This window comes from Cervus elaphus, chromosome 31 (assembly GCF_910594005.1).
Source record: "Cervus elaphus chromosome 31, mCerEla1.1, whole genome shotgun sequence".
NCBI classification, from domain to species: Eukaryota; Metazoa; Chordata; class Mammalia; order Artiodactyla; family Cervidae; genus Cervus; species Cervus elaphus.
The window spans coordinates 3400496-3544674 of NC_057845.1; positions in this window are offsets into that span (position 1 = coordinate 3400496).

The following is a 144179-nucleotide window of genomic DNA, read 5'->3' on the forward strand; positions in this document are numbered from 1 at the left end:
TGGGACTGGATGCCATGATCTTTGTTTTCTGAATGTTGAGTTTTAAATCAGCTTTTTCACTCTCCCCTTTCACTTCCATCAAGTGGTTCTTTAGTTCCTCTTTGCTTTCTGCCATAAAGGTGGTGTCATCTGCATATCTGAGGTTATTGATATCTCTCCTGGCAATCTTGATTCCAGCTTGTGGTTCACCCAGCCTGGCATTTCCTATGATGTACTCTGCATATAAGTTAAACAAGCAAGGTGACAATAATAAGCCTTGGTGTACTGCTTTCCCAATTTGGAACCAGTCTGTTGTTCCATGTAAGGTTTAAACTCTTGCTACTTGACCTGTATACAGATTTCTCTGGAGTCAGGTCAGGTGGTCTGGTATTCCCATCTCTTGATGAATTTTCCACAGTTTGTTGTGATCCACAGAGTCAAAGACTTTGGTGTAGTCAATAAAGCAGAAATAGATGTTTTTCTGGAACTCTCTTGCTTTTTTAATGATCCAGCAAATGTTGGCAATTTGATCTCTGGTTCTCTGCCTTTTCTAAATCCAGCTTGAACATCTGGAAACTCAGTTCATGTACTGCAGAAGCCTTGCTTGGAGAATTTTGAGTATTACTTTGCTAGTGTGTGAGATGAGTGCAATTGTGCAGTAGTTTGAACATTCTTTGGCATTGCCTTTCTTTGCGATTGGAATGAAAACTGACCTTTTCCAGTCCTGTGGCCACTGCTGAGTTTTCCAAATTTGCAGGCATATTGAGTGCAGCACTTTCACAGCATCATCTTTGAGGATTTGAAATAGTTCAACTGGAATTCCGTCACTTCCACTAGCTTTGTTCGTAGTGCTGCTTCCTAAGGACCACTTGACTTCGCATTCCAGAATGTCTGGCTCTAGGTGAGTGATCACACCATTGTGGGTCATTAAGGTCTTTTTTTTGTATAGTTCTTCTGTGTATTCTTACCACCCCTTCTTAATATCTTCTGCTTCTTGTAGGTCCACACCATTTCTGTCATTTATTGTGCCCATCTTTGCACGAAATATTCCCTTGGTAGCCCTAATTTTGTTGAAGAGATATCTAGTCTTTTGCATTCTATTGTTTTCCTCTGTTTCTTTGCATTGATCACTGAAGAAGGCTTTCTTTTGCTATTCTTTGGAACTCTGCATTCAAATGGATATATCTTTCCTTTTCTCCTTTGCCTTTCGTTTCTCTTCTCAGCTGTTTGTAAGGCCTCCTCAGACAACCATTTTGCCTTTTTGCATTTCTTTTTCTTGGGGATGGTCTTGATCACTGCCTCCTGTACAATGTCACGAACCTCTGTCCATAGTTCTTCAGGCACTCTGTCAAATCTAATCCCTTGAATCTATTTGTCACTTCTGCTGTATAATTGTAAGGGATTTGATTTAGGTCATACCTGAATGGTCTAGTGGGGTTTCCTACTTCAGTTTAAGACTGAATTTGGCAATAAGGAGTTCATGATCTGAGCCACAGTCAGTTCCTTGTCTTGTTTTTCTGATGGTATAGAGCTTCTCTATCTTTGGCTGCAAAGAACATAATCAATTTGATCTCGGCATTGACCATCTGGTGATGTCCATGTGTAGAGTCGTCTCTTGTGTTGTTGGAAAAGGGTGTTTGCTATCAGCAGTGCATTCTCTGGCAAAACTGTTAGCCTTTGCCCTGCTTCATTTTGTACCCCAAGGCCAAACTTGTCTGTTATTCCAAGTATATCTTGACTTCCCTACTTTTATATTCCAGTCCCCTATGATGAAGCACAAGATGATGGAGTAGAAGGATGTGCACTCACCTTCTCCTGTGAGAACTCCAAAATTGTACATTTCTGCTGAACAACCATCGACAGGAGAATGTTGGATCCCACCAAATAAAGATACCCCACATCCAAGGGCAAAGGGAAAACACCAAGAAGATGGTAGGAGGGGCAAAATCACCTTTAGAATCAAATCCCATACCTGCCAGAGATACTAAAGGGCTCAGAAAAACAGCTTGTGCACAGTGAGACCCAGAGACCTCACAGAGCCTGAGCCAGACCTGCCTTTGAGTGTTTGAGTGTCTCCTGCAGAGGTGCAGGTCAGCAGTGGCCTGCCATGGAGTCAGGGGCTCTGGTTGCAGCAGACCTGGGTCACACGGCATGTGGCATAAGCTCTTTTGGAGGAGGTTGCCATTAGCCCCACCATAGAGCCACCAATAAGACAACCCACAAACTTTAGAATAATTATACCAAAGAAATTCTGGCACTGTTAAGAAAGCCCTAGCACCCACAACAGATTTCCCAACCTGTAGATCCAGCAAAGGGACTGAGAACCCACATGGAATCTGACTTTGGAGGCCAGTGGGGTTTGATTACAGAACTTCCATAGGACTGGGGAAACAGACTCTTGGAGGTCACAAACAAAACCTTGTGCACACCAGGGCCCAGTAGAAAGGAGCAGTGTCCCAACAAGAGACTGAACCATACTTGCCTGTGAGTGTCTAGGAATCTCTGGCTGAGGCATGGGTCAACAGTGGCCTGCTGTGGGGTCAGGAACAGTGAATACAACAGTGGGGGCATAAGTCCTTCTGAAGGAAGTCACTATTATCTTCATTATCACTACCATAGTTTGGTCTCAGGCCAAACAACAGGGAGTGAACACAGCCCTGCCCATCAACAGAAAATTGGATTAAAGATTTACTGAGCATGGCCCCGCCCATCAGAACAAGACTGAAATCCCCCCACTATCAGTCTCTCCCCACAGGAAGCTTCCACAAGCCTCTTATCCTTCATCAGAGGGCAGACATAATGAAAACCACAATCACAGAAACTAACCAAACTGATCACATGGATCACAGCCTTGTTTAACTCAGTGAAACTATGAACAATGCCATGTAGGGCCACCCAAGATGGACGGGTCATGGTGGAGAGTTCTGACAAAATGTGGTCCCCTGGAGAAGGGGATGGTGAACCACTTCAGTATTCTTGCCTCGAGAACCCCATGAACAGTATGAGAAGGCAAAAAGATAGGACACTGAAAGATAAACTCCCCAGGTCAGTAGGTGCCCAATAGGCTACTGGAGAAGAGTGGAGAAATAACTCCAGAAAGAATGAAGGGATGGAGCCAAAGTGAAAACAATGCCCAGGTGTGGATATGACTGGTGATAGAAGTAAAGTCCAATGCTATAAAGAGCAATGTTGCATAGGAACCTGGAATATTAGGTCCATGAATCAAGATGGCAAGAGTGAACATCAACATTTTAGGAATCAATGAACTAAAATGGACCAGAATGGCTGAATTTAATTCAGATGACCATTATATCTACTACTTTGGGCAAGAATCCCTTAGAAGAAATGGAGTAGCCCTCTTAGTCAACAAAAGAGTCCAAAATGCAGTACTTGGATGCAATCTCAAAAACAACAGAATGATCTCTGTTTGTTTCCAAGGCAAACCATTCAATATCACAGTAATCCAAGTCTATGCCCCAATCACTAATGCCAAAGAATGGTTCTATGATGACTTACAAGACCTTAAACTTACACAATTTTGTATGCCAATTATATCTCAATAAAGTTGGAAAATAATTTTAAAATACAGATGTCTATTGAAAATATTAGAAAATGTTCATGAGACTCCTCATTGTCAATGTTCAAGGTCATTGAATCTATTTGTTCTAGTTCTCTCCCAGCTGTACAGTCAGCCTTTTATATTTCTGTGTGCATCTTCTGGGTTTTGAGTCAAATGGATATGCATTTCTATATTTTTTAAATCAGTGGAATTATGATATATTAGAGTTGGTGACATGGAATTAATTTTTTATGCTTTGTATGATTTATTAAAAGTTTCCCATTGTCATCAAGAGATTAAGAGATCATAGTATAGATGGGAAGGTGAATAAGTGAATAATTATTTGTGTTCTTGTTTTGATCAATCGGGGAAATTAAATAACTCACCCAAGATCACAGAGCTAGTCAGTGAAAGAGTTGCAGTTCAACCAGAGTTCATTTGGTTATTTATACCTTAAGTGAATTTTTTTCTGCTTTGTTCAAAAGTAAGCCAAAATACATTTTAATTGGCTTGTTTTCTTCTATGTACATCTCTGCTGCAGCAGGTGGGATCCTTAGTTGTGACATGTCAGCTGTTAGTTGCAGTGTGTGGGATATAGTTCCCTGACCAGGAATCAAACCCAGGTCCCCTGATTGGGAGTGTGGAGCCTCAGCCACCAGACCACTGGGGAAGCCTCATGTTCTCTTTTAGGGTGAGGGCTGTATTTGGTTGATTTGATTGTTCTTCCTTTTTACCTTTACCAAAAAAAAAAAAAAAATTTCTTGGGGACATGGGACACAGATTCCTGAATTTACCTCTTGTGGACGGTGACTGCAGCCATGAAATTAAAAGATGCTTGCTGCTTGGAAGAAAAGGTATAACAAACCTAGACAGCATATTAAAAAGCAGAGACATCACTTTGCTGACAAAGGTCCATATAGTCAAACCTATGGTTTTTCCAGTAGTCAAGTACAGATGTGAGAGTTGGACCATAAAGAAGCCTGAGTACTGAAGAACTGATGCTTTTGAATTGCAGTGCTGGAGAAGACTCCTGAGAGTCCCTTGGACAGCAAGGAGACCAAGCCAGTCAATCCTAAAGGAATTCAACCCTGAATATTTGGAAGGACTGATGCTGAAGCTGAAGTTCCAATACTTTGGCCACCTGATGTGAAGAACTGACTCATTGGAAAAGACCCTGATGCTGGGAAAGACTGAGGGCAGGAGGAGAAGGAGTGACTGAGGATCAGATGGTTGGATGGCATCACTGACTCAATGGACATGAATTTGAGCAAACTACAGGAGATAGTGAAGGACAGAGAAGCCTGGCATGTTTTGCAGACCACGGGGTTGCAAAGAGTCAGACATGACCTAGTGACTAAACAGTAACTCCTGTGGTTGGCAGAATAATGGCCTTATCCTAATCCTGGCAACCTATAAAAATGTTGCCTACATGGTCAAATGGATTTTGCAGATGTGGTTACAGTAAGGATCTTGAGATGGGGAGATCTTCCTGGACAACCTGGGGAGCTTAATAAAATCTCAAGTGTCCTTATAAGAGATTGTCAGAATGACAAGGATCAAAACGAGAGGATGATGTAAGGATAGAAGCAGAGTAGAAGTAAAACACTTTGAAGATGGAGGAAGGGACCATGAGCCAAGCTAAGTAGATGGTCTATAAATACCGGAAAAGGCAAAGATACAGATTCTCCTCTGGAGCCTCCAGAAGGAAGGCAGACCTGCCAGGGCTTTCATTTTAGCCTGCAGAAACTGATTTCAGATTTCTCAGCTCCAGAACTGTGAGGCAATACATTTGTGTTGTTTTAAGCCTCGGAGTTTGTGATAACTTGTTACAGCAGCAACAGGAAGCTAGTACACTCCCCTTGCCTCCCCATCTACACTAATGCTCCACCCCAGGAAGGTGTAACCTTTAGGTATGTAGTCAGTTAATGTTCACCCTTTATTTTTTCACAGTGTCCTAGATCCTAAAAACAACAATCTTGTTGTTTTGTGTTGTGGCCACATATGGGGGACTTGTATGTTTTTTTGGAATTCCTGGCTTTGGGTTGAAAACTTGGCAGATCAGGCCAAGTTGTGGGGGGTCCCAACCCTAGTGGATACTTAGGAGAGCTCTCTCTGCTCTTCGTCCCCTGCTCCAAATCACACCACCCACACTGACTGGCTGAATTGCCTCTGACTGTTTGTGCAAAGTTCTGGAATGCAAAACCATTCCAGCCCACGAGATGGTCAGACTCCCCAGATTCTCCCACTTCTGTCCCCATTCCACACTTTCTTTTTATTCACTCATTCATTTATTCAAATAGCACTAATTAACCACCCCCCAGGGCCTGATGCTGTAGTAGGTGCTGAGATAAAACCCTGAACAGCCACAGCCTCAGTCTCTGTCCAGCAGGGCAATGGACAGTAAGAGTGTGGTCAGTGTGTGTGAACAAAGACGTGTGTTCCCAGAGAGGGACGATCATGCTGCTGACAGCTGGTTTGGAGTTGGTCTCAAGCACAGCCTCAGGGAATATAGGACCCTTGACCTAGGCCTTGAGGATCAGTAGAGCTCAACAAGCAGGCAGGGGTTGAATGGGGAATGTGTTGAAGGGAGAAGCAACTCTAGAGGCTGTAACAAGCTATCATGCAAAGGCTTGGTAGTTTGGTGTGGTCATAGCCAAGGGCATAAAGGCAAGTGGAAAAGAAAGATGGAAGGGGGCCTAGCCCCTTGGAGACTAACAAGAATGTCAGGGACAGTGTTTGTAAAACTGAAGCCTGTTTTCCTGCACACCCGGATTGCAAAACCATGACCCACTGGTTGGATGGTGGAAGAGTCTGGGAGCATCTTGTCACTAGGTGATGGGTACTTGTTGGTTGATGTAACTAGTTCAAAGTGTTAAGTGCGGGATTGCTTCAGGGTTGGTACACAGTTAAAGAGGAAAGACAGGGGGGCAACCTAATGGTGAGACTGTAGACTTTGTCATCACATAAACATGGGTTGTAGGACTTCCATGGTGGTCCAATGGTTAAGAATTTGCCTTCCAATGCAGGGGGTGCAGGTTTGATCCCTGGTTGGGGAGCTAAGATGCCACCTGCCTGGTGGTCAAAAAACAGAAAACAGAAGCAATATTGTAATAAATTTAATAAAGACTTTAAAAAAAAATGGGCTCTGACTCTCTGTGTTACTCTGGGGCAGTTAAATAGCCCTCTGAGCCTGAATTTTCCCCAGTGAGGTTCAAAGGTTGGAATGAAAAGATTAAATCAAATAATGCTTGTAGAGTGTTCAGCACTCTACCAAGAAGGGAATCAGTGCTCATAAATCATGGTTGTTTATTATCACGTCCCTTCATGTCAATTTAACAACATGTCCCTCTATTTTCCTACCAGAGGAAGATAAGAGGAAGCTGTTAATGGCTTCAAGAAGAGATTTTAATAAGAAGCTGTGAGGAGAATGACAAAAAAGCCAGAAATGCAAATCTCTACATTGTAAGAAGATTCCGGTTGAAAGCAGATGGGATTAACTGAACTGTTAGGAGATTTTTAATTAACTAGGGCAAAGTTTCAAGATTGTAGAATGACAGGCCTTTCTCTAATTCCCAGCGGGGAAATCAAGAACACAATGGCAAGAATTTGGAGGAGAGATGGTGTTAAGTCATTTTGTGAAAGAACCTCAACTGAGCAAAGTGGGGAAAGAAGAGGAGGCAAGACTTTTAGCCAGTGTTTGGACTTGTTCTTCATATTTGGTCATCAAGGGCATCTGTGCTCTGGTTCTTTGAGGGCAGGGCCTTGTCTTGGGTGTGTGTGCCTATCTGTAGGGTGTCTGCCACATGGTACAGAGCCAATAAAATGTTGAATGAGTGAAGGAGACATTACTAGGTATTTCTTCTTAACCAGCTTCTCTTCCAGTGCAGGCCTTATTCACATCTTAATTTGGCACAGATAAGCCAGTAGATGGCTTTTTTTTTTTTTTTTTAAAGGACAACTTCTTGTGCCTTGTTTGAAAGCCATCTATCATTCAAATTCCTCAAACCACTCAGAAACTTTGTTTTTGCTCATGATCCTGTCAGCAATTTGTGACTAATGCTAGGACCACAGGCGGTCACATGCTTGACAGAGTTTGCTTTCTTTAAAATTTTAATTGGAGTAGAGTTACTTTGCAATGTTGTATTAGTTTCTTCTGTATAGCAAAGTGAATAGTTATACATACATATCCATCCCCTGTGTTTGAGATTTTCTTTCCATCTAGGTCACCACAGACCATTGAGTAAAGTTCCCTGGGCTATACAGTAGGATCTCATTAGTTATCTATTTTGTATATAATTGACAGGGTTCTATAAACTGAATTAAGCATTGTCACTCATGTCCCATAGAATAGGGACTGACAATGAAAGGTTACTTAAAATATATCTTTAATGAAAGAGAGGTGATTAATATACTTCATTATTTTTGCAAGTCAGCTTCATACTTTGCAAAACAACAAAAGTTTAGAGATGTGATTTTATTGGCTATGATGGATTTTAAAAAGTGACTGTCCAATATGAGAGAGCTAAGCAGAAGATCTGAGCGTCTATTTGTACTTACTGGGCCCGGATGCTCATTATTCAATCCTTTATACAAACCATGACCAAGGTTTTCTTAAAATCGCGCTGAGTTTCTTTTCTCCTCATTTAACAGAATTTTCTTGCAATCTAATCAGAAGACATCAACTTTTTAACATTTTTAACAAGCAGGCTAAAAATATCACTGAAATACTTCCTCTGAAGTATTTTTGAACAGGTTAAAAATTTTTTTTTCATTTTTTAACATGCAGATATGAATTTTTATAGCTAAATCATCCTTTTCAACAATAGTACTATATAGCCATGAAACATTTCCAAATATCTATTTTCAAAATGCTTTCTTCATAGCTTGGTTTCCTCTTGAGAATCAGATCAGTAATGTTCTTGCTCAAAATTAAGATAATCAACTTTACCTTTACAGATTATGTTTATTTTTTACTTCAAAAAAATAACTGCCAGCTAGCAAACCACCATCCAACACATGCCTCAGAAACTGTGAATTCGCAACACTAATCTTATGGTAAAAGCAAGGAATGCCCTGACTCTAAGTTGGAAAATCCATTAAGGTGTTTTACAAAAGATAACCTGTAAATCTCTGTATGATCCAAAACATGTGCACAATTACTTCCACTTCTATTACAAAATACTCAAGAAAGTCTTGAATAACTTAAAATTTTTTGCGTTTGTTTTATTACTATATTTTGTTTTGGAAGTTAGCCTCATCAGTGTCATCTTCTAAAACTTTGTGCCCTCCAGCAATGACTTCTTCCTAATGATAAGTTCCTGTGAAGGGAGTAGTAAATAAAAGTCACCCTTGGGTGATGGTCCAGTGGTTAAGAATCCACCTGCCAGGGCAGGGGACGTGGGTTCCAGCCTCGGTCCAGGAAGCTCCTACATGCCACGGGGCAATTAAGCCCATGAGCGCACAGGCTGTAACTACTAAAGCCCAAGTGCCCAGAGCCTATACTCTGCAAGAGAAGCCACTGCAATGAAAAGCCCTCACCCTGCAACTAGAGAGTAGCCCCCTCTTGCCGAAACCAGAGAAAGCCCGCCCCCAGCAGTAAACACCCAACACAACCAAAATAAATAAAAATTTTTAATAAAATATTTTTTAAAAATTCACCCTTGGATACATCCCTTTAAGGCTACCCTGGGCTTGCTTTTTTATTTTGGTCAAACTGACTGCCACATCAAGGGTTACAGTATACCATTTTCTCATACAACATTATTCCTGTTACAGAAGTCACTTAGCATTAAAAATATCTTCTCCAGTCCATCTTTCTTTTAGAGGTTTACAAAGAAAGTAGTCCTGGATATATTCCATGACCGAGTAGAATGAACAAATTCCATAGGCTGAGACATGTCAGAAACATCTGTACTTCAATCCAACTCTGTAGTAAACCACCCACGCAGTCTCATTTCTCCTAGAACTTGTTTCTTCACAGCTTTAGTGATGTTTCCCAGGCTTCTTCCAGCCATATTTGCTGACAAAGGAATGCATGTTCGTTTGGTCACCCATTTGTGTTCCCTGCATTATTTTTGAGCTGTTGTCACCACAATAGGAATAAGTGTTTCCTTCGTAGCGTGTACCTTTTCCCCCACTTACTATTAAATAAGAAACTTACTATTAAATAAAAAATTTAAGCTCTTAAGGGGCTTCCAAATACTTATTGTCAAATTTATTGTGATTTTTGTAAAGCACTGGATGGAATGGTGAATAGCCCTGAATGTTTAAATGCTAGAAATTTACCTTCATATTCTGGATAATATTTTGTTGCTGTTGTTTAGTCGCTGCATCGTGTCTGACATTTTGCAACCTCACTATGTTTTTAAATGTTTGCAAATAGTGTTGGCCTCATACCAGCTTTAGTGATAACACAAGTGGTAATATGCATTTACTTGGATTCCATTGCTAATGGGAGAAGATAGAAGTCCATATTTCAAGCAGTTTTTTTGATCATGTCAATTTTTTTGTGTGTGTATGTGACTTGTTGCCAGAAGTAAATAGATTATCATTGTTTTGCCTCATAATGTAACCAAGGAAGCCCTTGGCATCTGAAGAAGGGTCAGCCCTGACATTTTTCTAATGGTTTACCACTGGTTTTTATTAGTATTCTATGTAAGTAATTTCTCTACAGGTTCTTTTAAAGCCCACTGATCCACTTTATTGGGTGTTGGTTTGTTGAAGCAAGATGACAGAAACCACAAACCCACTTAACTAAGTAATTATCATCTAATTTTTATTTTTCATATCACTCTGAACTCAAATGATTGAATGCAGAGTTTACTCCATTACCAATAGAACTTCACATGAATGAGAAACAAACTTTCATTGTGTCAAGTGACTAATATTTGGGGGTGTCTGTTACAGCAGTCAGTGTTCACTCAATTAATACACTTCTTTTGTGTGAGACATTCTGATAGGTGTTGTAAGGGCTGCAAAAATAAAGGGAGGACTTCCCTGGTGGTCCAGTGGTTAAGAATCCACCTGTCACTGCAGGGGAGGGAACTAAGATCCCACATTCATTTCAGTTCAGTTGCTCAGTCATGTCCGACTCTTTGCGACCTCGTGGACTGCAGCATGCCAGGCCTCCTTGTCCATCACCAACTCCCGGAGTTTACTCAAACTTACATCCATTGAGTTTGTGATGCCATACAATCATCTTATCCTCTGTCATCCCCTTCTCCTCCTGCCTTCAATCTTTCCCAGCATCAGGGTCTTTTCCAATGAGTCAGCTCCTTGCATCAGGTGGCCAAAATGTTGGTGTTTCAGCTTCAGCATCAGTCTTTCTAATGAATATTCAGGACTGATTTCCTTTAGGATGGACTGGTTGAATCTCCCTGCAGTCCAAGGGACTCTCAAGAGTCTTCTCCAACACCACAGTTCAAAAGCATCAATTTCTCAGCGCTCAGCTTTCTCATGGTTCAACTCTCACATCCATACATGACTACTGGAAAAACCATAGCTTTGACTAGATAACTTTGTTGGCAAAGTAAAGTCTCTGCTTTTTAATATGCTGTTTATGTTGGTCATAGCTTTTCTTCCAAGAAGCAAGCGTCTTTTAATTTCATGGCTGCAGTCACCATCTGCAGTAATTTTGGAGCCCCAAAAAATAAAGTCTCTCACTGTTTCCACATCTATTTGCCATGAAGTGATGGGACCAGATGCCATAATCTTCATTTTCTGAATGTTGATTTTTAAGCCAACTTTTTCACTCTCCTCTCACTTTCATCAAAAGGCTCTTTAGTTCTTCTCTTTCTGCAGTAAGGGTGGTTTCATCTGCATACCTGTTGTGGGGCAATTAAGTCTGTGCACCACACCTGTTGAGCTCCCTCTCTAGAGCTTGTGCTCTTCAACAGGAGAAGCCACCTCAGTGAGAAACCACACACAGCAACAAAAGTACAGCTCCCACTCGCCACAACTGGAGGAAGCCAGTGCTTGTAGCAGCAAAGACCCAGCACAGCCAAAAATAAAGAAATAACTGAAAAATAAGTAAACAAATGGACACTGTTAACTTCAATACTATAGCTAAACATGAACACAGATAATCATATTATGAATCAACCCAGAGCACAAACATCACGAGAGTGGCCCAAATTAAGCACAGTGGAGTTTAAACAAAAAGAACAACCTTTCTAGTTAGTGTGGTCAGAAAATGTCCCATGGAGCAGATCACATTTGCACCAGACATTGGAGGAGAAAGAAGATTTCCATAGATGGAACTAAGAAGGGGTCTCCTCAAGAAGGAGAACTGTAATCTTCCTGATGGCACTGGGACTTTGAGTGTCAAGCTAAGGTGTTTGGACTTGATGCTGCAGGTAATGAAGATTGGGGGAGGTACAGTCCCATTTACGCATTAGGGAGATGACTCTGGAATAGTGAAGAAGGCCTAGAGAAAGCAGAGGAAAATCTGTATGTTTTTGAGACCAGTTAAGAAGTAACCACAGTCGTAAGCCAAGAGTCACCACTTTAAAGCTCAGGCTGTGGGGTCAGCAGACTTGAGTGTAAATACTGGCTCCTCCGTCTATCAACTATGTGTGTGCTAAGCTGATAGTCATGTCCAACTCTGTGCAACTCCAGGACTACTGTAGCCCACCAGGCTCCATTGTCCTTGGAGATTCTCCAGGCAAGAATGCTGGACTGGGTTGCCATGCCCTCCTCCAGGGGATCTTCCTGACTCAGGAATCTAATCCCTGTCTCTTATGTCTCTTGCACTGGCAGGCAAGTTCTTTACTATTAGTGCCACTTGGAAAGCCCTTGTCAATTATACTGACCTTGATTTACTTGATCAGCTAAGCCTCAGTTTCCCCATTTTGAAAAAGGACTAATAATAGAGGGGGCTTCATAGATTTATGTGAAGGGTGAGAGAATGCACATAAAGCATGCAGCAAAATGCCTGGCAAATAATAAACACTTGAAGAAGTAGCAATAAGTCGGTGAGAAGTCAGGTGACTATGGTGCAGATGAGGCAAAACTTCGTAGCCCAATTCATTCAGCTTTTGGAGTGTTGGTGGTGCGATGTGCTGTTGGGCATTGTCATGGAGAAGGACTGGGTCCATTCTGTCGACCAATGCCAGCTGCAGGCCTTGCAGTTTTCAGTGCATCTCATCAGTTTGCTGAGCATACTTCTCAGATGTAATGGTTTCACTGGTATTCAGAAAGCTGTAGTGGATCAGACGGGAGCAGACCGCCAAACAGTGACCATGACCTTTTTTGGTGCAACTTTGGCTTTGGGAAGTGCTTTGGAGCTTCTTCTTGGTTCAGCTACTCAGCTGGTCATTGCCAGTTGTTGTATAAAATCCACTTTTCAGTGCATATCACAATCCATTCAAGAAATAGTTTGTTGTTGTTGCATGGAATAAGAGAAGATGACTTCAAAGCAATAATTTTTTTGACATGTGGTCAGTACATAAGGCACCCCCTTATCTAGCTTTTTCACCTTTCCATTTTGCTTCAAGTGCTGAACGACCACAGAATTGTTGACACAGTTTTTTGGCAACTTCTCGTGTAGTTAGTTGTAAGAACATCAGCTTCGATGATCCTCTCAACTGGTCATTATCAACTTCTGACGGCTGGCCACTGTGCTCCTCATCTTCAAGGCTCTCGTCTCTTTCTACAAAACTTCTTGAACCACCACTGCATTGTACATTTGTTAGCAGTTCCTGGGCCAAATGCATTGTTGCTGTTGTGAGTTGTCTCTGCTGCTTTACCCGTTTTGAACTCAAATTAAAAAAATCTCTCAAATTTGCTTTTTGTCTAACATCATTTCTATAGTTTAAATAAATATAAAAAAAACAGCAAGTAACAGACCATTAACAAAAAATAATAAACTGAGAAATGTGCATTAAAGTGATACGTAACATAACCACATTTATTTAAGAATATATTCCACTATCAAACAGCAAGTTTCAACAATGCAAAACTGCAACTACTTTTGCACCAATCTATAGTAAAAGCGAATGAGAAGGAAAAGGGGAGAAAAACTCTAGAAAAGCTATGATATAAGGAAGAGAAAAGTTGAGGTTTCTGGTGGAATGTGGCTTTGACTTTTTTCTGAAAAGCTGGTGGTGTGTAGGCTGGAGGTGGGGACAGAGGTGTCAGCATAGGAACTAATTGCCACTCAACGCTCACCGTCTCCAAATCCTGGTTGCTGAAGAGCTTGGCACATAAGACCCTGAACTCAGTGCTCTGCAGAAAGAATTTTTAAAGGACACTGTTTTTATAGGGATTGTTTAGTGACAATCTTTTCTGGCACTGCTCAAAGTTTAGAAGGTTAGCTGGAGACTAACAAGAACCAGGGCTTCCCAGGTGGCTCAGGGGTAAAGAATCTGTCTGCCAATAAAGGAGATGCAGGAGACTCCATTTTGATTCCCGGGGTAGGAAGATCCCCTGGAGAAGGAAATAGCAAACCACTCCAGTATTCTTGCTTGAAAAATCCCATGGACAGAGGAACCTGGCATGCTAGAGTCCCTGGGTCACAAAGAGTCAAATGTGACTGAGCACAATGAGAACACACTCTTGCCGTCTTGAGGAACTGGATTTTAAAGTTAAAGGTCCAAATTGACTCCTTTTGCTCCGATGTTGGGCAGAATCAATGTCAAAGGCATGATGTATCAAGATTTGTCAACTGGGTCCACTCAGTAATTTGCTCTGAACCATCCAAAGGAAGCTGTTGGGGGACTGGAATCTGGTTAGTGTATTTGGTGTTAAAAAGATGGACAGCTGGTATGGATAGCCACAGAGCAGCCCCACCTTCCTACACCTACATACCACCTTCCTATGCCTGTATACCTTCCTACATCTACATACCACACATCTCAACTTCTCATTTTCCAGGCTACCCAGATGCTGCCTTTAACCTGATTTCATTTTTGGGTAACAGGATTGATAGGGAGATGCTCAGAGGGATTGATATCTCTACAGATGGTCCTGCCTGGAGGCTGGTGCCAAGTTTCAGCTGAAGTTGAATTCAGGCAAGCCAACTTGGAAGTTCATAAGCTTGAAGATCTCCAGCCCAGGGAGGCCACCACCAGAACGTACTGGTCACATTAGAACCTGCCTAATGAAGTGAAGTCTTGTTTATTTTTCCATGAAAGAGGTAATGGCATGTGACATTTCTCTGAATCATTTATTTATATTTTTCCTCCTTTTTTTTTCAGCATAAGAAACTAAACAGATGGAGAAAACTCACTTAAAGGGTTTTCTTATTACTCCTGGCAGTCTTTGGCTCCAGACAACTGCTTAGCCTGTTTCCCTGGCTAGAAAGACTGCCTGGAAGTGTTTACTCTGTCTTCAGATTCACAGAGGGTGAGCAGGGACCACATTTTCTCCATTTGTTCCCTGCATCAAAGTTTTCTTCCCAGCTCCAGTACAAAGATGGTTTACTGATGCTCTGGACTCCTACTCAGAAGATTTTTAATTTGATTTGATTCTTCTTGTTGATGTCAGTAGTGGCATTTAAGCATATCTCCAATCCCATCTTCTGGCAGGAATGCAGAGCTCCTTGTGAGAAGGTTGGATGTGGATGAAAACATCCATAATGTGAACACAGCTCTGCGCATGCGCAACTGAGGGACGAGCTGATGGCAGGCAGGGGCAAGCATAGATGATTAATTTCTGTTATGGGTAGAATTGTGCCTCCATCCCTCCATCCACATGTAAATGTGAGAGTCCTAACCTCCACACCTCAGAATATGATCTTATTTGGAAATAGGGCCTTGACAGAAATAACCAAGTTAAAATTAGGTCCCTAGCTGTTGTTGTTGTTCAGTCACTAAGTTGTGTCCAATTCTTTGCAACCCCATGGACTTTAACCCACCAGGCTATCCTTCACTATCTCCAAGAGTTTGCTCAAATTCATGTCTATTGTGTTGGCGATGCCATCTAACCATCTTATCCTCTTCAGTCCCCTTCTCCCTTTGCCTTTAAACTTTCCCAGTATCATTGTCTTTTTCAGTGAGTAAGCTCTTGGCATCAGGTGGCCAACATACTGGAGCTTCAGCTGTAGCATCAGTCCTTCCAATGAATATTCAGGGTTGATTTCCTTTAAGATTAACTGGTTTGATCTATAAGGTGGACTCCAATTCAGTATGATGGTGTCCTTACTGTAAGGGGGAAATTTGGATACAGAGACACACAGAGAAGGAAGACAATACAGAGACACAGGGATGACAGAGCCAGCTCCAAGCCAGAAGTGAGGCAAAGAGCAGGTCTTCCTGCATAGCCTTCAGAAGACACCAGTCCTACCAACAGCCCGGCCTTCAGCTTCTAGTCTCCAGGGCTGCGAGTCAATGAGCTCCTGGTTGTGAGGTCACTCAGTCTACGGTGCTTTGTTATGGCTTCCCCAGGAAATGCATGCAATTGCATTCCAAGAAAGTGCAAGGGGTGTGAGATATGTTATAAAAAGAGGACAGCGAGTATGATGGAGTTGAGAATAATTGCTTGCTTCAGACTCTTGAACAGAGATGCTGAATATGGCCCCACACAGCAATAATAATACAAAATTTGGGTTTGCTTTGGCAAAGGCAGCGCCATAATGGGTAATTTTAGTGTCAAAAACAATCAAAGTATTAAATATCTAGCAAAAGAAAAAAGTAAACCTCTAACTATGGAGATTTCCTGTGCTTAAGAGGAATTGACCACAAAGCAATTAAAGTTAAGAAAGAAAGAAAGCCTTCTATTTCATACTTGGAGAAAGCTTTTAAAACTCTTCTTGCTATAGACAAATAGCCCTACTTATATTTGTATGGTTTTTCACAGCTTTTGTAGAACTTCATATACTTGATTCCATTTAATAGTCCCAAGAGATTAAACAGGGCAGAAAAACTTATGCTTATTTTATAAATGGGAAATTTGTGACTGTTAAGAATGTTTTGCCCAAGGTCAGATAAGCAACAAATTTCTTTCTTGATTAAAATGATTTTGGTTGAAAAAACAGCCACCAGTTTGAATAACGTAGACATAAAATCACTTGCCAGTAAAGATTCCCCCAGCCAAAGAAACCAAAAGTAACAGGCCATGGGAAGACCAGAGCTACAGTTTCCCAACCCCTACACCCCCAATCTGGGGCCTTTTTCCATAAGGGGTTGTGAGTCTGGTCTATGAGATTGCCATGGAGATGACTCACAGCCAATCTCCAAGATTGAGCCTCTGATCAAATTTCAAATTCTAAGATGAGAGGATCTGGTTGGGCTGGTCAGATGTCTAGCCCTGTGGCTACCAATTGTGATCAGAGTGTCCAGGTCATATAGTATCAGCAAGGTGAACAAGGACCCAATCTTAAAGATTAGGTGGACAGTTTCCAAACAGAGGGAAATTATAATGTAGCCTAGCAAGTCCCTGGAAGTTCCACCCCTTAGCTGCCCAACACCAACATATATGGGGACCTTCCTGTGCATCTAGATGTGTCCCCCTGGGTAACACAGTGCAGAACATAGAGGTCCAAGCACCCTCATCCAATCCCCAGTAGAAACAACCAAAGGTCATGTCCAGCTAACTAGTAGATGGGCTAGCAGCTCATTAAACTTGATTCCCTTTCTTCCTGAACTCACAGATTCACTCCCTTTCCCAACCTCCCTTGGGATTAGATGGGTCATGTGACCAAGTTCTGGCCAGTGGAATGTGAGCGAAAGTCACCTTCAGGTCTGAATCTCCTTGCTCTTCCCCTTCACTGACCTGATGGAGAGACACAGTGACCTTGACAGCTTCAGTAAATTGAATATGGAATAACTACAACATGGAAGGAGGTTGGGTCCCAAGTCACTTCTTGGAGAAGAGCCACAGGCATATCAAGAACAGATTAAAAAATTGCAGCCGAAAGAACACTGATGAAGAAGGTAGTTCCAGAAGAAGGGATTTGATGATCTCCTTGGTACCCACAGAAGGAGCTCTCCAACTATTAATTCATTCATTTTAAGAGTATTTCTTGAGCTCCTAATATGTGCCAGGCATACTCTGCTAGATACTGAAGATTCAATATCAAATTCAATGTCTGCCCTCTTGATACTTACAGTCTAGAAGGGAGAAGGGTAGTAGTCAGCTCGTCTCATTCATGAACATGTAATTACAAACTGAGATAAAGACTCTGAAGGAAAGATTCTGGTCTGTGAAAGAGCATAGCAAAGGATCAAATCTTAAATGTGAGGATTTGAAGAAATGACATTTGGGCTGAGTCCTGAATACTGAGTAGGTGGTAACTCATGGAAGAAAGCAATTTTTAGACAAATATTTGCAGAACCTTCTGATGGGGGTACACAGGAAGTACAATAGGAGCCCCTCCGAAAGTATTTTAATTTCTTTGAAAGAAATGAAAAAGGCTTCTTACAGTAGGTGACATTTCAGCTGAATACTAATGGATAAAAAGAAATTTGAAAAAAATAAAGGAGGAAGGACATTCCAAGCAGAGGGTATAAAGTGTGTGCATAGTCACGAAGGCACAAGAAAGTAAGAACAAGTAGTTCTGCACAACTATAGCTTTAGGATAAAGACGTTGTAAGGGAAATGGTCCGTGAGAAAGCTAGAGAGTCAAATTACAAAGACTCTCTCGTCTAGGTCAAGCTAAAGGGGTTAGACTGTACCCTGTGGGCAGTGGGGAGTCAAAGGAAAATAATCACAGGGACGTGTTCAAATAAGATGTCTCCTTCAGAAAATTCAGTCTAGATTTTATGAAGAACAGATTGGACCTGGAAGAGAATGGAAGCTGAGAGGAAAATTCAGAGCTGTGAAGACCCTCTGTGTAATAGTTATCATCTACTCTAGGCCTGAGCCTGAGCTATCATCCACCATAACCTGGGCCTTTCTGGGAGAAGGAATAGTCTGAAGTGTTCCTCTCTTTCTACCTGTCCCACTGCCGCCATCTTGGTTGGCCTTGGTTGCCATAGCAACAAGTAGTCTCTCTCTCTCTCTCTCTCTCTCTCTCTCTGCCTGCAGCCTTCAACTCCTGTAATCTCTTCTCCACAGTGCCAGCTGGTATGGGCCCTGAGACTCGTGGCTGATCACATCCCCCAGGCTCAGAGAGATACTCATGGACTAGAGGGTCAAGCCAAAGTCTTCTCTTGTGCATCTCTAGCTTCCTCTCTCTTTACTTACTACTCAGCTCTTCACATACATTATCTTTAATTCCTACTCCAAGGTGAACATCACTGTCCTTATTTTACAGCTTCAGAGGTGTCAAGTCATAGGTCACAAGCCAAAGGTCACAGACTAATAAACTGTGGGATCACATTTTGAATCCAGAACTAACTCAAAAACCCAAACTCTCTCCATTCAGGCATGTTAATGCTAAACCAAGTGGCCTGGGTCAGTCAGGCTATATCCCCAAACTATGCACCCCCAAACGTACCCTAAGAACTGAATGAAAGTATTACATAAAACAGAACAATGCCAGTACTATTCTTTTTCCAAACCACAGTAAATAATCCAAGTTTTTAAATTTTACATATGTGCCCTCTATAAATTTCTTAAACTCTCTGGTCCTTCTACCACCACAAAAATTAGAATTTAGTGTAGACCACTGATTTTGTACTAATTTTGCAGTTTGATGTTGTGGTGGTGAGTTTTTTTGGCCACAGTAATGCAGGATCATGCAGGATCTTAGTTCTCCAACCAGAGATCGAACCTGGGCCCCCTGCAGTGGAAGCTTGGGGTATTCACCACTGAACCACCAGGGAAGTCCCTAATTCTATAGCTATTTTAATTAATTCCATCTCTTAAATAAGTTTGCAATCCACTGAGCTAAACTGTATGGTTAGTAGGAAAGAGGGAAATAAGAATTCTTTGTTGGGGTTGACACATGGAAGGCTCTGAAAGCCTGGCCCAGGAGTGTGTGATCCTATGGACTATAACCCTCCAGTCTCCTCTGTTCATGGAATTCTCTTGGCAAGAATACTAGAGCGGGTTGCCATTCCCTTCTCCAGGGGATCTTCCCAACCCAGGGATCAAACCCAAGTCTCCTGCATTGCAGGCATACTCTTTACCATCTGAGCCACTAGGGATGCTTATACAGTTAGTAGGAAAGAGGGAAATAAGAAATCTTGGTTGGGGTTGATACATGGAAGGTTCTGAAAGCCTGGCTCAGTAGCTGTACTCCAAAGTCGACATTCAAAAAACAGATCATGGCATCTGCTCCCATCACTTCATGGCAAATAGATGGGGAAATAATGGAAACAGTGATAGACTTTATTTTCTTGTGCTCCAAAGTCACTGTGGATGATGACTGCAGCCATGAAATTAAAAGATGCTTGCTCCTTGGAAGAAAAGCTATGACAAAACCTAGACAGCATATTAAAAAGCAGAGATATCACTTTGTTGACAAAGGTCCACCTAGTCAAAGCTATGGTTTTTCTGATAGTCATGTATGGATGTGAGAGTTGGACCATAAAGAAGGCTGAGCACTGAAAAATTGATGTTTTTGAATTGTGGTGTTGGAGAAGACTCTTGAGAGTCCATTGGACTGCCAGTCAATCCAACCAGTCAATCCTAAAGGACCAACCCGGATTATTCATTGGAAGGACTGATGCTGAAGCTCCAATACTTTGGCCACCTGATGCAAAGAGCCGACTCACTGGAAAAGACCCTGATGCTGGGAAAGATTGTGGGCAGGAAGAGAAGGGGACCGCAGAGGATGAGATGGTTGGATGGCATCACTGACTCAATGGACATGAGTTTGAGAAAACTTCAGGAAATAATGGAAGACAGGGAAGCCTGATGTGCGGCAGTCCATGGGGTCACAAAGAGTCGGACACAATTGAGTGACTGAACAACTAGCAGAGGGGAGAATCAGGTGGCTTCCAGTCGAGGAGAGGCCCGATTCCAGCTGCACTGCAGGAAGACTTCTCTGACCACAGGGGCCAAAAAGATAAGAACAGAATTTCTCAAAACATGATCCCATACCAGTAGGATCAGAATCAGCCAGGAGCACATTAAAACATGTTCCCAGGCCCCAGCCACAACTCGAATCATCAGGGATGGGAATCCAAGAATCTGCATGTTAACAGCCTCCGAGATTTTAAAGGAAGCTGACTATGAGGATCAGCAGATTAGAAGGGGAGATTTTTGACCTGAAACCCAGCTGGGTGGCTGCAGAGATTCTCCAGAAAGCAGGCAATAAGGGAGTGAGCTGGAGCAGAGGAGAGGAACCTCAGGACAGGGAGAGATGGGCAGGAGCGGATGTGGGATGGACAAGTGATTAGAGGCGAAAGGAAAGGACAGGGAAGTCAGCTCAGGGTTTCTGACCCAGGTGGCCAGGAGGACGGTGGGGTTATTGGCTGAAACCAGGAGGGCAAGGGAAACAGCAATTTGGAGGCAGATAATTTTGTTTGGGTTGGTCACCTTGAACTTGAGATGCTGACAGGACATCCTAGCTGGTGTATAAACAGTCTACCGTTAGCAGGTCTCACTGAGGATATATAGCTGACTTGCACGTGTGTGAACACCGAGATACTAATGAGGCCCAGGCCAGGGGACAGCTCTTCTGGGAGTCTATTAGCCTTCTCTGCTCATGCCCGCAGATGGCACCCTGAGCCCGGTGGTCAGCTGCAGACACAAACCGTGAATGACGCCAAGGTGGAGAGGGCCAGGGAGTGGAGGACGCGTGATTTCCTGCAGATCCAGCCTTGACCTAGGAAAACCAGCCCTGGTTTCCTGTCCTGCCAGGGCTACCTTGTGATAGCACCTTCCTAACTGCACCTGGTCCTCGTCACTCGTGCTCTGGTGAGAGTCACCCACCAGCGGTGACCTCAAAGGCAGCTTCAAAACTCCGTACAGCTGTGTTCTCAACCCAGCCAATTATATCCCATGGGAAAATCAGGCAGAGCCAGAACCTGGGCGTCATCTCAAGGACCCCTTTTAAGACCAGAAGAAGGCCTTTGAGAATTGACAGTTTCTGTAGATTCAAGCCACCCAGGCCTTTCATCTGCACGTTAACACACATGGGCCTCGGGGAGGGGGGCTAGTCTGCAACTCGGATCATCAGGTTTTCCAAAAAGAGACATTTTTCTTGTTTAGCTTCCAGTCCGCTGAGGGGGGCATCTGTGGAATATCACGGCTGGAAACGCATCTAGAGGTTTTCAATTAAAATAAATTGCCTCAATCTTTGCAAACTGTACAAGAAACTGTGGGTGTCATGCTAGGGCCTCAAGCTGTTCACTCTCAGGCGAGCTCCAGGCTGAACTCCTTCTGAGGCCACAGGAAAGAAGGAAATATTTCAGTGGACTCACAGCACCCTCATCCCGACCCCCTGCCCCACACTCCCCCCACCTCCGCCCTTATTGTTGTTCAGTTGCTAAGTGGTTTCTGACTCTCTGTGACCCCATGGGCTGCAGCACGCCAGGCTTCCCTGTCCTTCACTATCTTCCAGAGTTCGCTCAAACTCATACCCATTGAGTCAATGATGTTATCTAACCATCTCACCCTCTGTCACCCCCTTCTCCTCTTGCCCTCCGTCTTTCCCAGCATCTACCCCTCCCCACCCCCAACCTCAGAAATGGAGCCACCGTGCCCTGTTCTCAGCCCCAGGAAACTCTCAGCAGAAGCCTTGGAAAACCCATCCTGGTGATCAGCCCTCCTAGAGCAGCACAGGATCTGGTGGCCTCCAGACACCGTTTCTCTACCATCAGTCAAGTCTGATGCATCTCAAGGATGGTAAGTGACACAGCCCCTGGCACCTCCCAAGTCCAAACCTACCCTGATCTCTGATTTTGTCTCCAGACAGGTTCTCTTGGACCCACAGAAGAGCGATGCTGTAGATACTTGCCACCCACACGCCTGCTCAGTCACTTTAGTCATGTCTGACTCTTTGTGACTCCAGGGACTGTAGCCTGCCAGGCTCCTCGGTCCATGGGATTTTCCAGGCAAGAATACTGGAGTGGGTTGCTGTGCCCTCCTCCAGGGGATCTTCCCGACCCAGGGATAAAACCTGCATCTTCTGTGTCTTCTGTATTGAAGGTGGGTTCTTTACCCACTGAGCCACCAGGGAAGACCTCACGAGAGCATCAACTCCCAGGGCGCACGTTTCCTTTCTGGAATTCCCTTCCTAGTGCCAAAGCCCTCAAGAGCCCAGGAGGAGTGCAGAGGTTTGGTGACTAGAACTTGTGCTGTTTACAGACCTTTGGGGATGTGATTAATACAATTCAGGACTATCAGTGTTGACATACACTTATGTCACTGTCTGAGTCTGCCACAGCTGCCTGCAGAGAGGGGCGCTTCCACAACTGAAATCCATCTTCTCACAGCTCTGGAGTCCAGGAGTCCAAGATCCAAGTGTCGGCAGGGTTGGTTTCCACTGAGTCCTGGCTCTTTGGCTTGAAGATGGCTGTCTTCTGGTGTCTTCACATGGCCTTTCCTCTGTATGTCTATGTTTTAATCTCTTTGTATAAGATGGAATTAAGGCCCACCCATAGGATTTCTTTACCTTCATTACTTCCTTTTTTTTTTTTTCTTTTGTAAAAAAAGATGCTCACTTCAGTTTATTTTTATTTGTTTACTTTTTGGCCTCTCCAGGTGGCATGCGGGATCTTAGTTCCTGGACCGGGAATCAAACCTCTGCCCCTTGCAATGGAAGTACATATTCTTAACCACTGGACCAGCTGGGAAGCCTCCCTTAACTACTTTAAAGATGCTATCTATAATATAGTCATATTCCGAGGTGTGATGGTTAGGAGTTAGATATATAACTCTTGGAAAGTGAAAGTGAAATTGAAAGTCGCTCATCATGTCCAACTCTTTTGAGACTCCATGGACTGTAGCCTGCCAGGCTCCTCAGCCCATGGGGTTTTCCAGGCAAGAATACTGGAGTGGATTGCCATTCCTTTCTCCAGGGGATCTTCCCAACCCAGGGATCAAATCCAGGTCTCCCACATTGCAGATGGATTCTTCACCATCTGAGCCACCAGGGAAGCCCAACAACTCTTGGAGAGGACCCAATTCAGTCTATGACAGTCACAGAGCCCAGCATCCAGCCCCTCAAGTCTGACCCACCCTGTTCCTTGCCTATTAGCCAGACTGTCCACCATCATATTCCTTGCAAGTAACAGTGAGTCAGAGAAGAAGGAAAGTCCAGCAAAGTCACTGGCTTCTGGCTCACAGTTTGGGTACTAAGGTCATTGGAAGAAGAGTTTGAAACTAATAACTGTGGGTCCCTGTCCTCATCTGCTTAGACATGCATCTCCCTGGGTCCTCAGAGGTCACCAAGTGCCTTTAACTGAATCAGATCAGCTGCTCTGACTTGTATCCCCTCCCCACCCCCCTATCTTACAGAAGATCTTTCATCAAAGAGCCACATACATTCCAGGCAACAGACTTCACCCTAGTGCCTGTGCTGCTTGGGTTGCTGTTGGGAGCCCCAGAACAAGGTCCAGCCGGCCCTGTGATCTCACAGGATGGAGGAGGCCCCCCAAAGAACCCCCACATGCAGATGGGGCTGAGTCACCGGTCGAGTCTGTTGGAGACTTCAGGCCACAGTTTCAAGGGAACTGTTTTGATCTTCATGAGGGATGAGCTCAAACACTTGGGGAAATCTACTCAAAAAGGGAAAAAAGACACCAACATTCACTCACACAGAGGCATCGCTGTTTGAGAGCAAGGAAGGCAGGATGGAGCAGTGTGTGGCACAGTCAGAGAAGTGGGGCTAGAGAAGCTGAGGGAGGAGATGGCGCTGGAGCTGAGCCTGGGTGGGAAAAGCCAACAGGCTGAGAGCAGAGAGGAGGGAGGCCCCTGAAGTGGGGGCATGGCCTGAACAAGGACCAGATTCAGGTAAGAGGCGGCCGGGCTCAGGGCTGGGAGAAGGGGGCAGGCTCTTGTTCTGCCCAGAGCAGAGGCAAGTTCTCCGAATGTAAATGCACGGATGCTGCGTGAACCCTCCGATTTCCAAAAAGGACAGGGAGCTGACGGCAGCGCCTGTGGCCGAAGTGGGCCTGTAGACAGGGGCAGAGGCCAGCCTGCTCCCACACTCAGCACCTCTTCGGCATCTAAACCGAAGCTCCACTCCACTTTTTGGCAGGCCCTGAATGCACTCTCCGCTGTCAGCATTATTGCTTTCCAGGAATCTCCTGTTTTTCAAAGTATTTTTGCCAAGATGTGATGTTTTGCAAGCCCTGCCGCCCATCACCCTCCTCCCTTGTCAAACTGATGAAACCATCCGTCTTCCAGCCCCAAGCAGTCTCGCCCCACCCTGCCCTCACACCCCAGCTCACCCCAGCATCTGGCCGAGACCCAGGAGTCCCGGAGGCAGAAGACAGGCCCGTCTGTCTCCACCAGAGCTGGCGACATGGAGGGGCTGTGGTATCCTCGCCGCCCAGTCAAGACAACTGCTTGTTGGCAAATACCCCCAAGGGGCATATCTCCCAGGCAGCCCCTGAGTTCTGGCAGGAGACAGGGTAGAATTACTTCTGAGGATATTTGGACATGAATTAAGGGCAAGGGGCCCTTTCTAAATTATTTGCTTGAGGACTGGGTTTTAAACTCATTCCACTGCTCAGTGACTCCTGCCCCACATAAATTTATCAATACAGGAAAATATGTATTCAGTCTCCCATTTGTTATACCAAGGGGAACATAAGTTGCCTATGGATGAAGGGTTTCAGGTTTATTAGAGTCCGATACCCGGGGAATCATTTTAAGCCAGTCTTGCAAATAAACATGGAATTTTGCCAGCCTGCCATTATACTTTGTCGGTCTAGGTGAAACCATATCTTAAAGCTGGAGGATATATGATTAATAATTATTGAACTGCAGGGCACAGGCTTTGTTTAGAAAGCTTCATGTGTGTAAATGTACATATTCCAAAAGGGAATTCTATTTTACCAGGAAAAAAACAATCAAAATCCTACACTGTGACTCTTTGGCTTAGCATCCATGGCGACACCCGTGGTGGTGCTGCTCCACCACGAATACTGGAGCGATAACAAATTGTACCTTTAATCCAGGCCTCAACACTAAATCCAAATTGTTCTTCTTTGTCATTCCTTGGAGACCTGCAAGCTTTCAAGTAATTCGGAACTTAAGTTTTTCCTCACCTGTGTACTGCAGAGTTCTTCCAACTGCTGTTGGAGCCCTTTGGCGGGCAGCTACTGCAAGAAATGACCCTGGACCTTTCTGGAAGCCTTGCCAAGACCTAGGAGGGTGTGAAAGGGTAGGCAGGCTGCTTCACTCCCTGGTTCAGCCAACCCTGGGGGCATGGCTTCCTCAGCACCAAAGATGCAGTTTTGTGGGAAACAGAAAAGTAATTCAATAAGGAAACTATTTAGGAGTTTACAGGGCAAAATGACTGTTGTTCTGTTTGTGTGTTAGTTGCTCAATCATGTCTGACTGTTTGCGGCCCCATGGACTGTATCTGCCAGGCTCCTCTGTCCATGGAATTATCCAGGCAAGAATACTGGCGTGGATAGCCATTCCGTTCTCCAGGGGGATCTTCCTGACGCAGGGATTGAACATGAGTCTCTTGCATTGCAGGCAGATTCTTTACCACCTGAGCCACCAGGGAAGCCTCAAATGGCTATTACCAGCCCTAAATAGTATTTGCATTAGAGTAATTCTTCAGAAAGCTTGCTCTGCCTCTGAATGCTGATGCCGGACAACATCGAAAGTGGAAAGGAATTTCAGAGACTACAGAATCTTATATGGAAACCTGGTACATCAAGCACGTGAGTGAAAGGCCCACTGGCCCCTCCTCCTTACCCCAGGTACCTCTTGGCATAGTGGGACAAGCTGGGCCACCCCCTTCCTGTGGCTTTCCTCCCCACTGTTACCCAAGCGCTAGCACTGGAAGAAGGCAGAAGTGACACAGCCTTCTAACATGGTAGTTCCATTGAAGAATGATGCCATGTTGGCTCCTTGAAATCACAGTCTCCCAAGTAGCGCCAGCCAGGCTGGGATAAGGACTTGAAGCCCACATGCCTGCCTCTGGTATTCACTGCCTCTGAGTGATGTGACTCTGCCTGTCCTTGCAGCTGCTCCTTGATCAGCCCCTCCTGTCAGCAAGCAGTTCCTCAGCAGTGAAGCCTGCCCTAAATGGTGGATACAAATAGTGCAATAAAAATCCTACCTATTGTCAATGCAGGTTCACCAATTGTAACAAATGTACCACCGAATACAGAATGCTTCATACGCATTTTTGTATGTTTATTCAGTTCAGTTCAGTTGCTCAGTCATGTCCGACTCTTTGTGACCCCATGAATTGCAGCACGCCAGGCCTCCCTGTCTATCACCAACTCACGGGGTTTACTCAAACTCATGTCCATCGAGTCGGTGATGCCATCCAGCCATCTCATCCTCTGTCGTCCCCTTCTCCTCCTGCCCCCAATCCCTCCCAGCATCAGGGTCTTTTCCAATGAGTCAACTCTTCACATGAGGTGGCCAAAGTATTGGAGTTTCAGCTTCAGCATCAGTCCTTCCAATGAACACCTAGGACTGATCTCCTTTAGGATGGACTGGTAGGTGTTATTAAAGATATATTCCTTTTCCTGGGTCATGAAGAGGAAATTTTCCCTAGAGCTGGTAGCATAGCTAGTAAGTAGCAACATCCAGCCGCAAGGCAAGAACTGCCTCAGATTTTCTCCCTTTCAGTCTTAAGTCTATACCACCAACGCCTCCCCCATTCCACTTCCTAATACCTGTTTCAGTCTCTCCATCTCTCACTACGGTCATTCAACAGTATTTATCAAGTAACCACGGTATTCCTGGCACTGTTCTGTCATGGGGCAAAACAGCCAAAGTGGGCACACAGGACCCTCTGCCCACATAGAGCTTACACAGGAAATAAGTAAGCAAAGAAGCAAACAACAAAATTACATCTCATGATAACTGCAAAGAAGGAAATAAACAGCATGCTTGGATGGAGAATAACTGATTCCCCCCACATAATCTTAGAGCCATAGCCCAACCCAGAGGCCATCAAACTCCTGATATGCTCCTGACAGCTGGAGCACTTTGGTTACTCCTCTCCCAAAGCCTTAAAAGAGATGCCCATGCCACCCTGGGGCCCCTGGTCCAACCACCCACCCAGCTGTGTGGAGTGGGGCAGAAAGTAATGGTGGACCTTCCGGGAGGAAGAGCTGAGGGGAGAAGGAAGTGCTGCGGAAGAACACGAAGTGCCCAGAGGGAACAGGAAGTGCTGAGGGGAGAACAGGAAGTGCCTGTGGGAAAAGCAGCGCAAGAAACAGGAGGTAACAGAAGCACGCCTTTCACGGACCATCAAGGCAGAAGGTTGTCTTCAGCTGGTAAAAAGATGGAAATTCAAATCTCCTGAGTCTTAACCAAACACACCAGGAAGACGCTTCTAAAAGGCGGGCAGAAGACAATACTCACAAGGCTTCCTTGTCTATGAGCCCAAGGCAGGATGGTGGTGAGGGGGTATTAAAATTTCCTCCTGTGGAGGAGGAAATGGAGGAGGAAATATGAATATGGAAGAATAAGAGGAAGAATTTCAGACACCCTAGCTAATCTTTGACAGCTTGGAGAGAATGGAAACCTCAAATAGAACATAGTAACCCACCAGACTGAGCGACTGAACTGAACTGTACTGAACTGAATTTCACCTTAGCCTGGGATAGCACTAACCAAGACTAGAAGAAACTGCAGTCAGGTAGTTTTGCCAGTGTTCAGAGAAACTTGCAGGAGGGTGGGATCTCAGAAATATTTGCTGGAGGAGAACGGGCACAGAAGGCAAATACATCAAGGCCATGCCTTTACTCACATTACAACCCAGAGACTCAAAGAAAGGGTTCTTTATTTTCTCTATCACTTCATCTGATATTCCTCGTGAGCCCACACCCTTCTCAATGAAGACTGGCCAATTAAAAATAGTTTGGACTTTTCCAATTTAAACGGTCTCCTTTCAATGTAAACATTCAGTCAGTTTATTCAAAGTTCAATTTCCTATAAGGCTGGTCTTAACAGTCTCTTTAGGACAGTTCGTATTTCCTTCCCTGCTGCTCTTCTACTTTCCTATATGGCAGCTAAGTATTTGGAGGAAAGATAGGATTTTCATGACTCTAAAGAGACCTGGCATCTCTGAGCCTCCCTACTGGAAAGCTCCTTGAGCCAGATATTATGCCTGGCTCTGCCTGTCCCTCCAAGGGCACCCAGGCATTTCTGAGGGTCCTTTCCACAGTGTAGCTGAAGACAATTGTGGAGGGTCAATCCCTGGTTCTCCCTCTGAACCACTGAGTTGATGTCTTCCCCAGCCTAGCACAGGGGCAGCTTGTGAAACAATCTCAGAAGAGTAACACAAAACTTCAGTGGATGAGAATCGTCCCCTCAGAGTCTGTTTGGCCTCACGGCTCTACTCATCCCAGCCTTCTCAATTGTCAGACTCTCAGGTAAGACGCCATGACAGCTCATAGAGAGTGAAATACAGTTTATTTCATTCATTTACCCAATAGTCCCCACTGACTTTGGGGTTGTGACTGTGAGGGGATATTTGGGCTGGGGTTTGGTCTTTTACCTCCCCTGCTGCAGTCAGCCCTCCACCAGGCCTTCCATGCCATTTGGAAGCAGCCAAGAGCAGAGTTTCTCCCAGTGGACTGAGCCTCCCTTTAATACACACAGGGAAACATGCCACTAGTCTTGAGGTCTTGGGCTGCCCATTCCTATCTGGATGTATCTGGTAGCCCCATGGGATAAAAGTGTGTGAGAGAGATCCCTGATGCCTAACCCAGCCTTCTACCTTCTCAGTTATTTTCTGTAGGGTGGGCTCAAGCTCTTCAACTCTGCAACAGGGAGCCTCCAAGTCTAGTTGTCCCTGGATGAAAGCCACCTCTTCAGTAATTGTGGAAAATTTTCAGGATATGCATCCTCCAGTGTGGGTTCTTAATATGTTTAGAAGTTTGAAAGTCCTCTCTCTCTCTCTCTATCAAGTCTGGTTTTCAAGACTATTGTCTTGCTGAAAAACCCTACTTGGATGTTAGAAACTGGTTTCTCTTTGCCTCTTGACATAACAGTTCTGATTCTTTCCCAACCTACCCCGAGGGAGAACGGATGGCTTAATTCTGGATGAAGAACTGGGAGAAGGCCCTTCCCACGAAAATGCAAGGAACATTAGCAATTTGCAAAAACAAAACACAAACAAACAAAAACCAAGGGGAAAAAATCTATCTCTGTCTCATAAACCTGTTACTGAGACTCAGTGCTTGGGCTCAGTCTGATTTGCTCCTATTCTCAGAAGAGTAACACAAATACTTCAGTGGGTGAGAATCGTCCCCCCAGAGTCTGTTCGGCCTCATGCCTCTACTCATCCCAGCCATCTCAAATCTCAGACTCTCAGGTAAGGGACCACAACAGTCACGTGACCCTGCAACATGAGAACAGGCATTTCTGATTCAGCAGGAACTGGATGGACAAGCTGATGCCTTTTCAATGTCAGAAAGATGGACAGATGGGGCTGGACTTCATAGTTTTACACTTTAAGGCTGATCTCTTTTGCCCAGTGATGGAAAGGTCTCCAGACTATTTGCAACAACTCATAGAGACACCTGTATTAATCCCTTGATGCCCTCTGTATGGAGGATGCTGTCAGGACAGTGAGGGAAAACCAAGGAGAAACAGATCCAAATGCATGCACAGAGATCGTTTCATTCACCAACTTCTCCAGCAGCCAGTTTAAGCAGACATTTTTATTTTTGATGATGGCCTGAAATTCCCCTGGCAACTTAATTTTCAAAAGACATCACAGTAACATCTCTTTTCATCCTCTCAGAGCCCAGTGGAGTGGGTTCAAGAGCACAGCCATCACCTTTGACAGATGCGTGAGCTTATGGGACACAAAGAAGTTGTTTGAGATGCTCAAGGTGATATGATTAAAATAAAACCCCCTTACACTTGGGTCATGTCCTTCCCATTGGGTCCCAAAGAGAATGGGGGGGCCATAAATCTTTACAAAGAGGCGCAGAGCTGAGTGATGCTATGAAACAGTGTAGAGGGTGCTGGGTGCTCTAGATTCATGCTGGACTTAGAAACAGGAATTCAATGTAATATTATTTCACCATAGAAATGAAGTACTGGTTCATGGTACATTGTGGATGAACCTTGAAAACATTATGCTAAATGACAGAAGCCAGGCACAAACGGACAAATGTTGTATGATTCCATTTAAATGAGGTATCTAGCAGAGGCAAGTCGACAGAGACAGAAAGTAAATTAATAGTTGCCAGTTGCTAGGAGAGGGGGGAGACAGAACTTAACTGATAATAGCTATGTAATTTCTTTTTGGAGTGATGAAAATATTCTAAACTTAGATTGTAGTGATGGTTACATAACTCTAAGTTTACTAAAACAATGGAATGTATACACTTTAAATGGGTGAATTTGTGCTACATGAATGACATTACAATAAATTTGTTATTTTTAAAAAGAAAAGAAAAGAAACAGGAATACTGGTTCTTACCCTGGACCAGCCACTGAGTGACCACGTGGCTTTACAGATGTCCCTGAACCTCAGTCACTCTTTCCACACCCGTGAAGAGGAATAATAGCATCCTTGGCAAAGTCCATGAACAAGTCCCAGGAAATAAAAGTAGAGTCTGGATAATAAATTTTTAATCTTTTTTTCTCCCCCCTGTACCTAAGTCTAGTGTCAGTTGCTCGTAAGGTAGAGGCCCGGCACCTGGCCCATCAAACCAGGGTTCCTGGTTTCAAAAGTCTGCCCCTAGCACCTCAATATGGTGGGCTGTGTGCAGAAGCACAGCCCACGACACCTCAACCCAAGATGGCGGCTGAGGGCCGTGTGCAGAGGGCCATGTGCAGAGATGCTGTGTCTGACGCTGTGATGAGCTGGGAGCAGATCGCCTACACCTGATGTCTGAGAACCTCACTCCCTCCTCACTGACCAGGAGCCTATAAACAGCCCTGTCCACAACCAGCAGGGAGAGCACATTCTCTAGAGTATAAGCACCCCCTCTCTATTTCTAATCAAAAAACAAAGCTTTTCTTTGTTTCTGAACTGAACTGGGTCTTGATCCATTGGTTTATCTATTGACTTGAATGACACTAGACAAGAGGACTCTTGCTGGAGACTGATTCGGAAGGATTGGTAGCAATAATAATAATAATAATAATCTCTGATCCATTCACCTCATAGGATGGTTGAAAGAATAAAAAATAAGCTGTATCGATGCAAGTGATTCTCCGGGTGTGTCTTTGTGGAAGGATATTTTATGACCCAACAAGTTTTTGGAGATGGTACTATGATGACTTGATACCAACAACTAGAATGTACCCACACTCTTGCTTTTTTCTAATCTCATTTTGGGTATCGACCCCAGCATCTCTGTTCCCTTATTTTAGGAGAGAAAGAAGGAAAACTTGTGTGCAATCAGGAATATATAGATCAGTCCTTTTATTCTTGCTTATAGGTGACTGGGGGTTTCTCCAGTGGCTCTGTGGTGAAGAATCCACCTGCAGTGCAGGAGATGCAGGTTTGATCGCTGGGTTGGGAAGATTCCCTGGAGGAGGTCATGGCAACCCACTCCAGTATTCTTACCTGGAGAATTCCATGGTCATTGGAGCCTGGTGGGCTACAGTCCATAGCGTGGCAAAGTGTCAGACACAACTGAAGCAAGTTGGCAGACACACACACAAAGTTGACTAAGCAGAGGAATATGGGAAAGGATAGGGCCTCTTAGCATTCTCAGTCTGTACTTTAGAAGAACACTTTATAAAGCCCTTTTACATCTTTTTCTCTTTGAGTCTTCACAGCAACCATGTAGGTAGGTAAGCAGGGTGAGTCATTTCACCTGCTTCAGAGCTTGACGAATGGAGCTGACAAGTGATGTGACTGTGACCACATGGCACTAAACCGAATTCCCCTAAGCGCCCCCCCCCCCCCCCCCCCGCTGAGTATCTCCCCCCACTCTGGTGCTACACTTAGGGCTGAAACTGTTAGCACTTGAAATAAAAGATTTGAGCAACTTGAGCAAAGGCTTTTTTTTTTCCCTCTGAAAGTCAGCAATAGTTGCTATTGATATTCTTTGAATGTCTAATAATTACAGAGTGTTGTATCAATTTCCAGACTTAGGTTGAGCCCTATTAGGGGATCAGATCTGTTCCGGGACCCAAAAGAGGTGTGAAAGTGAGATGGCTGATGACATCTGAGATGGGTGAAACTATTAGTGAAGACAAGACAAATTATAAAATAATAATGAATGATTCAGGCCAAAACTAAAACTAGCATGGGGTATGACACACACAGGCTCTAAAGGGACATGATGAAATAACACATGATTGAATCAATGAGTTAAAATTAATAAAAAGCATACTACTAAGTACTAGCTTGTGTGGTTCACAACATAAAACATGTAGGGTTGGGATGGAAAATAAATCAATGAAAGTGAGTATTGTTAGGGGAAGTGTCATGGAAGAGAGATTTAACTGGATGTTCATAGATCACTGAAGATTTCCTATTTCAGGAAACAGTGAAGACAAGTCTGATAAGAGGGGAAAAGAACAAAGTCCCAAACACAGAATTATACTAGGTATGTATGCAGTGGTTAGTGTCTCAGGCAGCACTAGTGGTAAAAAACTCACCTGCCAATGCAGGAGACATGAGAGATTAGGTTTTGACCCTTGGATTAGGAAGATGCCCTGGAGGGGGGCATGGCAACCCACTCCAGTATTGTTGTTTGGAAAATCCCATGGACAGAGGAGCCTGGCAGGCTACAGTCCATGGATTCACAAAGAGTTGGACACATGTGAAGTAATTTAGCACGCACATACGCACACAAGCAGTGGTGTGCTGGGAAATATTCAACATCCCTGTCTTGGTAAAACAAACCCTTATTTGCAGCATTGACTAGTTTCCAGGGTATAACTGCTCCAAATATGGTTGATTTCAAGCTACCAGTATGACATTATTGAATGTGGAGTTGGGAAGAGATAGGTGTTAGCTCACCAGCATATAGTATCCACATATAATAGACAAAAGTAGTCCCAAGACCAGAGATAACAGTAAACGAATTAGGGACTTATGAGTTTTAAATATTTATTAACTTTCTAGACATAATTCATTTAAACTTATATAATTTACTTTTTAATAATGACCGTGTTTAGCAATTGGCTCACAAACTTCCTGGAAATTTAGCATCAGCTCTTGTGAGCCAGGGCAGGACAGTGCCAGTGCGCTATTGCACGCACATAAAACAAAGAAACCAGACCCATGGGGATGGTTCAGATTGAAAGTTAGAGGGAAAGAGAATTCACTCCTTGGAGCCAGGTTAAAAAGACCGGGAAAGACTGAATGAAACTACTCTGTTCAGTCTTGTCCTACTGAAGCCTGAATGGAGTAGGACCTAAGGAGGCACTGAGACTCCAGCAAGGAAGCAGATGCCATGATGTTCAAGGAAGTCGAGAGGGATGGATAGGATGGAGGGATGTGGGGAAGACACAGATGAGGGGCTGAGAGGCGGTGAGGTAAGGGGAGCTGGAAGTGAGGGTGGTAAACAGAACCCAGAAGGGAGAGACATTTTGAAGTAAATGCGAGCACAACTTTGAGCCTGGATCTGGGGATAAGGAGACAGGCCAGTCAAAGGCATGAGACAGGCAGGTCCGGATGACTGAGCGGAAAGTTAAAGGTGAGAGAACTAGCTGATCTCAACACACTGGGAAGGGATAGTTTCTTGAACCTGCCAGATTGGAGGCAACAGCCAGGAAGGTGTATGATGGAAATGTCTTGTGGACAACTGTGAAGAGAGATTGAAGAGAGATGGGACTGGAGCTCGGGGGAGAGGAACGTGGTGGAAAATGCCACCATCTTGGAGCGTCTCAGTGCAGAGGTGGCAGGAGAAGCTTGAGAAGGAAGAGCTCTCTGAGGAACACACACAGAAAAGAAGGCCTGAGTGTTGGCACACGCCCTCACCAGGAAAATGAGAGGAAGAAGAAATGCCGTGGAAGACTCCAGAATAAGAAGGCAGCAGAGAGTAGGACACCCAGAGGAAGAGGTCAGAGATGCCAAGAAGGGGCAGTTTCCAAAGGGGAAGAGAGCATATTGAATGCATTAGGGATGCTGAGTGAGTTAAAAGAGAGAAACATAAGTTTTCAGAAAGAAAGAGAGACATGTAGGAGAGGGCTCATGAGAGAGGGGATATAGGTAGACAAATAGCTACAAGTAGTGAATCAGCTGATTCACTTAGCTGTATAGCAGGAACTAACATGACATTGTAGAGCAATTATATTTCAATCTAAAAAAAGGAAAGAAAAAAGAGAAACACTCATGGAATTTAATTCCATCCCATGAAGAGAAATAAATCTCTCCACCTCAGGCAGAAACTCTTCTCTTGTCCTGGGTCATCTGGAATCCACCTCAGTAAGGCACCTCGCTTTGCTTTCGTGGACACAGGCTGTTTGTTTCAAAGATGGAGGTTCCCAGTCAAGCAGTAGACGTGTGTGTTGGGAAATCTCAGCATGCTAGACCAGCCCTAAAAATAATGGATAACTTCTCAGTAATCAACAGTGATGACAGAGCTGAGATTACGGAAGTTAAAACTTGAATAAGCACATAGGGAGGTGGAACACGACACAGGCAGCCCTCTCTGAGGGATGTGAAGCTGCAGTTTGTGAAATTATCTGGTGGCTACATTGACTCCAGTCGCTTCCTCCGCAAAACCTAAAACACAAGTCTTGTCCCTTTAGAGGAAATCAGTTTTAAATACCCCCAAATAATAAAGGATAAATACAGCTGTCCCCTTGAAGGAATGTGCTGTATACGAGCATTGCTTGTCACGGATGCCAGAGGTATCCACATACAGCCTTTAGGGACTGCTGTGCGAATAATGAGTGCTCTTAAAGATGCAAAAGCCAATTCAACAGCATATTCATTGCTCTTATTTTGGATTATGGCTCTTGAGAGAGAAAACAGATCCCAAGCCAAGTAGAGAGAAAGACAATATCCCACATATTGTGTTTAATTTAACAGCAAAATAACAAAAACAAAGCTTATTTTACAGGTTTATTTCCAAAATTTAGCAACTCTGGCCATTTTCTTGCTTCATGAGGAGCTAATATTAATAGCAAGAATATTTACATTCTCGTTTTGTTTTAAAACATGTGTCATTTTCCCTTTAGTTCTCCCTTTTTGTCTCACCCTCTAAAAGGGTAACTCATGTTCTCTTTTTTTTTTTTTTTTTTCATTTTGTACTTGAATGATAAAATCTTTCTTAATTTCTTAACTCTTTATGATATATACTAAAGCCTCTCCCATATTACTGCACCAGACTTTAATTAGGGGATGATTATTTCCTGATTCTATCTCCTTAGCTCCATGGGATTGTGCTACAAGCAGGAGAACCACAGGAGAAATGACTAAAAATGACAAAATTGTTTGTTGGCAGGGCTTTGGGGAAGCAGGCACACTAAACTTTGCTGGTGGCACCATAAACTGAAAAAAAAAAGTCTTAAAAAGCAATTTTGCAATATGTGACAAGTCATAAAAATTATTCTACTCTTTGACCTGGTAGAGCCTCTTGGGGAAAAATGTCCCCAGGAATCATTCCAAGGAAACAAACTTATTTGCAAAAAAAAAAGACGTTTCTGGTCCTGTCATATATTAGAATGAATCCTTGGAAACAGCCCAAGTACCCAACTGTGAGGAAATGGTTTGGGCAGACTGTGCTCTATTAATACAATGGAATATTAAATGGTCACTAGGAAGGACAATTATAGAGACGATTATGAAATCTGGGAAGAATCATGCAAAGCATTCTGAGTGGAAAATGTAGAAAATAGATCAGTACACAAAAATAAAAAGTAAACTCATCTGATGTAAATAACTAGCCATATAAGGGTTCAGTTATTGGCACTCCGTATTCTTTTATTTCACTTTGGGCCTGTTTGACCTCATTGTTTACTAAATCCTACAACTCTCAACTAGCAGGCAGTTTAGTTCCCTCAAAGGGGAACAGCAAAGTCAGAAAATGGAGGAAAGGAAGAGGTATACATAGTTTAAAAACAATGCTGGGGACCTTCCCTCATGGTCCCATGGTTAAGACTCTGCTTTCAGTGCAGGGGGCATAGGTTCCATCCCCGATTGGGAAACTAAGATTCCACATGCCATGTGGTGTGGTCAACAAAATAAATAAATAAATAAAAACAATGCAATATTTTGCTCTGTTGTGTGTGTCCATACAAATACACATACATGTGTGTGCGTGTGTGTGTGTGTGTATCTGTACACAGACAGGGTGTGTTCTTCATTTGAACCAAAAATAATGTTTTTTGAAGAATGTGAAAAATTTTAAGGAAATCAGTCCTGAATATTCATTGGAAGGACTGATGGTGAAGCTGAAGCTCAAATACTCTGGCCACCTGATGCAAAGAACTGACTCATTGGAAAAGACCCTCATGCTAGGAAAGATTGAAGGTAGGAAGAGAAGGGGATGACAGAGGATGAGATGGTTGAATGGCATCACTGACTCAATGGATATGAGTTTGAGCAAGCTCCGAGAGTTGGTGATGGACAGGGAAGCCTGGTGAGCTGCAGTCTATGGGGTTGTGAAGAGTTGGACATGATACTGAGCAACTGAACTGAACTGAAAGAATGTGAGCATTGTGTTTATAACAAAGAAAATGAGGGACTTTAAAAGGCTGACAAATACTAAGTTCCCCTCTTACAATTTGTTCTATTTACTTAACCTATTTAGTGATGGCATCTGTATTGGATCTCCAGATAGTCCATTGAAAGTGTTCATATTGAAGCAGTCTAGCCTCCCACAACTATCCTGCGGGGGCAACGATCACACAAAATAATTTCCTGTCCAGCAATTTGCCCAGGAAAAGAGTTTATATGAGATAAACAGGCTGATGGTTTGCTGCACTGAAATAGCAGTATGGCAGCAGACTTTAGGCAAATTTTTAAATGCTCAAAAGTGAATTCTCTAAAGAGAAATAGACTAAATGAAGGACCAAACAGTCACTTTGAGTGGTCAGCTGAAAAGTGGATGGCATGGATAATAGTAAAATGTGACAAAGCAATGAGGAAGTAAGGAGTTTTTAATATCTATTATATTTGCTTTTAAGAAAATGTGTTTAATTATAATCTTACACTTTTTAAATTTTAATATTAGTTCACAAAATTCCCCCAGAGTTAACAACCAGTTCTTGCAGGCCAGCTTTAACATGACAATCTAGCTTATCAGCCCATCTCTCCATTGACATTTGGACCAAAAAACTCCTGTGCTGTGAACAGCGTTTCACTGCCTTCAGTGAAGCTCTCTCCCACTGGGGTTCTAGAACAGCACACTCCTTTGACATTTCAGGCACATCATCTCATTTCTTATCATGGTTCCTTCTGTTTTCCCTACATCCTTTGCATATTAACATGCCCTGGGTTTTCCTTCTTGATCTGTGTCCCTTTTTCCCTTCCCTGAGTGATCTTATTCATCACCAGTGTAATAAGGACTCCAAAATGATTCCTGCATTGAACCCCAAATCCTGAATTCTGTCCCAGGTTTTAGAAGGCCCATGAGCCTCTCTACCCGCTCCTTACCCTTGTGTCTTCTTTCCTATCTCTTCATCCAGACTTAATAATTTTCATGCCTTCTTCATCTGGGGATAAGGAGATTCCCACTCAATCATTAATTCATTTGCAAATATTAATTATTCAGTAGGGGCCAAGCAGACTTTTAGGCTATAGAAATATAACAGAGAACGAAACTGGCAGAGTCCTTCAAAAGCTCACCGTCTGGAGGGTGACGCCAGACAGTCCACAAAACAGAGAAACAAACAAAACCAGAATATATTTTACAGTGTCAGATAATGATAAACCTGATGCTTGGTAAGACACCTCAGCATCATCCTCTGCTCCTTTCTACTTCACTCCTTACGTCCAGTTGGACACTAAGATCTTTAAGTCCCTGAATGGAAACTTCTCCTCTCTCCTGTGCATGTGTGTTAAGTCACTCAGTCATGTCTGACTCTGCGACTACATGAACTGTAGCTGGCCAGCCTCCCCTGTCCATGGGATTCTCCAGGCAAGAATATTTGGTCATTATCACCTAGGACTTCCACAGTCTCTGACATGCCCTCCCTATTCCAGGTTCATGCCTGATCCATGTTTCACACTTTTTCTGGAGCTTTCCAAAACACACAACTTTCCCCTCCCCTTGTTAAATACCTTAGAGATACTTTAATAAGGCTAAGATTAGTCGCTCAGTCATGTCCAACTCTTTGCGACCCCATGGACTGTAGACCTCCAGGCTCCTCTGTCCATGGGATTCTCCAGGCAGGAATACTGGAGTGGGATGTCATTTCCTCCTCCAGGGGATCTTCCTGACCCAGGGATCGAACCTGGGTCTCCCACATTGCAGGCAGATTCCTTACCATCTGAGCCACCAGGGAAGCCCGCTTTAATAAGAGTAGGATAAAATTCTTGGCATGCTAAACAAGGAAACTAATTTTGTTGGCTACTGACTGTGTGTAAAATGCTCAGTGATCACACTCACACATGCATGAACGCACAACACATACATGCACAATGTGTTTACTTCTACATCCCCAACAGTCACAGAAAAGATTTCATCATCCTTCAACAACTTGATGAGTTATCCTGCCGTTTCACTTGGCACTAGACCCTTTCTCAGTTGACCCAACACGTCCGGTGGTTTCCTCTCCTGCCCCGCCCCCACCATACTTGAAACCTGGTCTCACGGCCTTAAGTTCCCGTTTGAAGTAAATTCACACACTTGAGCCTATACTTACCTTGCCCCTCTGCCAAGGATGCATTTGCTTCCCTTTCCCTATGACCCTGATATTGGGAAAAACTGAGGGCAGGAGAAGGGGGCGACAGAGGATGAGATGATTGGATGGCATCACGGACTCAATGGACATGAGTCTGAGTGAACTCCAGGAGGTAGTAAAAGGCAGGGAAGCCTGGCGTGCTGCTGTCCATGGGGTCACAGGGAGTCGGACAAGACCTGGAGACTGAACAACAACTCTCCTAAGTGCGATGCTACTGGTAGATGCCTCCTTCTTAGGGAAGGCCTCCTCTCTCTGACCCCCACCACCATCCTTTGCCCGTGAAGTCCCTCCCTTCTGAGCAGTTCCACAGCGTTTTGCTCATGAGACACTTTGTTGAGCATTTACTATGTTCTGGGCACAATTCCAAACACAGGGGCTAGAGTGCTGAACAAATCTAGGTCCCTGCTCTCAGGGGGTTGGTATTCTAGTGAGAGGAAATAGAATGCAAACATGCAAATAATTTCAAGTAGTAATGCGCTCTGTGAGGCAAATGAGTTGAGGGGAAGGAGTTCAGGTTTTGTCAGGGAGGGAACCCACAGCACATATCTCCACATTAGAGTGGGTCCTGGGTCCTAGTTCATCTCCCCCAGTAATCAACGAGGGTAGGGCTCATGTCTTGTTTCTCTTTGTCCCATGCCACCTGGCACACATGCAGTAAGCATTCGTCAAATAAATAAATAAACCAATGGACTTTCACAGACCATTTGTTTGGAGGCATGATATCCAATCAATGATCAACGTTTCAAGCTCTGCAAAAATTCTTCTGATGGCTTCGTAGACAATCCTGCTGACACAGTGCATCTCCTTTTCAAGCTATTCATAGCAAGCCACCTGAGTGGCTCACATTTCCCCCATTTCCACCCCCCACCCATGGCCATTGTACAGCATCCAGCCATCTGACAGGGAGAGGAAACATTGTATCCGATGACTTCCCAAATTTGAAAGCACGAGGATTATTTCTGGCTTGGAAGCGGTTCAGTCCCAGGAATATCCATGCCAGCATCCGTTCTAAAGTTAATCTACTTCTCCATCTGTACCATTCATGAATCTACCCATTTGACCTCACGGGAAAGGAAGTGGCTGGATGGACTCCACAGTGCCAGGAGACTGTGAGCGGGAGCTTCCTTTTAGGGAAATGCTCAGAGCATCTCCACAAGGACAGACTCGTTTTTCACACTCTCACAGAACACATGTAGCAGATCGATGATGAGGCAGGGGGCACCAAGAACTTTCATCCTTCTACTCTGAAAACAGAATGGTGACTTTGGCAGGTGTGGTCACATTTCATGTTATTTGGGTCGGAAAATAGCACATACCGTTTGACCACTAGTACAAGTACAAAAATTACAAGAGGGAATACTATTCCAGGTGGTTTAAACCCCAATACTTTATCTCCGATATGCTTGCTCTCAGTGAATTCAGATTTGCATGAGTGTGTGGGGGTGCATATATATTTGACTATTTATACAGCCGACTACATTGCTAAGAGGATTTTAGGCAATTTAGAAAATCACTTAAATGTAAGAAGATTGTATGACTTAAAAATGGGATAATATTTTTCCATATGATCTTCACCTGAAATGAGATTGACTTATTGTACTAGATCTTTCCTACTGAAATTTGCTAAAACATAATTAAATCCTTCTGGATAGGAACTTGGGACCCCAAAGGAAATAATGGTGCTCACAGACTCCCAGGGCAATATCTCTGGGATTGAAAATGGTTATGTTCCTCATCTCAGGCACATTTTTGCACAATAGATGAAACAGAATTGTCTTCCGTGTGGTGAGCAGTTGTGAAGCTCTGAAAGCTTTTAATTTCTCGACCTTGGTGTCAAGACCTCCCCACTCACAGACTCATACTGCCCGGGATGTCTCCAGGTACAAGGTGAAGGGCAAGGGAGGTGAGGCAGAGAGCCAAGAGATTAAAACATCCTCAAGAATAGAAAGTGACTACTTTTCAGTTTCATATTAGCCTGCGGGAGGGTAGGAGGATGTAGGAGATGAGGAGTAGTTAGGAAAGAAGAGAAATATAGGAGAAATCATAACCTAAAACATTGGCTGCCATAAACCTGAAACACTGAGAACCTTGGATCTGTGTAGATGTTGGCCTGGGGAGGCAGGATACAGGGTGGGAGTTAGGAGCTTGGGTCCAGCCCAGATTGGCCTGGATTCTTCCTCATCAGCTCTGCTGTTTACCAGCTGTGTGACCTTGGGCAAGGTCACTAAGCTCTTAGGATCCAAATATACAAGGTGCTTATTATTCTTAACTCTTTTTTTTTTTTTTTTAAATTTTTAACACAGTCTCATACTACAGTTCTTGTTTTGGGCCTTCGCTTTTTAGCATTAAAACAAAAGCTTATGCAACTAATCACTAATATTCATACTTCTTTCATTCTAGAGCTGTGGTTCTTACAGTGTGGTCCCCAAACCAATAGCATCTGGTATCATCTGGGAACTTGTTAGAAAGGCAAATATTTAGTTCCTAACCAAGACCTATTAAATAGGTCCTAACCAAGACCTATTAAAGAATCTCTGGGTGTGGGCATAGCCATCTCTATTTTAACAAGTTTCCTGGGGCTTCTCATGCACACAAAAGCAGAAGGAGCACTGTTCTAGAGAAAGCAAATAGAGGTTGTTTAGGCCTCCTTTCTCCTACAGAGGGTTACTTCTTTTTGAAGTTAAAGAGCCAAAGTAGGAGACCTCTTGAGAAAATTCCCTTTCCATTTTCAGAAGCACAACGGAATGAAGAGAGGCTCAAGATGCTGGTGAAGAGACACATCTCTGCTGGGGGCAGGCCTGAGAAAACATCACTTCTGTTTTCCGAGGTGGGTTTTAGGTGGATGAAGTCCAGAGCTTTGGTCCCCAGGGACATACCTAGCTTCTTCATAAGCATGTCAAGTCTTTACCCTAAATAGCCCATGACTGAAAAGGTGGTAAAAGACTTTGCATATCTTTTTTGAATAGCTGCTTTTCCCTCAGTCATTTCTGACTCTTCACAACCCCATGGACTGTAGCCCACCAGGCTCCTCTGTCCATGGGATTCTCCACAGGAAGACTAGAGTGGGTTGCCATTTCCTTCTCAGGGGATCTTCCCAACCCAGGGATCGAAATCTAGGTCTCCTGCACTGCAGGTAGATTCTTTAACATCTGAGTCACCATGGAAGCCTACTTTCTTTTCACTTTCCCTCCTCAGTGGGTTTACAACCACCCCCCAACCCTAAATTCTCGACATCATATCTGATCTTGTGAAAAATAGACTGATATGGCCTTAAAATGTGACCTTTGGATGCCCTTTGTGTGTGTGCCAGTTGCATTGGAGCAAAGAGTCTGCCTTTTCTAGCCCATATGAAAATGTGAAGCCAAGTAAACACACAACTAAGAACAATTAAGTCCATTTTACTTTACCTCCTAGAAAAGGAAGTTAAAGTATCTTAATTCCAACAGTCAGCTTGAGACAGAAGACTTTGTACTCACAGTAGCATGGTCCATGGAGGAAGCCACCAACTCACGCACCCTGGGTCTCCAGATATCCAGAGAGGAAAGAGACAAGAGCAGACCAACATCACCTTAGAGGGTGTGGTTGGGGTTGCCCTGGTGGAATGCCTGGATTCACAAACATGTAGACTGTGATGGATTAATAAGAGGACTAGAAAGTGAACTGTGGTGTTGAAGAAGACTCTTGAGAGTCCCTTGGACTATAAGGAGATCAAACCAATCAATCCAAAAGGAAATCAACTCTGAATATTCATTGGAAGGACTGATGCTGAAGCTGAAATTCCAATACTTTGGCCACCTGATATGAGGAGTTGACTCATTGGAAAAGACCCTGATGCTAGGAAAGATTGAAGGCAGGAGAAGGGGATGACAGAGGATGAGGTGGTTGGATGGCATCACCGACTCAATGGACATGAGTTTGAGCAAGTTTTGGGAGATGGTGAAGGATAGAGAAGCCTGGCATGCTGCAGTCCATGGGGTGGCAAAGAGTCAGACATGATTGAGCAACCAAACAACAATAAGAACAAGATCCAGTGGGATGACCTAGCTGGTAGCAACCACAGACCTTGTCCATGAATTTCCTCTCTACTGGACCCTGCACTCAGCTCTCTGAGACTTGAAACTCTGATGCAAAGACTAAGCTGAGAACGTACCCTGGTCATCCATCACTCTTCCCCACTTGCCTCCTATCCATGACCTTTACATGATTACTCAGAAGATTATAAACTCAGTAACTATGGATGTCCACTTTACTGAACAGTGTTTGAATGGTATTAAGTTTTTTTTCAGGTCTTTGTGTTTTTTCCCATCCAAAGTGAACAAGCAGAGGCTCAGTAGGTTTTTGCTGGTGAAGGCAATAATCAACTCCTTGAAGGCAGGGTTTACAGACTCCACCAATATTGATTGAGCATGTGCTACATCTCAGGCACTGGCCTTGGTTTAGAGTGGTGAGCATAACAGAGTGGAAAACCAAATTCAGCAGAGTACGTTTCAGAGGTCTTATTGACTTTATTCATCCATTCATGAATCAGTCAACATTCAAGGAGTTCTGAGGAGCTGTGCAAAATGAAAGGCAGAAAGGAATAGGAGCAAGGTTTTTGCCAGTCACTTTCCTTTAGAGGGTGGCAGGGGTCTACTAGGCAGATGGCCTAATGAATGCTCATCTGCTGATTCCTTACTGACTGACTGAAGATTCCATTTCTGGGAAAGCTGAAGCTGTAATTCCATTAAGGCTTGATTTGGTGATGTGAGTGTTGCATAAACAACTCCACTGCAGTCCTGTTGTCTTCTTTTTAACAACATAAAAATTACAGTTAAGTTTTTTATGTTGTTAAAATAACATAACAACATGCTAATCTTAACCCTAATAATAATAATAATCCTAAAATAACAACAACATAACAATCCTAACCCTAATGTAAAGTGAAGTGAAAGTCGCTCAGTCATGTCCAACTCTTTGCAACCCCTTGGACTATACAGCCAATGGAATTCTCCAGGCCAGAATACTGGAGTGGTTAGTCTTTACCGTCTCCAGGGGATCTTCCTAACCCAGGAATCAAACCCAGGCTCCCACATTGCAGGCGGATTCTTTACCAGCTGAACCACAAAGGAAGCCCAAGAATACTGGGGTGGGTAGCCTATCCCTTCTGCAGGGGATATTCCCAACCCAGGAATCGAGCTGGGGTTTTCTGCATCACAGATGGATTCTTTACCAACTGAGCTGTGAAGGAAGCCCCTAGCCCTAATGTAACTTAGAGTCTAGTAGGAGGGACAGGTCTCAAATTTACAATACAACAATAAATATAAAAGCATGCACTCTCTTGCCAGGTGCTATGAGAAAGTATAAAGGGGACTTTAATTAGGTAGAAGGGGTGTCAGGGAAGGCCTCTTTGACGAAATCATCTCAAAGATGAAGAAGCCCCAGCCAGAGGCTGATTTAAGGAAAAGACTGGTGAGGCCAGAGCCCAGTGAGCAGGAAAATTGGGTGAGTGTGAGGAGGCTGGAGGTAAGCAGGGGCTAGATTACACTGCTCTAGAGGACAAGTGAAAGACTTCAATTTGAAGCAATAGGAAACTATGGAAGGCCTGGGGGTAAGGTTTTAAGGAGATTTGGCTTTTACTTAGAGAAGATCATTCTGGCTGCCAGAGAGAAGGCTGCAGGTGGACACAAATAGTCATAGGTGGGAAGCTAATGGGTTCTCCAGGTAAGAACTTTTGGTGCTGGACCTGGGATGGGGGAGTGGAGATGGAGGGAAATACAGAGGTTGCAGAGGTACTCAGAAGGCAGAGTCAACACACTCTGTGATCAAGGAGAGAGAGTTGCCGGGGCAAGGAAGCAGACAGTGGCTCCGTTTTCAAAAGGGGAATACAGTAAGGGAGGAGATTCAAGGGGAAGGTCAAGAGGCTGCTTTGGAAGTGCTGAGGTCAAGGAGTCCATGAGAGCTCCAAGTTGAGCTGATAACGAGGGGGAGGTGTGGCCAACCTGCAGCTCAGAAAGGAGATGGAAGCTGCTAGCTGCTGCCTATCAGGGCTCTACGTCCACTAGCCTGGCCTAACAAAGGACAACCACACAACCCAAAACACTCCACTGAATCTACAGTTTATCTGGAAGCCTCCAGAGCCCCAGTCTAAAAAAGGCTTAACAGTCCCTATGGCAACACCATGAAAACATTGAAATCCAACCACAAACTGGTTGATTGCCAAGAGGGCACCCAAAGAGTTAAATGCATAGTAAGTATCAAAATTACTTTATTTATCCTCAAGCTCCCTCCCATATTACAGTTCATATACTCAAGTCCCAGTATAATAAAATCTGGATTAAGCTGTTGTAGAGCTTAATGGAGCCAAGTCACAATGCCAAGTTTCAGTTAATACATTTTAAATGAAAACACACCAGCAAGATTTAGAACAAGGGTCAGGAATCATAAAATAAATACCGCAAAATAATTCTCCATTGTGAAATGACGGGCGTTGTGCCCCTGGGAGTATAAAATCTCTTCTGAGTTCAACAACCTTTTCACTTGGAGACAATTAGCAAACCATTGGCAGGCTCTGCTCTTACCTTTAGGGAGGGAAAGAGAAGAAGCACACTCGGACAAGGGAGCCAGACTTTCATCTTCCTCTTTCTAAACTTGGCTTGCTAAGTCCAACTTAGTTGTGTCCAACTCCTAGGGACCCCATGGACTGTAGCCCGCCAGGATCCTATGTCCATGGAATTCTCCAGACAAGAATACTGGAGTGGGCGGCCATTTCCTACTCTAGGGGATCTTCCCAACCCAGAGATGGAACCCAGGTCTCCCATATTGCAGGCAGGTTCTTTACCAACTGAGCCACCAGGAAAACCCACACTTGGCTTGAGGCATTGTCAAAATATGATTGACTGGTTCAAGGGAAGACACTGGCCAGCCAACAGCTGGGCAGGAGTAGAGGGTTGGGAAGGAAGAGCCTGGTTGTGTGCAAGCTTCCAGAACCTTCTAGAGGCTGAGTGAACTCCTATCTCTAGGGATACCTGTGTTTTCTGAGGGCCGCAGGTGGTGGAGTAAATAAAGTGTTTCTCATCCATCTGTCTAAACCCAGCCTCATTGTGAGTCTTGCCAGAGAGCTTGGTTCTGCTTTCAGAGAAGGTCATTTCTGCTACAAATATTCTTTGCCACGGTGGTAATGAAGGTGGGGTCTCTCTGCCACCTTTAGGGGCTTGCCCTTTCTGCTCCCACATCTTTTTACAACCTCCATAGGCACACGGAATTCCTAGCTAATTCTGAGGGGGCACCAGCCCCTGAAAGACTGAGCTGTACAGCCATCTCTTAGCTTCTCAGAGCCCAGTGCTGTAACGAGCAGCACCCTGAAGTCAAGCAAAGGAGAGGCGTAGGCTTTGCACTTAAACTCCAAAATGCAGTCTGTCCAGATGCGACAGGAGTCCCCAGGGAAGACCTTGAGTTCTGTGTGTTTCTCACAGGAAGACATCCCAGCAAGACCATTTTTTGTTGAGTGCCACCGTCCTGAGCCTGGTCAAGATTTTGCCTCCCTGCTCCGCCCCTTGTGCCAATGCCCACAACATGGTCAAGAGCTAAAAATGCCTCCCTTGAATTTCCAAATGCCCCCCCCTAAAGGAGGTGGTGCTGGAGAAGACTCTTGAGAATCCCTTGGACAGCAAGAAAATCAAACCAGTCCCTCCTAAAGGAAATCCGTCCTGAATATTCATTGGAAGGACTGATGCTGAAGCTCCAAAACTTTGGCCACCTGATACAAAGAGTTGACTTATTGGAAAAGACCCTGATGCTGGGAAAGATTGAAGGCGGGAGGAGAAGGGGATGACAGAGGATGAGATGGCTGGATGGCATCACCGACTCAATGGAAATGAGTTTGAGTAAACTCTGGGAGATGGTGATGGACAGGGAAGCCTGGCATGCTGCAGTCCATGGGGTCGCAAAGAGTTAGACATGACTGAGAAATTGATCAACAACAAAGGAGGTGGGTCCACCTCCTGGTAAGAGACACTGGTGGAGGAAACCCCAGGAGGGAAGGCGCTGAGGACCCAGAACCATTTCTTCTTTGTCCTTACATACGTCCAGGCCTCAGGCAGTCAACAATAATCTGTCCCCAGCCTCCGCTCCCCAAATTAATCCAGGATGCACCCCCCAACAAAAGTCATCTGGATCTTTTGATGAAACCATGACTTTCCCTGGGAGGCCTCTAAGCTGCCTTCCATGCACTCTCCCTACCAGCTCTCTTGGGGGGAGCGGGGAGGGTGTAGCTTCCCTAGGCAGGGCTGGGTGGCAGGCCTAGTCACAGCTTTCCCCCTGCCTCTCATGGGCCTCATTGGAGAAGGAAAGGGCAACCCACTCCAGTTATCTTGCCTGGAGAATTCCGTGGACAGAGGAGCCTGGCAGGCTACAGTCACGGGCCTTAGTGACTTGCCACCCAGTCCCCACATCACAGCTCTTTCTCCTCCTCACAAGGAGGGGACCCCTGCCCCTTTACACGAGGGCCCAGGAGTGTGTGTGCTGAGTCACTCAGTCGTGTCTGACTCTTTCCACCCTATGGACTGTAGCCTGCCAGGCTCCTCTGCCCATGGGATTCTCCAGGCAAGAATACTGAGTGGGTTGCAGTGCCCTCCTTCAGGGGATCTTCCCAACCCAGGAATCTAATCCATGTCTTTTAGATGTCTCCTGCACTGGAAGGCAGGTTCTTTACCACTGAGCCACCTGGGAAGCCCCCAGACCCAGGAAGAGCCATGATCAATAAATGTTCCAATGGGTTCTTATGTTTCTTGAATGTGAGGATGCTTGAACAGTTTGATTCTGCGAGCAGAAATGTTAAAATAGTTGTTGGCTGACACTACTGGTAGCTCAACTATGTGGAACAGACGCTGCTGCCCCTGGGCCAAGGCTGGAATAAATGTGGCCACACATCTGAATTGAATTTTGACAAGATCCTATTGCCAGACTCTTCTATGTCTAAAACAGCAAGGTCTACCACAAAATGGAGGCTTTGTCCTTGAAAATGGTGATGTCAAACACAGAAGTGATGACCAGCTTATGAGCTATATTTAGAGGGCTATTAATACTTTGGTCCCAAAACCACAGGTGAATCCCAGGTGGTCGAGATGAATGAAGAAAGAGCGCACTTTCCTGAGGGCTTGCACATCCAGTCATTTACAAAATCCGAAGTTACCTGGGGGAGGGGCAGAGAGCGGAGTCATAGCCCAGCATGAGTGACTCCCAGGCTCACAGTCCAGCAAATGGACCGTGGCGGTCTCCAGGCCAAAACATTAGTATCATTTACCCTAATTAAATCAACTCCGAAGGGGGCCTGTGCAGGGCTGTAGGGGGCTGTAATGCCTTGTGAGACCTTTGGAAAGACAAGCAGCATGTAGCCACCATGTCTGGCTCAGCGCAAATAAACAGCAATCGACATCTTGGCCCAGAATATCAACCTAAACTTTCAAGGGAGTTCTTTTCCAAAGTTGGATCTATGTTTTTCTTCTATATATATATATATTTTTTTTTTTTTTTTTCCATTTTCATGCACATTGCTACTACTGGCTTCTGGCCAGATTTACTCTGCCAAGAGGAAGAAAACTATGAGAAAAGTTATAATATTTCTGAACTGACTAGAAACAGAGGTATAAGGAATCTAGACAGTGGTTGGCAAGAGGAAAAGGAAGAGGGAGATAAGATGTATGCCTGGGAGCGGGGTTTGCAGAGCAAAGACATTGCAGAAGAATATCCAGCACTCAGGAATGATTCACCATGGGGTGGGGATGAGGAAAAGAGAGAGGAAAATCCAGAGAAAGTCCATATTTCAAGGCTGGGATCTGGAAGAATCAGTGGAGTTGGGCCATCTGTACCAGGCTGGTGCTTTTAATCACTCACGCTCATGTTCAGATTCAAAGGCACACCAGTGAAAGGGATTGTATCAGCATTTCACCAGCTGTGAGCTTTCTATAGGATCTGCTTCCCACCCTCCCCTGCTACAAGCCTTCCATTCTCCTCTAATCTTGCAAAATTTCATCTTGCTCACTTTCTCCCTAGATCCTCCCTCCTGCCTCACCTCGGTGAACTGGTGACTTTTTGGGGTGTAGCCTGGTAGACTTCGGGTTGGTCATCATTTCTATAATCATTTTCTACCATCCCTCTCCCACTCCCACCCCATATACACCATGTCCTGCAACTTTTGACATGAGAAACTGAACTTTTCACCTGATCTAAAGGTTAGGATATACTATACATCAGACTTACTCAAGGGTCCACCTGCCTGGGCCAAACAAAGGAAGAGAGAGGAGACAAGAGGGGGACCTATCAGAGAGAAATCAAATTTGTTTTCATACGTGTAAAGTGATGGTGTATCTAAGTGGACATGACCAGAGGACACTTGGAAATTGAATTTGGAGTTCAAGAGTTAGGGCTAGGGAAAACGTTTGAGAAACATTGGCCTGAGGATACAAGTTGATTCTGTGGTGGTGCTTTATTGTAACAATTTCCAGCCTGACCTACAAATTTATCTACATTTACACTCATTCTTATGATAGATATGCAGATGACACCACCCTTATGGCAGAAAGTGAAGAGGAGCTAAAGAGCCCCTTGATGAAGGTAAAAGAAGAGAGTGGAAAAGCTGGCTTAAAATTCAACATTCAAAAAACTAAGATCATGGCATCTGGTCCCATCACTTCATGGCAAATAGATGGGGAAACAGTGGAAACAGTGAGAGACTTTATTTTCTTGGGCTCCAAAATCATGGGAGACAGTGACTGTAGCCATGAAATTAAAAGATACTTGCTCTTTGGAAGAAAAGCTATGACCAACCTAGATAGCATATTAAAAAGCAGAGATATTGCTTTGCCAACAGAGGCCTGTCTAGTCAAAGCTATGGTTTTTCTAGTAGTCATGTATGAGATATGAGAGTTGGACCGTAAAGAAGGCTGAGCACTGAAGAACTGATGCTTTTGAACTGTGGTGTTGGAGAAAACTCTTGAGAGTCCCTTGGACTGCAAGGTGATCAAACCGGCCAGTCCTAAGGGAGATCAGTCCTGCATATTCACTGGAAGCACTGATGCTGAAGCTGAAGCTCCAATACTTTGGCCACCTGATGTGAAGAGCTGACTCATTGGAAAAGACCCTGATGCTGGGAAAGATTGAAGGCAGGAGGAGAAAGAAGGGGATGACAGGGGATAAGATGGTTGGATGGCATCACTGGCTCAATGGACATGAGTTTGAGCAAGCTCCAGGAGATGGTAAAGGACAGGGAAGCCTGGCGAGCTGCGGTCCATGGGGTCACAAAGAGTCGGGCATGACTGAGCGACTGAACAGCAACACACTCATCCTTACACTGTTAGCTCTCATCTGTGTGTTCAAGATGAATCTACTACTTACAGTCGTAACCCCATTTCTTATCTTTTTACTACTGGCTCTTAATCTTCAGTTGTCAGACAGGTTCAAATCTCCTTTATCATGAAAACAACAGCAAATTCAGTATCAGTATCAATTCAGTCAGTCAGTCGTGACCATCTTTTATCTCCGGGTCTCCAATGAATTTGTTTCAATCTTCATTTTATTGGACACTTCTATAATTTACATGGTTGTTCCTTGGAATTCTCTGCCCCCTTGGCCCCCTCTGTGATGTCTCTTTCTTGGTTTTCCTTATTATTCTCTGATTTTTTACTTACTGGCCTTCTTCAAGAGCTACTCTGGTGTGTATTCCCCAAAGTTTTAACCTTGGACCATTTCTCTTCTCTCTCTGCTTGTTCCTCATGGGTGATCTCTTTCACAGGTTTCTAATTTAATTCCATTACCATCAGAGAACACTTTCCATTTGATTTCATTTTTTTTAATCATTGAGAATTATTTTATGACCTAGCATATAATCTATATAAATGAATGTTCTGTATGCAAACAAAAAGTAAGTAGTCTGCTGCTGTCATGGGAGTTTTTACTTATACCACATTATTGATATATATTCAAGTCTTGCATATGCTTATTGATGTTCTTCTATCAATTATCAAGAAAGGAGTGTTGATGTCTTAAACTACAACTGGGGATTTGTCTGTCTCTCCTCTTAGTTGTGTATTTTTACTTCATACATTTTGAAACTTTGTTATTGATAAATGTATGTTTAGAATTGTGTCTTCTTGAAAAATTGATTATTTTATTATTATGAACTCTCCCTCTTTATCCCTAGTAATGCTCCACATTCCAAAGTCTGGCTTGTCTGATATTAACATAGCTGGTTAAGCTTTCACTGCATTGATGTTAGCATAGTATGTCTTTATCTACTCTTTTACTTTTAACCTATCTATGTTTTTTATATATAAAGAGAGTTACTTGAATGGTGTGGTCTTGCATTTTTATCCAGTGACATTCCTTGTCTTTTAATCAGGGTGTTTAGACCATTTATTCTTAACTTAGCTATCCATCTGGGAGAATTTTCACTTACCATCTTCGAATTTGTCTTCTATTTGTCCCATCTGTCCTTTAATCTCCTTTTCCTTCTTTTACTTTCTTTGGATTAATTGAGAATATTTTATGACTTATTTGCCTCTACCTCTGGTGAACAAAAAGGTAGGAATAAAATTTGATGAACATGGTGTCATTAAAGTTAACATGGAGTAATCAACTGTGTTAAATGCCTCTGAAAGCTTAAATAAATATAGACAGAAAAATAACCATAGGATTTGACAACATGGGGATCAATCTGATGACTTTGCTAGGAACAACCACGGTGAAGTAGTGGGGTTATATGCATAAGAAATAAAAGATGAAGAAGTAGCAAGAGCTACCATGGACATTTACAGATGTTTTGCTGTAAAAGGGAGCAGAGAGAACTTGATGGTGATTAAAAAAAGATGTGGCACCACCAGGGACTGTTTTTTTAAGAAGAGAAATACAAGGACATGATTGAGTGCTGATGACAATGATCATAACTATGAAGAAATTGTTGTAAGAGAAGAGAGAGGAAGCAAAGAAAAAGAGAGTCCATGGGTTCCAGAACACAAGTTGAAGAGAGAACTTTGGTAGGAAAATGTCATTTGTTATTTGTCATTTATGAAAGGAGAAGCAGAAAATAAGTGGTACATATCAAATCAGTTGGTGATCTTTTTTTCCAAGTTCCTCTCACTGTTCCCCACGTTCTCAAAGATAAATAAGTACAGATAGTCAACAGAGGACATGTGTGTATAAAGTATTATAACAGAAGGAGTTATCACTATGCTTGGAGCTTGGAGGTGCAAGTTAGTTCCAGATGAAGGAATCAGAGAAATCTTCTCAGAAGTGGTATCTTGAATGATGGGTCTTGAATGACAGCTTGAATGCTGGGTCTTGAAAAATGGATAGAATTTGAGTAAGTAGACATTCATTTATGGGTGATGGAAAGATTATATCCTCCCATGATCTACATCATGAACAAGACAGGGTCACAGCCCTCAGGAACTGCTTTCAAAAGCAGTTGGGAAGTGATTTTCCAGAAAAATAAGGGAATAGGAGTAGGGGGAAGACAGGTGATGAGAAATGAAGGACAATGGGCATGTGGTAACAAAACTATGGAGTATGATAGGGGAAAGCCTAAGGAATAAGGAATTACTGAAGATTTTTTCTGTTGAAAACTGAAAGCTTATCTATCTCAGGGAGACCAGGAAGTCAGAGGACAGAGAAGTCAGGATCTCACATACATAAAGGGACTTCAGTGGAAACTTTTGACATTATATCCAAATGAGATTACATGTATTGTAGTGGTAATAAATTAATAAACTTGAGAGAAGACAATGTTTATCAATCTGATTTTTAACTTTTGTCCTTATTGGTCAACAACCTGTAATGTCTCTGAAGTTATACTTTTTATAAATCCTATAATCATCTTGCAAGTGAGACAATTATATTAAACTTGGATTTTTATATTAAAAACATTAATTTTTTGAATAGAAATATTTTAAAATATTCTACCATTTGGGGAACTCAGAGATTGTGTGTATGTGCATGTGTGATGCAGACCAGAATCTCTAAAAGAATGAAAGTGATACTCAACCACTGAGAACCGCTGCTTGGAAATACAGCATTGTCACCTTTCATGACCTGATAATAGCTGCCTTCTTCTGTACTACTTTGCAATATGCTAAGAAGTATCAGATGATCAAGCAGATGGGAAATTGTTACAGTTCTTTCATTAATGTCAGCTCTGGTCTCATCATATCAGCAATGGTCACATGTTACATCTCAGTCTGCCTCTGCAGGCACTCTGTACCAATTAGTAGAATTTATTTCCAGTTCATTGACATTTTTAAGAGGTTTTCAAAGTAAACAATTTGATGCAATTTAATTACAATCCTTTGAAATTCAGCTGTGATTAACGGAGTTAAAGAAGAACACACATAAAATTGTTGACAGACACAAAGTGATTACTAAATTAAACTGTCGTGAGAAAATAAAAGATACTTATTTGAATTTCAGTTAGCACTGAGAAATGAACCCTGTAGGCAGATGAAATAAGAACACACATTAAGCAATGCTGGGAATAAGAACAAATGTCCCCCCCAAAAATCCATATCTTCCCTTGTTTGCCTTCTCCACAGGACCAGACTAACACAGGAACAGAGCAGTTGAGCACCTGTGGGGTATTTTGTGAAGAGGACTACAAAATGCACAAATGTTTTCTAAGAAAAACCCCCTCCCTATTCTTCCATTAAAGATTAACATCTTGAGTTAAGTATTACCCCGCTTTTTTCTTCTTTTTTAAAAGTCCAAATGCTTCTGGCTATTTGCCTGATCATAAGGAGACACGCCGAAAGCTAAAAGAAAGAAGAACGTGTCACCCAGGGTCCCGGACTTGCCGCTGGGTATGGTAGCTGTGTGGGCTTTCGGCTGACTCTCTGGGGAAGAGAAGATGCACAAATATTGTTAGAAGGAGGCATATTTTTAACTTTAAATATGAGAAGAAGGATTGGTATGTGTACTTGGGACTAAGGGGTGGAATGTTGTGAGCATCTGTTGTTTCTGTCTGTTCAACACCCCCACGTCCTCTGTGGAAGTGCTCGTCTTCCATGTCAATCATGTGCTTCTAGATGGATGAACAGCCTTAGCAGCCCAACACCATCTCTCAGCACAGGTGAGAATGACTGACATAGACCCTGACGATCAAAGTCTCCCATTATTCTAACCACAAGTGGTGGTCCAGTAAAAGTCCTTCCCTGGTATTTTCCTACTTAAGCTGGAATAAAGTCATTTTCGGAGGTCAGGAGATCCCAGAGTGAAATGCAGAATGCAGGGGAATAAGGTGCTATCCTAAGTAACTTTAGAAATGAGTGGCATCTGTCAGATTAGGGGCCAAAGGAATGTGGTCCCAGCACGGTACCCTACATGATAAACTTGTTTATCTCAAGTATACAGGTTAACAACTTTAAAATCTCTATATATGTATACTGGAATTGGACAGTTAAGTAAATGGATCACAAATAGCAAGAGCCAGGTTTCTTACTGTTGGAGGGGAAGGTTACAGATAAGAAATGAGAAAAGGCCAGAATAATCTATGATATTTTTGTTCTGCTCAGATGCTTAGTCATGTCTGACTCTTAGTGACCCTGTGGACGATAGCCCGCCAGGCTCTTCTGTCCATGGGAATCTCCTAAGTAAGAATATTGGAGTAGGGTGCCATTTTCTCCTCCAGGGTATCTCCCCAGCCCAGGGATCAAAACCACATTTCTTATATCTCTTGCATTGGCAGATGGATTCTTTACCTCTAGCACCACCTGGGAAGCTCAATCTGTGAAGTAATGGGTTGCATTTAGCTTAGTGTAGATACTGATGGTTACATGTAGAAACATTTATAGATATGTGTATATACACACGTTAGTATGCATATATACATCTCCTTACTATGTGAGCTGGGAAGACCTAGAAGCAGTGACCATCCAGATCTTCGTTTATAATAGCATTCTCCAATAAAAGAGCCATGGCTCCTTGGAGAAATGACTAATTTTAGGACTGTGGTAGGAAATATTCAAGGTGATCTTGGAGCATCTTGTTGAGCCAGAAAGTCAGGAAGTGCTCAGTTCAGTTCAGTTCAGTCGCTCAGTCCTGTTCGACTATTTGCAACCCCATGAATCGCAGCAGGCCAGGCCTCCCTGTCCGTCACCAACTCCCAGAGTTTACTCAAACTCATGTTCATCGAGTCGGTGATACCATCCAGCCATCTCATCCTCTGTCATCCCCTTCTCCTCCTGCCCCCAATCCCTTCCAGCATCAGGGTCTTTTCCAACAAGCCAGTTTTTCGCATCAGGTGGCCAAAGTATTGGAGTTTCAGCTTCAGCATCAGTCCTTCGGATGAACACCCAGGACTGATCTCCTTTAGGATGGACTGGTTGGATCTCCTTGCAGTCCAAGGGACTCTCAAGAGTCTTCTCCAACACCACAGTTCAAAAGCATCAATTTTTGGCACTCAGCTTGCTTTATAGTCCAACTCTCACATCCATACATGACTACTGGAAAAATCATAGCCTTGACTAGATGGACTTTTGTTGACAAAGTAATGTCTCTGCTTTTTAATATGCTGTCTAGTTTGGTCATAACTTTCCTTCCAAGGAGTAAGCGTCTTAATTTCATGGCTGCAATCACCATCTGCAGTGATTGTGGAGCCCCCCAAAATAAGTCTGTCACTGTTTCCACTGTTTCCCCATCTATTTGCCATGAAGTGATGGGACAGGATGCCATGATCTTAGTTTTCTGAATGTTGAGCTTTAAGCCAACTTTTTCACTCTCCTCTTTCACTTTCATCAAGAGGCTTTTTAGTTCCTCTTCACTTTCTGCCATAAGGGTGGTGTCATCTGCATATCTGAGGTTACTGATATTTCTCCTGGCAATCTTGATTCCAGCTTGTGCTTCTTCCAGCCCAGCGTTTCTCATGATGTACTCTGCATATAAGTTAAATAAGCAGGGTGACAATATACAGCCTTGATGTACTCCTTTTCCTATTTGGAACCAGTCTGTTGTTCCATGTCCAGTTCTAACTGTTGCTTTCTGACCTGCATACAGGTTTCTCAAGAGGCAGGTCAGGTGGTCTGGTATTCCCATCTCTTTCAGAATTTTCCACAGTTTATTGTGATCCACACAGTCAAAGGCTTTGCTGTAGTCAATAAGGCAGAAATAAATGTTTTTCTGGAACTCTCTTGCTTTTTTGATGAAGCAGTGGATGTTGGCAACTTGATCTCTGGTTCCTCTGCCTTTTCTAAAACCAGCTTGAACATCTGAAAGTTCACAGTTCATGTATTGCTGAAGCCTGGCTTGGAGAATTTTGAGCATTATTTTACTAGCATGTGAGATGAATGCGATTGTGTGGTAGTTTGAGCATTCTTTGGGATTGCCTTTCTTTGGGATTGGAATGAAAACTGCTCTTTTCCAGGCTTGTGACCACTGTGAAGTTTTCCAAATTTGCTGACATATTGAGTGCAACACTTTCACAGCATCATGTTTGAGGATTTGAAATATCTCAACTGGAATTCCATCACCTCTATTAGCTTTGTTCGTAGTGATGCTTTCTAAGGCCCACTTGACTTCACATTCCAGGATGTCTGGCTTTAGGTGAGTGATCACACCATCATGATTATCTGGGTCATGAATATCTTTTTTGTACAGTTCTTCTGTGTATTCTTTTTTTTCCCCCCCCCCTTTATTTATTTATTTTTTTTCCAGTGGGTTTTGTCATACATTGATATGAATCAGCCATAGATGTACACGTATTCCCCATCCCGATCCCCCCTCCCACCTCCCTCTCCACCCGATTCCTCTGGGTCTTCCCAGTGCACCAGGCCCGAGCACTTGTCTCATGCATCCCACCTGGGCTGGTGATCTGTTTCACCATAGATAATATACATGCTGTTCTTTCGAAACATCCCACCCTCACCTTCTCCCACAGAGTTCAAAAGTCTGTTCTGTACTTCTGTGTCTCTTTTTCTGTTTTGCATATAGGGTTGTCGTTACCATCTTTCTAAATTCCATATATATGTGTTAGTATGCTGTAATGTTCTTTATCTTTCTGGCTTACTTCGCTCTGTATAATGGGCTCCAGTTTCACCCATTTCATTAGAACTGGTTCAAATGAATTCTTTTTAATGACTGAGTAATATTCCATGGTGTATATGTACCACAGCTTCCTTATCCATTCATCTGCTGATGGGTATCTAGGTTGCTTCCATGTCCTGGCTATTATAAACAGTGCTGTGATGAACATTGGGGTGCATGTGTCTCTTTCAGATCTGGTTTCCTCAGTGTGTATGCCCAGAAGTGGGATTGCTGGGTCATATGGCAGTTCTATTTCCAGTTTTTTAAGAAATCTCCACACTGTTTTCCATAGCGGCTGTACTAGTTTGCATTCCCACCAACAGTGTAAGAGGGTTCCCTTTTCTCCACACCCTCTCCAGCATTTATTGCTTGTAGACTTTTGGATAGCAGCCATCCTGACTGGCGTGTAATGGTACCTCATTGTGGTTTTGATTTGCATTTCTCTGATAATGAGTGATGTTGAGCATCTTTTCATGTGTTTGTTAGCCATCTGTATGTCTTCTTTGGAGAAATGTCTGTTTAGTTCTTTGGCCCATTTTTTGATTAGGTCATTTATTTTTCTGGAATTGAGCTGCAGGAGTTGCTTGTATATTTTTGAGATTAATCCTTTGTCTGTTTCTTCATTTGCTATTATTTTCTCCCAATCTGAGGGCTGTCTTTCCACCTTACTTATAGTTTCCTTTGTTGTGCAAAAGCTTTTAAGTTTCATTAGGTCCCATTTGTTTATTTTTGCTTTTATTTCCAATATTCTGGGAGGTGGGTCATAGAGGATCCTGCTGTGGTTTATGTCAGAGTGTTTTGCCTATGTTCTCCTCTAGGAGTTTTATAGTTTCTGGTCTTACATTTAGATCTTTAATCCATTTTGAGTTTATTTTTGTGTATGGTGTTAGAAAGTGTTCTAGTTTCATTCTTTTACACGTGGTTGACCAGTTTTCCCAGCACCACTTGTTAAAGAGGTTGTCTTTTTTCCATTGTATATCCTTGCCTCCTTGTCAAAGATAAGGTGTCCATAGGTTCGTGGATTTATCTCTGGGCTTTCTATTCTGTTCCATTGATCTATATTTCTGTCTTTGTGCCAGTACCATACTGTCTTGATGACTGTGGCTTTGTAGTAGAGTCTGAAGTCAGGCAGGTTGATTCCTCCAGTTCCATTCTTCTTTCTCAAGATTGCTTTGGCTATTTGAGGTTTTTTGTATTTCCATACAAATTGTGAAATTATTTGGTCTAGTTCTGTGAAAAATACTGTTGGTAGCTTGATAGGGATTGCATTGAATCTATAGATTGCTTTGGGTAGAATAGCCATTTTGACAATATTGATTCTTCCAATCCATGAACACGGTATGTTTCTCCATCTGTTTGTGTCCTCTTTGATTTCTTTCATCAGTGTTTTATAGTTTTCTATGTATAGGTCTTTTGTTTCTTTAGGTAGATATATTCCTAAGTATTTTATTCTTTTTGTTGCAATGGTGAATGGTATTGTTTCCTTAATTTCTCTTTCTGTTTTTTCATTGTTAGTATATAGGAATGCAAGGGATTTTTGTGTGTTAATTTTATATCCTGCAACTTTACTATATTCATTGATTAGCTCTAGTAATTTTCTGGAAGAGTCTTTAGGGTTTTCTATGTAGAGGATCATGTCATCTGCAAACAGCGAGAGTTTCACTTCTTCTTTTCCTATCTGGATTCCTTTTACTTCTTTTTCTGCTCTGATTGCTGTGGCCAAAACTTCCAACACTATGTTGAATAGTAGTGGTGAGAGTGGGCACCCTTGTCTTGTTCCTGATTTCAGGGGAAATGCTTTCAATTTTTCACCATTGAGGGTGATGCTTGCTGTGGGTTTGTCATATATAGCTTTTATTATGTTGAGGTATGTTCCTTCTATTCCTGCTTTCTGGAGAGTTTTAATCATAAATGAGTGTTGAATTTGTCAAAGGCTTTCTCTGCATCTATTGAGATAATCATATGGTTTTTATCTTTCAGTTTGTTAATGTGGTGTATTACATTGATTGATTTGCAGATATTAAAGAATCCTTGCATTCCTGGGATAAAGCCCACTTGGTCATGGTGTATGATTTTTTTAATATGTTGTTGGATTCTGTTTGCTAGAATTTTGTTAAGGATTTTTGCATCTATGTTCATCAGTGATATTGGCCTGTACTTTTCTTTTTTGTGGCATCTTTGTCTGGTTTTGGAATTAGGGTGATGGTGGCCTCATAGAATGAGTTTGGAAGTTTACCTTCATCTGCAATTTTCTGGAAGAGTTTGAGTAAGATAGGTGTTAGCTCTTCTCTAAATTTTTGGTAGAATTCAGCTGTGAAGCCATCTGGTCCTGGGCTTTTGTTTGCTGGAAGATTTTTGATTACAGTTTCGATTTCCTTGCTTGTGATGGGTCTGTTAAGATCTTCTATTTCTTCCTGGTTCAGTTTTGGAAGGTTATACTTTTCTAAGAATTTGTCCATTTCATCCAAGTTGTCCATTTTGTTGGCATAGAGCTGCTGGTAGTAGTCTCTTATGATCCTTTGTATTTCAGTGTTGTCTGTTGTGATCTCTCCATTTTCATTTCTAATTTTGTTAATTTGGTTCTTCTCTCTTTGCTTCTTAATGAGTCTTGCTAATGGTTTGTCAATTTTGTTTATTTTTTCAAAAAACCATCTTTTAGCTTTGTTGATTTTTGCTATGGTCTCTTTAGTTTCTTTTGCACTTATTTCTGCCCTAATTTTTAAGATTTCTTTCCTTCTGCTAACCCTGGGGTTCTTCATTTCTTCCTTCTCTAATTGCTTTAGGTGTAGAGTTAGGTTATTTATTTGGCTTTTTTCTTGTTTCTTGATGTAAGCCTGTAATGCTATGAACCTTCCCCTTAGCACTGCTTTTACAGTGTCCCATGGGTTTTGGGTTGTTGTGTTTTCATTTTCATTCATTTCTATGCATATTTTTATTTCTTTTTTGACTTCTTCTATGATTTGTTGGTTATTCAGAAGCGTGTTATTTAGCCTCCATATGTTTGAATTTTTAACAATTTTTTTTCCTGTAATTGAGATCTAATCTTACTGCACTGTGGTCAGAAAAGATGACTGGAATGATTTCAATTTTTTTGAATTTTCCAAGACCAGATTTATGGCCCAGGATGTGATCTATTCTGGAGAAGGTTCCGTGTGCACTTGAGAAAAAGGTGAAGTTGATTGTTTTGGGGTGAAATGTCCTATAGATATCAATTAGGTCTAGCTGGTCCATTGTGTCATTTAAGGTTTGTGTTTCCTTGTTAATTTTCTGTTTAGTTGATCTATCCATAGTTGTGAGTGGGGTATTAAAGTCTCCCACTATTATTGTGTTACTATTAATTTCCTCTTTCATACTTGTTAGCGTTTGCCGTACATATTGCGGTGCTCCTATGTTGGGTGCATATATATTTATAATTGTCTTCTTCTTGGATTGATCCTTTGATCATTATGTAGTGTCCTTCTTTGTCTCTTTTCACATCCTTTATTTGAAAGTCTATTTTATCTGATATGAGTATTGCGACTCCTGCTTTCTTTTGGTCTCCATTTGCGTGAAATATTTTTTTCCAGCCCTTCACTTTTAGTCTCTATGTGTCTCTTGTTTTGAGGTGGGTCTCTTGTAGACAGCATATATAGGGGCCTTGTTTTTGTATCCATTCAGCCAATCTTTGTCTTTTGGTTGGGGCATTCAACCCAATTACCTTAAATTACCATTTAAGGTAATTATTGATAGGTGTGGTCCCGTTGCCATTTACTTTGTTGTTTTGGGTTCACGTTCATACAACCTTTCTGTGTTTCCTGTCTAGAGAAGATCCTTTAGCATTTGTTGAAGAGCTGGTTTGGTGGTGCTGAATTCTCTCAGCTTTTGCTTGTCTGTAAAGCTTTTGAATTCTCCTTCATATCTGAATGAGATCCTTGCTGGGTACAGTAATCTAGGTTGTAGGTTATTCTCTTTCATTACTTTCAGTATGTCCTGCCATTCCCTTCTGGCCTGGAGGGTTTCTATTGATAGATCAGCTGTTATCCTTATGGGAATCCCTTTCTGTGTTATTTGTTGTTTCTCCCTTGCTGCTTTTAGTATTTGTTCTTCGTTAATTTGATTAACATGTGTCTTGGGGTGTTTCACCTTGGGTTAATCCTGTTTGGGACTCTCTGGATTTCTTGGACTTGGGTGGCTATTTCCTTCCCCGTTTTAGGGAAGTTTTCAGCTATTATCTCCTCGAGTATTTTCTCATGGCCTTTCTTTTTGTCTTCTTCTGGGACCCCTATGATTCAAATGTTGGGGCGTTTCACATTGTCCCAGAGGTCCCTGAGGTTGTCCTCATTTCTTTTGATGCTTTTTTCTTTTTTACTCTCTGCTTCATTTATTTCCACCATTTTATCTTCTACCTCACTTATCCTATCTTCTGTCTCCGTTATTCTACTCTTGGTTCCCTCCAGAGTGTTTTTGATCTCATTCATTGCATTATTCATTTTTAATTGACTCTTTTTTATTTCTTCTAGGTCTTTATTAAACATTTCTTGCATCTTTTCAATCTTTGTCTCCAGGCTATTTATCTGTAACTCCGTTTTGTTTTCAAGATTTTGGATCATTTTTATTATCATTATTCTAAATTCTTTTTCAGGTAGATTCCCTATCTCTTCCTCTTTTGTTTGACTTGGTGGGCATTTTTCATGTTCCTTTACCTGTTGGGTATTTCTGTGCCTTTTCATCTTGTTCAGATTGTTGTGTCTGGAGTAGGCTTTCTGTATTCTGGAGGTCTGTGGTTCCTTTTTATTATGGAGGTTTTACCCAGTGGGTGGGGTTAGACGATTGGCTTGTCAAGGTTTCCTGGTTAGGGAAGTTTGCGTCGGTGTTCTGGTGTGTGGAACTGGATTTCTTCTCTTTGGAGAGCAATGGAGTGCCCAGTAATGAGTTTTGAGATGGGTCTATGTGTTAGGTGTGACTTTGGGCAGCCTGTTTGTTGACGTTCAGGGCTATGTTCCTGCGTTGCTGGAGAATTTGCGTGGTATGTCTTGCTCTAAGACTTATTGGCTCTTGGGTGGTGGTTGGTTTCAGTGTAGGTGTGGAGGCTTTTGGACGGTCACTTATTACTTAAAGTTCCATGTATTCAGGAGTTTTCTGGTGTTCTCAGGTTTTGGGCTTAAGTCTCCTGCCTCTGGATTTCAGTTTTATTCTTCCTGTAGTCTCAGGACTTCTCCAACTATACAGCACTGATAATAAAACTTCTAGGTTAATGGCAAACCTAGATTCTCCCCCATGAGGGACGCCCAGAGAGATTCACAGAGTTACATGAAGAAGAGGAGAGGGAGGAGGGAGATAGGGATGAGCAGGAAGAGAAAAAGGGGGACTCAAGAGGAGAGAGACAGATCTACGCAGTTGTCTGTTCCCAGAGTGTTCTCCGTAGCCCAGACACCCACAAAGATTAACAGAATTGGATTGGGAAGAGAAGGGGAAAGGAGGAAATAGAGGTGTTCTGAGGTAGAAAACAGAGAGTCAAGATTGGGAGAGAAGAATCAACACACTCCTGAATAAAAATGGGAACTGAATATTGGATTCTTAAATGTTCACAATTTATATCATATACTGAAAAACAAAAATTAAAAATCTAGAGTAGAGGTTAGACTCTTAAAAATACTATATTAAAAATAAAAATCAAAACACACACACAAAAATTTTAGAAATATATATGAAGTTCAGTTTAAAAATAGGGCTTCTCTTCTTTTTTTTTTTTTTGGTAAGGCTATAGTGTATTGAAAATGAAAATTAAGGAGTAGTAGAGGAGTACTAGAGGACTTTACAAGAAATAAGAGAAAAAGAAAAACAGAAAATAGAAGAGAAAAAGGAAAAAAAAAGAAAAAGAAAGAAAAAAAATTTCTCTAATTAAAAAAATCGTAAAAATCTATGAAAATGAAAGTTAAGGAGTAATGGGGGAGTAATAGGGAATTTTAAAGGAAAATAAAAGAGAAAAAATAAAAAAGAAAAAATTAAAAAAAATTTTTTTTTTCTTACTTAAAAAAAAAAAAGTAAAAATATATCTAGGAATTTCTCTGGAGCTGTTGCGGTCAGTGTGGGTTCGGCTCAATTTCAGATAGCTCCTCATTCCAGCTTACACTTCCCGATATCTACAGGTCCCTTCCGGTGTAGTCGGTGTTTTCTACAGGGATTTTAATCTGTTGCACCGGTCCCTTCTGAAGCGGTTCGCTTTGTTTATTCGGCTTCTGTTTGCCGGTCTCTTCAGAGCCTCATTTCCGCCCTGACACAGGCGGGCGGAGGTGGACTCTTATTCAGGTAGCTAGTTCTGTCGCGCTGCCGGGAGGGGCTGGCGCTGCTTTCTACGTCTGCGCTGCTCAGGCTCCCGGCTTCTCTATATGGAGCGCGCCCCGCGCTGCGCGAGGTTCCAGCCCTCGGGTGTTCCACAAAAGCGCGGAACAGAAAGCTGCGCCTGCTCTCTGTGCCTTCCCCGTCAGAGCGGTCCAGGCAGCCAGGGGCTTGATGGGCGCACTCTCCCCAGGTGTGGCGCGCCGACTCCCTTCCGCGGTCCCAGTCTCAGTTTCCGCCGGCGCCAGTCGGGTGCGTGCGCCTTCTGCCCTCCGCGTCCCCAGCCCCAGTCCCCGCCCGCGCCGGTCGGGTGCCTGCGCCCTGTGTCTCCCGCAACCTGCTCCCGCCTCCGGCGGGTCTGGGCCAGTCCGCAGCCTGCGAGCTCTTCTCTGGACTTTGTCGGTCCCTTTGTTCTGCGAACGGCCGGCAGTGTGTTCGGCCGGTTAATTTTCTCTCTCTCTTTTGCTCTCCCACAGTTCAAGTTGGCAACTCACAAAAGCTCCCTCTGATTGTCCTCAGGGCACTCAGGCCCGGACCCTACCCCAAGCAATGCCGCCCGTTCCTCTCCGTGCCGCCCCCTTTTGCTGGTGGTGGATGCGGGTGTCTGGGGCACTTTTCTGCTGAGAGTTGCTTTTAGGCACGTAATCTGTGGGTTTTATTTATTGTTTCCCTCCCAGTCAGGTTGCCCTCCTAGATTCAAACACTTCCCCCAGGCCCGCCAGTGTGAGGGTTTCCCGGTGTCTGGAAACGTCCTCTAAAGACTCCCTTCCCGGGACGGATCTCCGTCCTTAGCTCTTTTGTCTCACTTTTTATCTTTTATATTTTGTCCTACCTCCTTTTGAAGACAATGGGCTGCTTTTCTGGGTGCCCTATGACCTCAGCTAGCGATCAGAAGTTGTTTTGTGAAGTTTGCTCTGCGTTCAGTTATTCTTTTGATGAATTTGTAGGAGAGAAAATGGTCTCCTCGTCCTACTCCTCCACCATCTTGGCTCCTCCTCCTCTTCTGTGTATTCTTGCCACCTCTTCTTAATATCTTCTGCTTCTGTTAGGTCCATACCATTTCTGTCCTTTATTGAGCCCATCTTTGCATGAAATGTTCCCTTGGTATCTCTAATTTTCTTGAAGAGATCTCTAATCTTTCCCATTCTATTGTTTTCCTCTATTTCTTTGCATTGATCGCTGAGGAAGGCTTTCTTATCTCTCCTTGTTATTCTTTGGAACTCTGAATTCAAATGGGTATATCTTTCCTTTTCTCCTTTGCTTTTCACTTCTCTTCTTTTCACAGCTATTTGTAAGGCCTCCTCAGACAACCATTTTGCTTTTTTGCATTTCTTTCCCATGGGGATGGTCTTGCTCCCTGTCTCCTGTACAATGTCAGGAATGTCTGTCCACAGCTCATCAGTCAATCTGTCTATCAGATCTAGTCCCTTAAACCCCACAAAACTCTTATTGATGGGGGTGTATCAAAGGGACCCAGGAGCAAGCTGAAGGAGCTCTCAATGGCCAAAGTTAGAATTTTTAGCAACAAAAATTTTAAAGTAGTGGTGTATTATAACAGTGTATAAAATAAATATACATCAGCCCACAATGATATAAATAAATAAACTGGGGAGAACTGACAAATCTCCTGTGCATAGAAATTGCAATCAGTTTAAGTAGAATGGAGTACACTCCAGGAGATGAAGTGTAACTCCTCATTCCTAAAGTGTGGGTATTAAATTTTTTTTAAAATTGGGGACAAGTGTTTTACAATGTTGTGTTGGTTTCTGCCACACGGCAACATGAAACAGCCATAAGTACACATATGTCCCCTCCCTCTTAAGCCTCCCTCCCACCCTCCCCCACCTCATCCCTCTGGGTCATCACAGGGCACAGGGCTGAGTCATCTGTGTTATGCAGCACCTTCCCACTATTTTACACATGGTAGTCTATATAGGTAGCATAACCTTTTGATATGATGTGAAGAAAATGGCTCTTTACATCTATGGTCATCCTCCCCCAAAACCCATCAGTTCAGTTCAGTTCAGTTCAGTTGCTCAGTCATGTCCAACTTTTTGCGACCCCATGGACTATAGCACACCAGGCCTCCCTGTCCATCACCAACTCCCAGAGCTTACTCAAACTCATGTCCATTGAGTCAGTGATGCCATCCAACCATCTCATGCTCTGTCGTCCTCTTCTCCTCCTGCCTTCGATCTTTCCCAGCATCAGAGTCTTTTCAACAAAAATGAGTCAGTTCTTCGCAACAGGTGGCCAAAGTAGTGGAGTTTCAGCTATAGCATCATTCCTTCCAATGAACACCCAGGACTGATCTCCTTTAGGATGGACTGGTTGGATCTCCTTGCAGTCCAAGGGACTCTCGAGAGTCTTCTCCAACACCACAGCTCAAAAGCATCAATTCTTTGGTGCTCAGCTTTCTTTACAGTCCAACTCTCACATCCGTACATGACTACTGGAAAAATCATAGCCTTGACTAGATGGACCTTTGTTGGCAAAGTATAGCCCCAGTTTAATCATGAGGGAAACCTCAGACAAACCCCAATTCAGAGACATTTTACAAAACAGCTGACTTGTTTCCCTAAAAACTGTCAAGATCATAAAAAAAATAAAGTCTAAGAAATTGCCACAACCAAGGGGAGCCTAAAGGGACACGGTGACTAAATGCCATGTGGGATCTGGATGAGATCCAGAAAAAGGGCAATGGGGGAAAACTGAGGAAATCTGAAAAAGCAGTAGACTTTAGTGAAAAATAACACATCAATACTGATTCATGAATCGTGACAAACGTACCCAACGAATGCTGTATGTTAATGATAGGGGAAACTGGATCTAAGGCATTCAGGAATTCTCTGCATTATCTTTACAATAATCCTACAAATCTCAAAATGAGATTGGTCTAAAATAAAATGTGTATTATTGGATTGACCAGAAAGTTCACTTGGGTTTTTCCCGTAGCATCTTACTGAAAACCCAAATGAACTTTTTGGCCAATCCAATCCAATCCAAAACAAAATTCAGTTCATCTCAGTCCAGTCACTCAGTCATGTCCTACTCTTTGTGACCCCATGAACCACAGCATGCCAGGCCTCCCTGTACATCACCAACTCCTGGAGTTTACCCAAATTCATGTCCATTGAGTCGGTGATGCCATCCAACCATCTCATCCTCTGTCATCGCCTTCTCCTCCTGCCTTCAATCTTTCCCAACATCAGGGTCTTTTCAAATGAGTCAGCTCTTCACATCAGGTGGCCAAAGTATTGCAGTTTCAGCTTCAACATCAGTCCTTCTAATGAAAGAAACCTTACAAAAAAAGAAAAAAAACAACAGCTGGGTCAGGGAGTCTGCTCTCTCTCCAGCATTACCAGTTCTGGAGGTCCTGGGACCCTCTGTAGCTCTTCTTGGCAACCATAGTTTCGACAGACTTTTTCTTTTCTGTCCTAGATCCCCTGGCTCTGTTCCTTGGATCCACCCGGGGTACCCTTCTTCCACTATCCTTGGTACCAGGTCACAGGAACCAGCTGAGGAGCCTCTTTTCACCTACCTCATCGTCTCCAGGTCCAAGTCAGCCATCCCAGGCAAGATACGAGGTTAATGAAAACATACGTTTTCATTCAATGTCACTAAACACTTAGAGATACAGCCTTGTAACACTCTGCTTTCTTTTGCCGGCTTAAGCAGGAGAAGCTACAAGAAGGAAAAGCTACTTTTCTAACTAAGACAATGAGAGAAGAAAAATAGAAGAAGACTCAGAACATTCTGAGCCTCTGAAATTCCAACATCCCCTTGACCTTTCCTTAAGGCAATGCACAAGATCCTTAGCCACAAATCCCTTTCAAAAAGCTGCAAATTGTCCATCTGGCCCATAAGATTTGTCCAGGCCCCAGCCTCACACCATAGAGTTCTCCCTGTCTCCATCCCTCTCTCTGCTGCTTCATCTGTCTCTGCAGCCCAAAGCATCAGCCCAGTGCTACAAAGACCTCAGGGAAAGCAAGGAAAGAAGATATCACCCAGGAGCTCGGGCAGAGGTGTCAACAGGTGGAGGGGAAAAAAGTGCCCCCTCCAAAGAAGAATCATCATGATGGGCAAGAAAACCACCAGGGTCTTAAATAGGGCCCACAGCCACGGGTTGGCCTCAGGCTGTTGCGGTGGATGGAACAAGTTGGGGTCCCAGGAGGCAACAGTCATGAGAGAGTATGGAGAAATCAGAGATTATGCCAACTTCATTCTGGAAAAACAGTCTCGAGACATCTGGGAAGGAGCCAAAGAAAGGGTCAAGGAGAGAAAAAGGAAATAGGATGTATTCAGTTTCCTGTGGCTGCTGTGACAAATGACCACAAACTTGGTGACCTAAAATAACAGAATTTTCTTTTCTCATGGCTTGGGGGTGGGGGCAGAAGTCTGACCTCAAGGTGTCAGAGGGCTGTGTTCCCTCCAGGGGCTCCAGGGAAGACTCCTTCCTGCCTCTTCCAGCTCCTGATGACTGCAGGCCTTCCCAGGAGGGGGCAGCATCAAGCCCATCACTGTCTCCATCTACACCTTGCCGCCCCCTCTTCTGTGTGTCTGTGACTCCTCTTCTGTCTCTTACAAGAACAATTGTTTCTGGATATAAACCCCATCTAGACAATTCTGGATGACCTCATCTCAAGCTGCCTACATTTACTTAATTGTACCCACAAAGATCCTTTTGCCAGATAAGGTCACATTCAAAGGATCTGGGGCAAGGATATATTTGGGGTGAGGGAGAGGGCACCATTCAAGCTACTACCTAAAACTTAGAAGAAAGGGTTCTCCTCCATGTGAAAAAACAAATGCCCTCAATGTGCTTGGTGGACATTTGATGGAGAAGAGTTATTTTCATTCACTGGACACAGCAGGGTTGTGAAGCATCTGTGCTTAGTTGGATTTCAACCTCGCACACCGGAAAAAATGCAGAATCCCAGGCTCCACCCTGCACTAACTGAATAAGAATTTCTAGGGGGTGGAGCCTGGATATCAATATTTTTCAAAGCTTCCCCGGTGACTCATTTTTTCTTTTTTCTTTGGCTGCACCACACAGCATCTAGAATCTTAATTCCCTAACCAGGGATGGAACCTGTGGACCCTGCAGTCTTAACCACTGGACTGCCAGGGAAGTCCTTTCCCTGGTGATTTTAATGTGCGGCCAGGGCTAAGATGCTTTTGAACTGCGGTGTTGGAGAGGACTCTTGAGAGTCCCTTGGACTGCAAGGAAATCAAACCAGTTCATCCTAAAGGAAATCCGTCCTGAATATTCATTGGAAGGACCGATGCTGAAGCTGAAACTCCTTTGGCCACCTGAAGGGAAGAACTGACTTATTAGAAAAGACCCTGATGCTGGGAAAGATTGAAGGCAGGAGGAGAAGGGGACGACAGAGGAGGAGATGGTTGGATGTCATCACTGACTCAGTGGACATGAGTTTGAGCAAGCTCTGGGAGATGGTGAAGGACAGGGAGGTCTGGTGTACTGCAGTTCATGGAGTCGCAGAGAGTCGGACACAGCTGAGCGACTGAACAACCGCCATAACAACAAGGGCTAAGAACCGTGTTGCTAGATGAGATGGCAAGGGAATGGCACTGATTCTTTTTAAATGAGGCTCCCAGCTCACCCTCAGGGCAAACCAAAGCAGAATTGCTACCATGTCTGGTCATCACCCAGCATTCAACGGCAAGATGTGCCACAGAAACTGTCCCCTCAAGACCAGGGACAGCCAACGACATAACGGAGTAGCTTTTCTCGGCTTTGTTGGTAGCTGGTGTCTGTGCAGTCTCCAGACACATGTGCCTCTCATCAGTCCCCACTGCCATAATTCTCTGACCACAGTGGCTCATGCCTCTTTCCATAGGAGGTCTTCCTTTTACAAATAGGAGTGTTCCAACAGTGCACAGGGATCTCAGCTGAACAACATAGATTTTCTAAAGGTGCTCTCCCGGATGAAAATCACATCTCTGTCTAATCAAACTGTTTCTTTTCTAATTAGTTTATGCATGAACTCTTAGATCAGATGAGAAGGACCAGAGTCAACTCATTAAAGTTATATGATTTATACTGAAAGGAAAATTCTATGTGTGTTTACCTAAAACATACACTCGTGGTCAGATCATGAAACATAGATCACACAGTACTTAGAATGGAGTATGAATATACTTTGACTATTTTTAATAACACTCTTACACAAGTGACATCAAAGGAAGCACCAGTTAAACAGAAATGAAGCCAAACTGACTGGCCTTTGAAGGGGAACAAGTAACTCACTATCCTGTAGTGACTACTGAAACAGTCACTTAAAGACACTCCCTGGGCTTGAAACAAATTAGTCTCAAAGCTACAGGCAAAATCTGAGTGGATAGTGTCCCGTTGTTGAGAATGAGGAAAAGATGACTGGATACTTCTCCAGGTTGACATTCTGATTTAGCAAAAAAGAAAAGTGAAGACAAAATAAAAAATATTCCCAGGTTAAGCCCAACCATGAGCTGGTAGAAAGGGAGACGTCCACAGCGGAGTTCCATGGCACACAGACACCAGAGTCTAATGTTCTCAGAGGAGAGCCTAAAATAAAGAACATTATGCTTCTTTTTCTTCTCACAGAATCATTGCCTACCACAAGGTAATCCAAGAATAGATGGTCCATTTACAGAGGAAAAAGAAATAGTAAACCAAGATGTGGTTGTCATTAGTTCTGCCTTCTAGTTTTTCCTGGATCTCCTCTTGGGACCATGATAGGGCTGTAGGTTCCTTGCCAGTGAAGTAGGGTGTGACCATGGAACTCACTTTGGTCAATGGGAGAAGTGATACGTGTAACTGCAGCCCAAAGCCTTTAATGACCTACACATGATCTGACACTCTTTCTCACGTTCTCATCACCAGCAGCATTTCAGAGAGTGGTGGCTTCAGAAGCCTGGATCCTACAGTGAGGACATGAGGAGAAACATCAACTGGTCAACCCACAATGGCAATGTGGCATGCACAAGAAAGGAACCTCTGTGGTTATAAGTCACTAAGCTTTCTGAGTGTAGTGACTGTATCTCAACCCAGCCTAATTAGTTTGTATACATGATATGAAAGAAAAATGTTCAGCTTCATAAAATTCAACTATGAAATGGCATTTTGTACTTTTCAAATTAGCAAAAAATTTAAAAAAGGAATTAAATTATTAAAATCCAATGCTAAGAATACCAGAAATTTTAAGGTTTTCTTTTCTTTTTCTTTTTCTTTTTTTTTTGACTGCACCACACACAGGGATTAAACCTGTCTTAACCACTGGACTGCTAAGGAAGTACTCAGAAACCTTGAAAAAGCATTATTGATAGCTATATAATTTGATGATACATTTCTGAAGCATTATCTAGTACAATCTAACAAGAATCAAAAAACCAATGAGTTCATTTGTTTGTTTTTAAGAGTCCACATGAAAGCAATATCATATGATATTTGTCTTTCTCTGACTTACTTCACTTAGTATGACAATCTCTAGGTCCATCCATGTTGCTGCAAATGGCATTATTTCACTCTTTTTATGGCTGAGTAATATTTCACTATGTATATATACCACATCTTTATCCATTCATCTGTCAATGGTCATTTAAGTTACTGGGGTCTCTTCATAAGGACTAGGCCCATTCATCAGTGCTCTTCCATTATGACCTCCTTAAGGGTCCACCTCTATCACATTGGGTATTAGGCTTCAACACGAATTTTGAGAGGACATATTTGATTGATAGCAAATACACACCAATCTGAAACCAGACGACAAATTTGTTAAGAAAAATGAAGGATAGTGGTTAAGGACGTACAGGCTAGCATCAGACTATCTAGGCTGGAGTCTTGATTTTGCTACTTCATTACTGTGTGACTTTATCCAAATTTTCACCTTCTCTGGGTCTTGGTTTTCTTATCTATAGAATGGAATCTATCTCACAGGACTGTACTGAGCATTAAAGAAAACAACAGGAAAAGCATGCAGAACAGTGTCTGGCACACAGTAAACTCAATAAATGTTAATAGTCAGTTCATGGCGTTTGTGGTTGTTAATAAAATCAGAAGGTATACCCTGAAGAAGAGAGAAAGCTGATCGTTTAGGCCTAAACTTCCTTCTCCACAGTCATGGGATTCTGAATATGGTGTTTTAGTAGTTTTGAGGAAGGAAAAGATTTTTCCAAGGAAGGCCAGGTTCCATCCACTGCATGTTAGCTCTTGGCCACCATGGCTTAGCGTGGGCCATCGGGAGCCATGAGAGCGGCAGGAACACAATGGCTTGTTTTCCGTGTGTCTCTCTTAATGTGCAAAACAGATGTGACCTGGCCGGTCTCCACTCTGGGCTGTCTTCAGGAGGAATGAAGCCCCGCAACTCTGGCTCACGGTTCCGAGTTCCCAGTGGATGTGATCCCCATAAATCAGGCCACTGACTCCAACCCCCAAACCTGCAGCAGAGTTCTTGGCAGAAGCTCCTATTTTGTTAGCCTATGACTTTCCATCTAATCATTTCATCCTGTAAAATCCAACTGGTGGTCGCTAGAGGAATGATGGTTTTAACTGCAATTTCTTGTTCACACTGAGCAGGTGTCTCCTGTCTGCATCCCTTAGTGAGTTCCAAAGCAAGAAGAGCAGATGATAGCAAATTCCTCCCAGCGGACTCCAGTCCCAGAGTGGAAGCCAAGGAAAAAGGAACATCCAGACCAAAAGCTCTTAGAGTTGGGACAGACCCAGGGCATGAGCAGCCTCCTGCCTGTCACCTGTTGGGGGCCATTGAGAACACCAAGCCTTGGACCAACCTAGATAGCATATTAAAAAGCAGAGGCAGTACTTTGCCAACAAAGGTCCGTCTAGTCAAGGCTATGGTTTTTCCAGTGGTCATGTATGGATGGTGAGAGTTGGACTGTGAGGAAATCTGAGGGCCAAAGAATTGATGCTTTTGAACTGTGGTGTTGGAGAAGACTCTTGAGAGTCCCTTGGACTGCAAGGAGATCCAACCAGTTCATCCTAAAGGAGATCAGTCCCAAATATTCATTGGAAGAACTGATGCTGAAGCTGGAACTCCAATACTTTGGCCACCTCATGTGAAGAGTTGACTCATTGGAAAAGACCCTGATGCTGGGAGGCATTGGGGGCAGGAGGAGAAGGGGACGACAGAGGATGAGATGGTTGGATGGTATCACTGACTCGATGGACATGAGTTTGAGTAAACTCTGGGAGTTGTTGATGGACAGGGAGGCCTGGCGTGCTGCGATTCATGGGGTCGCAAAGAGTCAGACACGACTGAGCAACTGAACTGAACTGAACTGAAGACAGTTGGATGGCCTGAAAATGTGGCAGTTTGAACCCCATTCCATCTGCTGGCGAAATGACCTTGGCCAAGTCACTTCATGTCTGTGGATACCAGTTTTCTTCTCTGGCAAATGTAGAGGAAGTGTAATCCGTAAGTCCTTCTGAGCGCTGCGTTTTCCATTTCCCTGAGCAGATGGTGGTGGGTCGAAAGCAAAGGCTCACCGCTGCCCCCTGATGAGTGGACCTCATCCTTTCAGGGAAAGCTGGGTGCCCCACAGCTGACCTGGCACCCCTGCCCTGTCCCACAAGCCCGGTGAGTGAATCTGGACAGGCCCCTGAACCCTTTGCATCAACAGTTGGAGGAATGAGCCTGATGAGAAGACCCCAGGATGGGGGGAGGTGGCTTGTTCGCAAAAATAAAGAAGTAAATACATTACGATCCTCTTGCAGGGAACATGCTTGGTAATGAAGCTTCAATCTGTGGGGAGAGTGGTGTGCAAGAGTGGGGTGTGTATACGTGTGGTGTGGTATGTGTGTCTGTTGTGTGGGTGTGTGGGGTGTGTGTGTGTAAGTGGTGTGGTATGGATATGTCTGGGGTGTGTGTGTAGTATGGTATGTTTATGTCTGTAGTGTGTGTGTGTGTGTCTGTAGTGTGGGGTGTGTGTGTGGTGTGGTGTGTGTATGGCTTTCTGTGGTGTGGGGTGTGTGTGTATGGTATGTGTATGTCTATAGTGTGTCTGTGGTGTGGTGTGTGTGTGTGTGTGGTGTGGTGTGTGTCTTTCTGTGGTGTGGGGGGTGTGTGTGTGGTATGTGTATGTCTATAGTGTGTGTGTGGTGTGGTCTGTCTGTCTGTGGTGTGGGGTGTGTGTGTGTGTGTGGTTTGTGTATATCTGTAGTGTGTGTGTGGTGTGGTGTGTGTGTCTGTCTGTGGTATGGGTGTGTGTGGTGTGGTGTGTGTACAGCTTTCTGTGGTGTGGGGTGGGTGTATGTGTGTGTGTATGGTATGTGTATGTCTGTAGTGTGTGTGTGGTGTGGTGTGTGTGTCTATGGTATGGGTGTGTGTGTGTGGTGTGGTGTGTGTCTTTCTGTGGTGTGGGGTGTGTGTGTGTGTGGTGTATGTCTATAGTGTGTGTGTGGTGTGGTGTGTGTGTCTGTGGTATGGGTGTGTGTGGTGTGTGTATGGCTTTCTGTGGTGTGGGGTGTGTGTGTGTGTGTGTGGTATGTGTATGTCTATAGTGTGTGTGTGGTGTGGTCTGTCTGTCTGTGGTATGGGTGTGTGTGTGTGGTGTGGTGTATGTCTTTCTGTGGTGTGGGGTGTGTATGTGTGTGTGTGGTATGTGTATGTCTGTAGTGTGTGTCTGGTGTGGTGTGTGTGTCTGTCTGTGGTATGGGTGTGTGCGTGTGGTGTGGTGTGTGTCTTTCTGTGGTGGGGGTTGTATGTGTGTATGTGTGTGGTATGTGTATATCTGTGGGGGGTGTGTGTGTGTGTGCACAAACAGATCCACGTTTTCAAGAACTGTTGAGACTAAGAATACTAGGTCTTACTTGGGATCAGAAAAGTACACTAAAGGACATTTTTTGAAACATCAGTGAAACTTGAATATGGATTGTATATTACATATTAGTATTGTTCCTGTGCTAAATTCTCTGAACTTAGCAATTATACTGTGTTTATAAAAGTGAGAGTCCTTATTCTTAGCATTCAGGGATGAAGGATCACAGTGTTTGCAACTTATTCTTGAACAGTTCCATAAATAATAATAATAATGCAATAAGTCTGGATGCAGAGGACTAAAAGCACACATGGCAATGTTAACCACGGGTAAATGTAGGTCAAGGGCAGACAGACGTCCATTTTACCAGTCTCACGAGTTTTCTGTAGGCTTGACATATTTTAAAATAAAAGGTCAAAAATAAAATGAAATTTAAAAAGAGGAGTGTCAAAAAAAAAAAATAAAAAAAAAAAAATAAAAAGAGGAGTGTCTAGGGATTTAAAAAAAAATCTTACTTTGGGATTAAAGACAATGGGTATAAAGACACAGATGAGAGCCTCTGGTCCTAACTGAGTTCACTGACCCTCTCAGGTTTCAATCCCACCACAAGGGCCAAAAGGTGGAGCCAGGCTCACACAGCTGTTTCAGGAGAGAACCCGGTGAGGGAGGTCCAGTCCTCCCTCCAGAAGACTGCTGTGGATGGGGAAGAAAGGCAGACCGTTCACTGATCAAAGGCCCCCAAAGGGGTGGGCCATAGGACCGCCCTTTAGCCCTGGAGGTGAGGGTGCTTGCTTTCGGGGGCATCTATTCTGACTCCAAGTTCCAAACGGGGCTGCTTCTCAGACAAAGCTTCCCCCCTCCCTGCCAAGCGTCAGTGCTCTCTTTACCTCCTTAACTTCTGGTTTTCATTTCTGTGACTACTGGGGTGAGCCCAGCAGTGGACCAGGCTGCCATCAGGAGGCAGAAGGGCTGGGCCCTTGTCCAACTCCGCCACGTGGCCCCAGGTCAACACCTCCATCTCAGCTCAACAGAGGTCATGGAGATGCAAGACCTGTTTGGAGGGATTAGATAACCATGGGTCTTTTTGAATGTCACTGACTTTCTCAAATCATTCTAATTGTCCCCATTTAAAAAAAAATCATTATGGGCACTAAAGAGTGGGTGTCTGCCACCACACTGCACAGACAGGGTACTCCTGGTTGCCTTTTTAAGGTGGCAGTTGAGGTGGTAGTGATGGTGGTGCTGGAGGTTTAGTCGCTGAGTGGTGTCCAACTCTTGTGACCCCATGGACTGTAGCTCGCCAGGTCTCCTGGTCCATGGGATTTCCCAAGCACGAATACCAGAGTAGGGTCTGAGGGGTCACTCACGAAAGGAGGACTTGGAGGACAAGTCCTGGTCTGGCTCTTTCCAAACTTTTTGCTCCTTTTCTTACCAAGATGGCAGCACCTAGCTCCGCGAAGCTCTGGAAACTTCTCCCCCACCTCTGCAGTTGCTTTCTCCTTTTCTTCCTCCAGTTTTCAGGCATCCTGTGAGTCTATTTTGGTTTCATACAGCCAGGAAGGGGCCAGGCTGGGGTTCCTATTCCCAACCCTCCAAGCTTCTTTTCTGGAGGCAGCCTCCAACCTGGAAGCAACCAAAAAGGCCCTCCCAGCTCCAAAAGTCCCAGGAGCTCGGAGTGGTTTTCCCAAGAGACCACAGAAGGTAGACAGCTTTGTCTGCCAGGGTGGGCAGCAGGAAAATCTGCTCCCCAAATAAGGGCTTGGAAAAAGATAAATAAATTTGAGAAGGCATAAAGGAGGAAAGCAACCCTGAATATTCATTGGAAGGACTGATACAAAAACTTAAGTTCCAACACTTTGGCCACCTGAGGCAAAGAGCCAACTCACTGGAAAAGACCCTGATGCTGGGAAAGATGGAGGGCAGGAGGCAAAGGGGACCACAGAAGATGAGATGGTTGGATGGCATCACCGACTCAATGGACATGAGTTTGAGCAAACTCCAGGAGATAGTGAAGGACAGGGAAGGAAGGCTGGCATACTTCAGTCCATGGCCTCGCAAAGAGTTGGACATGACTGAGCGACTGAGCAACAACAAAGGAGGGAACTCAGCAAGCATCCCTCCCCCAGAGTCATGGCACCAAGGAAAGTCCCTCCTACCACACTCTCTCCCTTTCTCTGACTCTATGTGACATCCCCAAAGTAAATAAACCCTTTGGGTTAATTGCTAGTTCCATCCCAGGTTTCAGACTCCCACCCCTTCCGGATTTTGAGTTTGGACCCATTACTGTTCTCCCCTCTCCTTTCATTATCCTGTGCATACAGTGAAGCCCCACTGATCCATTGCATGCTAAGTCATTTCAGTCGTGTCTGACTCTGTGCAACCCTCTGGACCATAGCCCTCCAGCCTCCTCTGTCCATGGGATTTTCCAGGCAAGAAACCTGGAGTGGGTTGCCATGCCCTCCTCCATCTTCCCAACCCAGGGATCAAACCTGTGTCTCTTATGTCTCCTGCACTGGCAGGTGGATTCTTTAGCACTAGGACCACCAGAGATACGTGAGGTCATGGCATCCAGCAAGAAGAAGAAAATTCCAGCAGACCCCTGTCATTTCTCTGCCCTGGTCTTCCCTCTCTCAGATCACTCACCTCTCTTCCTTGCCTCCATCCAGCTGGCCTGAGCTAGAGCATCAATACCTGCATCCATCCACCCAACCCACCAGGGAGCCCCAAGGAGCCTTCTCCTCACCCATCCCCGCCCTAGGAGAAAAGGTATGCGGATCACAGCACCTCCCATCCACTATGTGGAGTAAGAGAACGCAGGGCACACTTCTCTTTGACACAGGCTCTTGGTAGGGTCCTCTACACAGCACTCACTATCATTTTGCCCACCCACACCCCACCTTTCTTACATCCCAGAGCATGGTCTTGAGGATGATCCTTTAAGGAAGAAAATGTTGCCCAAAGAACCTTGAATTGTGTGAAGACATCAATAACACTAGAGATATTATTATTTCTTGATAGACTTATGTTTTAGGTTCACAGCAAAATTAAGCAGAAGGTACTTAAACTTAAGATTTCTCATACACCCACCCACACACATGCATAATCTCCCCTGTTATCAACATCCCTCATCAGATGTTATATCCCTTGTGTTACAATCAATGAATTGACACACAATCATCACCCAGAGTCCGCAGTTTACATTAGAGTTCCTCTGGGTGTTGTACATTCTATGGGTTTGGACATATATATGTTAGCATGTATCCACCCATGTAGTATCACTCAGAGTATTTTCATTGTCCTAAAAATCCTCTATGCTCTGCCTTTTTTTCTGTCACCCCTCCTCCCTAACCCTTGGTAACCCCTGATCTTTTTACTGTCTCCATAGGTTTGCCTTTCCAGAATGTTACATAGTTAGAATCATACAGTATGATCTTTGGGTTGAGCTTAATAATATGCTTTTATATTTGCTCCATGTCTTTTTATAGCTGATAGTTCATTTCCTTATAGCTCTGAATAATATCCCATTGTATGCATCAGCTTTTTTTTGGGAGTATAGTTGACTTACAATGTTACCTTACTTTCTGCAGTACAGCAAAGTGAGTCAGTGATATGCATGCATATATCCACTCTTTTTAGCTTTTTTTTTCCATATACATCACTACAGAGTATTGGGTAGAGTTTCCTGTGCTATAGAGCAGGTCTTTATTGGTTATCTATTTTATATGTAACAGTGTATATGTCTCAATCATAATCTCCCAATGTATCCCTCTTCCCTTTCCCTTCTAGTAACCATTAGTTTGTTCCCTATATGTACCACAGTTTATTTATTCCATTCACCTACTGAAGGACATCTTGGCTGTTTCCAAGTTTTGGTGATTACAATAAAGCTGCTACCAACATTTATGTCCAGGTTTTTATGGGGACATACATTTTCAATTCATCTGAGTAAACACCAAAGACCATAACTGGTGGATCATATGATAAGAGGCAGTGCTATTACTAACTGTCCCTTTCAGCAAAGGCTCTGTCCTCCTCAGTTCCTTCTGGGGTCTGCCTCATGCTTCACAGCCCCTGGTTCTTAGCATCTGCTTCACTTGACTTTTTTAATATAACAAGTTTTTTTTTAAATTTCAAGATAATTGTAGGTTTGTTCCCAGTTGTAAGAGATAATTTGGGAAGCTCCCTTCACCCAGTTTCTCCCAAGGATAACATCATCTTGCATAACTAGAGGATAATATCACAAGCAGGAAATTGACAGAGATGAGGATGTACAAGTTTATTTAACCATTCACCCATTGAAGGGCGTCTGGGTTGTTTCCAGTTAGGGGCTATTACAAATAGAGCTGCTATGAATATTTTTGTAGAGGTTTTATTTTTGCGAGCATAAGTTTTCATTTCCCTGGGATAATGTCCAAGAGTGAGAAATTGCAGGGTCATATGGTAAGTGCATGTTTCATTTTGTAAGAAGCTGCAAGATTCTTTTCCAAAAGAGCTGTGCCATTTCCATTCCTACCAACAACGTGCGAGTGATCCAGTCTCTCCGCATCCTTGCCAGCATCACTGGCTTGGTGTTATCACTGGTTTTTATTCTAGCCATTCTGATAGGTGTACAGTGATGACCTATTGTGGATTTAATTTGTATCTCCCCAATGGCTGATATTCATTGGAAGGACAGTTGCTAAAGCTGAAGCTCTAATACTTTGGCCACCTGATGCAAAGAGTTGACTCATTGGAAAAGACCCTGATGCTGGGAAAGATTGAAGGCAGAAGGAGAAGAGGCGGCAGAGGGTGAGATGGTCACCTACTCAATGGACAAGAATTTGAGCAAATCCCAGGAGATAGTAAAGGACAGAGGAGCCTGGTATTGTGCAGTCCATAGGGTCACAGAGTCAGACACAACAAAAACCATGGCTAATGGTGTTGAACACCTTTCATGTGCATGTCTGCCTTCTACATATCTTCTCTAATGAAACATCTGTTCATGTCTTTACCCATTTCATGATTAGATTGGTTAGGACTTTTTGAGTTTTGAGAGTTCTTTATATATTCTAGATGCAAATTCTTTGTTGGGTGTTTGTGGTTTGCAAATATTTTCTCCCAGGCTGTAACTTGTCTTTCCATTGTCTTCACAGGGTCTTTCACAGGGCAAAGGTTTTAATTTTTGAGGAGGTAAGGTTTACCAATTTTTCCCTTTGTGGGTCTCAAGTCTAGAGACTCTTTATCTAGCACCAGGTCCCTATGGTTTTCTTCTATTTTTTCTAAAAGGTTTATATTTTACATCTTATATTGAAGTACATGACCCAATTGGAGTTGTCAATTCAGTTCAGTCATTCAGTCGGGTCTGACTATTTTCGACCCTGTGGATTGCAGCACGCCAGGCCTCCCTGTCCATCACAAACTCCTGGAGTTTACTCAAACTCATGTCCATTGAGTCTGTGACGCCATCCAACCATCTCATCCTCTGTCATCCCCTTCTCCTCCTGCCTTCAATCTTTCCCAGCATCAGCATCCATTCTTTGCATCAGGTGGCCAAAGTATTGGAGTTTCAGATTCAGCATCAGTCCTTCCAACTCAGAACTTGAGTTGACTTCTATGTAATACCATGTGTGAGGTTTAGGCTGAGGTTCATTTCTGTGCCTGTGAACATCCAGCACTCTAGCACCAACTTGTTGAAAAGACCATCCTTCCTCCATGGAATGGCTTTGACTCTTCTGTCCAAAATCAGTTTGACGTATTTGTGTGGGCATTTGCTTAGCATTCGTTTTGCCTTTCTTCTTTTTTAGAAACTCCCCTGCCTGGTGGAAGGCAACTGGCTGGCTAGGCACACTCCGAAGTCTCAGAGACTCTGGATAGACAGGTAGCCACTGCTTCAAGCAGTCTGGACACAAACTCCCGCCCTGCTGGGAAGCAGCAGCGGCGTGGCGAATGGTGCACTAACTTGAGAAAAGCAGGAAGTGAAAATGGTCTGAGGAAAGGCGGGTGCCAATCAGGGCCTAACTAGGTTTTATGAAAATGGAAATCATTAGCTTCAAATGCTAAAATAAATAAGTGTATTCAGTTTAAAAAAAAATGGAAACAAGAAGGATAGGTCTCTTTCTAAGGAGGTGGCAAAATGTGAGTAATTTCAGCTTTCCTTTCTCTAAACCAGAGGTCTCCAACCCTTTTGGCCCCGGGGACAGGTTTCATGGGAGACAATATTTCCACGGACAGCGTGGGAGTGGGGACATTTATTGTGCACTTTATTTCTATTTATTATCACATCAGCTCCACCTCAGGTCATCAGGTATGGCTCCCAGAGGCTGGGGACAGTGGCTGTAAAGCCCTGAGCTGCTCTGAAGGCCATGGAGGGCAGCAGTGGGGGCAATGGCACCATTAAGTGCTTGATTAAAGCCCCAGGAGACTGCCCTGGAGGCCCAGTGGTTAAGGCTTCACACTTCCGACACAGGAGGCATGGGTTCCATCCCTAGATGGGGAAATAAAATCTCACGTACTGAGTGGTACAACCAAGAAACAAACCATTTTTAATAGCCAATTTTAAAAAATACTTAAAAAAAAAAAACCCACCTGAGAGACAAAGCCATTCCTGGCCACCAGTCATGGCCAGGCTGCACCTTTTATGGCATTTCTTACAGCTCAGTGCAACATTCATTTCCAGACATGCTTTTCTTAAGAGTTTTTGGTTCTCCTGGCAAGTGTCAGGATTCAGTCTCCTCTCAAGAACTTCACCTAGAACTGGAGGAGCCAGGTGGAGCTCGTTGTGAGCCAAGAATCCACCCTCTTCACTTCTCTGCTGCTGCTCTGGCTTCACAGAGTGAAGCCAGTAGCTCATGGCCATGCCAGGAGGGGTAGGATGGGGGGAGAGTGACTACTCCAATCAGAAGGCTCCCAAGGTGGTCCATTTTCATTCTGGGTTCGAGTACGCGAGACCAGGCCCTCGGAAACAGAGCAGAGTCCCTTTGCCCTGCAAAGTACAGGCTCAGAAGCATGGCTCCGTATCTTTTTTTTAATGTCAGAATGTCAAAAATTAGAACAGACGCCTCAAAAAGCAAGATATTGGCCCTTCACAATTCCCCACTCATGCTGGCTTTCTAAGCCACCTTAAAGAAATGCAGAGCTTCCTTCTGTGTGCCTCAGAATCTCCTAGAAACAAAGACTATTCAAGACACAGCACTGCTCGGGTTCCAAGGGTAGGTCTTTCTGCCTCTTGCTAGGCAGAAATGCCTGGCAACCAGTGTTCTCAAGGCAAAAGCGTCAAGAACATCACAGACTAAAATGAACACGTGCCAAAGCCATCAGCTCCTTTGACCCCCATCCTTCCCCAGATGTGTTCAAGAAGAACAGCCCAGGGTGAACCCTTGTCAAAGAGCAATCTCCTCTGGATATTCACAAGATGAACTAGGAGGGCAGTCATAATTAGAGTGTCATAAACATACCACAGCTAATAAGTGACATAAATAACCATATAAATGTCAAGCTGTGAATCTGAAACATGACAGGACTTTTCAGATCCAACCAGAGCTTGGCACCAGAAAGCATTCTCTGAATTTGCACATAATCTGTTTTTTGCAGCTCTTTTGAGAAGGAGCTATTTACCCAGTAAGCATGTTATTCTCCACTAGAGACTCTGGTCATTCCAAGTCAATTAACTGCATTCCAAAGAAAACAGGAGGAATTTAAAATACAGGATTTGAAGGTTTGTGAGGGAGATAGAGAAGACAGGAAGGGTCCTTGTAAATTGTGGTTACTAATATGTCCGCATTGCCCTGGAACTCTGGACAGCAGACGGCACTGAGCCACTTGATTTTTTTTTTTTTTTTTAAGAGAAAAAATTCCATGTTGTCGCTCAGATTTTCCCTTGGGCAGCGTGGTGGAGGCTGTCCAGCCCAGTTTCATGATGGCACCAAAAACAGTGCTCTCTCCAGGGACCCAGCGCAGAGGCAATCCACAGAGCCACCCGTGGCTCCAGAGTCCTCACAGATGCAGACCGCCCCCCTTCCCTTCTTGCTCTTTAATTTTTGTCATCGAAAATTAAATTCATGTAACATAACATCAACCATTTGAAATTGTACAGTTCGATGATATGGACTACATTCGCAATGGTGTACAACCACCTCTATGTACTTCCAGAATGTTCTTGCCTCATCCCACTAAGTCACTCCCCAACCTCCCCTCCCCCCAGCCCCTGGCAGCTGCTAATCTGCTCTCTGTCTCTATAGACTGCTCCATCCCAGACATCTCATGTAAACGGAGTCACACCACACGCGACCTTCTGTGACTGGCTTCTTCCATTCCGTATCACGTGTTTGAGGCTCCTCCAGGATGTAGGATATATCAGAACTTCACATGGCCAAGTAATATTCTGTTGCATGGATATACCACATTTTGTTTATCCATATCCATTCATCAGTTGAGGGACATTCACAACAACCTCCTAGCTACTGTGAATAGTGCTGTTATGAATACCGAAGCACAGGTTTTTGCTTGAATACATTTTTAGTTTCAGGAGATATATACCTAGGAGTTGGAGTAGCTGGGTCTTATGGTAATTCTAGGTTTAACTTCTTGAAGAAACACTGAACTGTCTTTCCCCCACTTGCTTTTAAGTGCAGTAATGCTTTCATTTAAAACTGTGTCTTCCCTATTGTTGGAAAAAGGGAGACGATTGTCCCGGGTGGCCATCTTGATACGGGAAGTCCGTGTTAAACTAACCTTCTGCATTACTGGAGCTCCTGAAGGAGACCTGGTCTTTCCACACTCAGACCCTCCCTGCGCCAGTAAGAACTGGGTCTGAATGTTCACGGTGGAAAGAACACAACTAAAGAGGCAGTGGACTCCAAAGAGAAGCACAAACACCATGGCTGCACTAGACCATCACCCACCGGGATGTTAGAAGAAGACATTAGAGCTTCTATTTTGATTTATTTTTATCTAAAAAGTAAGAAAAAATGAGGGGGGGGGGGGAAGCAATGACTAATTGTTATGAGTTTAATGGTATTACCCCCCCCTCAAAAGAAGACATGTTAGGGTTCCAACGCCAGCACTTCAGAAGTGAAGTGAAGTGAAGTGAACATCACTCAGTCATGTCCAACTCTTTGTGACCCCGTGGACTGTAGCCTGCCAGGCTCCTCTGTCCATGGGATTCTCCAGGCAAGACCAATGGAGTGGGTAGCTGTTTCCCTTCTCAGAATGTGACCTTATTTGGCAATAGGGTCTTTACAGTGTTAATGAAATTAAAACAAGGTTGTCAAGGTGAGCCCTCACCCATTATGACTGATGACCTTTATTTTTTAAAATTAATTTATTTATTATTTTACTTTACAATATTGTATTGGTTTTGCCGTACATGACTTGAATCCTCCATGTGTGCACATGTGTTCCCCATCCTGAACACCCCTCCCACCTCCCTTTGCATCCCATCCCTCTGGGTCATCCCAGTGCACCAGCCCTGAGCACCCTGTCTCATGCATCAAACCTGGACTGTGATTCATTCCACATATGATAATTTACATGTTTCAATGCCATTCTCCCATATCACCCCACCCTTGCCCTCTCCCACAGAGTCCAAAAGACTATTGAATACATCTGTGTCTCTTTTGCTGTCTCGCACACAGGGTTATCGTTACGATCTTTCTAAATTCCATATATAAGTTAGTATACTGTATTGGTGTTTTTCTTTCTGGCTCACTTCACTATGTATAATAGGCTCCAGTTTCATCCACCTCATTAGAACTGATTCAAATATATTCTTTTTAATGGCTGAGTAATATTCCATTGTATAGGGGACTGGCATGCAAAAGTAAGAAGTCAAGAAATACCTGGAGTAACAGGCAAATTTGGCCTTGGAGTATGGAATGAAGCAGGGCAAAGGCTAATAGATTTGGCCAAGAGAACACACTGGTCATAGCAAACACCCTCTTCCAACAACAAAAGAGAAGACTCTATACATGGACATCACCAGATGGTCAACACTGAAATCAGATTGATTATATTCTTTGCAGCCAAAGATGGAGAAGCTCTTTACAGTCAGAAAAAACAAGACCAGGAGCTGACTGTGGCGCAGATCATGAACTCCTTATTGCCAAATTCAGATTTAAGTTGAAGAAAGTAGGGAAAACCACTAGATCATTCAGGTATGACCTAAATCAAATACCTTATGACTATACAATGGAAGTGAGAAATAGATTTAAGAGACTAGATCTGATAGACAGAGTGCCTGATGAACTATGGGTGGAGGTTCATGACATTCTACAGGAGACAGGGATCAAGACCATCCCTATGGAAAAGAAATGCAAAAAGGCAAAATGGCTGTCTGAGAAGGACTTACAAACAGCTGTGAAGAGAAGAGAGGCAAAAAGCAAAGAGAAAGGGAAAGATATTCCCATTTGAATGCAGAGTTCCAAAGAAAAGCAAGGGGAGATAAGAAAGCCTTCCTCAGCAATCAGTGCAAAGAAATAGAGGAAAACAACAGAATGGGAAAGATTAGAGATCTCTTCAAGAAAATTAGAGATACCAAAGGAACATTTCATGCAAAGATGTGTTCGATAAAGAACAGAAATGGTATGGACCTAACAGAAGCAGAGGATATTAAGAAGAGGTGGCAAGAAGAGACAGAAGAACTATACAAAAAAGATATTCATGACCCAGATAATAACGATGGTGTGATCACTGACCTAGAGCCAGACATCCTGGAATGTGAAGTCAGGTGGGCCTTAGAAAGCATCACTATGAACAAAGCTAGTGGAGGTGATGGAATTCCAGTTGAGCTATTTCAAGTCCTAAAAGATGATGCTGTGAAAGTGCTGCACTCAATATGCCAGCAAATTTGGAAAAGTCAGCAGTGGACACAGGACTGGAAAAGGTCAGTTTTCATTCCAATCCCAAAGAAAAGCAATCCCAAAGAATGCTCAAACTACCGCACAATTGCATTTGTCTCACATGCTAGTAAAATAATGCTCAAAATTCTCCAAGCCAGGCTTCAGCAATATGTGAACCGTGAACTTCCAGATGTTCAAGCTGGTTTTAGAAAAGGCAGAGGAACCAGAGATCAAATTGCCAACATCTGCTGGATCATCAAAAAAGCAAGAGAGTTCCAGAAAAACATCTATTTCTGCTTTATTGACTATGCCAAAGCCTTCGACTGTGTGGATCACAACAAACTGTGGAAAATTCTTCAATAGATGGGAATACCAGACCACCTGACCTGCCTCTTGAGAAACCTGCATGCAGGTCAGGAAGCAACAGTTAGAACTGGACATGGAAGAACAGACTGGTTCCAAATAGGAAAAGGAGTACATCAAGGCTGTATATTGTCACCCTGCTCATTTAACTTATATGCAGAGTACATCATGAGAAACACTGGGCTGAATGAAACACCAGCTGGAATCAAGATTGCCAGGAGAAATATCGATAACCTCAGATATGCAGATGACACCACTCTTATGGCAGAAAGTGAAGAGGAACTAAAAAGCCTCTTGATGAAAGTGAAAAAGGAGAGTGAAAAAGTTGGCTTAAAGCTCAACATTCAGAAAACTAAGATCATGGCATCCTGTCCCATCACTTCATGGCAAATAGATGGGGAAACAGTGGAAGCAGTGTCAGACTTTATTTTTTTGGGCTCCAAAATCACTCCAGATGGTGATTGCAGACATGAAATTAAAAGACGCTTGCTCCTTGGAAGGAAAGTTATGACCAACCTAGACAGCATATTAAAAACCAGAGACATTACTTTGCCAACAAAGGTCCATCTAGTCAAGGCTATGGTTTTTCCAGAGGTCATGAATGGATGTGAGAGTTGGACGGTGAAGAAAGCTGAGCACTGAAGAATTGATGCTTTTGAACTGTGGTGTTGGAGAAGACTCTTGAGAGTCCCTTGGACTGCAAGGAGATCCATCCAGTCCATCCTAAAGGAGATCAGTCCTGGGTGTTCATTGGAAGGACTGATGCTGAAGCTGAAACTCCAGTACTTTGGCCACCTCATGGGAAGAGTTGACTCATTGGAAAAAACCCTGATGTTGGGAAGGACTGGGGGCAGGAGGAGAAGGGGACGACAGAGGATGAGATGGCTGGATGGCATCACCGACTTGATGGACATGAGTTTAAGTAAACTCCAGGAGTTGGTGATGGACAGGGAAGCCTGGCGTGCTGTGATTCATGGGGTCACAAAGAGTTGGACACGACTGAGCAACTGAACTGAACTGAACTGAATATTTCATTGTGTATATGTACCACAGCTTTCTTATCCACTCATCTGATGATGGACATCTAGGTTGCTTCCATGTCCTGGCAATTATAAACAGTGCTGAGATGAACATTGGGGTACACATGACTCCTTCAATTCCAGTCTCCTCAGTGTGTATGCCCAGCAGGGGGATTGCTGGGTCATATGGCAGTTCTATTTCCAGTTTTTTAAGGAATCTCCACAGTGTTCTCCACAGTGGCTGTACTAGTTTGCATTCCCACCAACAATGTAAGAGGGTTTCCTTTTTCCACACCTTCTCCAGCATTTATTGCTTATAGACTTTTGGATAGCAGCCATTCTGACTGGTGTGAAGTGGTACCTCATTGTGGTTTTGACTTTCATTTCTCTGACAATGAGTGATGTTGAGCATCTTTTCATGTGTTTGTTAGTCATCTGTATGTCTTCTTTGGAGAAATGTCTGTTTAGTTCTTTGGCCCACTTTTTGATTGGGTCTTTTATTTTCCTGGAATTGAGCTGCAGGACTTGCTTATATATTTTTGAGATTAATTCTTTGCCTGTTGCTTCTTTTGCTATTATTTTCTCCCATTCTGAGGGCTGTCTTTTCACCTTGCTTATAGTTTCCTTTGTTGTGCAGAAGCTTTTAATTTTAATTAGGTCCCATTTGTTTATTTTTGCTTTTATTTCCAATATTCTGGGAGGTGGGTCATAGAGGATCCTGCTGTGGTTTATGTCGGAGAGTGTTTTGCCTATGTTTTCCTCTAGGAGTTTAATAGTTTCTGGTTTTACGTTTAGATCTTCAGTCCATTTTGAGTTTATTTTTGTGTATGGTGTTTAAAAGTGTTCTAGTTTCATTCTTTTCCAAGTGGTTGACCAGTTCTCTCAGCAACACTTGTTAAAGAGACTGTCTTTTCTCCATTGTATATTCTTGCCTCCTTTGTCAAATATGAGGTGTCCATAGGTGCGTGGATTTATCTCTGGGCTTTCGATTTTGTTTCATTGATCTATATTTCTGTCTCTGTGCCAGTACCATACTGTCTTGATGACTGTGGCTTTGTAATAGAGACTGAAGTCAGGCAGGTTGATTCCTCCAGTTCTGCTCTTCTTTCTCAAGATTGCTTTGGCTATTTGAGGTTTTTTTCTATTTCCATACAAATTGTGAAATTATTTTTTCTAGTTCTCTGAAAAATACCTATCCTACTCAAACTCTTCCAGAAAATTGCAGAGGAAGGTAAACTTCCAAATTCTTTCTATGAGGCCACCATCACCCTAATATCAAAACCTGACAAAGATGCCACAAAAAAAGAAAACTATAGGCCAATATCACTGATGAACATAGATGCAAAATCCTTAACAAAATTCTAGCAAACAGAATCCAACAACATATTTAAAAGATCATACATCATGACCAATTGGGATTTATCCCAGGGATGCAAGGATTCTTCAATATCCACAAATCAATGTAATACACCACATTCACAAATTGAAAAATAAAAACTATATGATTATCTCAATAGATGCAGAGAAAGCCTTTGACAAAATTCAACATCCATTTATGATTTTAAAAACCCTCCAGAAAGCAGGCATAGAAAGAACATACCTCAACATAATAAAAGCTATATATGACAAACCCTCAGCAAACATTATCCTCAATGGTGAAAAATTAAAAGCATTTCCCCTAAAGACAGGAACAAGACAAGGGTGCCCACTCTCACCACTACTATTCAACATAGTTTTGGAAGTTTTGGCCACAGCAATCAGAGAAGAAAAGGAAATAAAAGGAATCCAGATTGGAAAAGAAGAAGTAAAACTCACTGTTTGCAGATGATGTAATCCTCTACATAGAAAACCCTAAAGACTTCACCAGAAAATTACTAGAGCTAATAATGAATATAGTAAAGTTGCAGGATATAAAATTAACACACAGAAATCCCTTGCATTCCTATACACTAACAATGAGACAACAGAAAGAGAAATTAAGGAAATAATTTCATTCACCATTGCAATGAAAAAAATAAAATATTTAGGAATATATCTACCTAAAGAAACAAAAGACCTATATATAGAAAAGTATAAAACACTGGTGAAAGAAATCAAAGATGACACAAATAGATGGAGGAATATACCATGTTCATGGATTGGAAGAATCAATATAGTGAAAATGAGTATACTACCCAAAGCAATCCATAGACTCAATGCAATCCCCATCAAGACCGATGCCCTTTAAAAAGGGGGAATTTGGTGGCATAGATGGGAAAGCATCTGCCTACTATGCAGAAGACACGGGTTTGTTCCCTGGGTTGGGAAGATCCCCTGGAGAAGAAAATGGCAACCCACTCCAGTATTCTTGCTTAGAAAATTTAATGGACAGAGGGGCCTGGTAGGATGGTACAGTCCATGGGGTTGCAAAGAATCAGAGATGACTGAGAAACTTCACTTTTCTTTCACTTTGGACAAACATACACAAAGAAAGAGAGAAAAAGATGACACACAGAGAGAATGCCACATGAAGATAGAGGCAGAGATCAGGATGATAAGAATTAAAGCCAAGCAATGCCAAAGGTTGCCCGCTGGCCACCAGAAGCTAGGAGAGAGGCCTGGAGCAGGTTTTCCCTCCCAGCCCTCAGGAGGAACCAACCCTATTGACACCTTCATCTTGAACTCCCAGCCTCCAGAACTGTGAGGACATAAATTTGTGTCATTTAAGCCACCCCTTCTGAGGTACTTGATTATGGCAGTTCTAATAAGCTAATATTCTAATCTTTAATATGAAGGTGCTCTTGGGTGTCCCTACATGCAGCATTTGAGGCTCCTTGTGAGAGAAGTTGGGCTTCCCAGGTGGTGCTAGTGGTGAAGAGCCTGCCTGCCAATGCAAGAGATGTAAGAGATGCAGGTTCTGCCCCTGGATCGGGAAGATCCCCTGGAGGAGGGCATAGCAACCCACTCCAGTATTATTGCTTGGAGAATCCCACGGACAGATTATAGTCCATAGGGTTGCAAACAGTCGGATGTGACTGAAGACACTTGGCATGCAAGCACAGGGAGAAGATAGTTATACTCCAGGGATGAGGAGTTGGCAAGCATCCCCCTGCCCCTGGGCAGAGTGGCTAGAAGCAAACTCCATTCAGTTCAGCTGCTCAGTCATGTCTGACTCTTTACAACCCCATGAACTGCAGCATGCCAGGCCTCACTGTCCATCACCAACTCCAGAGTTTACCCAAACGCATGCCCATCAAGTCGGTGATGTCATCCAACCATCTCATCCTCTGTCGTTCCCTTCTTCTCCTGTCCTCAATCCTTCCCAGCATCAGGGTCTTTTCAAATGAGTCAGTTCTTCGCATCAGGTGGCCCTCAAGTATTGGAGTTTCAACTTCAACATCAGTCCTCTCAATGAACAACCAGGACTGATCTCCTTTAGAATGGACTTGTTGGGTCTCCTTGCAGTCCAAGGGACTCTCAAGAGTCTTCTCCAACACCACAGTTCAAAAGCATCAATTCTTTGGCGCTCAGCTTTCTTTATAGTTCAACTCTCACATCCATACTACGACCACTGGAAAAACCATAACCTTGACTAGATGGACCTTTGTTGGCAAAGTTAAGTCTCTGCTTTTTAATATGCTGTCTAGGTTGGTCATAACTTTCCTTCCAAGGAGTAAGCGTCTTCTAATTTCATAGCTGCAATCACCATCTGCAGTGATTTTGGAGCCCCCAAAAATAAAGTCTGACACTGCTTCCACTGTTTCCCCATCTATTTGCCATGAAGTGATGGGACAGGATGCCATGATCTTAGCTTTCTGAATGTTGAGCTTTAAGCCAACTTTTTCACTCTCCTCTTTCACTTTCCCCAAGAGGCTCTTTAGTTCTTCTTCACTTTCTCTCATAAGGGTGGTATCATCTGCATATCTGAGGTTATCGATATTTCTCCTGGCAATCTTGATTCCAGCTTGTGCTTCCTCCAGCCCAGTGTTTCTCATGATGTACTCTGCATACAAGTTAACTAAGCAGGGTGACAATATACAGCCTTGATGTACTCCTTTTCCTATTTGGAACCAGTCTGTTCTTCCATGTCCAGTTCTAACTGTTGCTTCATGACCTGTATGCAGGTTTTCCCATCTCTTTCAGAATTTTCCACAGTTTATTGTGATCCACACAGTCGAAGGCTTTGGCATAGTCAATAAAGCAGAAATAGATGTTTTTCTGGAACTCTCTTGTTTTTTCAATGAACCATTGGATGTTGGCAATTTGATCTCTGGTTCCTCTGCCTTTTCTAAAACCAGCTTGAACATCTGGAAGTTCACGGTTCACATATTGCTGAAGCCTGGCTTGGAGAATTTTAAGCATTACTTTACTAGTGTGTGAGATGAGTGCAATTGTGCAGTAGTTTGAGCATTCTTTGGGATTGGAATGAAAACTGACCTTTTCCAGTCCTGTGTCCACTGCTGACTTTTCCAAATTTGCTGGCATACTGAGTGCAAATTAAGTGGATTTATAAAATTGGAAATGGCAACACACTCCAGTATTCTTGCTTGGAGGATCCCATGGGTAGAGGAGCCTGGTGGACTACAGCCCATGGGGTTGCAAGAGTCAGACACCACTTAGCAACTAAACCACCACCACCATAAAGACTGGCCCATCTCATTGTGATGTAATCAATTCTTATAAAACAAATGAGTAGTTTAAGGATTACTACTAAGTAACCTGGAGGATCCCATATGCAGAGGAGCCTGGTGGGTTGTGGTCTTTAGGGTCCAAAAGAGTCAGACATGAATGAAGTGACATAGAACGCACTAAGAAACCCAAGTGGAAAGAACATCGAAGCCGTAAGCACAGGGAGCAGAAAGGAAAAGTGGAGCTGACCTGTCTCCTATACACAGGCTGCCCCCCACCACACTGCACCATAAAACACTGGGAGCTGGTCAGAACCCACAGGAAGACGGCCAGAAGTCATATCCCTTCTGTTAACCATGAATCTCCAATCTAAATTTACTTTATGCCTTGAGGTCAATATTAACTAATGGTAATATAAGACCACCACAATTAACAGCACTTTGAAAATTGCTTATTTTATCTTCTTCCTCTGTTTTAACCTTGACTTGGTGTATATTTTATAATTCTCATAAGGTACATTAGAGTCCCTTGGACTGTAAGGAGATCCAACCAGTCGACTCATCCTAAAGGAAATCAGTCCTGAATATTCACTGGAAGGACAGATACTGAAGCTGAAGCTCCAATACTTTGACCACCTGATGTGAAGAGTTGACTCGTTGGAAAAGACCCTGATGCTGGGAAAGATTGAAGGCAGGAGAAGAAGTGGGTAACAAAGGATGAGATGGTTGGATGGCATCACTGATTCGATGGACATGAGTTTGAGCAAACGCAGCAAGATGGTGAAGGACAGGGAAGCCTGGCATGCTTCCAAGTCCATGGGGTCACAAAGAGTTGGACACAAATTAATGACTGAACAACAACAATATTATAAATAAATGTATGGGGGATAAGTGTCCCTCCCACACACAACTTTTTACTAAATGAGTGCATTATCATAAAAGCTTGGAAACCACTAATTTAGAGTAAGGGCTGCAGATAGATGCAGGACACTTAATCAGAAGGTGCTGGAGCCCTTGTATCTGGCCTTCAGCCAGAGACAGGTGCTGTTGGGAAGTTCTGGACCAGAAAATTCCCCAAGGATGATATGTTCAGTTCCCCAGATCAAGGAAGGACTTGGCTTCCCAGGCAGTGGAACCAGCACAGAGGTCATTGACAGAGCTGCCTCACATGTCCAGTGACATATGATGGCTGAGAGATGGAAAGGACTTCCCCACGTGCCCAGGTGCACCACACAACCATACTGACCCATGCATTCACCAGAAGAGGAAGGAGACAGGTTTGCAAGGTCACAAAAATTCCCACTAAGATGAGAACTTGGCAGGATGGTTTTCCCTCTGCCTGTGGCAGTGGAAGGGGCAGAAAAAGACCTCAAATACTGGAAAAGGGCACGTGAAAGTGACTTCTTAATGTATTTCAAGGTTGGTGAGGAGAAAAATGGGCTTTCCAGGTGATGCAGTGGTAAAGAATCCACCTGCTGATGCAGGAGATGCAAGAGATGTGGGTTCAATCATATGGCTATCTTCCTATAAGGATGCCACTCAGATGGATTAAGACCCACCACACTCCAGTCTGGAGATGTAGGAGATGAGAGTTCAATCTCTGGGTCAGGAAGGTCCCCTGGAGGAGAAGATGACAACCCATTCCAGTAGTCTTGCCTGGGGAATCCCGTAGACAGAGGAGCCTGGCGGGCTACAGTCCATGGGGTCACAAAGATTATGACACGACTGAGCACAGATCTGGAGGAGACAAACATTCTCCAGCAAGTACTGCCACATAGAACCTGGAAATCTCAACCGATAACCTTGAAGTGAAGAGTTTAAACACTCAGGGTTCGGAGAAGGGTGGTGAATAATCTATGGGAATTCCAGAATCCAGATCCCTCCTCTCTTTCTCCACCTTCCTAATCTGAACCTCCCCACTTTCTCCTGACCCCAAAGCAGAAGTGAGTGGGAAAAATCCAGCAAAGCAAGAAACTTGAAGAGTTTCCAGAGAAGCAGGAGAAGGCAAGGTTCTCAGGCAAAGAATGGAAAAGGAAGGGAAGTCAAGAAAAAAGGAGAAATGGCTGGGACTTTGGGGTCCGGGGGGATGTGTGAAAAGTGTGGGGATGCGATGAGGTTGCTGTGGGATGCTCAGAAGGTGTGAGCAGTAAGCCCCACCTCCAGAAACACACATCCACATGCACAGGGATGGATTAGCTAGACAAGAAGCAGTGCGCTCGTCTTCTTGGACAGCACACCTTAGGAACATGACACTGTGAGGCTGAAGACGAGAGCAGAGGGAACCTTATCCTACACTCTGTGCAGGTTTCCTTACAGAGGGCAGGAGAATCCATCCTCTCCAGTGGTGGTTTAAGGAAGCTTCAGTAATAAGAATGGCAAGTAAAGGACTTGTCTGGCGGTCCAGTGGTAAAGAATACACCTTTCAATGCAAGGGTCACATGTCTCATCCCTGGTTGGGGAACTAAGATCCCATTTGCCTTGGGGCAACTAAGCCCACATGTGGCAACTATTGAGCCCAAGCACCACAGCAAGGGAGTCTGTGTGCAAGATTCTGCCTGTTGCCACTAGGACCCAATGCAGCCAAATGAATAATCATTTTTCTAAAAAAAAAAAAAAAAAGAATGGCAAGTCAAAGGGTATTACACTTGCCAATGACCCAACCAACCAACTAGTAAGACAGAGTGTCCTCATCACTTAAAAAAAAAATCAGACTTTTTCGGGGCAGTTATTGGTGGTTCTTTGATTTCACAGTGGCCTATGTCCCTGGCAATCAACCACTCTGGGATGCTCTGGGAGGCCTTCCCTGTGTTCCCCTGGGAGGCTGATCCTGCTGTTGGATGACGATACCCAGATGTGGACTTTTCCCCACATGAACCCATCAGCCAGGGTGTATGTGGGGCCATCTCAGGCTTCCTGTTGGAGGGGGACCACAGGTGCTCTTGGCAGGATCCACTTGGACCATGAGAGGCTAGAGACCAGTGAACAGGAGCAGCTAAGCTCCTCTGAGGACAAGGTAGATGAAAAGGTACCCAGCAGAGAGGCTGCCTTGTGCCCCCAGCTGCTCCTACAAAAGCTTAGATATGCTCTGCTGGATCTGGGGGTGTCCTGAGTGGGATCACCTTCTCCAGCCTGTCTTGTGGACGCGCCATGATTGAGCTCAGGGGAGATGCAGTGGTGTCCACCACTCCCTGACCGTCGCTCAGAGCTCCAGGTGAGGCTTCTCCTTCACCTATAGGGAGGGATCCTTCTTGAGGGGGCCCTAAGGAGCCCCAGGTGCACCTGGCTCCAGCTGGCACCTTCATGGAAGGTCCCAGAGGGAGACCATCAGGGCTTGCGTACCTGGCTTCTCCAGGCCCAGCCCCACCAGTGTTGGCTTTGAAAGAGATATTTACCCTAAAGAGCTGGAGCAGAGGGAAGATTTCACTGGCTCTTATCTCGTGGAATTGAGGAAAACAACCAACATTTCACTGACAGCTAAGCCCATGGCTCCTGTGCTTGTGGCTTATTTCTCTGGGGAGCTCCCTCTTCAAAGAGCCCTGTCTTGGCTTCCACAGCTCTGCTCGCTTCCTCTCAGACTCCCAGGGGAAAAGAAGAGTCTCAGGAACATGTCTTGTCCTTGGTGAGGTTCCCCAAGCATTGCAAGGGTCCCAAGCTTGAGACGGGGCTGGCTCAAAGTGCTGCCCGTGTGATGGCAGCTCCCAAGTCTACACCTCCAGCCAAAGCATCATGCGTGTCTTGACTTGGAGGAGCCCAGGAGACCATCCTACCTGCCCCAGCCCAATACTCAGCAGAGTCACAAGCACCCCAGAGCGATCCAGAGCCATCTGCTCGGCTTGTTCACACTTGTCCCCATCCCAATGTAGGTGCTGCTCTTGTCCCCAGAAGACTGCAGGCAAAGGCTCTCCCCGCCACATCCCACCACTGTCCCCCCCTTTCAGTCCATAGCAGACTCTCTGCCTCCCTTGCCTCCCACCTTCTGAGGAGCCTTATGCTATCAATTTTCCTGTCTCTGGCCTATTTCTTCCATCTTGTCTCTTGTCTAGATACTTCCCTTCAGTATTTTTTTCCCCACTTTTTATTTGGTTGCACTGGATCTTCATTGTGGCCTTCGGGATCTAGTTGCCTGACCAAGGATCAACTGCATTGAGAGCTCAGAGTCTTTAGCCACTGGACCACTGGGGAAGTCCCATTCCCTTCAGTATTTAAATCCCCTAGATTCTGCACTCCTTTAAAAAGAAAGAAAAAGAGGAAAACAAAAAGGTAGGAAAGGAGAGGAGAATAGCGGAGGAGAAGAGAGAAGAGAGGAGAAGAGAAAAGTAAAGGAAAGAAGTCTCTCCAGCTCCAACTCCTACCCTCTCTTGTTCCCTCCATCATGACACACTTACAGGAATGTGGTCTATCTCTCACCTGCCATTTACTCCTCACCACCTGATGATGGCTGTATCCCATCATTTCAATGAAACGGTTCCTGAGAAGGTCACCAATTATTTCCATTTTAAACATGATGGCCCCATCTGGGGCCTCTTCTTACTTGGCCTCAAGCATCACCAGATGACTAGTCCAATGTGAGAGTTGGACCATAAAGAAAGCTGAGCGCTGAAGAATTGATGCGTTTGAACTGTGGCTTTGGAGAAGACTCTTGAGAGTCCCTTGGACAGCAAGGAGATCCAACCAGTCCATCCTGAAGGTAATCAGTCCTGAATATTCATGGGAAGGACTGATGCTGAAGCTGAAACTCCAATACTTTGGCCACCTGATGCGAAGAACTGACTCATTAGAAAAGACCCTGATGCTGGGAGGGATTGGTGGCAGGAGGAGAAGGGGACAACAGAGGATGAGATGGTTGGATGGCATCACCGACTCAATGGACATGAGTTTGAACAAGCTCCAGGAGATGGTGATGGACAGGGAGGCCTGACGTGCTGCAGTCCACGGGGTCACAAAGAGTCGGACACAACTGAGTGATTGAACTGAACTGATGCCCTCCTTCCTGAAACACACTCCCCCATCGGCTCCTTCACACCATTTTCCTGTCCTGATTCTCTGGCTTCCCCTTCTTGGCCTCCTTGTGGTTTCTTCCTCCTGCACGTGACTATCACATGTTGGAGTTTTTAAGGCTCCATTCCACGCCCTCTATTCTGCTCCCTCTAGTCTCTGTTCCTGGACAATCTCACTTCTGTCACTGTAAATATCACGCAAATGTTGATTCCTTTTATCTGCAAAGGCACGAAATGTCAATGGCCATGTCTCTTACATTGTATAAGTATCCTGGGCTGGTATAGTGGTGCCATGGTTTGGGGAACCAGGCTCCTTCTGTTATGATGCAAACATATCATTGGCCAGAACTTGAACAAACAGCCACACCTAGATCCAAGGAGGACTGAGAACTTGAAGCTTTATTCTGAGTGATCACATGCCCCTTTAAACTTCTTTTAATGTGGAAGAAGGGGAAAACCAATTTTGACAGAAAGCTAGCAGAACCAGCCACAGGGATCAACTAGATCTGCCAACTTTTTATTTTGTCAAATAAGAACATTTTTTAAACCTACCACTTACTGCCATCGTTTCGCAAAAGAGGACGCATTTAAAGCCAAAATTGGAGACGACATAATCTCAAAATAGAGAACAGACTCCTAAATTAAATGAATTTAGATTCATGGAAGAGAGCACTGTATTACCCTCATTTTTCTCATTCCCCTCGAGGCTGACACAGCAGCCAAGCCTCTGTCTCCTGATCTGAACTGGGAGCCATGACCAAGGTGTGGCTGGTAGAACGTTGTCAGCATCATCTTTACCTCCTTACACCACCCTGACTAAGGGGGGACAGCTGTGATTGACCCCGGTGTGGTCTGACTCCCAGTTGCCACGTGGTACTAATATGGAAACCTAAGCCTTCACCCTCTTAAGTCCCTTCCCACTGACAGATGCCCAAAGGGACCCAGGTGTAGTTGGGGTTCACTGCAGTGTATGGAGAACCTAATCCCTTGCAGGACTGTATGTTTTACCGGGGTCTCCAGAAACTTCAGCAGCATCACCTCTGCCACCCACACCCCGAAGGTGCCCCAAACAGGAGAGCATCCCCAGCAGAAGCAGCCGTGTCTGTCTCTTTTTAGGCCAATCTTCAAAGGCCACACCTTTCCTAACAGGTTCCCCTCTTCCTGCATCACATCCCATCCACATAGAGCAAGTCCTCGGGAGACCAGCCCAGAGGACCTTGAGGGACACTGGGCAGTGTATTATCTTTCAGGGGCCTCATCTCTCACAAAAGACTCATGTTTTGTCTTCATTTGCTCTATTTATTTTTCAAAAGGAAGTTCTTTATGTTATTTCATTAGCCCTGCAGCATATGGGATCTTAGTTCCCTGAAGAGGGATCGAACCCACGCCCTCTGCAGTGCAAGCACAGAGTCTTAACCACCAGACCGACAGGCAAGCCCCTTGATTTACTTGGGAGACCTTGGTCCTCTCCACTCCAGGCGGCCTGGGGCCCCCAGTGTCCGAGTCGCCCAGGCAGCCACACAGATGGGATCGTGGAGTACAAGCAAAGGTCAGGGGCTGAGCACTGCCCTTGGCTCAGGGCAGTGGGGGGACCCCTCCAAACAACTGCAGGGTATGTCCTGGAGGGTTGAGAACAAGCCCTCAGCTCTCCTGTTGCAAAGGAAACCTTGGAAGAGATGTTTGCTGACTTACTTTTTATGTGTGCTGTCTTTTGAAAATGAAACGTTTCACTTACATAGTCCTTGACTGTGTATTGTGCATGTCTGCATGCTAAGTCCTTCAGTTCTGTCCGACCCCATGTCTTCCTGACCCCATGGACTGTAGCCCATCAGGCTCCTCTGTCCATGGGATCTTCCAGGCAACAGTACTGGAGTGGGTTGCCATTTCTTCCTCCAGGGGAACTGCCCAGCCCAAGGATCGAACCGACATCTCCTGCTTTGGCAGGCCGATTCTTTACGGCTGAGCCATCAGGGAAACCCAGGAGGGGCTCAGAGAGCCTACAATCCCACAGCTTTGTTTTCTGGCCGAGGAAACTGAGGCTCTGAGAGATGAAGTGACTGTGCAAGCTCACAACCCTGGGGTCCAGGACTCAGGACTCTGCACCCTGGGCTGGGTGCAACCACTGCGGGATGGGACCAATGGAGGGCTGGCCTGGAAAGCGGGAGTCAGATCTCGAAGGATTTGATGCTTCCTTCCAGCACATTCAAGGTCGTCTACCCTTCCCCCGTGCTGCGCAGCCCCTGTGCACCCTCTGCACCAAACCGAGTAGATAATCAGAGAGGACTCCGCACAGGAAACTCTCACGGGAGGGCTCTTAGAGATCCTCTAAGAAAAATGTCCTCTTGTTTACAGCAGAGTGCATCCTAGGTGCAATGCCAACAGGGTTTGCTTCTTTGTTTATTTTAACCAAGAAGGGAAATTAGTGGCCAAAGAATATTTTGATAATGAATGGAAAGTTAGTCATGACATTTTTGAGGGGGGAAAATATAAATAAACTTTTTAAAAACTGAGAGCGGTCTCAACAGATGATAGAGGGGACTCACGAGTTTCCACCAACTTGAAGAAGTATTTGAGGGGCCTGGAGTGCACACTGTGGGTCTTGGATTCTCCCACACACCCCACACACTGCAGTGTAACGCTTCGTGTGTGTGTGTGTGCTCAAGTACACGCGTGTGTGAGAGAGAGAGACAGTTATCTCCTAAAGCCATCCTTGTTAATGGAAAGGTTTTTAAATATTTGCAAATGGATCTCATAACTTTACAGAACATGATGGTATCTATTTCAAAACAACCTGGGAGTATTTGGTGTCTGCTCTCGTCTGGTAAATTTCCACTGTGGGCAGAGCTGCACAGTCTCTCATTCCAGCCCAACTCACTTCAAGTGGCATGATTTGATTAAGCATTTCTCCACTTTTAATTGCATGCCAAGACCTCAGGGCATCATTTGTTGGGTGGCCCCGAGTGGGCTGAGTGGGGGGTGGAAAGACACGTCCGTCCAGAAAGGTCTGTGCCTGACCTTGTTCTCCAGCATAATTCCGTCTGCTACCTGGCAAAGCCTTCCCATTTTTATGAACGAGCCTGTCTTGGCCAGTGACGTTTTCTAAGGTTGAAGGTGAGGTACAGTTAGGGGAGCGCCTGGATCTGAGGCACTCTTGGCCTTCTGGAAAGCTGGGAGAGCATCACCCTGCATCGGCTGAACTACACCCACCACCTGGGAAATTGCAGCCTTGGGCTGCCCACTTGCAAAGTCTAATAGCACTGTCTTTTAGAAAAAGGGTTGTTTAAGAGTATCAAAAAATCTTAACCTCTGAGCACAGTTTCTGCCTCTGTAAGATGAGGTCATAATAATACTGCCTCATGGGGTTGGGGTGGGAATTAAAGACATTGCAGATGGAGTCCCAGGACACAGTGAAACCGCAGATCGTCTTTCAAGACGGCACCCTTGGCAGTCATGGTATTTATGATCCTCCTCCTCCTCCTCACGAGAGTGGGCATTGTGTTGAGACATCCACCCCCATCCCGGGCAGCTGTGCATGCAGGGCAGGGCCTCAGGGAGCCGCTCTCCACTTCAGACGGCTACCGATTTCCTCTAGATGAGCCCGGCACACAAGGACAGCCTGTAAGGCATGACCTGCGGGTTGGGGTCACAGAGAGGCAAGGGTTGGAACGTCCTCTCTCCCAAGAAAAAGCCCCAGGAAGAGAGTCTCCTTCATCCTTCAGGATGTCGTGGCTCAAGTTGATGCTGTCATCTTGAAGTCAGCTGGAGGATGAGGCCAATGTCAAGGGTGGCAAAGCACAGAGAAGGAAAGAGACTGAGTCCTGGAGGACACGACCGTCGGGGCCAGTTGTCCAGCCAGCCTGAGGCCCCATTGCCTCGAGTGTCCCAGCATCCTGAAGTGTATCCTGGCTGCTTACAGGTAGTTCCCAGACAGACAAGCTGCTACACACCAGCACACTCACCATGATGCTCTTCTCCAAGTCCTCTCTGGCTGGAAATCTTTGCCATCCCAACAGTGAGCCAACCCCCCAACAGTGAGCTACACCCCAATAGTGCACAGTCCCGCCAACAGTGCACCGTCCCCCCAACAGTGAGCCACACCCCCAACAGTGCACTATCCCCCCAACAGTGAGCCACACCCCTAATAGTGCACCATCCCCCCAATAGTGCACCATCCCCCCAACAGTGAGCCACACCCCAACAGTGCACCATCCCCCCAACAGTGAGCCACACCCCCAATAGTGCACCGTCCCCGCAACAGTGAGCCACACCCCCAACAGTGCACCATCCCCCCAATAGTGAGCCACACCCCCAACAGTGCACCATCCCCCCAATAGTGCACCATCCCCCCAACAGTGAGCCACACCCCAACAGTGAGCCACACCCCCAACAGTGCACCATCCCCTCAATAGTGCACCATCCCCCCAACAGTGAGCCACACCCCCAATAGTGCACCATCCCCCCAACAGTGAGCCACACCCCTAATAGTGCACCATCCCCCCAATAGTGCACCATCCCCCCAACAGTGAGCCACACCCCAACAGTGCACCATCCCCCCAACAGTGAGCCACACCCCCAATAGTGCACCGTCCCCCCAACAGTGAGCCACACCCCCAAAAGTGCACCATCCCCCCAACAGTGAGCCACACCCCCAATAGTGCACCGTCCCCCCAACAGTGAGCCACACCCCAATAGTGCACAGTCCCCCCAACAGTGAGCCACACCCCCAATAGTGCACAGTCCCCCAACAGTGAGCCACACCCCTAATAGTGCACCATCCCCCCAATAGTGCACCATCCCCCCAACAGTGAGCCACACCCCAACAGTGCACCATCCCCCCAACAGTGAGCCACACCCCCAATAGTGCACCATCCCCCCAACAGTGAGCTACACCCCCAACAGTGCACCATCCCCCCAACAGTGAGCCACACCCCCAATAGTGCACCGTCCCCCCAACAGTGAGCCACACCCCCAATAGTGCACCGTCCCCTCAACAGTGAGCCACACCCCCAACAGTGCACCATCCCCCCAACAGTGAGCCACACCCCCAACAGTGCACCATCCCCCCAATAGTGCACCACCCCCCCAACAGTGAGCCACACCCCCAACAGTGCACCATCCCCCCAATAGTGCACCATCCCCCCAACAGTGAGCCACACCCCCAATAGTGCACTGTCCCCCCAACAGTGAGCCACACCCCAATAGTGCACCGTCCCCCCAACAGTGAGCCACACCCCCAACAGTGAGCCTCACCCCCAACAGTGCACAATCCCCCCCACAGTGAGCCACACCCCCATAGTGCACAGTCCCCCCAACAATGAGTCAACCCCTCAATAGTGCACCATCCCCCCAACAGTGCACCATCCCCTCATCAGTGAGCCAGCCCCCCACTAATGAGCAGGGACCCTCTTCTTCACAAGCAGGAGGCTGACCTGCCCGAAGGGACGAAACACACACACCGGTGGGCGGTTTTCCTGAACTTTCCCAGAAGACGGGAAGCCAAGGGAACGAAATTGAGAACCTCATCAGAGATGAGAAGCCTGGCTCCCTAGAGAGGAATGAAAAGGGAATTTCATCTCTGAGATTTGCAGAAGAGCACTGCTGCTGTGAATCTTCGGATACTGCTCCTGGGGCGCCCTAAGGAGCTGTGGGCTTCTCTGGGGGAGGGGCAGGGGCAGCATTATAACTGTTCTATTCACTGGGAGGCTCCGGCCACAAGTAACAGAATCCCTGGCTGCAGCCAGCAGCACCAGTGCAGGAATGTACTATCTCCTGTAATAAAGCCTCCCTGGAGGGGAGCTCTGGAGCCAGTTGAGTGAGTGGCTCAGGGATGCCAACAGGGACCCAGTTCTTTGCCTCTCTCCACTTGCTTTCTGTGTGGGCTTCACTCTCTGTCTGGTAGCAACAAGGCTGCAGGAATTCTAGGCATTTTAATAATGACCCCCACCAAGAAAATAGCTGGCTTTGCATTCCATGCCCCTCAAGTACTGCTGACTAAAGACAAATAGGCTTTGAAGAAGGACAAAATCCAAAGTCCCAGGGCCCCAAGTGACAGTGAGGTCCAGCAAAACATGTGAAAGTCTATGAAAAAGATATCCTGTGGCCAGCTACCCAGGACAAAGAAGGATGTTCAATATCACAGTGACCTGCTTGGAATTTGGAAACAATGTTCCCAGGGTGTTTACTACAGCCTCTATTTCAGATTACTGGAAAAGGAGCTAGATTTGAGGAGGTCCTATAGCAAGATGCTTTAGCAGTCATCCAGGCATCCGTAAAGCGCACCTCATCTGGAGCCCGCATCTCCCTCAGATTCTACGGAATGAAAGTTTTCCATGAGGACATCCTGCCTATGGAGGCTTTGGCAAGGAGACTCATCTGTCCCTAAGTGTGCGTCTGTGCTGTCACTTCAGTCATGAAGACTCTGTGACCCTACGGACCACAGTCCACCAGGCTCCTCTGTCCACGGGATTCTCTAGGCAAGAACACTGGAGGAGGTTCCCCACGCCCTCCTCCAGGGGATCTTCCTGACCCAGGGATTGAACCTGCATCTCTTATGTCTCTTGCATCGGCAGACAGGTTCTTTACCACTAGTGCCACCTGGGGAAGCCCTCTGTCCACAACACTCCACTATTATTTCTCAGCCTCTGGGTTTCAGGACCCTCTGTTGAAAGTCAATTCCTGGGGAAGGAAAAGATAGACTTGATGATGAATCAAATCTCTTGTTCAAAAAAAACTTACCCAGAAATTCCCCAAAAAATATAAGAAGGAGATTTGCAACACATATGACAGAGGTTTCCCTTGTAACTCAGTCAGCAAAGAATCTGCCTGCAATGCAGGAGACCTGGGTTTGATTCGTGGGCTTGGAGGATCCCCTGGAGAAGGAAATGGCAACCCACTCCAGTGTTCTGGCCTAGAAAATCCCATGGACAGAGGAGACTGGTGGGCTATAGTCACGGGGTTTCAAGAGTCGGACATGACTTAGCAACTAAACCATCACCACCATGACAAAGGTTTGAGATCCTTCTTTTATCCCAAACTCTTTAACCAATTTTTAAAATTAAGCACACACAGGTTATATCACATAAAACAAAATGATACTACTCACTATAATAATAAAAAAAAAAGAGTTACAAAACAAGACACATTTGTTTCTCTTTTTTTCTGTTCCCCCTCCCCCAATTTTTGCTGTTTTCTTTATAAAATGGTAGAGAAATGCACACAGTGGCAAGCAAAGTGGCTTTGGTACTATGTAGCTTGTTGTTGCTTAGTTGCTAAGTCCTGTCTCCTCTCTTTGTGACCCCACAGATTATAGCCTGACAGGCTCCTCTGTCCTTGGGATTTTCCAGGCAAGAATACTGGAGTGGGTTGCCATTTCTTCCTCCAGATCTTCCTCATCCAGGGACTGAACTCGGGTCTTCTGCTGGGCAGGTGGATTCTTAAGCACTGCACCACTTATGACGCGCTGCTAATGGTGATACAAACTCAGGCAACCTTTCTAGAAGCCAGTTTAGCAAAACAGAGCAAAAAGGTTAAAAAATGTATGTATGTAACCCTTGAACCACCATTTCCACTTCCAAAAATGAATCCTAAAGAAACGTGTCCAAGGCAGTTCTGTACACTACAGAATATTCAACACAGTGTTCCTTTTGCCATTAAAATGTTAGAAAATACTTATATGTTTAATGAAATTTGAATTAATTAGATGGATGGTGGGACATCCATTTCAGACTCTTCAGTCACCAAAAAATAATGTAAAAGAATAATTCATCAGAGAGGCAATGTTAAGTTAAAACAGCTATGAATTGTTAAGGTTATTGCAAACTTTGGTAACTATTTTAATGGTGTAACTCTGTGTTAGCTTTATTTTCAAATTTTCTGAGCACACAGTATATACCCAAGATACATGTTTACAATATTTAACAACTGGTTTTTAAGAATGAAGGGCCAGGACTTCCCTGGCCATCCAGATTCTGCATTTCCAAAGCAGGAGACGTGAGTATGATCCCTGGTTGGGGCAGACCCTGCATGCTGCACCAAAAAATATGACCCCCAAAAATTAATTAAAAATAAATTTAAAAAAAGTTTCTCACAAGATGCTTTAAAAAAAAAAAAAGGAATGAAGCCATATCCCCAAATACATGCACTGGAATTATTTTTATCAACTACCTAGTGTATCAACTATCCCCACACAAAGTAATTACAATTAATTAACTGATTTTCATTATTTAACAACAACTAAATAATTTAACTATTCAAATAATTAGCTTTATTTAATTACCCACACAGTATAGCTTTATTAACTTCCTTGCACGTTTGCCTATTCTCCACTTTTTTCCTGGTGAAAATATTTTACTTACCAAAAAAATAAAAAAACAATAATACAATCGAATTAAGAAATAAAAAGGTCAGTCTGTAGGTATTTTTGAGCCACTGTCTTTCATTCTGCCTTCCCAGCCTCTGCTCCACGTCTGGTCTTCGTTTGGAATCTCAAAAGAGACTCAAGCAAGTATGTTTATCAAAAGCCCTCAAAATCAGATCTTGATATCAATAACCAGATGTTTTTCCTTGACAAGGTGTCAGACGTGATATTCCTGCACAACCTGGCGATGTCAAGCAGAGGGGCTTAAAGTCCCACCCACCGGTGGTGCTCCCAGTGTTGGCAACGATTATAAATGGCTTCCACAGTTTTGGACAGCAGTCCAGCCCTGTCTATTCAAGGTTTAAAGCACAAACCTTGGACCCAGCACTTATTCTATAGGTCTGCTCACACACTTACAAAAAGGTGTCTGCATAATATGCTCCCTGCAGTGTTTTTTGAAATAGCAAATGTCTGGAAAACAGACCTGACGTCTATCAATAGAGGGTCATTGCTTCCAAGCATGCTAAGTCACTTCAGTCCTGTCCAACTCTTTGTGACCCCATGGACTGTAGCCCGCCCGGGTCCTGTCCATGGGATTCTCCATGGAGTGGGTTGCCATGCCCTCCTCCAGGACATCTGCTCAATCCAGGGATGGAACCTGCGTCTCCTATGTCTCCTGCATTGCAGGCAGATTCTTTACTATGTACCGGAAATGAACCACAGCTGCTGAGAACATGAGGGAAAGCTACATGTGTAGATAGAAAAATACATCCAAACTATAAATTAAAATTTTAAATCTGCAAAACAAGTATCTTGATCTCATTTGTGCTAAAAGGCAGTGGGGCAGGGGGGACATTTCTGGAAAGGTCCAGGAGAAGTGAGACTTATGGGGTTTGGGGAGGGAGGGGTGACTGGTTGGGACTCTTTCTTTCCACTTTGCAGTCTTTGGTAATGTTTTCACTCTTTGTCATGAGTAATAATAATTTGTAAAGCTCTGCCTCCTGCCATCTTAGGGCAGGCCTAGACAAAACAAGAGATGCAGACCACTGAGCCAGGCAAGCACTCTCAAGTTTGGGGCATTCATTTCCGTGTCAGAAACTCGCCCACAAAGCAGGAAAGGTCATCTCAGGGCAGTGCTTCTCAAACTTTTCCACAGAAGTACCCCTGATGACAAAATAGAACAAACACAGAGCCTCAGGGGATGAAGGAAATTGGCCCAAATCTCTGCCTCAAGCAAAATTTCTTTCGCATTCAGACTATCTTAAAATTTCAAGCTAGTTTTGATTTATTTACTCCACAATAGAGTCATCTTTGAATTCTTGTAGAAAATAACTTTCTCCTCAAATCTTGTTTGTGGAATTCTGGTCACTCTATTGGTAAATCCTTCACTTCCACTTTAAATGGATAAAAGTTCCTGTTAAGATAAAACTTAACGAGAAAAGAATTTATTCGTAGTCTCTAAGGGAAGAAAAGGAAAACTGGTGATGGAAACTCAAGATGAGGGGCTTGCGGAAAATTGTGCCTCTGTGTATGTGTGTGTGTGTGTGTGTGTGTGTGTGTGTGTGTGTGCACGCGCGTGCGTGCTCAGTTGTGTTTGACTTTGTGATTCCAAGGACTGTAGCTCACCAGGCTCCTCTTGCCTGGAATTTTCCAGGCAAGAATACTGGAATGGGTTGCCATTTCCTACTCCAGCGATCTTGCCGGTCCAGGAATCGAACCTGCATCTCCAGCATTAGCAGGAGGATTCTTTACCACTTACTAGGACTTGATAAAGGTCAAGAGTTGCAAGTTTAATGTTCATGTGGAAAAATAAATGTCTGATCCTGACTTCTAGAGTGTGTGCTCTAGGCACACAGAGTCAGAACTGGGCTGCAATTTGCAAGCACTTGACTTGAGATAAGAAAGGATTAGACTTTCAAGTTTTAGACTTGAAACTTGTATATGTCAAGTTTTAGACTTGAGATAAGAAAAGGATCAGGATTGGAAACATTCTACCCACCAGTCTGAGAAGTGACAAGGAAGCTGTTCATCTACTTGGAATTTGAGGAAGAAAAAGAGAAAAATACTGGATATCAGAAATCCAGGCCAGTGCTGTTAGAGAAGGTAAGTTCATACTATTTGCCTGGCATAGTGACTTCAAGCCACACCAATGTTAAAAGCAGTCCAGCACTTAAGAAATTCATATGGACCCTGGAAGAGGGAGCGAAAGCTAAAACTGTTTTGTAAAGGTGGTCCTCAAACCCAGGGTTCTAGGGCTTACCATAAAAATATGAACCATACTGAAGATAAACAGAATTAAAAACTTCATGAGGAAATGAATCACCATGAGGGAGAATCCCAGATATAACAAATAGGAAAAATTGCACATCAAGAACCAAAGATAATAGGATAGTATAAAAGAGACATCTAATACATTTAAAAATATAAAGGAAAAAACATAAACTGTAGAAATAGAATGCAAACAGAAAAGGAATATTGCCAGAGGACCAAACAGAAGTCTGGGAAAGGAAATATATAAACTTTCCATAGGAAAATGCAATTGATGTAATTATAGTTGCCATAGATGAAGAGAATATTAGGGAACTGGGAGATTAGAGGAAGTTACCCAACATGCCCCCAAAAATAAAGAGATGGAAAATATGAGAGAGAAGATAAGAAACATGAATATTTGAATGGGAAAACCCAACATAAATCTAAAATGAGTTTCAATACAAAAAAGAAAAATTGGGTGATAATCAAAGAGATAATGGCTGAGAATTCTTCAATAACAAAGTTAAGACGTGAACCCACAGTTAAAGAAGTATACTGAAACCTAAAAAGAATAATTAAAATGAATGCATTCCCAGATACATCATAGTGAAACTACAGAATATCAAAGAGAAAAATAAATCTTCAAAGGTTTTGAGGACAGATGAGAAAAAATTTAACAAGGCTAAGAGAGAACAAAATTATATAATAAATGTAAAACATAGAGAACATCTTCTTCTCTAGTGACCACAGGACCAACCTCAAAATTTCCAAAAACAAAAACAGAACAGAAAACATTCTTTAATGACAATGCAGAAATTGCTGTCAAAAATACAAAAATAAAAAGCCCTAGCTAGATGGAAATCTTTAACCATTCTTTCAAAGAAATGTTGAGTCTGAGAAAAAATATTAATACAAGCTTATATCACAGAATAATAGAAGGTGGTAATAAAAAATACACAATACATATGGCAATACAGTTAAAGCAGAGCTTAATGAAGAAGCATGGTCTTATATACTTTTACTAGTTTAAAAGATATAAATGAAGCAACATAATAAAAAAGTTAGAAAAAATCAAATAAACTGAAGGATATACTAGCTGAAGGAATAAATTAATAAATTTAGAATACAATGATCATAAAATATCATAAAACAAGACTGTGGAACTATTTAACAAATTTAAAAGCTGTTTCTTTGAAAAATGAAATATCAATAAAATATACAAACTCATGTTTAATAAAATCAAGAGGAAGGAAGGCAAATATACAAAATGAGATTAAATGAATCCAAACAACTGGATAAACCATGGAAATTAAGCAAATCATATTAAAAATAGTTTGTCCAATGTTATAAAAATAAATTTTCAAATACATTTGAAATCATGGATGAAAAGGACAGTGTTCTAGAACTGAGCTCTGCAATACAGGAGCTACATGTGAAAACTGAGCATCTAAAATGTGGCTAGCCAAATGTTCTTAGTGAAATAACCATAATACCAAAACCTGAGAAGGATTTTACACAGAAAACTCATAAATTAATTTCACTTACAGACATTAACGCAACAAACAAATGATGACAACAGCAAAAACTAAATAAAATATTGATAGATAGCGTACTTGACCTTCCAGGTAGAATACAATGGACCAGAAAGAGCAATGCTCTCTCAACAATAACACCAATTAGATAAATTTGAAATATTTGTATTTTAAAGACAGTGGAAAATCACGAGAACAACAAGGACCAGACAGACACAGAATTTTCAGAGGAAGAAGAGATCATCTCAAATGAGTTGGCAATTACCATGTAACTAATGTCAGCTTGGCTCAAACAGAAGGACACTATATGGTAAGGTGGTTGGATGGCAATCACCGACTCAATGGACATGAGTTTGAGCAAACTCTGGGAGACAGTGAAGGACAGAGGAACCTGGCATGCTGCTGTCCATGGGGTCACAAAGAGTCAGACACGACCGAGTGACTGAGCAAAAACATATGGTAAGAGAAATCAGTAGAGTTTTCGGTTAGTGCAAAAGGTTGGAAATTGAAAGAACCCAAAATACAAGGCTAATTTTCCCCTTGAAACATTTGTTAAATTCCAGGGTGGTCGAGACACCTGGGGGCTGGGGTAAACAGGCAAAATGGAATATTCTGCAGTCTTGTAGTTGCTTAGAAAGCAAAGTCCCATCAGAAAGGGAGGCCTGCAAAACACATGACCAGTCTTCCCCTCAAGACATTTGCCAAGTTTTAACTTGTTTGGGTGATTGCTTAGCTCAAACAGTCAAAAAAGAAGGACTTTCAGGGCAAACCCGAGGTGGAACGCATTTTGCTAAAGTAGAATCCTGCTCCTACCCAACTCGGTCCCTGAGTAGACTGCAACAACCTGCTCTCTGCCTTAACTGCTGAACAGAAGGGAAGGGCAAACTTCACTGTAAGAAGATATCATCTGGGGCCTTTATGAGTCTTTAAAAAATAGTAAATGTATTGAAGAAAATCATTAGAATCTATGACGATAAGCTTGAGCAAGCTCCGGGAGACGGTGAGGGGCAGGGAAGCCTGGCACGCCACAGTCGGTGGAGCTGCAAAGAGTCGGACGTGGCTGAGGAAGTAAGCGCCACACTGCAGAATGTTCCCTAGGACCACACACACCATAGACCCCAAGGAAAGACCTGAGCGCAACGCTAGGTACACAGAACTCCTAGCGGAAAACATAGGCAGAACACTCTTTGACGTACATCATAGCAGTATTCTGTGGGTCTGTCTCCTAAGGAATAAAGAAAGAAAACAGAAATAAACAAGCGGGACCTAAATAAACTTAAGAGCTATTGAAAAGCAAAGGAAGCCATCAGCAAAAAGAAAAGGCCACCTACTGAATGAGCAAGTGAAAGGAAAGTGAAAGTGTCACTCAGTCGTGCCCAACTCTTTGTGATCCCATGGGCTGTAGCCCACCAGGCTCCTCTGTCCATGGGATTCTCCAGGCAAGAGTGGGTAGCCATTCCCTTCTCCAGGGATCAAACCCAGGTCTTCCTGACCCTGAGACTGACCAGGTCTCCCACACTGCAGGCAGATTCTTTACTATCTGAGCCATTGAATGAGCAAAGATATTTACAAATGATTTATCTAATGAGTTAATACCCAAGATATTCAAAGGACTCACATCTCCACATCCAAAAAAGAAAAGAAAAAGTTAAAAGATGGAAGAGGATTTAAGTAGACATATTTCCAAAGAAGATATGAAAAGATTCCCAAGGTCACTAACCATTAGGGAAATGCAAGTCAAAACCCCAATGAGATATCACCTCAAGCCTGTCAGGATGGCTATTATCAGAAAGACAACACATTCAAGTGTTGGTGAGGATGTGGAGAGAAGGGAACTGTCATGAACTATGTCATGAACAATCCAAATTGGTGCAGTCGCAAAGGAAAACAGTATGGAGATTTCTCAAAACACTAAAAATAGAACTCCCATGAAAGTGAAAAAGTGAAAGTGTTAGTCACTCAGTCGAGTCCAACTCTCTGTGATCCCATGGATTGTGGCCCATCAGGCTCCTTGGGATTCTTCAGGCACGAATACTGGATTGGGTGCCATTCCCTTCTCCAGGGAATCTCCCCAACCCAGGGAGCAAACCCACATCTCCCACACTACAGGCAGATTCTTTACAGTCTGAACCAGCAGTTCAGTTTAGTTCAGTCACTCAGTCTTGTCTGACTCTTGGCTGTTGCAACCCCATGGACTGTATAGCACACCAGGCCTCCCTGTCCATCACCAACTCCCGGAGCTTGCTCAAACTCATGTCCATTGAGTCCACGATGCCATCCAACCATCTCATCCTCTGTCTCCCCCTTCTTCTCCTGCCTTCAATCTTTTCCAGTATCAGGGTCTTTTCCAATGAGCTGGCTCTTCGCATCAGGTGGCCAAAGTATTAGAGCTTCAACTTCAGCATCAATCCTTCCAACGAATATTCAGGACTCATTTCCTTTTAACGTTGGCTCGTTTGATCTCCTTGCAGTCCAAGGGACTCTCAAGAGTATGCTCCAACACCACAGTTCAAAAACATCAGTTCTTCAGCACTCAGCTTTCTTTACGGTCCAACACTCACACCCACGACTACTGGAAAAACCATAGCTTTGATTGTATTGACCTTTGTTGACAAATTAATGTCTCTGCTTTTTAATATGCTGTCCACATTGGTCATAGCTTTTCTTCCAAGGAGCAAGCATCTTTTAATTTCATGGCTGCATCACCATCTGCAGTGATTTTGGAGCCAAGAAAAATAAAGTCTGTCACTGTTTCCACTCTTTCCCCATCTATTTGATATGGAGTGATGGAATCAGATGCCACGATATTTGTTTTTTGAATGTTGAGTTTTAAGTCAGCTTTTTCACTGTCCTCTTTCATTTTCATCAAGAGGCTCTTTAGTTCTTCACTTTCTGCTATAAGGGTGGTGTCATCTGAGTATCTGAGGTTATTGATAAGAGTTCTCATTGCAAGAAAAAAATTTTTTTTTTCTGTTTTTTAAATTTTGTCTAGATGAGATGATGGATGCTCACTAAACTTATTATAATCATTTCATGATGTATGTAAATCAACTTATTATGCTGTATACCTTAAACTTATACAGTGCTGTGTATCACTTATATCTCAATGAAACTCAGTGAAAGAAAAAAAACTTACTGGTTTTAAAAGAAGACTATATATAGCAGGGGATTCAATTAGTAAATGCAAAAATAGATCAATAGAAATGTTCAAAACAAAACAGAGAAAAATGATTGGAAAGAACAGAATAGAGCACAAATAATATATAGGACACCGTAAAAAGATCTAATATACATATAATTGGAGTCGAGGGATAAGATAAAGAGATAACAGTGGAAGCGATACTCCAAGAGACAATAGGCAAGAATTTACCAACACTTACGAAAGACAACAACTCTTTACTCCAGAGTCTCAGTGAACCTCGTGGAAATTACATAAAAAGAAAAATACATCAAGGCACAGTAAACATTTGAAGATCCAAGACAAAGAGAAAATCTTAAAGGCATCTTCTTTAAAATGTACACAGTCTTTAAGGGAGCAATAGTAACACTGATTACAGGATTGTTTTGTCCATGAAAAAAAATGTGTGAAAGCCAGAAGGCAGTAGAGTGATACGTTAACATTCTAAAAGAAAAACAAAGTACTCTCAAACTAGAATTCTATATCCAGCAAAAGGTCCTTCAACTCTGAAGGCAAAATAAAATGTTTCAAGCAAGCAAAAAAAAAAAAAAAACCTAAGATAATTCATCCCCAGTGGAGAAGCACTACATGAAATACTAAATGGCATTTTTTCAAGCAGAAGAAAACGTTTCCAGACGGAAGCACAGAATTTCAGGAAGGAACACAAAGCACTGGAAAGAATAAATATGTGGGAAGGGAGAAAAGAATATTTTCTGTTTGAAGCCAAATAATAGCATCTTGTGAACTTGACAACACACGTAGAGGTAAAACTATACAATACTAGCCTTAAGTGTGGGATGGAGTAAATGGACTTCAATTGTTGTGAGGCTATTGCATTATTATTTGAGGTAAAAGTACCAATTTAAGGTTGAAGGCAATAAGTCAGAGACACAAAATGAAATCTTTAGGGCAATCACACAAAAATTATAATTAAAAATCTAATAGATAAGAAAATGGAATAGGGAGGTACATGACTCTCAGCTATGGTTGTAAATTTATTTCTTGCTTTAATTCTGCTAATTTCCATTTTTAAACAATGTTATTAGGTGTATAAATTTTCAGATTCTTGGGTTTCCTTGTGGCAGTGGCCCTGTTATCATAATAAAACAGCCGATTTTCCCTCTAGTAATACTTCTTGCCTTAGGGTATTGCTTGATATTAAGATAGCCAACTTAAAAAAAAAAAAAGATAGCCAACTAAATTTCTTTTTGCTAATATTGCATGGTATAACTCTTTTCATCCTTTTACTTTCATTCAGACTTCATCCTTATATTTAATATATGCTCACTGTAAAAGTATACACTTGGGTCTCAATTCTTTCTATTTAGTCTGATACTTATTCTTTCTGTGTGTTTTGTATTTATACTTCAAATAACTGCCGGTATAGTTACATTAAATCCTACCATGTTGCTATTTATTTTCTGTTTGTTCCATCTCTTTTATGCCTTTGTTTTCCATTTTTGCCTTTATGATGATCAATCATGTATTTTTATATCCTATTTTTCTCACAAGATTTTTAATACTTTTAATACTTTAATATAATACTTTTTTGTGTGTGCATCTAACATATATATTACAGGGCTTCCTAGGTGGCTCAGTGGTAAAGAATCTGCCTGCCAAGCAGGGGACACAGGAGACACGGGTTCAATCCCTGGGTCAGGAAGATCCCCTGGAGGAGGAAATGGCAACCCACTCCAGTATTCTTGCCTGGAAAATCCCATGGCCAGAGAAGATTGGTGGGCTACAGTCCATGGGGTTGCAAAGACTCGAACGTGACTTAGCAACTAAACCACCACTAAAATATATTGCATATATATATATATATACGTACACACACATATGTATATACATGTATAAATTCCTCTACTTCTATACTTTAGATTTGTGCATTTGTGTACACTTAAGTTTCATGCACTTTTACTATCAATAAAAACGCTAAAAGGTATTAGCAAACAGAATTTGTCAGCAGGTAAAAATAATAATGTACATCATGACCACATGGGTTGTTCCAGGAATGCAAGAATGATTCAGCATTAGCAAAGACACTTAATTCTAAGGGGGAAATATGTAGTCACCTCAATACATGTTCAAACAGAACTTGACAATATTTGACAATTTATTCTTGATTTTTTACAAGACAATAACACAAGAATAGACATATATACATACATATTTTTAAACCATATATATAACCTCAAAACAAAATGTGTGCTTAATTGAGAACTGGTAGAAGATTTAACCCAAGTTGGAAATGAGATAATTGTTTGTTCACTGTCACATCATTTAATTTTCTACCAGCAGCACTAGCCAACACAATTAGACCAGAACAAAAACTGAGCAAAACAAGTAAAACTATCACTATTACAGGTGATTTGTTTTGTACTTTGAAACCCGAAGAAAAAAAATGTGTGCAAACAACTATAATCAATAAAAGAATTCAATAGGATATGTAAAATTAATATTCAGAAATCAATGGCCTTTGTTTATATAAACAAAATCAGTGAGTCAATAAAATCAAAGAAAATACCTCATATACAATAAAAAGATAAAATTAAAAACTAGCTTAAAAGATACATAATCTTTTAAACACTCATAAGGAAAAAAGAGAGAGATACAGAGAGAAAGACAAATAAATGAAAAAATATACCATGTTCTTGGATAACAAAACTTAGCTTTATGTCAATTTCCTTAGCACATAAATGTTAATGGGATTCCCAGGTGGTACAGTGCCAGGTGGTACAGAAGCTGCCTGCCAATTCAGGAGATGCAATAGACATGGGTTCCATCCCTGGGTCTGGAGGATCCCCGGAGAAGGAAATGACAACCTGCTCCAACATTCTTACCTGGGAAATCCTATGGACAGAGGAGCCTGGCAGGCTACAGTCCAGGGTGTCTCAGAGTCGGACATGCCTGAGTGACTGAGCACACACATAAATGTTAACTAATAAGTACCATCCCAATAAAAACACAAAAATAAATTTTTATCTATACAAAGTGATTCTAACTTTCACATGGAAAAATAATCAATAGTGTGGGTAATTCTGATAAAGAAAAGAAGAAGGAATAGCTATACCACATGTTAAAATATACTTAAAGTCTTCAATAACTAAAACTTTGTAATAGTAGGATATGATTTCATCAGACCAACAGATGGCACAGAATTGAAAATCCTGGAAAATACCCAAATACATATGGAAATGTTTAAGATAATGCAGGCATCTCAAATACATGGGGAAAAGATGGACTATTCAAAAAGTTGTGTTGATAACAAACATTTTTTAGATAGACTGTGCATCGACAATAGAACAAATTCCAGTTTTGTATCAAAGCTTTGAATAAACTGTGTATCAAAGTTTTAAACATAAAAAGTAAAACATAAGAACACTAAAGCCAAAATGGAAGATGAAGGAAGTCTTGCTTTTCATACTTTTCAACAGTATGAAAAGGCAACATCTAGAAGTCACAACATAAATGGTTGACAATTTTGACTACAAGGAAATCAAAATTTTCTGCATTGCAGGAAATTTAAAATTTAAAAAACTAATTTTTTAAAACACCCAAAGCAAACACAAAATGACAGATGTAGGTAATTCATACCACAAAGAGTTAATTTCCCCAATACTATATAAAGAGCTCCTGCAAATTGATGCGACAAAAGACCAAAAAACAATATAAGGATAAGCATGGGTATGGACACTTTACAGGACACGTATTTGGTTTTTAAACATATGAAAATATACTCAACGTCAATCATAAGAAATATACAAATTAAAACCACATTGATTTTTAAAAATTTATCAGAAATGGCAAAAATCTGACGACAAAACTCTGTTGGTGGGCTGGGCAACACAGGTCTTCTTCCTACATTGCTACTAGAAGCAGAAATTGTCATAGCCCCTGCAGAGAGTAATTTGGCAACATCTGTCCATATTAGAGATGCATTTACCCTTTGACACAGCAAAAATTTCACTTTTAGGAGTTTACCTTCTGCATAAACATGATCATGTACTCCATGAAGAACTTCCAAGTTATTCGTGACAACACTGTCTAAAAGCAAAAGACTGCAACAACTTAAACGTCCATCTAGAGGGGATCTTTGCACATTTTGGATTTGTAAGAGTTAGTAAAGAGCAATGATGACATTTTGCCATCCTGGACCATCATGGAGAAGGTCTAAGACATGCTACCTGAGAAGAATGAGGCACAGAACGCTGGATCGTGAACTACTACTTTAAAGAGGCCAAGGGGGGTTGGGAGTTGGGGGAAGACTGTGTATTCAATTTGCTTGTCTGTGCAGAAGGAAGCAAGGAGAGGGAGAAAGGGGGGGGAGGAAGGGGAGGAGGAGGAGAATCTCTAGAAAGATAAACAACAAATTAATAGCAGCGGCTACCTTTTGTGGGGGGAGAGATAAGAACTGAGCATATGGGAAAGTACGCTTTCCACTGTGCAATGTTGTATAATTGTTGATTTCCTGAACCATATGTTATACTACTTATTCAAAACGTTAAATAAATAAACCACTTTGCTAGGAGGAGGCAGCCGAGGACAATGGCCCCTCTCTTCCTCTCGCCCCCAGAGCTGCCGGGCTCCAGCCCAGCACGCCTGGTTGTCTTGGTTTCACAGAGCCAGCGCCGGTGGGTGTAGCTGATTCTCTGAAGGTTATGGGACTTGTTCAGGCCTGCCCAGGGAGGTCAAGGGTGATGCTAGAGCTGGAAGCCCAGGGCTGGGGCACCCTGCAGTGATGAATCCTGTGATTTCAGAGTGGAGCCCCTGATCCCCAAGGAAGAGGGTAGGAACACAGCTGGCCAGGCCTGCAAAGAGTTCTGAGTGTGGCAAAGCATTGTGGGCTTTTCTGAACTGGGCTCATCCAACGTCTCCATCCCTGATCACCCTCCTCGTCCGGTCAGAGCAGCTCAGACTGTGGGCTGACAACTCTGACCTACCTGTGAAGGGCTCCAGGCAACTCTGACCTACCTGTGAAGGGCTCCAGGCCGGGGAGAGGAGACCTCTCTGACTCTCGACTTCAGGCGCTCCCTCCGTCCACAAACCATCACTGGCCACCTACGAAGATCTCAGCACAATCCCAGGGGGCCCCTGGGGTTCCCACAGCTCCCTGCTTTGGGGGGAATAAGTTTCCTCCTGCATGGGGGACCCTCCCTACAATTTAGCAAGTATGAGGAACTGTTTTGTATTGGTCATTTACTACTTTTTTGCAGCTAAACCAGATTCTCTACAGGACTGTGGCCTCTTTAAAGCATGCCTCAGTGTTCTACTTCCTGCTGTTCTCCAGAGTCCCCAGCACATTATCAAACACAGCAAAGCTTTTTTTTTTTTGGACTTCCCTGGTGGCTCAGCTGGTAAAGAATCCACCTGCAATGCGGGAGACCTGGGTTTGATCCCTGGGTTGCGACGATGCTCTGGAGAAGAGAAAGGCTACCACTCCAGTATTCTGGCCTGGAGAATTCCATGGTTCATGGGGTTGCAAAGAGTTGGACACGACTGAGCGACTTTCACTTCACATGCAGGTGGCTTTTCAGTATCCAAATTAGAAAGAAAGCTGCATTGCAGTCAGTTAAGATCCAAGGTGGCTCCTCAGCTGTGCTGTCCAATGAATGCTCAGAATTTTCATGGTGAAAGCCCTCCAGCCTTTCCAAACAATCCGGGCTCCCTACCTCCGCCCAGCTGGTCCCTGACTTCAGTCCCATTGCTCAGTCCCCTCTAGGGACAGTGCCTGTTCCTCCAACTCAGAGGACCACAGTCCCACCTCAGGCCCTTTGAAACCTCTGGCAACCTCCCCACCCCGCACCTAAAATGCCTAGAATGTTCTTCCTCCAGAAATCCATAGAGCTTACTCCCTCACCTCCCTTTCAGGGCTCTGCTGAAAGACCAGCTTCTCAGTGAGGTCCTCCCTCCTCACTCCCTTCGAAATCACTCTCCCTATCCCACATATGTGCTTTAGTTTTCTCCATATCACTAATCACCACTGAAAACACTCCTTTGTTTTCTTATTTATCATTTGTCTCCCCCATCACAATGGGAGTGTCCCAAGAGGAGGCACTGTTGTGTTTTCTTCACTGCTGTACGCCCCAGCACACAGTAGGTATTCAGTAAATATTTACTGACTACATTAATACAAGTATTGATTGATTGATTAGCCATGACTCTTCATCAAAGTTTTGTTGTTCAGTTGCTCAGTCATGTCCAACTCTTTGTGACCCCATGGACTGCAGCACACCAGGCTTCCCTGTCCTTCACTATCTCCTGGAGTTCCTCTTGTCCATTGGGTCAATGATGCCATCCAACCATCTCATCCTCTGTCATCCCCTTCTCCTCCTGTCTTCAATCTTTCCGAGCATCAGGGTCTTTTCCAGTGAGTCAGTTCTTCACATCAGGTGGCCGAAGTATTGGAGCTTCCGCTTCAGCATCAGTCCTTCTAATGAATATTCAGAGTTGATTTCCTTTTAGGATTGACTGGTTTGATCTCCTTGCAGTCCAAGGGACTCTCAAAAGTGTTCTCCAGCACCACAGTTTGAAAAGCTCAAAGTTAATTCAACTAAATTAACATAGATTGTTCATGTATGTGGGCTAAAAGAAACAACAACACTTGCATAGATTTCTTGACAGCTTTATAGACATAATTTCACTTTCTTTTAGTCTCAGGAATTATCTGGATTTTGCAGAGATAAAAACTAAGATTCAGGAAAGTTGGGAGATTCTCCAGGACCTTCAGCGGGGCACTCGCAGAACTGGGGTGGCCGGCTTTCTGGTCTCCTGTCTCCTGAAGCTCAGCTCAAGTCATCTTATCAGGACCGGGCATGGCCCTTTCTTATCTTTCTGTTCTGCGGGTTATTCCTCAAGCTTCACATTCTCCCTTAAGAAGAAACACCTGTATTTTCTCCTTTCCTTCTGTTTTCCCTCTCCCAGATCTCAAGGCCCATTGTCCCCTCGCCCTCCCGGCCCCTCTCCAATCCCAAAGCCTTTGTGACTGTCTTTTGGCAGAGGCTCTCCTGGGCAAGGCTACACTCTGATTTTTGGACTCTGTTCACTAGGTTCTTTTATACTGCGAGGAGCAGAAACAGGCCTGGATCCCATGAAATCACGGGGATTTATGGCAGTAATTCACGTGGAGTTAAGAGAGATAGGGATCTCATAACACAGCCCAGCTTCACGGAAACGCTTGCCCAGCAGCCTCGCTCCAGGGGCTGGAACACAGGCTGCCGGCGCCTCCCCTGCTCTTTCTGGCTAACTTCTGTCCTTCCAGCTCCGATCCGCACCCCCTTTTCCCCCCGCAAAGGCAGACCAAGATGTCCCCCCTTTGTGGCCCTGCAATTATCTCTGGATCACGGCACTGGTCCTCCTGTCCTTGGTCTCCTCACCTTCAGGAAATACACACCTTTGCTGACTCCTAACCCTTCGCTCTCTAGGACCCACCGGCCCCTTCCAAAAGGGCGCCCGCAGTTCAGTTCGCGGGTGGATAGAAAGGGGGCCCCCAGCTCATTCATTCTCCGCGCACTTATCGGGTTGCAAAGCCCAGTGGAGGCACTTGGGGGTGGGGGGACAATTGCGCACCCGACTTGCTGCTTGGGTGGGCGAGGGGTGGGGGCACTAGTTTATATTTCACACACACACACACACCCCGTATGGTTTATATTTCACACACACACACACACACACACCCCACCCCCCGCCCCCCCCGTGTGAGCGGGAGATGCCATCATAGACCCCTCCTCCCGCTCCCCGCAATGATTCAGGCATCGCCAGCCTTTTCTTGGATCAGCTGAAAGCGTCTTTCGCAGAGCTGCGGAGAACCAGAAAATTATAACAACGCCGCCTGCCCTGGGACTCGTGTCACAGCGCCCCGAAACCGGGCAGCTTTGGGGGTTCCCGCAGCAGCGGGAACGCGGAGAGCCCAGGGCTGCAGGATGCGGGGCGCGCGCCGCCGCCAGAGGCCGCCGCAGGCTCCCCGGGCCGGCGCATGGAATTTTCCACCGCGCAGTCCCAGCTTGCACTGTCGCGTCTCATTGGCCGAGCGGGGATGTCTGTCCCCGTTGGGGGACGCAGATTAGATTAGCCTGGGAGCCCTCCTCAGTGGGTTTGGCAGGGCTCTTGATTAATCAGGTCAGCGGGGCCAGGGAGCGGGGGACGAGGGGAGGGTACGAGCCCAGCGGCGCCCGCGTCTTGTTTTCAAACCCAGCTAAGCTCCGGCGTTTGGATGTCACCTTTCCGCACAGAAAATGCTCCAGGGAGCTGGGAACGGTCGAGGGCGGCGATCAGAATTTACCTCTTTCAAGTAACATTCCCCTCGGAACCACTGGAAAAGAAGATTCCAGAAGCCCGAGTCCCGCCGCCTCTCCCAGCCCTCGCCCCCCCCTCCCCGCCCCGCCCCTCTTTTGAGTCTCCGTCTGGGCCTGGCATTTAACCCTTTGAGCCGCAGAGCCTTCCAGACATTCTCCTTGGACAGTGACTTTCGCAGACACCCCATCCAGATCAGAACTTCACAACCAAACCAGGACCCGCGCACACCCCACCTCCCCTCCTCCCCCGGGGTCAGTCAAGACATGCAGACAGTGAGACAGAAATAGGGAGAGTGACTCTTTTCTGCGCCTTGAAAAATCGGCATGAGCTGCCCCCACACTGATGTTCAGACGGGCAGCAAGACCAGAGAGATCATCGCTAAGCTCAGCTAGATTGTCTGCGAGTAACGGGGTTTATGCATGAGCCCCTTGTGTTGATTTATGATTTTAAAACTCCCCTTGTTTTGTTTTCTCCTGAAGTTTCTGGCATGAGGGAGCTCCTTTCTGAGATTTAACTGTTAAATCTGCTGCAGAGGCCTGCCGTGGCCCTCAATGGATGTATGGCGTGAATGAAGGATTTTCCCTGCAGTCTTGGTCCTTAGAAGGACCACAGTCCTAGTGTTGGTTGTGTTATTTACTGGTCATGTAACCTCAAACCACTCAATTCCTTTGAGCCTCAGATTCCTTGCTTTAAAAATGGTGCTCATGGGTTCCTCAAAAAGTTAGGTAGAGAAATACCATTTGACCCAGCTATTCCAGTCCTAGGTATATACTGGGAAGAATTCAAAGCAGGTACTCAAAATCGATGCATGTACAGGAATGTTGATTGCAGTATTAGTCACAATCTACAAAAGGTGGAAACAACTCAAGTATCCAATGATGGATGAACAAAAGCAAAATGTGGAGGACTCTCCATACAATGAAATAGTATTCTGCCACAAAAAAAAAAAAAAAAAAAGGAATGAAGTATTGATGACAAAGGAGAAGAGGGTGGCAGGGGATAAGATGGTTAGATAGCATCACTGACTCAATGGACATGAATCTGAGCAAACTCCAGGAGACAGTGAAGGACAGGGAAGCCTGGCGTGCTGAAGTCCATGGGGTCACAGAGTCAGACATGACTTAGTGACTGAACAACAACAAATTGATACACCCTACAATGTGGATGAGCCTCGGAAACATTATGCTAATTGAAAGACAGATATGAAAGGCCACCTACTAGACAATTCTCTTTATACAACATCTCCAGAATAGACTAATCTAGAGACAGAAAGCAGTTAGTGGGGTTGCCAGGGGCTGGGGGAGCAAGGAATAGTGAATAAATTGCTTAATGTAAGTATGGAGCTTTCTTTTTTTTTTTTTTTTTTATTTCAACTACAGAGGGCAGGTCTTTATTCCCAATCCCGATCCCCCCTCCCACCTCCCTCTCCACCCGATTCCTCTGGGTCTTCCCAGTGCACCAGGCCGGAGCACTTGTCTCATGCATCCCACCTGGGCTGGTGATCTGTTTCACCATAGATAGTATACATGCTGTTCTTTTGAAATATCCCACCCTCACATTCTCCCACAAAGTTCAAAAGTCTGTTCTGTATTTCTGTGTCTCTTTTTCTGTTTTGCATATAGGGTTATCGTTATCACCTTTCTAAATTCCATATATATGTGTTAGTATGCTGTAATGTTCTTTATCTTTCTGGCTTACTTCACTCTGTATAATGGGCTCCAGTTTCATCCATCTCATTAGGACTGGTCCAAATGAATTCTTTTTAACGGCTGAGTAATATTCCATGGTGTATATGTACCACAGCTTCCTTATCCATTCATCTGCTGATGGGCATCTAGGTTGCTTCCATGTCCTGGCTATTATAAACAGTGCTGCGATGAACATTGGGGTGCACGTGTCTCTTTCAGATCTGGTTTCCTCAGTGTGTATGCCCAGCAGTGGGATTGCTGGGTCATATGGCAGTTCTAGTTCCAGTTTTTTAAGGAATCTCCACACTGTTTTCCATAGCGGCTGTACTAGTTTGCATTCCCACCAACAGTATAAGAGGGTTCCCTTTTCTCCACACCCTCTCCAGCATTTATTGCTTGTAGACTTTTGGATAGCAGCCATCCTGACTGGCGTGTAATGGTACCTCATTGTGGTTTTGATTTGCATTTCTCTGATAATGAGTGATGTTGAGCATCTTTTCATGTGTTTGTTAGCCATCTGTATGTCTTCTTTGGAGAAATGTCTGTTTAGTTCTTTGGCCCATTTTTTGATTGGGTCATTTATTTAGTATGGAGCTTTCTTTTGGGGGTGAAGATGTTTTGGAACTAAAGGTCCATCTAGTCAAAGCTATGGTTTTTCCAGTAGTCATGTATGGACGTGAGAGTTGGACCATAAAGAAAGTTGAGTGCCGAAGAATTGATGCTTTTCAACTGTGGTGCTGGAGAAGACTCTTGAGAGTCCCTTGGACTGCAAGGAGATCCAACCAGTCCATCCTAAAGGAAATCAGTCCTGAATATTCACTGGAAGGACTGATGCTGAAGCTGAAGCTCCAATCCTTTGGCCACCTGATGTGAAGAACTGACTCATTTGAAAAGACCCTGATGCTGGGAAAGATTAAGGGCAGGAGGAGAAGGGGATGACAGAGGATGAGATGGCTGGATGGCATCACTGGCTGGATGGCATCACTGACTGGATGGCATCACTGACTGGATGGACATGAGTTTGAGTAAGCTCTGGGAGTTGGTAATGGACAGGAATGCCTGGTGTGCTGCAGTCCATGGGGTTGCAAAGAGTCAGATGCGACTGAGCCACTGAACTGAACTGAAAGGTGATGGTTGCATGGACAAAAAAAAAGTGCTGCCTGCCATTTCGGTAAACAAAGGATGTTGCCTGCTATTCTGGTACACAAGTGATGCTAGCTCTCAAGCCATCAGCCACTGCAGTCACCTCAGTGTGCACCTGCTGGACATTCAAGATGAAGAAAACAGGGTCCTGAACCTAGACAGTTAACATGCACGTCAAAGGAATAATGTCGATGACCCCAGACTCTTGCATCTTCCCATCCATAGAAAAGCTGTAAAATCACTAACGAGATGTCTGATTTCAGTCGTTAGCAGTGATCATTTGATGTTCCATTACTTGTTTTGTTTTCCAGCAAGCAAAAGTGAAAGTCACTCAGTTGTGTCGGACTCTTTGCAACCCCATAATTCTCCAGCCCAGAATACTGGAGTGGGTAGCCTTTCCCTTCTCCAGGGGATCTTCCCAACCCAGGGATCCAACCCAGCTCTCCTGCATTGCAGTTGGATTCTTTACCAACTGAGCTATCAGGGGAAAAAAAACTCTTGCATATCCTGACCTCTTCAGGACAGTTGCTCACAGCCACCTGAAAGGCTGTCTTCGGGTCCTCAGTAAGGTTCTTGAATAAACCCAAACTCGCAGCTCTTAGGTTGTGTGGGTTTTTTTTTTTAAATCGACAGTTGCACGACATTGTGAATGTACCAAATGCCACTGAAACACTCACTTTCACATGGCTAGTTTTATGTTATATGAATTTCACTTCAATACAGAAAACACAATGGAGTTAATATAGAAATACCTGACTGAGGATTAAATGTGACATCTATAGAGAGGTATTTGAGCAAGTTAAACATCCTATTCTTTGATCCCCTTTACCACATGCTCTGGGGCGTATGGATCTGTGAGAACAGGGGTTTTGGCGTGATGTTGATCTGAGCCCCTGCACTGGAGTCTCCACAGTGGTCTGTCTTGCACACAGGAAAGCCTTGAGGGACCATGAAAACCACTGAAAATGTAACAAATGCTGGGGAGGGGGTGGGGGTGGAGAAAAGGGGCTCCTCCTACACTGTTGGTGGGAATGTAAATTGGTGCATCCACTATGGAAAAAAGTAATGAGGTTCTTTAAAACACTAAAAATAGAACCACCATATGATCCAGCAATCCTACTCCCGGGAACATAACCAGAAAATATGAAAACTCTAATTAGAAAAGACGGCAATACCCCAGGTGGTGCTGGTGGTAAAGAACCTGCCTGCCAATGCAGGAGACATGAGAGCCGCGGGTTCAGTCCCTGGGTCAGGAAGATCCCCTGGAGAAGGAAATGGCTACCCGCCCCGGTATTCTTGCCTGGGAAAATTCCATAGACATAGGCTGACGGGTTACTGTCCACAGGGTCATAAATGGCTGGACATGACTGAGCACAAATTATTAATTAGAAAAGATGCACGCACCCCTACCTGGAGAACCAAATGGCAACCCACTTCAGTATTCTTGTCTGGAAAAATCCCATGGGCAGAGAAGCCTGGTGGGCTACAGTTCATGGGGTCACAAAGAGTTAGACACGACTGAGCAATTAAACCACCACCACCACGATGCACCCCTATGTTTATGGCAGCACTGTTTAAAATAGCAAGACATGGAAGCCACCTAAATGTTCATTTACGGATAAATGGCTAAAGATGTGGCGTGTGTGTGTGTGTGTGTGTGTGTGTGTGTGTGTCTGTGTGTGTGTGTGTGTCTGTGTGTGTCTGTGTGTGTAGGCTTCCCTGGTGGTGCAGATGGCAAAGAATCCCCATACAGTGCAGGAGACCTGGGTTCTATTCCTGGGTCAGAAAGAGCCCTTGGAGGAGGGCACAGCAGCCCACTCCAGTATTCTTGCCTGAAGAATCCCAGGACAGAGGAGCTTGGCGGGCTACAGTCCATGGAGTCGCAAGAGTGGGACATGACTGAGCAACTAAGCATCATCACCATCATATATATGGTGTGTGTGTGTGTGTGTGTGTGTGTGTGTGTAATGGATATCACTCAGCCATCAAAAAGAATTAAATAATGCTAATTGCATCAACATGATTGGATCTAGAGAGGATAATATAACTGAAGTTCAGTCAGGCAGAGAAAAACAAATATCATATGATACTACTTATATGTGGAATCTAAAAAAATTCATAAAAATGAACTTTACTAGATAGAAACAGGCTTACAAAGAAAACAGACTTATGGTTACCAAAGGGGAAGGGGCAGGAGGGATAAATTGGGAGTTTGGGATTAACAGAAATACACTATGATATGCAAAACAGATGCCCAACAAGTTCTTACTATATAGCACTGTATTCAATATCTTGTAATAAACTTAAATAGAAAAGAATCTGGAAAATATATATATATATATAACTGAATCGCTAAATCACTGAATATATATATGTGTGTGTATATATATATATAACTGAATCACTTTGCTATACACCTGAAATGAACACAACATTGTAAATCAACTATACTTCCAAAAAAAAAAAAAAAAAAACTATTGAAAATGCTGACGGATAGGATTGGCATATTTTTAAAAATCTGATGCAGACTTCACAGAGAAACAACCACAGAACCAGCGCTGCAGCAAGGACATAGGCTGGGAGCCCAGGGGCCCTGCCAGTGCTACGATCATCACGTGTGGGACCTGCATCTGAGGCTCTTTCCAGGACTCAGCTTCCTCATCTGAGCAATGGGGTTTACTGACCTCCCTACCACATACGGCTGCTGTCAGAAGTCAGTGAATTAACACACGTGCTCAACAGATGTTAGCTGGTGTTACCAAGTAAAAGGCAAATAATGACAAGAAAACACTCGGTGTTTGGGTTCTGCTGGGGGGCTGGTAGGGTGAGGAAAGCAAGGGGCCACCTTGAGCATTTAAAGCAAAGGCAGGCATTTTGAAGCTGTTTTTGAAGTTGCTTTAAGCAATTTGCAGCACTGCTGGGTGGGAGGGGATAGGGGAAACTGGGGGACAGAGAATAATGACAAGAAGGGAGAGAAGTCACCCATCAAAGGGATTATTCTGAAAATGAAGGAAGGAGGAGCTGTCAGTACTGGGAGTGGCCCAGAAGTGCAAAGGACACAGAGATTCAGGCATCTCCAGAGGGCATGGAGCTGGCTCTCTTTGTTGTGCCAGTGATAGAAGGACTGGAATTTTGTCTCTTGCCACAGGGCACTGGGGAAGTCCAGCTCTCAAAGCAAAATCTGCTGCGTCAGGCGGACGCCCCTGGAGGAAAACCACTAATGAACTCAACTCAGTAGAGACCCGCCATGCAGGTGGCCCTGCACCCACGTCTTCTTTCCACCAGAGTTAAAAGCCCCATCATGAGAGGGAGTCTTTCTGCAAATCAGCCTTTAGCAGCAAAAGGGAGGGCTGCATGGTGCAGAATTTAATGGGAATCAGGACATTCTGTGGTTTCTCTACGGTGCCCCTGACTTAGCGTCTGTGACTTTACTCATCATCCTAATGGTTTGCTGTGACCGGTGTGTTCTCTTGGCAAAACTGTCAGCCTTTGCTCTGCTTCATTTGCACTCCAAGGTCAAACTTGTCCATTAGTCCAGGTATCTCTTGACTTCCTACTTTTGCATTCCAGTTCCCTATGATGAAAAGGACATCTTTTTTTAGTGTTAGTTCTAGAAGGTCCTGGAGTCTGCATCCAACCTTTCAACTTCAGCTTCTTCGGCATTAGTGGTTGGGGTATAGACTTGGATTATCATGATAGTGGATACTCTGCCTTGGAAATGAACTGAGATTATTCGGTCGTTTCTGAGATTGTACCCAAGTACTGCATCTCGGACTCTTTTGTTGACTATGAGGGCTACTCCATTTCTTCTCAGAGTCAGACACAGCTGAGGCACTAAACAACAAACCCTCACGGTCCTTCTTACCTCACTGGAACTGGAGGCCTTCGCCCCCCCGCCCCCCACTCCTCAGAGACGTGTCAGTGTGAGAGCCCAACGGTTCCCCCAAGTGACTCGCTGGTCTGTGATGCCACTCCCTGCATGGTTAGCCCGTGCCCGCAAAGCCCAGTTCCCCCAGTCTCAGGGCAGGGCACCCAGGAACCAGTGCTCTAGAGTGAACAGGTTACCAAGCCCCAGAAGTATGTGCTGTTTGGGTTTTGTTGGAAAGCACTGTCTTCAGCCTTTCTTATGCAACTGAAAAAAAAAATCCACACAACCTGAAAGGTGAGAGTTATGTTTTATTCGGGGCCCTTACTGAGAACTATCACCCAGGAGACAGCCTCCTAGATAACTCTGAGGAACTGTTCTGAAGAGGTAAGGGAGGAGCCAGGTATAGAGGAGTGTTTGCTGGAAAAATAAAAAACAAGTAGTCAAACATCAAACGATCACTGCTAATCACAAAAAACAGACATCTCAAGTTTATCATTTTAGTGCTTTTCTGTGTATGAGAAGATGCAAGAGTCTAGGGCCATTAACATTATTCCTTTGATGTGTATGTTAACTATCTAGGTCCAGAAATCTATTTTATTCCCTTGGGGTGCTCCGCTGGGGGTGAACACAGTGGCTGATGGCTTGATGGCTGGCAATATTCACTGTTTACGGACATGGCAGGCAACACTTTTGGGGTCCACATTTGGATAAAAAGATATAGAGATAACAAGTGTATCAAATCAATGTGGGTTCACACCTTGAACTTAAACAATATTTTATGTCTGTTATATCTCAATAAAGCCAGAAAAAAGATACAGATATACTGTTAGCAAGGGCTTCCCAGGTGGCGCTAGTGGTAAAGAAACCATCTGCCAATGCAGGAGATATAAGAGATGCAGGTTCAATCCCTGGGTCAGGAAGATCCCCTGGAGGAGGCCATGGCAACCCACTCCAGTATTCTTGCCTGGAGAACCCCATGGAGAGAGGAGCCTGGTGGTCTACAGCCCATGGGTCGCAAAGAGTCAGACAAAACTGAAGCAAATTAGCATGCACACATACTGTTAACAGTATTTAGATATTGAAACTCTATGAAAGACTGAATATAAGATATCGGAGGTGTCTACCTCTAGGAATAACCTGAAACCACAGTTCTACATGATTTTTATGCCTATTGTATGCCTCCTATCCACCACCCTGCCACCCTCCTCTTCCCTACTCCTACCCCACTCCTTTGACATTGACAAAGGTAAAGTATTTTGCCTAGGATGACAGGAAACTCACAGATAAATGTACTAAGCAAGCTAGTGGATTCAGTTATTTGGAATCATAATTGATTTCAGGTACATTTTTATTTATAATGGCTGAGCCGTGCTGGCATTCAGGATCTTAGTTCTCCAATCAGGGATCAAACAACGCCCCCTGCACCAGGAGCATGGAGTCCTAACTACTAGACTGCCAGGGAAGTCCCTTAATTTTTTAAATATAAGTAATACATGTTTTATCTTCCCCCAGTGGCTCAGTGGTAAAGAATCCACCTGCCAGTGCAGGAGATATGGGTTTGATCCCTGGGTCGGGAAGATCCCTTGAGGGAGAAAATGGCAACCCACTCCAGTATTCTTGCCTGGGAAACCCCCATGGGCAGAGGAGCCTGGCAGGCTACAGTCCATGGGGTCTCAAAAGAGTCAGATACAACTGAGCATGCACACCACCCAATACATGTTCATTGTAGAAGTTTTAAAAACATAAGTAAGCATGAAAAAGCTTTTTTTTGAACATTCAAGTGCCCTGATGTTGCCATTCAGAAATTATTACCAGTAAAATTTTAAAATTTCAATTTACACTGCTTTAATACTACTCACGTGCATGTATGCACACACTTATGGGGGGACCAACTGAGAAGGATGAGCTTGGCAGTCCTCATGAGCTCATTCGGGCAGGGGGAGAGTTAAGAGGTTGGTGTTAGATGCGTGGGGGCGTGGGGTCAGGAAGCTCTGTAGCAGATGAGGAGGTCAGTGTGACTGCTAGCACGGCCACCAGTCCCCCGTCTGCCCCAAGCCACAGCTCAGCCCCGTGGATCAGCCCGTGTTCATCCTCCTCCTTCTTGGCAGAAAGCAGCTGACCTCACGTTGCACAAGACCAAGGCAGCCGTCTGCCACAGAGCGAAGCACGCAACAGGGCAGGTCTCTCTGAGGCACCAACAGTGAGAGCTGAGGCCCGGGCTGTCCCCTTTGCACCTGATGGAAACCAAGAGGCCAGAGAGGGAGACTCTGAGGGCTCACGGTCTTAACAGATGGAAAACGTCCCTAAGCCTCACTGAGGAGGAAGGGGCTACCACCATGCAAATGAGGGCCACCAGCCTGGGGAATCTGAGTAACTACCACTGAAGAGGAAATGGCAACCCACTCCAGAATTCTTGCCTGGAGAATCCCATGGACAGAGGAGCCTGGTGGGCTACAGTCCATGGGGTCGCAAGAGTCAGACATGAGTGAGCGACTTTCACTTACTTCACCATTGAGGTGACTTCATTTTTTTTCCAAACACTGGTGAAGCCTGGGAAAATTAGTGTGTGGTCTGTGTGTGTTTATATAGTATATACATATAAAACATATTTATAAAAATATAAATGGATCATACCATAATTTGATGAGTAAATTGATTGCTTCGTTTAACAAGATTTTTCATGTAGATAAAGAGATGACTACAACAACGGTTTTCAAATGCTAGAGACCAGTGAAGGTGTTACAGTTTCCCCAAAGAAGGGAGAGAAGATTTTTCAGGTGGAGGAGAAGATAAGAGTTCCCAGCCTCGATTCACCCAGAATAGCTGCCTTCTAATAGCTCTATGTACTAGGCTCCTGTGAAAGACTGGGTATCAAAGGTGGGAGGCGTCTGCTGCCTTCGTTGCTGTTGCTCAGTCTCTAAGTCGTGTCTGACTCTGTGAGCCCATGCGCGCCAGGCTCCCCTGTCCTTCACTGTCTCCCAGAGTTTGCTCTGATTCATGTACATTGACTCAGTGATGCTATCTAATCACTTGTCTCCTATCTTTCCCTTCTTCTCCTGCCCTCAGTCTTTCCCAGCATCAGGGTCTTTTCCAAGGAGTCAGGATCTTCACATCAGGTGGCCAAATGATTGGAGCTTCAGTTTCAGCACCAGTCCATCCAATGAATCTTCAGGGTTGACTTCCTCTAGAATGGACTGGTTGGATCTCCTTGCAGACTCTCAAGAGTCTTCTCCAACACCACAGTTCAAAAGCATCAATTCTTCGACACTCAGCTTTCTTTATAGTCCAACTCTCACATCCATACAGGACTAGTGGGAGAACCATCGCTTTAGTTTGACATAATTTTGCTGTATGGCGTTTCATCGTGTGGATGAATGATAATGAGTTAACCAAACCTCTCCCTTTCGACAGTTAGGTGGCATGTAAGTTAGGACTTGTGTTCAGACACAAATATCACATTCCTGAGACACCAAGACTTAAACTAATTAGGATTTTTTTTTCTCATATAATGAAAAATCTGCAAGAAGGCAGGGCTGACATCAGAGTTAGTGGGTAATGGATCTCCAACATCCTGTGAAAATTCCAGTTAAGATAAAAGGGGAGAGGGGGGCACAGGTCATAGCTCAGAAGGGGGCTGGCAACTGAGTTGATTCCCCTCATAAAGAGGTTTCCTGGAAAGGCCTCTAAGAATTGCCTGCTTACATTTCATTGTCCATCTCTATTTGCAAAGAGTCCAGAAAACATTTTTAATAAGCACCTTCCTCTCTTCTGCTCCCACAAAACTGGGGTTCAGCTAAGGAAGAAAATTAGAATGACAACTAGACCATTGTCTGAAAATCCTTTTCACTAATATCCTTGAAGCTGCACCACAGCCTACATTTTAACAAGATCAAGTCTCAGAAATGAAGTTGTTCCCTCAAAGAACAATTCTGTGGATTGTTCTAAACCTCCCCAGTGGTGTCTAATAAACAAGTAACAAAAGTATTGGTATAATCTCTATTATGAATCTTTGCTCCTCTAATAAGCAAATTGCCTTCATGATTGTTTTTCCTAAGCATTTAAAAATGTTTCTAAATGATGCAAGCATCTTGTTTCCATTCTTATCAATGTGACCTGAATGCTTCAACGCAGCGCTTCTTACATTTTAATGTGTGTTCAGTTCAGTTCAGTTGCTCAGTCGTGTCCGACTCTTTGCAGCCCCATGGACTGCAGCACACCAGGCTTCCCTGTCCATCACGAACTCCTGGAGCTTACTCAAACTCATCTCCATCGAGTTGGTGATGCCATCCAACCATCTCATCCTCTGTCATCCCCTTCTCCTCCTGACTTCAATTTTTCTCAGCATCGGGGTCTTTTCCAAGGAGTCAGTTCTTCGAATCAGGTGGCCAGAGTATTGAAGTTTCAGCTTCAGCATCAGTCTTCCCAATGAATATGTACTAAGTACCTAATTAAAATGCAGAATCCGATGTGACAGAACTGGGATCAGCTGAGAGTCTGCATTTCTGAGAGGCTCTTAGATGACAATGTGGTCCACACCACACCTCAGAGCTGAGAGGTCCCAGTTTCATCCTAAGACAGAAGACGTGTGTACTGTTGAGTCAGAACTGCTCTCTTCCCTAGCAGAGAAGGTCAGGAGCAAGCATCCCAGGCAGGGCCTTGGTCCCCAAGGCAAACCCATCCCCATATACTACTGCAGAGGGAATAATTCAGGCCAGCTCTATTCAACAGGAGGTTTCAGAGTGAACAAGGCGGTTCCTAGGGAAAGTGAGGGCTGCCTTGAACAGATTAAAGTCTGAACAGGCTGGGGTGGGGGTGGGGTGGAAGTCAAGATAAGAAAATCAAGCATCTCTGCAGCTCTTGTCCAAACAGGGCCCCAGAGACTGGAGGGTGCAGCTGGTGGGCACCCAGGGAAAGGGCACGACCTTGTGGCAGGCTCAACTGTTAAAATACAGCCTCAAACCTGGTCCCTGGGATTCCTCCTTCTCCCCTCCCCAGTACCCATCTCCAGTTGGTAGCCAAGCTTCACACTTCCTGGCTTCGGGGATTCGGACCAGCTGAAAAGATTTGTCCCTGATTTTGTGACAGCTAAATCTCTAGATGAGATGATGCTAAGGGCCTGGAGGATGAGAGCTGGGAGGAAAATCTGGAGAGGGTAAACAGAGCAAGGAGGAGCATTGGAAGGAGGAGCTGTGGGTCTGGGGAGAGGCTGACAAGTCAGAGGGACTGGGGGCGCCCAGAAGGGTGACCCCAGGCACCTCTGCCGAGATCCTGGTCTCCATAGAGACCGCTGAACCTCAGGGTCTGAAGAATCCAGTGCCCACAAGTGCGGGGCGGGTGGCGGGGGGTGAGGGGCGTGGGAAGGGAGCTTTTGCAGGGTTCACTTCTGTTTACACCCCTTATCTGAAGCTGCACCCTGAGATACCCCTGCTTTCTGTGCGCTCTGTGTTCACACAGCACCTCAGTGCCCCTTCCATCAGCGAGAAGCCGGAACATGGGTGAGAAGCATTGCTTAGATTAGAAGCTGAGGTCACAAGACTGCGATCCCATGGCTGCGGGACACCCTGCCGTGACTGGCCAGGAGACCACGGCAGGGCCTTTCAACCTGGGAGAAGCGTGTGTGTGTCCCCACCAAATGGGTTTAGCCCACACGACACCTGTTTCCATGAAAGTATCCGACTCTGCGACACTGCAGCCCGCCAGGCTCCTCTGTCCGAGGGACTCTCCAGGCAAGAACACTGGAGTGGGGTGCCATGCCCTTCTCTGGGGGTCCTCCAACTCAGGGATCGAACTGGGGGTCTACCGCACCGCAGGCAGATTCCTTACCATCTGACCCACCAAGAAAGCCCACCTCTTTCCCTAACAGGACCCAAAACAGTGAGGCCCATCCTAGGGCCACAAGCATGCTTTGTGTTCCTGAGGCCACACCAGCCATTGTCACAGCCCCACCCAGAGAGACAAGAGACCCGGGGACTCCCGGAAAGACAGCCAAGAGACAGCTTCTGGGTCTCAAGCTCAGGAGTTCTGGGCCCCAGCAGCTTATGAGCCGCCACCTAGGAAGGTTTTTGAAATGCTCATCCCTAGGTCTGGTCCCCAGGTGATTCTGATCCCCATTATCTGAGATGGGCCTAGGCTCGTCAGAATTTTCCTTTAGGTGATCTCAACTTGAATCAATATCTTTAAAGGCTACCTAGGTGATCGAGTGGGCAGTCAGACCCTGTTGCAAGCTGGAATTACTCCAGGAGGGAACCAGGTGGAAAGCTACCAGTTTTATACAGCCAGGTGTAGGTCACCCTGTGCTGTGACCGATGACACCAGGGCGGGCTGGGCAAGGACAACTCTGCTGACATGGAGTGTGAGCAGGCAGTGCCAGGGTCCGCCCGACGCACCCGGGCCGCTTGGGAACAGCATCCGACACTGAGCGGGTCACAGCTGCGAGGCGTGAGCAAGAGGAGCCCCGCTGGCCCCGCGGCAGATAATCAGGGCGGAGCAACAGCATGCTTGATACCCAGCTCCAAGGTCGGTGCAAATGAGCGGGTCTCCTGGCTGGGTTTCTTCCCTCGAAGACAATGTTTCCATCGCCTCCATTTCCCCCTTGATCCCAACTACATTGTCCAGCACATTTGAGTCACTCTGAAAACAAGGCTGCATCTGGATATCGTGGAAATAAAACCATTTCCATGAGACACAGTGTTTCTTATTAAACTCTGCTTACAAGAGCTTCCTAAACAGGAAGAGAAAAAAGCAGCGATTTTCAAAAGTATGAAAACCTACCCATTACCCATTAGAGAGAAGTCAGCAGAAGTTAGGAGCTTTTAGCTTCAGATAGAACAAAAGAGTTTGAGGCTCATCTTTTCCATGGAAAAGATGCTCTTTTCAACTTTGCTGCTCATAGCAACAAGTTCCCTGTATGAAGCCCACACCAGACTTTTTAAGAATGATATTGTTCTAGGATGGGCTTCCCAGGTGCTGCTAGTTGTAAAGAACCCATGCCGGAGACCTAAGAGACGCAGGTTCGATCCCTGGGTCAGGAAGATCCCCTGGAGGAGGGCATGGCAACTCACTCTAGTACTCTTGCCTGGAAAATCCCACGGACAGAGAAGCCTGGCAGGCTACAGTCCATGGGGTCACAAAGAGTCAGATATGACTGAACTTGACTTAGCGCACATGTTGTTCTAGGACTAAGGGGTTGGGAGAGAGAGGTTTTCAGAGGATGAGAACTTTCTTCTGTCCCCTTGGCCAAACTGATCACCATCCGCTTGTTCAGTCCAAGGATCCCAGCCCTTCAGTCACTGCCCCCTGATGCACACTTTCCAGAGGTCATTAATTCAAACCAAAGCTTCCCACTTGCAAGCACCAGGTCCCACTGCTGCCCTGTCTTTTGCAGTATCCATCGCAGGGGGTGAGATGGTTAGACAGCATAACTGACTCAATGGACATGTATCTGAGCAAATTCCTCCAGGAGATGGTGAAGGACAGGGAAGCCTGGCGTGCTGCAGGCTTCTTCCCCTGGGGTTGCAAAGAGTTGGACATGACCTAGTGACTGAACAACAACAATCCCAGCCCTTCCTCCCAGCCATCTTTCTCTACCATCAGCCTTTCGGCTCCTGCAGAACCAGGGTAGGTATATGGTGATTTGCACATCTCACAGGAGTGCAACTTTCCCCATCCATTTCGTGCACAGGTGTCAACACAAACATGCTTAGGATAGGAGGCTGGAGAAACGGGGTAGGTCAGAGGGTTATGCAGGGATCTTGTGGTTGCCAAAGCCACAAGGAGGAGAGGAGAGAGGAGAGAATCCCCCTCTGCTACCTAGAAACAGCAGTCAAAGGTCACAGCCGCCACCTCTTGAACTTCTGACTGCTTGATAAGAGCAGTTAAAGATGCTTAAACGGGACTTCCCTGGTGGCACAGTGGATAAAAATCAGCCTGCCAGTGCAGGGGACACGGGTTTGATCCCTAATCTGGGAAGATTCCACATGCCACAGGGCACCTAGAGGCTGCGCCTGTGCCCTAGAGCCCACGAGCCACAGCTAATGAGCCCCTGTGCCGGAGCCCATGCTCTGTAACAGGAGAAACACAGCAATGAGAAGCCCGTGTCCCACAGCCAGAGAGTTGCCCCCGCTCACCACCTCTACAGAATCCCACTTGCAGCAACAAGGACCCAGTGCAGCCAAATATAAACAAAAGTAAACAAATAAATAAAGGAGTGTGTACATGTCCAAGAAAAAAGAGAAACAACTGCAAACTTAAATCCAAAAAAAAGATGTTCCCACTGAAAAAATAAATAAATTAATTAATTAATTAAAAAAAAAAAAGATGTTTAAACACTCCTTCATCAATCTTCCCTTCAATGAACAGTTCAGATACATATTCTAAATGTAGAAAATGTTACAGTCACTCAGTCGCGTTCGACTCTGCGACCCGTGGACTGTAGCCCACCAGGCTCCTCTGTCCGTGGGATTCTTCAAGCAAGGATACTAGAGTGGGTTGCCATTTCCTCCTCCCGGGGATCTTCTTGACCCAGGGTCGAACCCACGTCTCCTGTGTCTCCTGCATTGCAGGCAGATTCTTTATCCGCTGAACCATTGAGGAAGCCTCATCTTCTAAGTTTAACAGCTCAACAACTGCTGTCTTGGACTGCCAGCCTGAACACCATGGGGGTGGGGAGAACATGAATTCTCCTTCACTCTGAGGCAAGGGTGGCTTGATAAAAACAGAAAACCTTGAGAGAGAAAGGACTGAGTCCTCACTAAGTGCCAATGGCATCAAGGCTATGATACACTGAAAGGCCTTGGAGATCACATCTGCTAACAAAGATAATGAGATTTTGCCCTCCCCTACAGAGGGCATGGCAACCCACTCCAGTATGCTGGCCTGGAGAATTCCATGGACAGAAGAGCCTGGTGGACTAAGGTCCATAGGGTCACAGAGTCGGACACGACTGAAGTCACTGAGCATGCACACACATGGGAATTCTACTAGTCAGATACCTGTGTCCCAACTGAGACTCAGTGTTTTGGAGGGTAATTTTATTCTCGGGCATCCTTTCCCTGGACTCACTATGCCAGGTTGGAAGTTGCAAGGTTTGATTCATTCCCGGTTGCACTGCTTTCGGTAGCTCGAATTTACAATGTGGAATTTGTAAATTCCATGTTGGCTCCTCTGTAAGAAGGAGTGGCTCCTCTGTAAGGCCAGTGAAGTGAAGTCGCTCAGTTGTGTCCAACTCTTTGCAACCCCATGGACTGTAGCCTACCAGGCTCCTTGATCCATGGGATTTTCCAGGCAAGAGTACTGGAGTGGGTTGCCATTTCAGAGGCAAATCTTTCTGCAAAAAGGAGGGCTTGCCATCACAGGTCAGGAGATAAATGACCCTGTAAAGCAACCTAGCTTTGCCACCTGTTCCTGCTCTGTGGATGCCTTGGGGGAAGAAGCAGTGAAAACACATGAGTAGATCTGGATTCTACTCTGCACCCCGAAGTGTGTGTGAAGTGTGTGTGTGTGTGTGTGTGTGTGTGTGAACCTGTACACACTCATTTTCTTTTTCTTTTTTTTTTCACACTCATTTTCATTTTCCAGGTGATAGTACCTGACCCATGCACCTCGCAGAATTGGCTGGAAGATCAAATAAGAAATGAATAGGTTAGAGTCTTCCAGAAAAAAGAGAACCAATAGCATATAGAGCTAGAGATGGCCTGAACTTACATACAAAACAGAAACAGACTCACAGACTTCAAGAACAAGTTTTGTTAGCAAGGGTAGGGGAGAAGGTATGGGGGAAGGGATAGTTAGGGAGTTTGGCATGGACATGCCCACACTGCTGTATTTAAAATGGACACCAAACAAGGACCTACAGCACAGGGAACTCTGCTCAGGGTCAGGTGGCAGCCTGGATGGGAGGAGTTTGGAGAGAAGGGATCCATGGATATGTATGGCTCAGCCCCTCACTGTTCACCCAAAGCTATCACAACCTTGTTTGCTCACTGGCTATACCCCAAGACAAAATAAAAACGTTTAAAAGAGAGAGAGAGAGATGGAAAGAGAGAGTTATTATCAGGAACTGACTCCTGTGATTACAGAAGCTGACATGTCCCAAGACCTGCAGGGTGAGTTGGCAAGGTGGAGACCCAAGAATGCAACGGTGTAGCTTTAATACAAATAGAAAGGCCTGAGAACCAGGAGAGACAATGCAGAAGTTCCAGCCTGAAGACCGGGAGACTTAAAACCCACAAAGAGCTGATGCTTCGGTTCAAGTCCAAAGGCAGGACAGCACTGATGTCCCAGCCCAAGTAGTCGGACAGAATGAGTTCTCTCTTCCACAGGGGAGGATCAGCCTCTGTGTTCTACTCAGGCCTTCAGCTGATTGGATGAGGCCCACTTCTATTGGGAAGGGGAATCAGCTTACTCAGTCTACCAATCTAAATGTCACTCTCACACAAAAACACTCTCTCAAAAACATACCAGAATAACATTTGACCAAATGTCTGGGCACGCTGTGGGCCAGTCAAGTTGATGCATAAAATGCACCATCACAGTGGAGTCAAAGACTGCATGAATTCTGAAAGAATGCCCATTTCTGGAACCCAGTAGCCCAAGGTCAAGCTATCGCTTTGTTATTTTCTAGTTGGGTGATCTGTAGGTTCTTCAAGTCTCTTTGGAGGTGCCCCCAATGCTTCTTTGCTGAGATGGGGATAATGAACGAGTCAGCCTATGTACATACATGACACATACTAGGCACCAAAGCATTAGTTGTTTTGGATGCAAAAAGGTACTTTTTAAGGTTTAATTTGTCTTTTGCATTTTAAAAATGTATTTATTTATTAAGCTGCTCACACATGGGATCTTCAATCTTCATGACAGCCCACAGGACTTTTAATTGTAGCGTGTGAACAATTAGTTGCAGCATGTGGGATCTAGTTTCCTGATCAGGGATGGAACCTAAGCCCCCTGCATTAGGAGTGCAGAATCTTAGCCACTGGACCACCAGGGAAGTTCCTGTCTTTTGCATTTAATGTATATTATTATTTTAGGCAAGAGAGACTGTTGGACATAGAACATATAGGAGGAAAAAGAAAGGCATTAATATCAAGAAGAAAAACAAACTAACAGGCCAGCGGGTGACACAGACCTCGTCAGCATATCTTCACTGTTACATGAGTAGACTAGGATCTGGGAGTTTCAGGGAGACATCAAAACTACTGGACCGTGGGACTCCTCGCCTCTAAGGGAAACTTCTTTATTTTTCCTGGAGGTTTGTGGGCCCATAATTTACCTTGGAGCCCATGGGAGGATGGCTGTGGTCTTTGCAGAGTATGTACATGTTTTACATGAGAGGCATGAATATTGGATGATAGTGAAACCTAATACATGTGGGACCTGATATACCTTCATCCTCCACAAAAGCAAAATATTTTCCCATCTGGAAATCAAGTTGGAAAACCTCTCTCACAGTTGGTTTGGATGTGAAAGTCATGGTAATGGCTGCAAAGATGGCCTGTTGGTCCAGATAAGACTGGAGCCAACCTGACACCTCATTGCAGGATTGGTCCCTCTTCCAAAGTCCTGTTAAGCATGTGGGTGGTGTTAACAGCATCCTGCTGGCAGCTAAAACGGACCAAGAGAACAGCCTAATGGTTAGAGAACACCTAGATGGTACAGCAAGCAATGCAGTGGCCAGACTGGCCAGATGAGACTGCTGAGGGCCAGCAGGATGGCTCTCAGAGATATGTGGGGTTTGGCAAACCCTAAGAAGCTGGCTGCCAAGCTCTACCGCCCCTTGTCCCCCTGGTGTATTTCAAAGGAAATTAAGTCCACATGTTTCTGATTTGCTGACACTTAAAGCTCATCCAAAGGTGATTTTGCAAGAGTGGTTTGGACAGGAGAAGCCTAGAGAAACTTTAATTATTATTGTTTTTTTTCTCATTTTTGAAATGCAGACCTGTATTCTTACATAATAGATGCCGTGCCTACAAACCTGGAACCCAGTTCTGCCTTTCTAAAACTTTTTGTCCTGGGCCCACCAGAAACAGATAATTGGAGTCAACTAGGGGAGGCGAACAGTGCCTTTAATATCCAGTCTAGAAATCCACCTTTAAAACGGCACTCCCAATGGCCCTTTTTCATTGGGCTGAATTAGAACTGCCAAAACTAGAGTTCAAAGATACATGCACAGTGTGGATTCTATAGATTCAATTAGTTCCTCAGACTCTGGCCAAGGGGATGAAAACCAAAATTCAAGATGGCGTCCACAGTACGTCTTGGGAACCCGCATTCAAGGATGGGAGCATGAGACCTCAGGGACAAGGGGCTGTCGCAAAGGTGTTCCGTGGAATGTTCCGAAGAGTCCTGCCACGTCCCTGAACGTAACCCAGGCAAGCGGCAACCCGAACTCTGCTTCAGGGAAAACAGAATCACACAATAGAAAGAATTAGCGCTTCTGGACGTGACCTGCGACCTGGCCAAGTCCAGTCACCTGAAAACTACCGGCCAGAGAGACCAGGGACCAAAGGGTTCCTCTCTTCTGAACCGGGGACTTACAGTTCGGGCTCCTCCCATCCCCGCCTCTGGCCACTGCATGAAGCTTTTCCTGAAGACTCACCTCAGAGGCAGCCTCCTCCAAGGCTCTGAGTTCTCCTGACAGAAGTGATGGCTTTGTTTTCTCCCGCCATTCCCAACTCTCTTCCCAGCCCTGGGCCATCTGCGGCTTGGTTGGCAGTTTACACATTAGGCTCTGCCATTGGTATTGCCCCTAGCTCGGGGTCTAGTAGAGGTAAGTGTGCCTCAAATCTGTGATGGCTGAGGTGGCGAAGGCCGAGATGAAGAGCAAGAGGTAGCTTAGCCCTCCTCCAGGTCCTCCCTCCGCTCCCTCCCCCTTCCCCAGCACTGAGAAATCGGTACCTTTTCACTGACCAACTTCTCAACCTTTGCCGCCCAGAGAGCTCACCGTGTCTGTGAACCGTGAGCTGCGCAAGCTAAGAGCAATGAGAGGGTTTTCAGCAGCTCCAAAACCAGTCCCCACTTGAATTAGTTTGCAAGAGCTGCCATAACAACATACCACAAGTGGATGGCTTAAAACAGCAGAGATGTATCGGCTCCCAGTTCTTGAGACCGAAAGTCTGAGATCAAGGTGCCTGCAGGGTTGGTTCCTCCTGAGGACTGTGATGGAGGATCTGCCCCAGGCCCCTCCCTTAGCTTCTGGTGGTTTGCTGGCCATCATGGGCACCCCTCACCTGTAGAAGACCACCCAGTCTCTGCCTCTGTCTGCACATGGCCTATGCCTGGCGTGCACATCTGTCCCTGTATTCTAATTTCCCCTTTTTATAAGGACGCCAGTCATACTGGATAAGGGTCCACCCAGATGACCTCATCTTAAGCTGATTGTCTACAAAGACCTTAATTTCCCAATAAGGACACTTTCACAGGTACAAGCATTAGAACTTCCACATTTTGGGGAGAAACAAAATTCAACCTATAACACCACACTTCTGGTAGAGAAAAAAGGCAGCTGAAAACTGACCCTGGAATACAGTAACTATTTAGAGTCTAAACTGGGATGTTTTATGAGAATGAGCTGGCTTCCCACGTGGCCCAGTGGTAGAGAATCCGCCTGCCAATGTAGGAGATGCAGGTTTGATCTCTGGGTCGGGAAGATGCCCTGGAGTAGGAATGGCAATCTGCTCCCATACTCTTGCCTGGGAAATCCCATGGACAGAGGAGCCTGGTGGGGTACAATCCATGGGGTCGTAGAGAGTCGAACACAACTGAGCACACGCACACACACACCCACATGATGAAAGAGGGCACCATTAACAACTCTGCAAAGACAACAGACATAAGCCAGGGCTGCCCCAGGCAGGTGGCTGCGACGCACGGCCACTGTCGGCGGCGAGGCTTGTTGCCCAGCCTTCCCCAGGCAAAGATGCCCTGTATCTTCACTTCAAATCCCTCTTTGTTTGTATTCTCGGTGAGTCCAGTCTGTTTTATACACAGACGCCGTGATATTGGGGGATTAGCTGTATTCTGGGGGTAGTTAATTCACTGTTTTCAGTTACCAAATGCAAGCCCAATCTCAGCAATTAATTTGGCTGGATCAAATCAGGCCCTCTTACACCTGTTCCCCTGTTTAATTAGTCTCTAATCCTCCCGGGGGATTGGAGGCACTGGGGACCATGACCTAACCCTTAGATTAGGAGGGCAGCATCAGGTACCCCCCGCTGCCACCATAATGGAACATGCCTGAAACAGCTGCAGACTTTCCATCTAGAAATTCGCCTTGACAACTGTGATCCTTCCAGCAAGGCCGAGGAAACATCCCTTCTTTTGTTACAGGCTCTCTTTCATCTCCTCCCGAGGGAAGGAAATGAGCAGTGGTGCTTCTCTCTGAGGTAATTGTTTGCCAGGAGTCAGCCAGTTAAGGCTGCCCATCTAATTAACAGAGTCTGTTATGATTTATCAGGATAATGAGGTGGGGAACAAAGACATCAGTATTTTTTTTCCCTTCCTGATATTTTGGCCTCTTTTCTTTCTTTTGGAAGATGACCCAACCTTAATGAGAAACGAGTCACTTATGGTTGGCGTGCAAATAGAGATAGAAATGACATCAGTAATTAAGTCTCAATCCCTCTTTGGTTTACAGAGCCATTTGTCAGGCAATATTATTCAATTAATTAATTCCATTAGGGCAACCGCATTGCCCCAAAACCAACCATTCAAACACCAGCAAGGATAATTTGTATGGTACAAAAATAGAATGGTGAATAAATGCATAGCAAACCACCAAGCCTTCAAATCCTCGATGGTTCAGTGGTTAGAGAATCCACCTGCCATGCAGCAGACACAGGAGACGGGGGCTTGATCCCCAGGTCGGGAAGGTCCCCTAGAGGAGGAAAATGGCAACCCACTCCAATATTCTTGCCTGGAGAATTCATGGACAGAGGAGCCTGGCTGGCCACAGTGCAAAGGGTCGCAAAGAGTCAGACACGACTGAGTGACTAAGCACACACGCACAAACCCCCAAAGAAAGTATGTTAGTGACCACATGTGCTCATAGCTAGGAGCATTTGATTTGAGAACATGAAAAGTCAAAGCTATGGTTTCTCCAGTAGTCATGTATGGATGTGAGAGTTGGACCATTAAAGAAGGCTGAGTGCCAAAGAATTGATGCTTTCAAACTGTGTTGCTGAAGGAGACTCTTGAGAGTCCCTTGGACTGCAAGGATATCAAACCAGTCAATCCTATAGGAAATCATCCCTGAATATTCATTGGAAGGACTGATGCTAAAGCTGAAGCTCCAATACTTCGGCCACCTGATGTGAAAAGCTGACTTGCTGGAAAAGGCCCCGATGCTGGGAAAGATTGAAGGCAGGAGGAGAAGAGGACAACAGAGGATGAGATGGTTGGGTGGCATCATCAACTCAATGGACATGAGTTTGAGCAAACTCTGGGAGATATAATAAAGAACAGGGAAGCCTGGTGTGCTGCAGTCCATGGGGTTGCAAAGAGTCAGACGTGACTGAGCAACTGAACAACAAAAGTGCTGACAGCCAGCCATGTCCCTTTTCTCATCATGGACTGGACAAACCTTCTGGGTATTTCTAAGTTCAAATGCCTAGAAGGCAAAAGAGGGACATGGATTGGTCCAAGCCATCTTCTTGCGCTGTATCAGTGGTCACTGTCAAGGCCTCTGGTCAGCTGCCGTTTGTGACCAGCGAGGGAACAAGAGGACAGGAAATGTGGCTGTTTAGGGCCCCCTCCTGGGACGATGCAGTGGGAGGAAACACTTCCAGGACAGCAGCGCCCACACTGTGTAGTCAGTTTCTGTCTGCTTTCTGTCTTCTCTCTACCCATCCATCTCTCACTGTTCACAACTCAAGTTAATTCTGTCTCCACTGATGCTCGTGTTAATAAAAAACAAACCCACATTCTCTTTGATTCCCTTACTCTTTCTGCTTGCCTTTTCAGCTGCTGCCAACTCATCTCAGAATCCTTTACCTCCCTCCCAGTGAGACATTTGACTTCAGAAAAAGATAAATTAACAGTCCAGAACTATGTTTTACTAAAGTCTAAAGGAATTAGTCTCATGACATTCTAAAGAGAAAGGCCAGCCACTCACCATAGTCTTGACAAATCCCCATTTACCTCTTCATCCATGTCCACATCAACCTCTTTGTTGTTGTTTTGTTGTTGTTTAAGTCACTAAGTCATGTCTTACTCTTTGTGACCCCATGGACTGTAGCCCATCAGGCACCTCTGTCCATGGGATTTCCCAAGCAAGAGTACTGGAGTGGGTTGACATTTCCTTCTCCAGGGGATATTCCTGACCCAGGGATCGAACCCACATCTGAATTGGCAGGCAGATTCTTTACCAGAGTCACCTGGAAAGCCAAACCTCTCTTTCTACCACCAATATTAGCACTTATTGCCTTATTCTGCTTTGATTGGTTTCTAATATTACAGGAGCATTGGGATCTCTATTTTGTTTGACACAGCAATCTTTCAGCTGGATTCAGGATTAACTATGCTGGCATGGGAACCTGTCTATCACTCCCAGGAAAACAGCTCACATTCCAAACAGCTGACTTCCAAAGTTGAGAACATAATCTGTTTGTAAGTTGGGTAGCTACCTACACAGTCCTAGCCTCTTTCTCATCTCTGAGCTAATCAAGTAATCTTTGGTTCCCTAAGCCCATCCTCTGGGCAGGAGTGTGAAATCAACATTGAAGTTCACCAAAGCTTGAATGTCAGGGTGTGAAGGAAAAGACCAAGGGCAGTGGTTTTCAAACTTGAGCCAGCATCAGACTCTCCTGGAAGGCTTATCAGACCAGACTGCTGTAGAGGTGGGGTGGGATCCAAGAACTGGCATGCTTAACCTACTTCCTGGGGATATGTGCCTTCAGAAAATGATGGTCTCATTCAGGGATCACACTCTGAGAACTCGTTGACTAGACCATACAGGTCCAGAGAGGTACAGGGAGAGAACTGAGCTGCCAACCAACAACCTGGCTAATGCAAAGATTCCGCTTCTTTGGGATGGGCCATGACAGAAGCAGAGAAGCCCTACCTACCTGGCCTCCTCCATGTGTACCCAGAGACGGAGACCACGCCTAGAGTGAGACCAGCAATTTCCTTGGAATACACCAACATCACTTACAGCTTTATATCCAGATCTAGAAACGGTGCAGAACTCTTCTGGGATAGGGGGATTTCTGAATGCTTGTCAGAGTGCTCTGTTTGGTTCTGTTCTCTGCTTCTCCTTGATGTCACACATACAGGCTTGATGACACTTAGGGATCTTCTTAAACTGGTCTTCGTGGAAGACTCAGATACTCATGAACCTGTTAGAGCTGGATGGGAATCTTACAATTTTAACTTTACATGTCAGTGTAAACCCAATGGCCATCCAGTCTAGGACTTCCCAAACTTTTCTTTGAACCCCATTCGCAGACCTATTGATGAGTAGGTAGCTCAGATGGTAAAGACTCTGCCTGCAATGCAGGAGACCTGGGTTTGAGCCCTGGGCCTGGAAGATTCCCTGGAGAAGGGAAAGGCAACCTACTCCAGTATTCTGGCCTAGAAAATTCCATGGACAGAGGAGCCTGACTGGCTGCAGTCTGTGGGTTTGAAAAGAGTCAGACAGGACTGAGCGATTAACACT